The 142,351-nt window shown below is 44.5% G+C and overlaps 4 protein-coding genes across 6 annotated transcripts; 1 reads left to right on the top strand and 3 right to left on the bottom strand.

The window, feature by feature from the left end:
- Positions 1-24,021: 24,021 nt before the first annotated feature.
- ncf2 (neutrophil cytosolic factor 2) lies at positions 24,022-45,253 on the top strand (the record flags this gene model as incomplete). 3 transcript variants are annotated; one of them, XM_084325569.1, is made up of 15 exons in its annotated part: positions 24,022-24,195; positions 24,610-24,692; positions 33,326-33,434; positions 34,881-35,015; positions 35,713-35,820; positions 37,640-37,699; positions 38,584-38,627; positions 39,486-39,627; positions 40,181-40,246; positions 40,714-40,777; positions 41,637-41,668; positions 42,345-42,487; positions 44,237-44,348; positions 44,904-45,027; positions 45,118-45,253. In XM_084325569.1, 15 exons carry the CDS (start codon positions 24,022-24,024, stop codon positions 45,219-45,221), a joined length of 1,500 nt encoding a protein of 499 aa, XP_084181695.1. In that variant the 3' UTR covers positions 45,222-45,253. The 3 variants fall into 3 exon arrangements, with proteins under 3 accessions (XP_084181695.1, XP_084181694.1, XP_084181696.1); XM_084325568.1 differs by having other exon boundaries at positions 37,640-37,732; XM_084325570.1 differs by lacking the exon at positions 35,713-35,820.
- A 1,053-nt stretch (positions 45,254-46,306) lies between these two features.
- Positions 46,307-61,915, bottom strand: LOC311237628 (2-(3-amino-3-carboxypropyl)histidine synthase subunit 2-like). The gene is made up of 7 exons (XM_084325572.1): positions 61,807-61,915; positions 59,199-59,372; positions 51,221-51,333; positions 49,828-50,048; positions 48,630-49,310; positions 47,959-48,141; positions 46,307-46,445 (listed from the first exon to the last, which is right to left on the bottom strand). Exons 2-7 carry the CDS (start codon positions 59,346-59,348, stop codon positions 46,324-46,326), a joined length of 1,470 nt encoding a protein of 489 aa, XP_084181698.1. The 5' UTR covers positions 59,349-59,372; positions 61,807-61,915; the 3' UTR covers positions 46,307-46,323.
- A 1,641-nt stretch (positions 61,916-63,556) lies between these two features.
- mcur1 (mitochondrial calcium uniporter regulator 1) lies at positions 63,557-80,891 on the bottom strand. Its single transcript, XM_084326651.1, has 9 exons — positions 80,559-80,891; positions 77,498-77,614; positions 76,986-77,089; positions 75,070-75,171; positions 74,327-74,368; positions 74,012-74,083; positions 73,642-73,695; positions 70,236-70,350; positions 63,557-66,531 (listed from the first exon to the last, which is right to left on the bottom strand). Exons 1-9 carry the CDS (start codon positions 80,845-80,847, stop codon positions 66,476-66,478), a joined length of 951 nt encoding a protein of 316 aa, XP_084182777.1. The 5' UTR covers positions 80,848-80,891; the 3' UTR covers positions 63,557-66,475.
- Positions 80,892-91,222: 10,331 nt separating this feature from the next.
- rgs9bp (regulator of G protein signaling 9 binding protein) lies at positions 91,223-126,138 on the bottom strand (the record flags this gene model as incomplete). The annotated part of the gene is made up of 3 exons (XM_084325892.1): positions 91,223-91,605; positions 92,579-92,885; positions 126,040-126,138. The coding sequence occupies 3 exons, from the start codon at positions 126,136-126,138 to the stop codon at positions 91,223-91,225; spliced, it is 789 nt and encodes a 262-aa protein (XP_084182018.1).
- Positions 126,139-142,351: the final 16,213 nt, after the last annotated feature.

Below are 142,351 nucleotides of genomic sequence, written 5' to 3'. Positions count from 1 at the left end.
GGCCAGTTTCGAATTGCAGTCTCCCGTAGGTGTTCTTTGAGAGTCTACTTAAGACCGAAGCTTGTAACAGATATTTACTTGAGTAAAATCATGGAATTAATGTAAAATCAACACAAAGATATATATTTAGATTCAAAGACTTGACGTGGGATCGCTGCATGCGCTTGATTTGATATTGTCCTTCAGATATTCGATATTCTTTCACGGTCATGCCTGTCTGCACAATTACTGCTCCCATTATCACCTGTTTAGAGGCTCATTTACATAGAAAGGGGACATGTTCCACCCATATTACCTGATTTAAATATACCGCAATTGCACGGACGCAATGCCGACATTACGCATGAGCAACCTTGTTTCACTAATTTGAGAGCGATATGCACTGGCTTTGCTTCGGAAAAAGCCGCACAAAACCTTTGTGGATTCCGCCCACAGTATTTCTGACACTGGGAATACATTCCCTGAGATCCATAGATGTCCCTAGAATCAGATACCAAGAACATGCAAATGGACCATATTAAAAAAAAGTCTGTAAATGTGTATTCTACGTTCTTATGGAATGAATGAGATTTTTAAAATACATTTTGAATAAATTTTTATAACGTGATAATTTGCTGTGTAATTAATTAATCGAATTAACGTGATAAACTGACAGCCCTAATTACATCTGTTTAAACTAATATCTCTATAGATCTGTCAGAGTAGATGTCTGCTTCTACAGATATCTACATTATGTACACATTGAAAAACAAAACCAGATCTCACACTATATAATGTCAAATGTTTCTTTTTTCATATAAAATAAAAATAAAATGTTTACATGTGCAGTGTCCTTACTCTCATTGTTTTATGGATTTTTGTTGTTTTGTTCTTTTAAAGGTAGCATTTGTAATGTTGTCAAACAGTGACCTCTAGCCAAAAGAACCCTGCCACAATAGTACAATTTGTTTAAATGTTTTGTTTTGGTCATTCCAGTAACTTATTATACTGTGAAGTTATCCAGACCTTGGCAGAGCATGAGGTGTGGCCAGTAATAGCAACCACCCCCCCTATTCTTACTAAACTCCAACCAACACATCTGACAAAAACATAAAATGTAAACAAAATGCAATTACAAGCAGGGCTCTTTTGTCTAGAGGTCACTGTTTGGGGCTTTACAGATTCTACCTTTAACAGAATGTTAGGCCATTTTCTTCCTACAGCACTATGTTCCCTCAACCCTTCAATAAGCACTCAATATGTTCCCTCAATCCTTCAATAAGCACTTAACGTGTCTTTTCAATGATTCTATTTGCTAAAGTCTCAGGATCGTATAGTGGATCGCTACTGTATCTCTGCTGATTGTACTCACACGTTTGTTCAATTGTCTTATAAAAGATTTGGAATCGGAGCCAGCGCTGCGGGTGAAAACGGTCTGACCGTTGCTTTATTGGAATATCCAACAGCTTAATCAATCAGGTTTACAGCAATCAATTATTTCTATTTCTAATCAGCTCGTCTCGAAGGTTTCTTCTCGGCTCTGTTCTCGAACTCTGGTGGGGTGGATTCTCCGTCTCTGCTTCTCAGTTCTCTCTGCGTGTCTCTCTGCGTCTCGGTGTCTCCGTGTCTCTGTCTTCCCTCCATCATTCAACCTGCAGGTTTTATAAGAGAAGAGAGAATCCCCCCCGCCCTTGCCATCCCGTGCCGTCACCCCAGAGAGCCTGCTTTCCTATTGGCTAGAAGGTCTCCCCTCTAAGTGATTTGGGTCTTGCGAAACAGCGTTACAAGGTGACCTTACAGAGGGGATGTGAACTAGTTTCCTTTTAGAATGATTTACCCAAGTGTCCCTGAATGCGACCCTCATACAGATGGAAATATAGTACCCACTCAACCTAACAGTGGGTATCCCAGAATGGTCTGTTTGGACTGCTTAGCTAAAGTAAACAGAACTCTGGTGCTGGCCTTCAGGCCGTAATTTTCTGACTTGAAGTTAAGTATTGGGCCTTCCTTCCCACTTTGTTGTGTGGGGAAAGAGGTTTCATCTGTTTGCCATTTGATCTGTTCTTATTTTTATGGTACTCTGGGCTTTTTCCTATAGCTGCTAGGTGAAGGGTGAAGGGTTGCACTGTTAGCCTTTGACTGAATTCTCCTATGGCCTTTTCCAGAAACCGCTAGATGATTTTGATCCCTCCTGTAATGCTTATACGGGTCATTTTGATCAATTTAATTTACGACAATCCCTTCTCTGAGGGGTCTACCCTCATTATGTAACCAGTAAATTTCAAAATCAAAATGATATAATATTTCCATAAAATATAAACAATTTATTTTTTATTTTTTTAAATCCAAAAATCCAAAAAATTCCAAAATTCCACTTACTTCTTCTTCTTGCACAGTTATACACATTATCAGTTATTATTATGACTTCAGACTAAGAAAGCTGTTCCTGTTTTTACAAGGAAACACTCTTTCAATAACAGCTTTTTTGTTTAGACTATTTTATCCATGTAATTAACCAAATGTCTATTTTGTGTAATGGACTCTGCAAGAAAAGATTATTACCTCACACCAATATAAGACTAACAGTTCTAATAAACACGAAGGAGACTTAAACCATAAACATATAAAAGACTGAATTTCTCCTTCGCAAAAGACCTTCTGAGGTCTATTCCCTCTTAGCTGCAATTCTACCAGTTATCCTCATTGAAACCTCTGAGGTCTATTGATAACCCTTTTTGGCTGTGGCTCTTTCGTTGCACTTGCGCTAAGCGCCCTCTCCTCCGGCGTCTTCGGTTCCGCTGCTGGTACTCCGTCAAAGTCCACAGAGGAAAAATCATCATTTTTCAATTCCAATTCATGATCTCCTCTGTCTGGCTCCTGCAAAAATTCTTCATTTCCCATAGAGGGACCCTCATGTTCGCTCCTGTCTGGTTCCCCATAATCGTCTTCATTTTCCCCTTCGTCGTGCATTTCCTGTTCTTGATCATTGAACAGGGGTTCGGATTCCAATTCTTGCCCATCTTGCAGGGCTTTTACGCAATGCGAAAGGTGAAACCACATTGAAGATCCTTTTACCTGTAGAGCTCTTTCCGTAGCTCTTACAACCTCGTACGGTCCTTCCCGCCGCGCGCCATACCACTTGCGTCTGAACACTTTGACATAAACGTAGTCCCCTGGTACTATCTGGGGAGCATTCCGCCTATCCTCCTCCTCCTCTGTCTCTCGTTTACTAGAGACATAATCATAGATTGCCCCGTGGAGCTTTGACATGTACTTCACGTACTCACGCATCTCGTGGTCTAGAATATCCAAACTCGGACCTTTTCCTGCTGCGCGCAATCCGGGCACAACCATACATCGGCCAAACAACATTTCGTGCGGAGTTAAACGCAGGCCCCGGATCTCGCTTGATCTACACGCCATCAGTGCTAACGGTAACGCGCTCAGCCAACTTAGACCTGTGTGTTGACAGATCTTAACCAATTTGTTCTTAAGTACCCCGTTCATGCGTTCCACAGCCCCCTGGCTCTGAGGGTGGTAAACGGACCCGAAACGCTGTTTTATCCCCATCTGTTGGAGTACTAAACGTACAGTTTTGTCCACAAATTCTTTTCCATTATCTGACGAGATCTTATCTGGAATTCCGTAACGGCTTACTACCTCACGGCATAAGAACTTAGCCACTGAGGCAGCATCCTTATGTTTAGTCACGCAAGCCTCCACCCAATTTGAAAATCGACACACCACGACAAGAATGTACCTTTTTTGGTTAATCGGTTTTATCATGTCTACATAGTCAATCACAAGTTCTCTCATTGGGCCATTTGGGGTGGGGATGTGTCCCGGAGACACAACGATCCCTCTGCGTGCATTGTTCTTCAAGCAAATTGCACATCTACTTATTACACAATCAATCTGCCGTAGCAGGTTTGGCGCCCAAAACCCATACTCCTCTATTTTCCTACTCACCTCTCTCCGGTGTGCATGACAGAACTCATGCGCAGTTTGGATCAGCAGTCCGACCAGGCCCGTTGGTGCAACCACAAGTCCTTCATGGTTCCGCCACAAACCTGCCCCATCCCTACTAGCCCCCCTTGCTGACCAGAGATTTCTCTTCACCTGACTCGCCTCTTCCCGAAAGGTCAAAACATCTTTGTAAGTAATCTTATCTTCCAACTCCACCTCATGTGTGATAACCAATACCTTACCTGCTCTGTCCGCACCTGTCACTTGTTTGGCAGCGACATCCGCCATGTTGTTACCTCTGGTCACCTTAGACTCATCAGACTGATGGGCAGCACATTTGATAATCGCAATTTGTTTGGGTTTCATTATTGCTTGCAACAAATCGGTTATCTGACTACAGTGTCTTATGGCGGTACCATCTGCTCTCTTAAAACCTTGCCCTTTCCACACCGCTCCGTAGAGAAAGGCTATGTTCTGTGCGTAGCTACTGTCTGTATAGACATTACAGCTCTTTCCTTCTGCCATTTTGCACGCTTCAGTCAGAGCGACTAGTTCCGCCAGCTGAGCTGAACAGGGTTGTGTCAAGGCTTCGGCCTTTTCTACGACAAACCCATCACCTTGTGATTTTACTACAGAGTAACCTGCTTTTAGGTCCTCTCCAACTCTGTAACATGAGCCGTCTGTCCATAGTTCCAAATCAGGACTGCTAAACGGGAAAGCCTGCAAGTCAGCTCTAAGTCTGGAGTACCTCTCAGCTTCCGCCACACAGTCGTGAGGTTCTCCATCCTCAGGCTTAGGAAGGGTCTGCGCTGGGTTCACTATGGAACACCTAGTCAAAGTAACATCTTCCTCTTCCAAAATCCTGTAATAATTTTTCAGACGGGGTATCGTTAGTGCAGATTTACCAGATTCCAACAAATTTTGGATCGCATGTCCTACCATAATATTGACTGGATACCCCATCATGATACTTGCAGCTTTCTCGTACATCAGGAAGACTCCGGCGCAATCTCGGTAGCACGGAGGCATTCCCATTTCCACCTCTGAATAGGCGATGGAGTAGTATCCTATTGGTTGTGGATGGATCCCCACTCCGGTGTTTTGTGCCAGTACTGCGCATGCATACCTCTGATCTGAAGAGGAAGAGACATACAGTATGAACTGCTTGGTATAATCAGGCAAAGTCAAGGCCGGGGCAGCTAACATACGGGTCTTTATGGTCTCAAATGTCCTCAGGCCCTCCTCAGTCCAGGTTACTTTAGCACTCAACTTATCATTTCCGCAAACTTTTATCATAGCTCTTAAGGGCCCTACTAGTTCTGTATAATTTTCCACCCAAGTGGAACTATACCCGACGATTCCCAAAAACATCATCATCTGTCTTACAGTCACTGGCTTGGGAGCTTTCTTAATAGCCACCAAATGTTCCTCTGTAATAGCTCGATGGCCTTTTGAAATTGTTTGACCTAGATATGCTACTTTAGGTCGACAGTACTGCAATTTTTTCAAAGACACCTTGTGTCCCTTCTCTGCTAGTAGTTGCAATAGTTCGATAGATTCCTTATGACATGTTGTCTGATCGTCGGCACACAAGATAATATCGTCCATATACTGAATGACTCTGGATTTTAATCTCAGGTCTAACCCGTCCAGATCCTCTCTCAAGATCTTGTTAAAGATATGTGGGGAATGCTTTAATCCCTGTGGGAGCCTAGTGTATTCATAATGCTCATTCTTATAGGTAAAACCAAAAAAATGCTGGCACTCTTTGCTCAAAGGTACGCTAAAATAGGCGCTACACAAATCTATAACCGTAAAATACTCAGCTTGCGGCGGGATGAATGTCAGTAGTGTGTGGGGATCTGGGACATCGGCGGGATAGTCAATTAAAACCTCATTGACGGCCCTCAAGTCGTGTACCAGACGGTACGAGGTGTCAGGTTTCTCCACTGGCAGCAACGGCGTGTTGCTCTTGGGGCTCTTTGTCTTTCGTAGTACTCCGGCTTCTAGAAGTCCTTTGATTTGTGGCTCGATTCCGGCCACCGCTTTTTCCTTCAGTGGGTACTGACTTTTCCAGGGCAGGGTTGCTCCTGGTCTAAGCTCCACCCTCACTGGTTGAGCAGATTTGATCAGTCCAATGTCGGTGCTATGTTTTGACCACAGCACTTCTGGTATGGCCCCCATCATCTCCTCCTGGAGGCTCAATTTCTGGGGGTTTTCTTCTACTGTCTCCTGTGACAGCTGCACCGTCTGGGGACGTCCCATCCCTGTGCCTTGAATCATTATCTTGACGAACCGTTTGTCCGGGCTTATCCATATGAGTCGGTTCTCCGTCGTCTGTTCGAACTTTATTCCTTCTGCCTCTTTCATCATCCTTCCGATGTTTTGTTGGTCGCACGAGTCGGTCACTTTTAGCGTCACGTGGGGAACGCTGTCTGTGATCTCGTGTTCCTTTTGCAGATAGTTGCTCCGTGCAAGTCGTATTGCTGCTCCTTGGGGACCCATCACTATGCTGGTGGCGTTGAGCTGCACCTCCTCTGGTTGATTTCTCATCCACTCCTCGGCTTGTCTTTCATCCGCATTTTTATAGTACTGTAGTGTGCAATGGTATGGTGTCTCTGGGTTCTTTGCAGCTGGCATATTGGCGGTGATGAATGTCTCCCATTCCAACGCTGGTCCGAGCAATTCCTGGCTTAGGTTCCCCAACCAGTATACTTCCGGGGGTCGGGGGTCTGTTCTTTGCATCATTTCGTAGTATTGGTCTTCTGGGACGTCGATCACACAACCATCAGGCGTGCATAGAATGTTCATCCCCAACATACCAAGGCCGTCTCTGCCCAGTAAGCCAATGGGTGCGGTGTCGGAGACCAAGATGGAAACCGTCGCCTCTTTGCCTCTGTACTTCAGGGTGACAGGCTCTGTCACTGGAATCAGCTTCTTTATCCCTTCAAATCCAATGGTCCGTACATATCGACTGGACATGGGCAGGTGTGTCGCATCTTTAGGTTGGACCACAGTGTACGCCGCCCCGGTGTCTGCCATCATCCTGACAGATTTATTATTCACCGCTACGTGCACTATCGGTTCCTCCCTTAAGTGTGACAATGACAGCTGGCACCCCCCCCATTGAACTCTCTGGGCCTCGTCAGAACTCCTGTTCTGGCCCTCTGGATGGATTCACTGGGCCCCTGTTCTGTTGCTGGTTCTGGTCTTGCATCTGGTCTTGGTCTTGGTTCTGGTATTGGTTGGGTCCGTACCACTGCTCCTGGGATCGGCCATAACCTCTTCGGCCACCTCCTCTGTTATTTCCTCGAACCCTGCTGCTGGGTCCTTGGCTTCGCCATCCTTTTTCACAGTTCCGGGCGAAATGTCCGATTTCTCCACAATGCCAACACTCCGCCGACGCCGGCCATTCCAGGGGTCTGCTTCTTGGCTGTCCATTTCCTCTTCGTGACTGCCCGTTTGATCCCCTCTGATTTTGTTGTTGAGTGGGTGCCGGTGCTTCCTGTTTGGTGGGCTGTGCTGTTTCCTGGTTGTTCAGTTGTCCACTATTCCCCGTCTCGGCTCTGGGCGGTGTGGCTTGTACCATGGCTTGGAGGCACTCTACCATCTTGATTGCCTCGACCGGCTGTTGGTACATGAGCTTTCGCTCACTTGCCGTTTCTTTGTCTTTGGCCTGTTGTTCCTTCTTCCTGTGCAGCTCCACTTGATGGCTCACGTTCTCCATGTATGCATCTAAAGCAGGGGTAGGCAACCCTAGGCACGCGTGCCTGCATAGGCACGCGGGGGCATTTGCATAGGCACAGGGGGCAGCAGTAAAATAAAATAAAAAATAAATAAAAAATTATAATTTTTTTTTTTTTTTTTTTTTTTTTTAAATATTATAGTGAATATTTTGCACTGTTGTCACATCTTGTTGAAATCCTCCCACAGGTTCTTTTTACTACCACATATTTAATTGAGACCCTTTATTTGTTTATTATTTCAATTTAGCTGGAAATACATTGCTACATCATTCAGTAACATTTGCAGAGCCTTATAACAAAAACATTATTACGGTCACCATTGTGACCAGTGGGATTAATCAACACATTTTATTATTTATTTTTCTATTTCATTGAACATTGCACATGTTAAAAGCAATTTTTTTTTACTCAAAATGTGAGTATTACCAAGTCAACTTCTTAAAACAATGACAATAAACATAGTTTTATTAGGTTGAAATAATGTGGTTGTGTACTTATTTTTCTGTTAACTTATTATGGATTGAAAACTGAAAACCTTAATGCACAGTAACTGAACTCAATATTTTTAAGTTTTGGTAACTTATTATTATAATTTTTTTTACAGTGTAGTCTTGCGATCAATCAAAACGTATTTACACGATATACCTCACATTCACCCTCCATTCACATCCTGGTGTTCTCCTGGTGTTCTCCATTAGGCCTGTAGGTGGAGCTATGACAGCACACGTACAGTACACACACCGGTGTGTGATGTGTCCAAAAATGAATGGGCAAATGTGAGTGAAATTGTCGCACTGTATGCAGCTGTTTGTCTGTATTGATTTAGGGTTGATACAACCATCATAATAATATTGTTAATAATAACAATAACAATAATGATGTAATAATGTAAAAATTATCATAAAAAATACCTGATTATGAGAAAAAAATTATTACGATGCATGGAATATTGTTGAGGCACACTAGTTACAACTATATTTCAAACAGGCACTCCATGTCAAAAAGGTTGCTGACCCCTGATCTAAAGGAAGGCTTCCCAGGCATACCACTTCGTTCAGTTTTTGTCTCACCTCGTTGGAGAGGCCCTTCTGTATTTTTTCTCTTAGCATCGCCTCTCCCATTGGATTTTGTGCGGGGTCTTGGCCAGTCATGTCTCTCCAGGTGGCGTAGGCTTGTGCCACATACTCTCTGGGGGGGGTATCAGGTCCCAACGCACCAATGTGGATCTTGTCTGGATGCATCAGGGTTTGATAGGTCTCCCGCAGGACCCGCCATAGTGCTCCTCTGTGAGCGGCGAAGAGGTCCTGGTCGTGGGCTCCAGACACTACATACCGCACCATGGCAGCCTTGGTTAGTAGTTCTTCCATGCCAGCGACTCCTACTTTGTGAGAGAGTAGTCGCTTGACATCGCCGATAGCCAGCTGTTGGCCTACCATCATTTCCTCCAGCTTGGCAATCCATGGAAAAGCCCCATTCTGGAGGGAGGGCAACTTCTCCGATATTTGGGACATGTCTGAAGCATTCCATGGCTGGTACTCCAATCCCTGATGTCTTATCATCAAGGGTTGCATGCTGGCTGTATGCTCTCGGGTATTGGATCTGGTCATTCTTTTTTCTTCCGTCTTTTTCAACGCTTTGATTTCATCCTTTGCTTTTTTCATTTGTTCTTCCAATTCTTGTTGTGCGGTGGTGCCCCTTCTCCAGTTCTCGGCGCTTGCTTGGTATCCCGCGGAATCAGTGTCTTGGGCCTCGTGGTAGGACTGTATCTGTGCTTCCATCTCTCTGTTTTCCTTACTCATTCCCTGATGTCGTCGCTTTAATTCCTCCATGGTAGCCGTCAGTTTCAGCATCTGGTTGCTTTCTTCGAGGGTAGGTGCGGAAACGAGGAGTGGGGTAGTGAATCGTGGAGCAGGTCTTCTGCTTGGCGTCACTCCTCTGGGGGGTCTCTCCCTTCTCTCCTCTTCCTCTCGTTCTCTGTCTTTCTCCTGGTATTTGTTCAGGGGCTCCCATGTCTGTTCCTCGTCCTCTGTGTCTTCCCAGTATTAGCGGGATGCGTGGGGAGAGAGCCGGCGACGGCGGGGAGCTTGTCTTGACCTCTCCTCGGGATAGTCTCTTCTGTGGCTGAGACTCCTGTCGTATAGACTATCTATTTGGTCGTCTAACTCCCTGATGTCGTCGCTTCGGCGTCCCTCTCCTTCCGCCCAGAGAATTTCTTTCTGTGCGGCAGTGAGCGGTTCATGTATGCATCGATGTCTCTCTTCGTCTCGATATCTCTCCGCCGCCCTGGGATAAGGAATACTGTGGGACTGAACGTCTCGCTCCCTTCTTCTCTCCCCCTCTGTTTCGTCTGCTTCAGGCGTTAGGGTGATTGTTGTCACTGCCCGTCCCATCTCTGTTCTAAGGCCGCTATTTTTGGTTATCTCGTATTGGCTATCCATGTCTAGTATAGGCAGGATAGGGTAGATTGGTTCCCTATTCCTGCTGGCATAAGGGGGGGTGCTATATTTACCTCAGTTGCTCTTTGGGAGGTGACTATTGTCCTTTTAGGGGCCAGGGGAGTGATCAGGATGGGAGCTAGCTCCTCTGTCGGCAGGGCCTCCTCATTGACAGTCGAATTGTCCTCTCCCTTACTCTTCCTTCTCTCAGCTTCCCGAGCGAATTTTGATAAGGCGTCCATTTCTTGCATGCGTTTTTTCCCTCTCGTTGTCATCTTTCCCACTTTTTCCTCCCCCGTTCTATATGTCCTAATTAGAGCATGCAGATCTGATATTATTTCTAAATCAAAAGAGCCCTCAATAGGCCAGGGTTTGGTGATGTGTGGCCATCTTTTATTCCATTTCTTTGATAATTCAATAAGTCTTTCCACATAGTAAGGATTGTCCTCTGTGTAAGGATTATTTTTAGCAAGCACTTGTATCGGGTTATCCTCCATCCAACCAATTGGTGTACTCACATCTTTATTTGCCTCCGTTGTCATTTTTCTATATGCGTTTCTTCTTCTCATGTACTAGAGTTTTTTAATTCCTCTTTCTGTGTCCTATTTTATTTTTAAAATGGCAGCAGGCAAGAGTGATCTTTGTATTCCCTGTCTAAATGTAGGTGTCTATGCTTTTGTGACTATCTCCTACTCGAACAACCGCTAACGGTACTTGTAGCCCTGTCTATTCTCTTCTTACCCTTTTCACTGGTGATCTGTAGTCTTACCTGACTTGCGGTGCCCTTGTTGCCTGGCAGAACTGCTGAAAAATATAGCACAAAATACAACAGTTCTTTTAAATTTTTCAACTGGAATTTCACTTTACTCCGTCTTTTCAGTATGAATATATCTTCTATCTAATATTCATACCACATCTAATTTTTGAGAGATTCTTTATCAACAGTATGAATAATCCTTTACTTAATTCATACAACTTTTTCAAATTTTTGAGAGATATTGTGATTGACAGTGGTGTTTGCGTTTCCGGTGTCTACTCCCTTATTTCCGCTTCTATGTTGACTCCTCCTTCGTCGAATTTCCGCTTTCCGATGTTTCCCCCGTGGTCCCGCTCCAATATTCTGTTTCACCTCAAAAATCACACATTTTTTTATTAGTGTCTCAGCCCTCATTACACATCTCATTCATTCTTCTGTTTCCATTTTTCAATACTACTTCCCCCCAGTGGACATTTGTCCTCCTCAGACACGTGTCCACCAACATCGTTCTTACGCACCTTCTGACATCACTCCCTGCACGGCGCGAGGCCCCACCCTCTGTTTTCCGAAGCGTCCATTACAGACTCCCCACAGAGGACAGGATAACCTCACCACAGGTACAAGGTAGTCAACGCCCAGGCACCCCACCTTGTCACTACCCCCAGGAAGCCCAGTGCCCTGCCAAACGGTCATGCATAACCGTACAGACTCAGCAACAGACCCCAGGGACCTAACAACACTCAACCCATTTCTTCTCCGTGTACCTATTATGGAAACAAAACTCATTCACAAAAACAAACATCACTTTTACAATATCCCCAGGCACGTCCCCCCAGTACCATACCCCTCTGCACACCCCATCCCCCACCCATCGACCCAGACTGTCCAGCAGTCCAGATCAAAAAATGACAGACAGGGCGTACTCATGGTACCTTGGCACCAACGGAACGCCCACCTCCGCTCGGCCCCCTTCCTCATCCTCCTCTACCGCCATCATCTTAGTCATAACAGGTGCAGCCGAGCGGAGTGACCCCTCCACCGCCGGGCCGGCTGCGCAGAGAGTCCCAATCAGATACCCAAAGCATGCTCTAATTACCGACACACACAACCAATATCACAAATATCACCACTGCATAGAGAACGTACTTAATTATCACCCAACCTATATACCCCATCTGCTCCTGACCCCAATCTTCCCACGACCTCTCCCGAGTGTCATGGAGATCCCTCGTAATGTTCCTCAAATGTTCTATCACGTCTGGCATCCCTACCTCGTCATTATCGGGCACATACGTGCAGCATTCCTGACCAATTAACGCACACGTACCCCCTGAAGCCGCCAACAAAAAATCCATAGCCGCCCTTGTCTGCATCTCCATTAACCTCAACGACCGCATCTCCTCATTCTCTAGGCTAAACCCCTTCGTCGTTGTGGTCGACATCTCCTCAAACAATGCCGCCAAATGATCAATCTCCTGCCAATTAGCATATGTCCCATACGCAGAAAGTGCCACCCTGAAAAAATGATCCGCACTCACAGCTCGCGCCTTCCTAGCCCCAGGGTGCGTCGGCAAAACATCAGTTATTCTCATCGCCGGTACCAGATATCCCAACGCACACCTCCCTTTCCAACCCGCCGGTAACGCCGCATACGCATTTTCACCACAAATCCAATACGTACCCTGGGGAGCCCGCGCAGCCACCCTCGCAGCCCCCAGGCTCACCCCACCCACACAATTTCCTAGCGTGCCCACATATTTACCATTCTCGCCGTCCTCACATCTCGTAAACTCCTCTGGCCTAACTGCCACCGGAATAGGCGTAACATCCAACTTAGCCTGCTCCGCCACCGCCCCTAGCAACCCCTTTGTTTTATGATACACCTCTAACCTCTCCTTACTCACTCCCTTACATAGGAAAGGCAGATTAAAACCCTTCAACACAGAGTTATGACACTCAGTGACTGGGTGGGCCATAAGCGGTAAACCGGCTGCAGAAGATTCTGGCGCTAGGCCGCACACATAACAATCAGTCTTATTCGCACTTTTCGCCACCTCCCTTGCTATTTTTATAAACATATTCGTGTGAGGCTCACGCAATTCCCGCTTGTCCACATCTATATTTATAAGATCCGGCCCCTGGGGCCAAAAATAAAACAAAACTCCTGCCGTAAATAATACGAAAACCGTTACCAGAGTGCCCATCACCAACACGCACTCCGCACGCCTAGACAAACCAACCATCCTTTTACCGGCCTGCCCTCCTCCGCGTTATCCCTGCTTCCCTCCTCCTGCTGCGCGTTTCCTACTCTCCCTGCAACGCCCCACAAACAACAACCAACAACATCCCTTATTACAACATGTTCACCATACAACATATAACCCTGTTCTATTCCCCCCCTAACCAACCCTCCAATATATCCCTAATAGGAGAGTGGAAGAGAGGGGGTGGGAAGGCGCCCCCGGGCCAGGGAGGGGGACACACACTGGGAAGGGCCCGGGAGGGAGCACACCCAATTTCCCCAGTGGTGAGGAGACCAGGCAAGACCAGAGTACGTCACGCTAGACAGGAAGGGAGGGAACGTCTAGTGAGGGAGTATACCACTAGGGAGGGAGTGACGTACCTAGGAAAGGAGCTAAGAAAGGAGGGGAGGGAGGAAAAATACTCGACGAGGGGGGGGGGGCCGAAACAACAATACCACCATATACCACAACACGACAACACAACCTATCCCTAACTGGAGGTCGGCGGTGCCTCCTAACCTTCCGATTTTGGTGGAGACCTCCAGCCAAATCTATCATGGGTCTTTACCAGTGTTTTAAAGGCTGCCTCCGCTTCTCTTTGACTCAAAGACACCCCCTCTGCTCCCTCTCCCCCCCTAACCATGCGACTCTGACCCATCACTAGGCTAGTAGCAAACTGCCTCACGACAGCCTCCATGGTGTATGCGCTAGACCAACCACTCGGTGTCAACAATTCCATACATATGACCCCACCCTTACTCACATAACCATGTTCTAATGGCGGGGAGAGCACCCGCATGAAAGGCGGAGAGAACGGGAAATCCTGAGGGAAAGAGACACCCAGCAATATAAACTCCGTTTTAGTCTCCTTCATGTCCTGCCACAACAATGAGTCCACATCTAACTGAAACAACCTAACCTCCCAGCTGAACAGATTATCCTCAACCAACTCCACTGTAATAAAACCGCCGCCCAGTCGTCTGATCTCCTGAAGCTCCCTCATAAGCCTCTTTGACCGGACCAGGGCACCCCGAGTCATTGGTGATGATGTAGATGGCGTACTGGTTCCCCTCATTCTCGCGAATGTCCTTGCGAACCAGCCCTGTGGTGCAGACCGCCGCTCCACCGTCTGGCCATTCACCATCTTTCACTGGTCAGATCAGTCAAGCATTAGTCAACCTTAATAGATCAATTAATCCCCATTTTCAACACCCATACTTGTTAGTACCCTAGACCCTGCCTACAATGTCTCAGACCCCAGACCGAATCCCCCTAAAAGGGACCCAGAAATAAGGAAAGAAAGCCAGGGCAGAAAACAGCGCGTGGGGGGGGGGCAAAAAGAGCACTACCTTCGTACGGGGGCACACACCACGTCATGGAGAGAACTGATATCTCAATCCTACAGCGGGGGGGGGGGCATACACCATAGTATAAACGGGAATGAGGGAACGAGAGACTAGGAAGGGAGGGGAAAGAGGCACCTAGGGAAAGAGGGGAGGGTGCATCAATGTAGGAAGGGGAGGGGGGGGTTCACACTAAACTTCCAGCATCACCACACCTCTGCTGTGCACACTGCACCACATAGGGAGGGAAAGAGAAGTGAGGAAGATTGGAAGGGAGAGAGAGAGAGACGGAGGGAGGGAGAGAGAAGTGAGGGAGACAGGGAGGGAAAGGAAAGGAGGAGAGGAGAGGAAGGGAGGGAGGAGGAAGGGAGGGAGGGAGGGAGGGAGAGAGGGAGGGAGGGAGAGGAGAGGAGAGGAGAGGAGAGGAGAGGAGAGGAGAGGAGAGGAGAGGGAGGGAGGGAGGGAGGGAGGGAGGGAGGGAGGGAGGAGAGGGAAGGAGGGAGGGAGGGAGGAGGGGGGGGGGGGGGAGGAAGGAAGGGAGGGAGGGAGGGAAGGAAGGAAGGGAGGGAGGGAGGGAGGGAGGGAGGGAGGGAGGGAGGGAGGGAGGGAGGGAGGGAGGGAGGGAGGGAGGGAGGGAGGGAGGGAGGGAGAGGAGAGGAGAGGAGAGGAGAGGAGAGGGGGAGGCGGGAGGGAGGGGGGGGGAAGGAGGGAGGGAAGGAGGGAGGGAGAAGAGGGAAGGAGGGAGGGAGGGAGGAGAGGAAAGGAAGGGAGGGAGGGAGGGAAGGAAGGAGGGAGAGGAGAGGAGAGGAGAGGAGAGGAGAGGAGAGGAGAGGAGAGAAGGGGAGAGAATGAGGGAGGGAGGGAGGAGGGAGGGAGGGGGGGGGGGGGGAGAGGGAGGGAGATGAGGGAGATGAGGGAGCACGCAAGGGCGAGAGATTGAAAGCACCCCGCACAACATACCAGGGGGACCGTGGAACAATAGGCTATAATAATTTCCAAAACAATATCGCCCCCTGCTGCATTTTATTGCACATCACCCCTATTGCAACACAGTACCCCCAACATCCTGCAGGAGGCGCCCTCATCCTTCTAACAATATGTGCGTCAACACGCAGCCACACCCCCCACGACGTCAGCCCACGTGCCCACTCAACTTTAACCCCAACTCCCAGAATCCCCTGCACCGAATTGTAGTTCGTCTTCTAGGCCGGCCCCCTACAACACGTCGTCACCGAAATTACGTCACGTCCACAATCCCTAGGTCTCGTTGACCACCAGAATAGCATCACGCGAGGCTTTGTCACGGGACTTTTCATTTGTTTACAAAAATTATCTCTTTCTCATTCACTCCTAACCTTCTAATTCAACTCATTTTCACTCCATTTCACACAACGCCACAGTCACACACATACTCTCATCCAGCATCATAATAATCTTTAGCCCTGGGCAGCCTCGTACAGCCTGTAGCACCCAACATTAGCCCTCGGGTTCCAAACGGCAACCTCTTAGCATGGTCCCCGCTGTAGCAACTCGCGACGCCAATGTTAAACCGGCATTACACACTGGATTAATACATATGTCAATTTACATCCCTAAACCATATAGTTATACATTTCTACACAGGTCCTCAGCAGCCTCGCTACTAAACAGTGCTTTATATACTAACCCCAAACGCTTCTAAGTGCCTTTCTTTAATCCTAACATAAGCGCAGTTACCCCATAAGTGCATTCCCAAGGGTTACTTTCCCCCGTCATCCCTCTTCCCATCCTCTTAATCTTCATATTTAGCGCTGTCGGGGAGCTCACCTGTCTCACCCCCAACAACCAAATACCTCCCCAAAATTCGTACCAAAGGCGAATTTTTAAGCAGATTGCGTCGGACCACGATACAACAGATTTGCATGAAACGTCTTTCTAAACTTGTCTGTCATACGCGCCGATTCTAAGAGTGAAGCCGCGAATGATGGTGTGGCAAAAAAGCAACAACCTCTTGGTTGACGCGGTCTGAACGAACACAATCCAGTCTATTCCTCTCTTTCCCAGGGACCACACCATGTCGACTGAGGGGACGGTCCTTTCTAATAATCACCCCGTCTCATTCATCCACTCGCCCTTGAGTGGACGTAGTTAAAATAAATGAACCGCGGTGTCATCACAACCATTCTCTCAACCAACTGTATAGTCCCCAGCCTGTTCCCCGTTCATAAACACTTCGCCCTTTCATTCATGATTGCGTTCGTTACTGGTGACCGCGCCCTCTCCTCCTTCTTCAATCGCTTAATTCATATCACAACGGCCGATACCAGTCCAATCTTGTGAGAATTGGAACCAAATCTCGGTCGTTTTTTATGTCATTAGCCGCTCCGTCTCAACCCTCGATTCACAGCTGTCCCATCTCCACCCTTCTAAATCCATCTCCCCTTTTTCAACTCACCGTTACTCTCCTCCGGCACGTTGGATTGTTTGTAGAGTGTAAGATGTCGTTGAAGACGTCATTGCTCTGCTTCTGAGAGATCTTGTATGTTGAAGACGTCGTTGCTCTGCTACTGAGAGATCTTGATCTTCGAAGGATGGTAGGATCGGATTTTTCAGCCCAGGAAAACGGCTCCAGATTAACGTGTCTTTTCAATGATTCTATTTGCTAAAGTCTCAGGATCGTATAGTGGATCGCTACTGTATCTCTGCTGATTGTACTCACACGTTTGTTCAATTGTCTTATAAAAGATTTGGAATCGGAGCCAGCGCTGCGGGTGAAAACGGTCTGACCGTTGCTTTATTGGAATATCCAACAGCTTAATCAATCAGGTTTACAGCAATCAATTATTTCTATTTCTAATCAGCTCGTCTCGAAGGTTTCTTCTCGGCTCTGTTCTCGAACTCTGGTGGGGTGGATTCTCCGTCTCTGCTTCTCAGTTCTCTCTGCGTGTCTCTCTGCGTCTCGGTGTCTCCGTGTCTCTGTCTTCCCTCCATCATTCAACCTGCAGGTTTTATAAGAGAAGAGAGAATCCCCCCCGCCCTTGCCATCCCGTGCCGTCACCCCAGAGAGCCTGCTTTCCTATTGGCTAGAAGGTCTCCCCTCTAAGTGATTTGGGTCTTGCGAAACAGCGTTACAAGGTGACCTTACAGAGGGGATGTGAACTAGTTTCCTTTTAGAATGATTTACCCAAGTGTCCCTGAATGCGACCCTCATACAGATGGAAATATAGTACCCACTCAACCTAACAGTGGGTATCCCAGAATGGTCTGTTTGGACTGCTTAGCTAAAGTAAACAGAACTCTGGTGCTGGCCTTCAGGCCGTAATTTTCTGACTTGAAGTTAAGTATTGGGCCTTCCTTCCCACTTTGTTGTGTGGGGAAAGAGGTTTCATCTGTTTGCCATTTGATCTGTTCTTATTTTTATGGTACTCTGGGCTTTTTCCTATAGCTGCTAGGTGAAGGGTGAAGGGTTGCACTGTTAGCCTTTGACTGAATTCTCCTATGGCCTTTTCCAGAAACCGCTAGATGATTTTGATCCCTCCTGTAATGCTTATACGGGTCATTTTGATCAATTTAATTTACGACACACTCAATATGTTCCCCCAACCCTTCAATAAGCACTCAATATGTTCCCTCAACCCTTCAATAAGCACTCAATATGTTCCCTCAACCCTTCAATCAGCACCCACTCTGCTGTTTCTTTAAAAGAACGGTGGGCAGTCAGTATTTAAAGGGGGACTTCACCAAAAAAATCTAGTCTGACTTATTATGCAAATCATCTCATACATATCCCAAAACTATAAGCAGTTTTGCACACATTAATTTAGTTGGACAGTTACTGAGTTTGCATATGTCCTCCAGTGATGTCATCAAAAGACACTGAATACTTGTGGATTTGTGGACTTGAAGGACAGGTTCACTGGCCCTATTTAAACATTGCTTAGCATGATGTTGACTAGTACAAGCCATCATTTCATCCATCACTTTAGTATTGAGAAACCTACAGTTGCACTGTGCTGCATCCTCTCACCAGGCTCCAATCCAAATATGACATAATGTGAGGTACGTATGCGGAAGTGCCGGTTAACTTCAGTGTTAAAATCGCTTTAGTTATATATAACATTTTTTGTTATAGAAATGCCACTTTAAGGACCAAAACAGTCAGAATAATTCATCAGAATTACAATCTCATGATGACCTGACCTCATTGTTTTTCACTGCCGTAGTTTTCGTGTTTTGAAATACATGGAAGGGAATTTCGTCATCAGCTCATTGAAATGTGTTCATATCAATCTACGAAAACAAAGATGGCGACGAAGTGAATTAGCCTTCAAAAACCATGTGACATGTCCTTTTAAAACCATGTGACATGTCCTTTTAAAACCATGAGACGTGTCCTTTTAAAACCATGTGACGTGTCCTTTTAAAACCATGAGACGTGTCCTTTTAAAACCATGTGATGTGTCCTTTTTATTTTACCTTTATTTTACCAGGTAGTCACTTGAGATCAAAGATCTCTTTTTCGAGCAAGACCTGTCCAAAACCATGAGACATGTCCTTTTAACACTTTGAGTGCCACGCCCGAGAATATTCGGGTTTACGCCCCGACCGTTGAGTGCCACGCCCGAGAATATTCTGGTTATTTTTATTTTATTTTTATTAGCGATCTGAAATCATATTGCATCACGCGAGCCTACCGTTGGAGATCCAGGGACCGCCGGTGATCAGATGTGAAAAAAGCGCCCCCTATCGTCTCCCAGATGGTAAATCACCCTTTTGGAATGGACTCAATGAAAGTGAATGGGAGAACGGATTTCTGACTCCACATTTTACTTCTCACTGATGCAGCCGGGGTTACCAGAGTTCATTCTGGAGCCTCTGAGCCGCGGGGAATCATGTGTTCTACTGTATACACGTTGGATCAATACACTTATCGATTTTTTCGAATGGTGATCAGGAATTGGAATATACCATTTGGATACCATCTGATGTCTGGTAAGGAATCTATGTTATCAGTGTTAGGATAATCAGACTCGTTTTCACGGAGATATAAGCGTTTCCACTATATTAGATATAGCTGTTTTGACTGTAAAAGCCATGAGGAAATAATAGCAGCGATTATCAGCGCACGGCACGAGCGGGCGTGCGCACACATATACTATCGATCATCTAGCGTTTATTTGAAAACGTTTATTCATAAATAGACCGACAAATGATAACGTTCTGGAATATTCCAGTAAAAGGCGATTATCATAATGTTGTTTTTCCCCCGGAAAACGGGTGATTTTCAAAATGCTATCAAACGGAAATGAAGCGATAAAAATACAATCTGCCTTGCCAATGTTGACAGGAAAATGATTCTTTGATCAGCGATGGGCAGATTAGACACATAGCCATAATTTAAAACATAGATTAGGCGATATTAACGTTAACATTGGGAGTGGATGGTGGCATCAAGGGGGTAAAAAGGAAAACCCGGCGTGGCACTCAAAGTGTTAAAACCATGAGACATGTCCTTTAAAATCATGAGACATGTCCTTTTAAAACCATGAGACGTGTCCTTTTAAAACCATGTGACATGTCCTTTTAAAACCATGTGACATGTCCTTTTAAAACCATGTGACATGTCCTTTTAAAACCATGAGACATGTAAACCATGAGACGTGTCCTTTTAAAACCATGAGACATGTAAACCATGAGACGTGTCCTTTTAAAACCATGAGATGTTTCCAAGCTCACAGCATGAGCAGACTTGTGTTCATAATGTTCTACTGAGGAAATGGTTGCAAACCGTACATCGCATCAAAAGTCAAAGGAACACACCAACATTATGAGAAATGCACTTTCCGTCTTCTCTAGAGTCAGACAAGAAGATAGATACCAATTTATTCTCTGTGCGTTCAGTAGAAAGCTATCCAGCTGCAAGCTAGCCTAGCTTGGTACAAATGGTTGATTGATTGATTGATTGATTGATTGATTGATTGATTGATTGATTGATTGAAAACTTTAATTAACAGATTGCAGAATGGGTACAGTACAGTACAGCTCAATACACACAATTGTTAAGGGGATGCAGACCAGAGACTTTTGTCTTGTTTATATCAGGGTCCCCCATTTTCAATTCATAATGACATTTATGACATACACAACATACAGATATAATAATCTAAATCTAATCATCTAATCTAATCATGACATTTATGACATACAGATATACAGTACTGTTACATTTGTGACATACAAGATATGCAAATATACAGTACTTGGTTGGAAGCGGATACGGACCAGCTAGCCTACAGTAGCTGTCCTCTCCCGGAGTTTTAAGCTAGGCTGAACACACAGAGAGAAAATTGGTATCTAGTGTATCTCATTGTCTGACTGGAGAAGACGATAAGCGCGTTCCCCATAATGTTGGCGTGTTCCTTTAAGTTTGCCTACCAGCTGCGACTGAGGGACGATGCTGTACCTAGACAAGCCTGCGAGCACTGTGAGAGTCATGTTTTTCGATACCACACGGCCTGGGCTGCTGGGTGAGAAGTTGGAGGTGATGCAGGTGGAGGCCCCCCTAGTGTCCTGGGTTGTTGACAGGCAGACCACAGTACGTGCGCCTACAAGGCTGTGTGTCAGACAGACTGGTCAGCAACACAGGGCCCCGCAGGGGACAGTCCTCTCCCCCTTCCTCTTCACTGTCTACACCAACGACTTCCACTATCGGTCAGAGTCCTGCCACCTTCAGAAGTTCTCTGATGACTGTGATAGTGGGATGTACAGTATAAAGGTTGGTGATGAGGAGGAATACCGAGCACTGGTGGCGGACTTCATCACATAGTGTGAAAAAGACCACCTCCAGCTCAATGTGACGAAGACCAGGGAACTGGGGAGGAGGAGGATTACACCAGGGGGTAGACGTGGACATGGTTGAGGATTATAAATACCTCAGAGTGCAAATAGACAATAAACTGAATGGGTCAAAACACGCTGAGGTACTCTAAGGGCCAGAGCCGCCTCTACTTCCTCAGAAGGCTGAGATCCTTCAACGTCTGTACAAGGATGTTGAAGATGTTCTACGAGTTGGTGGTGGCGGGCACCTTCTTGTACGCAGTGGCCTGCTGGGGCAGCGGACTGAGAGCGGGGGATGCGAACAGGCTGGAAAAGCTGGTCAGGAAAGCCAGTAACGTGGTGGGGCTGGAGCTAGACTCTGGCGGTGGTTTCAGAGGAGGAGTCTCGCTAAGCTCCATGCCATCATGGACAACCCCTCCCACCCACTATACACAGACTTGGCCGATAGAAGGAGCACGTTCAGTGTTAGACTCAGACTCCCAAGATAATAATAATGCATTTGATTTATAAGGCGCCTTTCAGGACACTCAAGGTCGCCGTACAACAATTAAAAAAAACAGTCCATTAACAATCACAATCAATTTAAAAAATAAAATCAGACATACGCCTGCCTAAACAGGTGGGTTTTGAGGTGGGTTTTAAATGGGATGATGGAGTCAATGTTCCTGATGTCGGGGGGAGGGAGTTCCAGAGACGGGGGGCAGAGCGGGCTGGTGGACAGACGGGCTGGGGGGACGGTCAGGTTGATGGAGGAGGCAGACCTGAGGGACCGGGTGGGAATGTTGATGTGGAGGAGGTCGGAAAGGTATGGAGGGGCGAGGTTGTGGATGGCCTTGAATGTATGGAGGAGGATATTGTAGTCTATGCTGTGTTTAATGGGAAGCCAGTGTAGTTGGCGTAGGACGAGGGTGATGTGACTGATGACAGGGGTTCTGGTTATTATACGGGCAGCAGCGTTCTGGACCAGTTGGAGCTTATGGAGGAGTTTGTGGGGGAGACCAAAGAGAAGGGAGTTGCAGTAATCTAAGCGGGAAGTGACGAGGGAGTGGACCAGGATTGCGGCGCTGTTGGGAGTGAGTGAATGGCGAAGGCGGTTGATGTTGCGAAGGTGGAAGTAGGCGGACCGGATGGTGTTGTTGATGTGGGAATGGAATGATAGGGTGCTGTCGAGGACGACACCCAGACTCTTTTGGTCCTTTGGGGGAAACCAAGGAGTTGTCTATGGTGAGGGTGAAACTGGGGTGCTTGGTGAGTGTGGACTACCTCTGTTTTATCACTGTTTAGTTTGAGGAAATTTGAAGTGAACCAGGATTTGATTTCCTGTAAACAGGCACAGAGGGAAGAGGGAGGGAGGGTGGAAGCAGGGGCGTATCTAGACCAAGCACTCTACTGGGGCACAGGGGGGCACTCAGGGATGCCAAGAATTAATTTTGTGCCGGTTTTGGACGGTTTTTGGGCGAAAATGGGCAGATTTTGTAACTATTTTATTTTTAGCCAGTTCTTTATTAGTTTTAATTTGATGTGTACAAACATGCTGATACATGTCATACAAGTAATATTCATACTTGTGTAGTGTACGCATTTTGGTTACTCACCCAATATGTGTGTGTCTGGTGAATCCACAACATTATTGGGATTTTAAAACAATAAAGCCATAACCATTTATGTAAAAATACTTAATACTTAACATAATATGTTAACTGTTATCTCAATTACAACCAATATAGACAGCATAAACAGTATGATTAATATTAGGCATTTATCTCAGCTAGATCACATTTATAAATACAAGTGCTATTTGTTTTGTGTGATAAAAAAATCTGGTAATCTGGTCTGCGCGCACTTCCACTTCCACATTCCCGCAACAACGTCATCTGAACACTGCCGCTACTGGATCTAGTAGCCCTGGTAACACCGCGAGATCTGCGCGCTACCACCAGCACGACAGCGCTCACTTTTTTTTCTTTTATGGGGACATTGATCACTGGGGCACAGCTGATCGACACTGGGGCATGTGCCCCAGTGATAGTGGTCTAAATACGCGATGGGTGGAAGTGGGTTTGGAGGAAACATAGAGCTGGGTGTCGTCTGCATAACAGTGGAAATTGATGTTGTATTTATGGAGAATCAGACCAAGTGGGAGGAGGTAGATGATGAAGAGGATAAGATGCAACACTGAACAATCACAGGAAGTCCTTCATTCCAACAGCGATCAGACTGTATAACGCCTCACTGTGCCTCACTGAGCACAGAGTAACAGTATACATCCATGTATATCTTCCTGTACATTTTACTGTACATTTTACTGTATATTTTTGGACTGTATATTTTAGAATGTATATACATATTTTAGAATGTATATCTCTGACTGTGTACCCTTGTTCTTATTCTAAATGTTAATTGAGAGCGATCTGTGGTGCTGAATTTCCCTCGGGATCAATAAAGTACTTCTGTTCTATTCTAACTGGGCAACATATAGATAGCGCAAAGCCTTTGAAACTAATCATGTTTTATATGATACACACCGTGATGTCATCAAACAAGACCGGTATGGTCCTTTAACTCCTTCTCATTGTGAAGTAAGATAGTAGTTTGGTTAACTAAGGTTTTAGAGAAGTTTCCGCAACAGTGGTCATCACACTTCCCGCCAACCATCTCTGGGGAAATGTGTCTGCTTTAAAGAGAGTGTTTCCTTGTTTTTATGTCTGTCGCTCAGTGCAGTTCTGAACGGTCACCATGTCTTTTGTGAGCACCCTGCAACAGTGGGACGAGGCTGTAGCTTCTGTTGAAAGACAGGATTTATCAGGAGCACTCGCCATTTTTTATCGCATCGAAGAGAAAAACTCGAAAATTGCTTTCAACATCGGATGCCTCCACCTGCTTAACCAGGACTTGGATGCTGCTGAAAAGGTGAGCCCACATCTACTGGTGCTTAGTGGACTTGTAATAGCATAGAAAGATGTAACACTCTGTGCCACTAAAGATGACATTAACCCTGTCACTGCCACAGGACAAAGGGTTAACCCGTTCACTACCACACTACAGGCGGTTAACCGTCTGTAGTCTGGTAGTGAAAGGGTTAACCCTTTGTCCTGTGGCAGTGACAGGGTTAACCTTCTGTATTGTCACAGTGAAAGGGTTAACCATTTGGTAGTGTGGTAGTGAAAGGGTTAAGAAAAGCCTTTTTTTATGTAATGGCTTTGGTACATTCGGTTATTTACAAAAGAAAAATGCAAGTCATCGAAAAAGGAGAAGTGAAGCACCTTTTTCTGATCTCCTTTGGGAGGAAGTTACACAGGTTTCTGTTGTCATTCTTCCTCTCAGGCGTTTGACTGCAGCATATCCAAGGATGAACATTTGGCTGTCGCCTTCTTTCAAAGAGGGCTGACATTCTTCAAAAAGGAAAGGCAAGATGTACCTTCCATCCTAATGAACTGGGCCACATGAGAGACAGTATTGCATGACATTAAAGGTGCAGTACGTTGTTTTGAGAGTGATAATTGTTTACAGTCGCAGAGCCTGCTGCTATGATGTAATTCTTGGAGTCTATCTCATTTGATCCTAAAATCATTTTTGAAGCACTGTAAATCAAACAGAAGCCTAGCAGATGCTTCTTTGAATAGTAAACATATTTGTAAACAGGATTTCTGGCCCTGCAATTGTAAACAACAACAACAACAATAACAACAGTATAATGGTAACTGTAACTGAGGGGTACAATTCCCTGACTGTATTACTAGATATGATACTTACTACCACTACCTTTGTACTTAATATTCGGCCACCCAGTACACGGCATAAATATATTATGATGAACACTGTCACGTAGATGAAACGGATCCAACACAAATGTACGAATTAGAAATAGGTCTTTATTTCTACACAGCGATGGTGTGTAGAGCAAGCACTTAATCAAATCAATCACATTTATGAATGGAAATTAGTATGCACTTTTATGGCAAGAGTATTCGTCGGTATATCAATAGAGAATGTCCAATCTCTGAAGGCGCAGGTGGTACATATACGACCTGGAATAGTTTAAGGAATAACAGCAATGATACTTTAATGATTATATACTGGACACACTAGGGGGGGTTAATCCGGTCGCTTGTAAGCCGACAGGAGTAGGAAGGGGGGGGGGGTAGAATCCGGCTGCCTCATCCGGCCAAGGGTATCCCAGGTGAACCCACTGTAGTGCCGTTCAATGCGCCGGCGATCCTTGGACCACAGATGAAAGCAGGTGGACTCTTTGTGGGCCGGCTCTCTCCGGTCCACGGGGGAGAGACGTGAAGCGACCTCGTCTTGCAGAGCGTCTCCTCACCTTGCGTCCTCTCCAGGGGGGGGGGTTCCAACACACGGCAGTGTCGGGGGTCTTTATCCATGGAATAATCAAAGTATACAAAGCATAATCCGTGCCTGGGAAGGCGGGCTGTCGTCGGTAGAATAATCCGGTATACAGGTCCACTCGCTCGTCGGCTCTGGGGCTCCTCGGGTGCAGCTTCACGTGGGGTCAACCACCCTGGTTAAGCAGCCAGTTCTCTGCCCGAAACGATGGGGTACTGACTACGGTAGTATTCTCACCGCACGAAGCACTATATATTAACAGACTATTATTAGCTTAATAGACTACGTCCAACTCGACGATATAGTGCCAAATATGACTATTCAAATATTAATATACACGATGTCTCAATACCGATGGTAGGCGAACTTGGCCTTACTCCCACACGTGGCGTCGCGGGGAGGCTTTACGTCTGTGACTCTATTGGAGGGTAAGAAACTGGACTGAAAAGAAAGTCCTACTTTAGTAGCGCAGTATATATACGCACTATGAACAAATAGTCCCATTAGTGGTGCGGTAGTCAGATTCCTACGCGGAACTAGGACTTGTTCGTACATGTGGAGCGGTACGTTTGAACTGGGTCTGAGGGGTATGGCAGCCTGGCACCAAGGTCTCGACCAATAGTAGAATGGAGACTATTATGGGATGTTCAGTAGGCCAGAATGGATATTCAATGCATATTGTACAAGGAATATACAAGGGATATCAGGGAATATTAGAGAATATACAAATACAATTAAATATATATATATAAATAAATATATATATTCGGTTTAATCTGGCCCTTCACAACAGCCACCCCCTGATTGGTCCCAGACCTAATCAGTTAAACAGAGACAGATTAATCGCGTTGTCTATTTACACATAAGGGTTTGCTGTAGGGGTCAGTCAACTTCACAAAGTCATAGGGTTATAGGGTCATGGTCATCATCGATTGTGTCTGGGAGTCGAGGCAGTTCTATGAGCCTCGCCACGGGACGGGTGTAAGTGCGACCCTGGACGAGCACTTCAGCTGCTCGGACCTTGCCGTCGGCACCGGTGATCACTTTGCTTACGCGGCCGGCCAGCCACATAGCTCTGGGCAGTGATTGATCAATAATCATGACGACTGTTCCTTCTGTCAAATTGTCTCTCTCCTCTACCCACCCCTGGCGGGTCTGCAGAGACGGCAGGTAGTGCAGTAGGAAACTGCTCCAAAACCTGTCGGCCAATACTTGGCTGCACCTCCACATTCGTCGGCCGTTCGCTTCTTCAGGCCGGCACATTGTCTGGGGTAATGCAGGATCTAGCCGCCCCATCAGGAGTGTGTTGGGGTCTGCGGAGATAACAGTGCTCAATCCACAGAACACAGGCTTCTTATTCTCAGCCTCCTCCTGACTGGCCTCCCTCGGGATAGGCATGGGTCACTGTCCTTCCGGGAGTCTTAGGAATGCGGGGCCGTCACTGTAGACATTGCGACGGGTGAGGTCATCCAGGGGCATCCCCCGGGTGATGACGTCAGCTGGGTTCTGCTTTGTATCAACGTAGCGCCACTCTGTTTCTCCGGTTAACTCTTCGGTTAAGTCTTGAATCTCGGTGACTCTGACTCCCACGAAGACCCTGTACCTGCATGAGTCCGATTTGATCCAGGCGAGTACCGTCGTGGAATCTGACCACAGGACTGTTCTAGACACCGGTATGGTGAGCCCACGTTGGACGAGCGTGGCTAGGTGCGCTCCGGCTAGGGCTGCGCAGAGCTCCAGACGTGGGATAGATTGTTGCTTGCGTGGGGCTACTCTCGAGCGGGCGAGGACAAATGCTGTGTAGATCTCTCCCCCCTTCTCTCGGGCCCGCAAGTAGGCTACTGATCCGTATGCGACCTCTGAGGCGTCACTGAAGACGTGCAAGTCCATTTTACATGTCTCTGGCCTCACCGTGGGTGGGAAGTAGCTTCGGCGCATATTAACGCCTGGGAGTGAGTGGAGCTCCATCTCCCACTCTCTCCAGGTGGATGCAAGGTGCGCGGGAATGGGGTCGTCCCAGCCCTGGTCCCTGTCCCACAACGCTCGTACAATCATCCTTGCCCTGGTGGTGTACGGTAGAATACATCCCAGCGGGTCACACTGTCGGGCGAGTGCTGTGTACACACTCCGTCTGGTGGTCGGCGCCGCCGCCGGCCTTCCCTGCTCCGTAGTCAGGGGCCTGTGTCTGTAGTGAAGCGAATCTGCTTTGAATCGCCACACCAATCCCAGGGTCATCTCCTGGGCTTCTCCCGGGATTGTAGCCATCCAGGTCTCGCTGCTGGCCGCCTTGTCCTCGGAGGAGAGGCTGCGCAGTACCCGCGGATCGCTGCTGGCCCACCGCCTGAGATCAAAGCCGCCTTTGATCAATGAGGCGCGGAGTTTAATCAGGAGAGCCTCGGCCTCTTCCTGGGTTGAAAGGCTTTGTAGACAGTTGTCTACGTAGAAGCTGTTCTTTACGCTGTGTCGGACCTCTTCGTCCGCTGCTGGGTCCTCTGCTACATGTTTCCGTAGTGCAAATGTAGCACAGCAGGGGCTGCACGTCGTTCCGAAGGGGAGGACTTCCCATTGGTAGATGGCTGGGTGCTCATCTCCTGGCCTCTCTCTCCATAGGAACCGCAACAGGGGCTTGTCCGCCTCCACTAGTCTCACCTGCAGGAACACTCCCCTAATGTCCCCGCTGATGGCCACCTCCTCCCGGCGGAAGCGGAGTAGAACGCCGAGTAGGGAGGGGCCGAGTGTGGGACCGGGCAGTAACTCTCTATTCAGATCTTGGGATCCGATCTGGTAGCTGCAGCTAAACACCATGCGGTCTTTACCGTTGTGATGGACCTTGTGGTGAGGCACGTACCACGATTCAGTGGTCTGGTCAGCCTCTTCAATGTCCATCTTTGTGACGTGTCCCGCTGTGATGAGCTCCTCAATCTCAGCGCGGTACACACTCCCCTGGGCGGGGTTCCTGGCTAAGCGCCGCTCCGTGTTCAGCAGGTACCGCTCTGTGGCGTCTGTCTTGGCGTGGAAAGTAGGCATTCCTTCTCGCCGCAGGAGTGGCGTGGCGTATCTCAACACGCCGTTGACCGGGACTCTCTTGGTCCCTGTCTCGAGGAGGTGAATGGCGTAAATGTCATCTTTAGAGCGAATGTCTTTCTTTCCGTTCTCAAAGGGCATTTGTTCCAAGGTCCATAGCCGCTCTACGTGCTGCAGGAGTGCGGTTTCTCCCTCTGTGACTCGGGAGTGGAGACATCTAGTGGCTGTACTTCGGTTGAGAGACCTGGCGAGCGGGCCTTGGAGAGTCCATCCCAAACGGGTCTCGACTGCTGCAGGACAGCCCCGGGGTCCGGTATGAACCCGGTCCATCGGGACAATGAGGTCTGCATGGTCGGAGCCCATCAACAGGGTCGGCATAGCATCGTCCATGAGCGGGACCGGTAACCCGCGCAGATGTACACATTTCTCCATCAGCTTGGCGACGGGGCACGTGCACCGCGGCAGTCCTATTTCTTGGCCGGTGAAAGCGTCTGCAATCTGGCACCGTCGCTCAGGCTGGCCGCTTGCTGCGATAGAGAATGAGACATTCTCGCCCTTTATCGTCTTCAAATCCCGTCCCATTGTCCGAATTGTCATTTGGGTTTCGCTTCCCCGCAGCCCCAGCTGGGCCGCAGCGGAGGCGAGCAGCAGGGTCCTCTCTGACCCGTCATCGAGGACGGCGCAAGTGTCCAGGACCCTATTCTGGCAGCCCAGTGTCACACTCACCACCTTTAGGAGTACTCGGGCTCCACCGCTGCTGGCGGGATCGATGTACACGACGCTCGCTTTGCTGCTGGATGGTGCGGGTGAAGGGCGCCGTCTGTTACTGTCGTGAAGTATGTCCAGATGGGCTCCATCGCACTTGGTGCACCTCTTCTTTAAGCGGCACTCGGCTGCCATGTGTGAGCGCGCACAGCGAAAACAGCGCTTGTTGGACTCCATCCATTGACCTGCCTCCTCCGCGTTCAGCTTGGGGAAGGAGTCACATTGCGCTAGCCAGTGTTCCTTCTCACAGTAGGGGCACACCATCCTCCACCTCTCTGTTCTGGAGGGGGCACTGTGGCTCCTGCCGCTCGGTACTGACTCCGATTGGTGCATCACAGTCACCGATCCTCTTCCATCATTTAGTCGTCTGGTTCCTTCTCTGGAGCCAGGGGTGCTCCGTCCGAATGTATCCAGCCGTAGGCTGCCGACCTCTCTCGCCAGGAAGTCCGCCAGATCGAGGAGGTTCGGTTCGGGGCCATTCGGGTCTCGGTGGTCCCTCTGTCGCCTAAAACGCTCCCGTCGAGCGGGCGGCAGCTTCTCCAAGATCCCTTCCACACCTGAGTTGGCGCAAAGTTCATGCCTCCCCTTCTCTCTCTGCGCTCCCAACATCCCTACCAGGGACTGCACTCCGACGGACAGGTCGTCCAGTGCTCGATTGTCTATTGCTGGGGGTAAGCGGTCGATGTGTCGGATCTCCTGGATCACGTAATCCCATATGCGCCCATACCTCTGGTCCAATGCTACCAGCGCTGCTGTGTATGGGGTGGTGGAAGTCGCGTAGGCGAGTGCTATATTATGTGCGCGGGGCACCTTTAAGTGCTTCAGTAGGATGGCGCATTTATGGCGTTCATCCAATACATCCACCAACATGGTCTCCAGACACATGCGGAGTTCCGTATACTGGGCCCGGTTCTCCTGGGTGAAGTCGGGTACCATAGGCGTGCCAATGTATGACGCTGACTGTGGATACATCGGCGAGCGTTGGGGGAGAGGCCTCCTAGGCGAGTCTCCTCCCGCTCCTTGGTATGGGCTGGTACCGGCAGTGTACCATGGCCCGCCTGTCCAGGTGCCGTTCCTCGGTGCGGGTCGTGCGTCGTGCTCACCCGCGCATAGAGTCGGGGGTCTGTAGCGCAGCTCCGCGGGAGCACAGCCTGGGCTGTACCGGACCTCCTGGTCCGGTAGAGTACTGTGCTGTCGTCGGGCGTGGTTCTCCTCCTCTTCCTCTTCGTCTTCAGTTAGGTCATCCAGTGCTTGTAGTCTCTGGTTTAGCCTCTCCACAGGATATGCTGCTCCTTCCCGGTTGCTAGGTCTCGCTTGGACCGGTGGGGGGAGGTGGTCTGTGGGGGGTATAGACCTCGTCTGTTGGTCAAGTTCAGGGTTGTTTACTCGGCTAGGGGATGCCGCCCTGGAGGTGTGTCTAGACGAGTTCCTGGAGCCTCTGGCGGAGGGAGAGGGTGTTGTCCGTCTGATCAGCTGTTCTATTAGTTGCGCTTGCTGTCTGTCGCGCTCTGCGTCCCGTAGAGCACCAGCAGCTGCTCGCTGGCTGTCTGCTCGGTCTCGGGCCACATTCTCTTCTCTCTGAATGCGTCTTAGTTCTAGACGTATATGCTCTTCCTCGCTCCGCTGCTGGATCTGCAGTCGGTCGCGTTCAGCAGCGGCGTTCAGGCTGATGAGGAAGGCCTGCTGTAGGGTCCTCTCTGCCTCGCTGGGAGAAGGCGGTTGTATAGGGGAGCCTTCCCTCGGGGTACTCCTTGCGGAGCCTTGGAGCTCTATCTCCACGGTGCTCTCCCCGTCTTCTTCCGTGCCGAGTTCTCTCTCGGTAGCGTTGTATTCCTCCCGGGACTCATCGGGGACTACTTCTTCAGTACTGGCGGGGTGTGAAGTCATGTCTGGTTCCCACCGGTCCCCACCGTGAACTTGGTCAGCTACACCAGAGCCCGTAGGGGCCTCCATGGTCGGGGTAGTCTGGGCGCTGGGGTTAGACATACTTTTACTCTCTAGTTTTACCGCGTTTACTGTTAGTAGAAGACTAGGTTGTTGACTGACAGCGTAAGCCTCTAAGTACTGAGGGAGCCGTCGTTCGCGCTGCGGGCGTTGGTTAGGAGGATCGTTTCGTGGAGTGCTCATCATAGGCCATTTCAATATTAATAACACCATACCAACATTACACTAATTACCCTCCGGCTCGAAGGACCAATTGTAACTGAGGGGTACAATTCCCTGACTGTATTACTAGATATGATACTTACTACCACTACCTTTGTACTTAATATTTGGCCACCCAGTACACGGCATAAATATATTATGATGAACACTGTCACGTAGATGAAACGGATCCAACACAAATGTACGAATTAGAAATAGGTATTTATTTCTACACAGCGATGGTGTGTAGAGCAAGCACTTAATCAAATCAATCACATTTATGAATGGAAATTAGTATGCACTTTTATGGCAAGAGTATTCGTCGGTATATCAATAGAGAATGTCCAATCTCTGAAGGCGCAGGTGGTACATATACGACCTGGAATAGTTTAAGGAATAACAGCAATGATACTTTAATGATTATATACTGGACACACTAGGGGGGGTTAATCCGGTCGCTTGTAAGCCGACAGGAGTAGGAAGGGGGGGGGGGTAGAATCCGGCTGCCTCATCCGGCCAAGGGTATCCCAGGTGAACCCACTGTAGTGCCGTTCAATGCGCCGGCGATCCTTGGACCACAGATGAAAGCAGGTGGACTCTTTGTGGGCCGGCTCTCTCCGGTCCACGGGGGAGAGATGTGAAGCGACCTCGTCTTGCAGAGCGTCTCCTCACCTTGCGTCCTCTCCAGGGGGGGGGTTCCAACACACGGCAGTGTCGGGGGTCTTTATCCATGGAATAATCAAAGTATACAAAGCATAATCCGTGCCTGGGAAGGCGGGCTGTCGTCGGTAGAATAATCCGGTATACAGGTCCACTCGCTCGTCGGCTCTGGGGCTCCTCGGGTGCAGCTTCACGTGGGGTCAACCACCCTGGTTAAGCAGCCAGTTCTCTGCCCGAAACGATGGGGTACTGACTACGGTAGTATTCTCACCGCACGAAGCACTATATATTAACAGACTATTATTAGCTTAATAGACTACGTCCAACTCGACGATATAGTGCCAAATATGACTATTCAAATATTAATATACACGATGTCTCAATACCGATGGTAGGCGAACTTGGCCTTACTCCCACACGTGGCGTCGCGGGGAGGCTTTACGTCTGTGACTCTATTGGAGGGTAAGAAACTGGACTGAAAAGAAAGTCCTACTTTAGTAGCGCAGTATATATACGCACTATGAACAAATAGTCCCATTAGTGGTGCGGTAGTCAGATTCCTACGCGGAACTAGGACTTGTTCGTACATGTGGAGCGGTACGTTTGAACTAGGTCTGAGGGGTATGGCAGCCTGGCACCAAGGTCTCGACCAATAGTAGAATGGAGACTATTATGGGATGTTCAGTAGGCCAGAATGGATATTCAATGCATATTGTACAAGGAATATACAAGGGATATCAGGGAATATTAGAGAATATACAAATACAATTAAATATATATATATAAATAAATATATATATTCGGTTTAATCTGGCCCTTCACAACAGTAACTTTTCAATGTCCCATGACACAGTTTTCCCCTGAGCATAGTTTAATTGTAATGTCATACCATAGAACCTTTCCACAACTCTAAAGCTAAAAACATATCCCCCCAAAACGACATACTGCACCTTTAAAGGAACAACATTGCTAATTGTGTTCATCTGTAATGTTCATATTATGCATCATTTGAAAATACTGTACATTCATAACAACAACAATTTGATCTGTGATTATTTATTACCCATGTTGTGTCATTAGTGGCGGTGGCTCCTGTTTACAGGTTTGAGGAGAGTTTAGCTGATTACCAGCAGGCCTTCAGAGAGCTGAGGGGCAACCAGCTGATTGATTACAAAGCTCTCGGCCTCAGATACAAGCTGTATGCTTGTGAGGTAAGACCATTTCAACTAGCGTTGTGGAGCCGGATAGGTTACCTTAAATGTGATCTAGTATCTATTCCCTGATCATTTGCTTGTTGGTGGTTATTTCGGTCGGTTCTAGTTCCACATCTGTCTCAGTTTTTTCCAGTTTGAGTTCCTTTTTGGACACTTTATTATTATGAAAGAGCTGCTTCTTCATTCCTCATCATTTGTCGTATATAGGCAATGCTACACATGGTAACTGCCATTTGTATTTTTTCACATCCCCCATATAGACACAAAGTAGCTCACATATCCATTTTCCTCACACAAGTTAGCAGGACAGCAGTTAGAGGTTCAGTGCCTTGCTCAGGGGCACTTACATCCCAGTCATTTATTTACAGTACCTGTGAATATTTCATTTTTATGACTGCTGTTTGATGAAAAGATTTTGAATGAACATAATTACACCCATGTGAGAATTGTAGGGGTGTGTGAGTAGTGCAATATTGCTTAAAATATGTAAATAAAGTACTAATCGACCAAAGAAAAAGGGTACTTGTACGTTATCTTATAGCCATAAGTAATGTATTGAATTGTAATTACATCAGTGTGTACATATAAGTACATTATATTACATTATTAAAAATTCTTTAACTTTTTCAGAAAATCTTTGAGTTCCCCTACTGGGAAGCAAACCTATAGGGTGCTTGCATGAGAGGCAAGTGCCTTTACCTCAAGACTACCGAGACACACATTTCTGATAGCCTCGCCCAAGCCTAACCGTAACTATATAACTTAACCATAGCCATTACACCATTATAGTATTGCTGTGTTTATATCTAGCAGGGTGGGTGACTAGTGGTGAGCACTCGCCTGCAAACGCAATTATCGGTCATCTCCCAGTCACTGCGTTTGTTTTAGACTTTTGCCGAAATACATTACTTAAACAAGACGTAAATAAATATAATTATGGCTGTAGTGGCCGCTTGTCACTCCCCAAATGTATTGATAAGCTTCACGATGCACCCACTTAGATATGTCCTACTCAGCTAACAAAGTTGTGGATGTTGAAATAGTTGAATGTCTAAGCTGCAGCTGAGTTTGCAGGGTTTTATTGTCCAAAGGAAAGATGAATGATGATGAAGGTTAACAGAACAGTTGTCAGTTGTTTGTTATATAAGGCAGTTCCAACAATGAAAGCTGTTTTGAAAGCGTGAATCCTCGGCAGGTGCATAGATTGCACTGATCAGCAGAGCCTCTTATAGTAGAGGTGGTGTGCCCCCTAGTGTTCAAACACAAATACAACACCATAAATAATACAACTTCTAATATGTCGGTTTTGGCTTCTACAATGGCTATAACATAACATACATTATGTACCTTTTTTCCTGCGGTCGTTTAGTAATTTATTTACGTTTACTGATAAGACCGTGTTGGTAACACAGATAACAGAGAATCTAAATCTCCCCTCACCAGGTTCTGCACAACATGGCATTGGTACAGGCACAGCTGGGCCAATGGGAGACCGCCCAGGAGAACCTGGTGAAAGCGCTCAACTACAAAACTGAGGCCAAGCTCAGCCTCATCGACAGGGCTCTGCAGTCCATCCTGGTCAGTTGGGAGTCCCACACACATTAATTTATTGAGCCCATTGCCCTTGCAGGGTCCGTGCACCGGTCTAGATATGTTTTGTGTGTGTCAGTCCGCTGCCCCAGCAGGTCACTCACTGCGTACAAGCAGGCGCCCGCCACCACCGACTTGTAGAACATCCTCAACATCCTTGTACAGACATTGAAGGATCTCAGCCTTCTGAGGAAGTAGTCGGCTCTGGCCCTTCTTGTAAAGTGCCTCAGCATGTTTTAACCCGTTCAGTTTATTGTCGATGTGCACTCTGAGGTATTTGTAATCCTCAACCATGTCCACGTCGACCCCCCTGATGGAAACGGGGGTCACAGGTGTACTCCTCCTCCTCCCCAGATCCACAGCAAGTTCCCTCACATTTAGCTGGACGTGGTTATTTTCGCACCATGTGACGAAGTCCACCACCAGTGCCCGGTATTCCTCCACATCACCGTCTTTTATAATGTGTATTTGAGTTTGAAAGAATCAATGTGTATTTGAGAGAGAGAGAGAGAGAGAGAGAGAGAGAGAGAGAGAGAGAGAGAGAGAGAGAGAGAGAGAGAGAGAGAGAGAGAGAGAGAGAGAGAGAGAGAGAGAGAGAGAGAGAGAGAGAGAGAGAGAGAGAGAGAGAGAGAGAGAGAGAGAGAGAGAGAGAGAGAGAGAGATAACAGTGATGTCTCACTGACAGAAGCAGAAGCTGTTCAAGCCGCTCGAAGTCCCGGCCAGAGAGCTGTTCAAACCAAACAAGCACTGTGTGGCAGAACTGGTGAAGAAGGATTATCTGGGCAAAGCTAAGGTACAGTATTTGTTATTGTGCAGTAATGTAGTATGGGGTGTACACAGGTCATGTTATTGTGCAGTAGTGTAATATAGGGTGTACACAGGTCATGTTATTGTGCAGTAGTGTAATATAGGGTGTACACAGGCAGGCACGTGCACACATAGAGGCCAAGGGGTGCCTGAGCACCTGCCTTTTTGAGCCTCATCAAAAAAGTGCCCTTTTTGAAAAAATAATTTTTTTTTTTTTTTCGTTACGCATATAGACTGCCCTTCCAACTGAAAAATATCAGGATAGAATCAAAATATTAGGGACAGAGAGAGAGATGCCCCATATTCCATTGCAGTTTGCACGGCCTCCTCCGCGGACCTATATATTTTATGCATAGCGTGGGTGGTGATGATGATGATAGAAACCGCTGTGGCGCATACAGTTGAATGCTGGTATTACACTCATTGAGGGACACGAAGAAGTCAAGTCCGATGGAATTTGGGAATCTCAAATACAAATCGGGATTGGAATACAAAATGCATTTATATTAAACAATACAGAATATACAGCACTTCTTGGGGCTGTAGGGTAAGCACTTATTCCCTCCCCCCTGGACATTTATGGAAATGTATGGGCCTTTTAAGTCAGTGATAAAAGTGTCTTTCAAGGATAAGTGAGCTCCTGCACTGATTATTATAGTTCAATATTCAATATTTGATCACCAAAACCCCCCAAAAAAGCATAAAAAGGGGGCCCCCCGCCCGAAAAGGGCCCTTAAAAATCGCGCGCTCGGTTAATATATACACACAAGTGTAGTGCCCTTTTCAGCCTTTGAGCACCTGCCCCTCTAAAGTCCTGTGCACGTCCCTGTACACAGGTCATGTTATTGTGCAGTAGTGTAATATAGGGTGTACATGTTATTGTGCAGTAGTGTAATATAGGGTGTACACAGGTCATGTTATTGTGCAGTAGTGTAATATAGGGTGTACACAGGTCATGTTATTGTGCAGTAGTGTAATATAGGGTGTACACAGGTCATGTTATTGTGCAGTAGTGTAATATAGGGTGTACACAGGTCATGTTATTGTGCAGTAGTGTAATATAGGGTGTACATGTTATTGTGCAGTAGTGTAATATAGGGTGTACACACAGGTCATCTTATTGTGCAGTAGTGTAATATAGAGTGTACACACACAGGTCATGTTATTGTGCAGTAGTGTAATATAGGGTGTACATGTTATTGTGCAGTAGTGTAATATAGGGTGTACACAGGTCATGTTATTGTGCAGTAGTGTAATATAGGGTATACACAGGTCCGCAACTACCTCTACACCACTGAGTAAGACCTAACTAATGCTAACGCCTCAATACCACTACTACCATAATAATAAAGTATGAAGAAAAAGCCTGCACACTGAAAACCTCTTAAAATAGATTGATGCAAAATATGATTTATTTATAGGGTGAAGAAAGTGACATGTTTCCATGTTTACAAAACCAACAGGCCCCCTAAACACGGCATAACTCCGCAATGCGGCCGGGTGTCATAGAAAAGTCGGCCTTTACCCACTCCTAATTCCAACTTGGTTGGACCATCCATGTGCTCTCAAAATCGTATTTACAATATTTCTGACATGACTTGAAAGGCGGCAATAAATAGGCAGCCAACCAATTAGCAGTGACCAATAAAAAAGAGGCAGGGAGTGCCACCAATCAGCTCCTTACGTTGGTCTTACTACCTGGCCTACTCTTCGGAAAGCCTTGAGTCAGGAGCGCAAGTTTTTTTATATTACATACCATAACATTGCCAGAGTTGCACTAATGGTGTGTTTTTTATTGTCTCTAGGTTGTTGCCTCCATCGTTCCTCAGGATGAGTTCTCAGGCTTTGCCCCGTTACAGCCACTGGTACGGTACTGTGGTGCCCTGTTACAGCCACTGGTACGGTACTGTGGTGCTACGGTACTGTGGTGCTACGGTACTGTGGTGCTGCGGTACTGTGGTGCTGCGGTACTGTGGTGCTGCGGTACTGTGGTGCTACGGTACTGTGGTGCTACGGTACACTGTGGTGCTACGGTACCGATAATAGCATATTCAAGAACTACAGTATAGCTCTAGTTTAGTTAAATGGTCAATGGTAAATGGTGCATTTATATAGCGCTTTTATCCAAATCGCTTTAAATTTTTTGTTCCTCACATTCACCCATTCACTCACACATTCACACACCGATGGCAGAGATGACCATGCAAGCTGCCAACCTGCTCATCGTGTGCAATTAGGGGTTAAGTATCTTGCTCAAGGACACTTTGACATGCTGCCCGGGAGGAGCGGGAATCAAACTGGGAACCCGCTCTACATCCTGGTCAGTTGGGAGTCCCACACACATTAATTTATTGAGCCCATTGCCCTTGCAGGGTTCGTGCACCGGTCTAGAAAGCATAGGAACAATGTATACACACAAAGAAAATATATGTTTTGTGTGTGTGTATGGTCATACAGGTGTAATGAAAATAGAAATCATCACCCTCATCACAATTTGTACAATTTCTGCCCCATTTCTCCATACATTTTCCATTGTAAAACTGGACAGCAGAAAGTCAATGAATATGTATTTTATATATTTATAAATATGTATATGTATTTTTACATATAGTGAGGATTTATATGGTCTTTGAAACCTCAGCAACTTTAATGTCAACCACATTATCGTTATTGTGCCCCCCATAAAGTATAAAGTGTTACCAAATACCTTATGGGCAAAATATTGAAATATTGTGCTGCTGTGTTTTAGGTAGAAGATGCTCCTGCCGTCCCTAAGACAACTGAGGTTCTGAGGTATGTTGGTTCTTATACTCACTTCATTCTGCATGAGTTAGGTGGCCACTTAGATATCTAAGGCAGCGGTTCTAAGCAGTTTTAGGAAATTACATTTGTTTTGAAACATTTTAAATATTTTGTTAAAAAAAGAAAAGAAAAGGAAGAATATATATATATAGTATTTTAATTAAAATCTTAGCATTTTGCCAATGATTTGGCGGCCCACTTGCAGTACCCTTGCGGCTTTGTCTAAAACTGAATCTGATTTGTCACAAACTGGGAGCCATTGGCCCACCTTGGTTACGAACAGGCTGGAAAGGAACCCAACCTGAGAGTGAAATGGCCAACTGTGTGAATGTGGTCAATTGCGATCCATTCCAAAAGGCATTGACACCAGTGTTTAGGTTTTTCAGATATTGGAGAAGGAAACTGTTAGAACGTGTGATGAAAGCGGAAGTCAGTGGGGCCATTAGCATGTCTCTAGAAGAAGAAGAAGTCTCTATATAATCAATGTTGTCAAATGGGTCGGTAGTTGTTTGAATGGTGCAACCTGTGGTCTTTTTAGAGATGCTAATGACCCCATTGACTTCCACTAGCATTTACCTCTTTTAGTGTTAGCATTTTAACTTTTATAAATTCACTGAATAACTAACGTTCCACTTTCATGTTGTTTTTCAATCAATCAAATGCTAAAAGAACGCCACAACCCTTGATAACCATGAAAGACAAACCCTGTTCATTTTCAGAATATAGCATTTGGATACATTGGATCTGTTTCTTTTTTTTCTTTTATCCAGATACTCAATATCAAGGCCATAGTGATGTAGTGTCCTCCTCAAAACCTCACCCTTTGTGAACGTCTCCCTGTCTTCACAGGGCCTTGGAAGGAGTACCCCACATTGTTCTGTTTGAGTTCACTCCCGAGACCAGTGAGGAGCTTGCTGTGGTGCCTGGTAACATTGTGTTTGTACTGCAGAAAGGAACTGACAACTGGGCATCTGTCATCTTCAATGAAAGAGTAAGCGCTAAGTGCTGCTAAACACCAATGTAGACATATCTAACCAGGGACATGTAGAGACTACTGCAAGGTAGTAAGAATTCAAGAACTCAAATAGAAGAATTGGTGATTTTGGACCCATACCTGTAAGTTTTTTTTAGTGATCTGTTGATCGCCGCTGAGAATGTTGTTATCCATGGCATTTGAGGTTTAAACGGCACACTTCTGGACATGCTGGAAAAGCAAACCACACCTGTCCTGGATAACAATGATCGAACTGCTGCTGTCAAGCAACATGATCTGTAAGTGTGAGAAACATTATACACAGCCTCAGTCCAAAAATCGCAGAATTTCTCCTTTAGAGGGAAATCAGCTTTGTTTTTCCTTCGTGTTTTATGAAATGTGAAGACTTGACATAGTATAATTTTGCTATTTCACACTTTTCACTGACCTCCTCATTTGAATGTAACCACTCAAATGTAAATACTCTACGACATTGGAAATGAGGGCTGCCCCTCGATGTGATTTTGAGTTTAAATAAAGATTGAATGAAATCTAAAATATTCCTTTATAGAAGGGACTTGTTCCATCCAATTACCTGGAACATCTGGATCTCAGCAGATCTTCAAAACAGACTCCGGTAAGAATATCAAACGTGTCCTTACTTGCATGTCTTCACGCCAGTTTGGCTAATGTAATGTAGCCTGTTGTGTTCAAGTCAACGGTCAAACTCACGCAGGTAAAGCACGGTTCCATTTCTCATGCCATTTGTCTGGTGAAGTAAGTATACAGTATACACATAAGGTGCAGTATGCATAAGGTATGTAGCCGTGATATACTTCCAAGTGGACAAACACTGAAAAAAAGTTTAATTTCTCATGCCATTCGTGTCTGAATGTACAGTACGGTAACCATCTTAGGCACAATAAAGCACATACAGTACATGTTTGATCTACACTGGACGTTCTAGAAGTAGTTGTGTTGTAATTGACCTATCTCAAGCCCTGCCCTCTTTTATTGAACCTCCAATCACAGCTTTTGCTTTTCCTCGGATTCCTTCAGATTCTGAAATATTCATATCACAAACACTTTTTTCATTGTGCATAGAATGGGGGAGGTATTGGGACACCTCCAAGACGAGAAGCACCATCTTGTCCTGAAAGTAACTCTGGTATGGACTTCTTCAATATCTGATGTCTGATTAAAGTCAAGTTCTTAGTGTTTAAACTCAACTTGGCAAAATGTGGAGCTTTCAGTGGTCTTGTATAGGCTAACTAAGGATAAGGTTTTGGAGTAGAATCACTTAGGCCTCACAGTTTAGAATCACTTAAGACATCACAGTCTAGCATCACCTAGGCCTCATAGTCTAGCATCACTTAGACCTCAGTCTAGCATCACTCAGGCCTCAGTCTAGCATCACTCAGGCCTCAGTCTAGCATCACTCAGGCCTCAGTCTAGCATCACTCAGGCCTCACAGTCTAGCATCACTCAGGCCTCAGTCTAGCATCACTCAGGCCTCAGTCTAGCATCACTCAGGCCTCAGTCTAGCATCACTCAGGCCTCACAGTCTAGCATCACTCAGGCCTCAGTCTAGCATCACTCAGGCCTCACAGTCTAGCATCACTCAGGCCTCACAGTTTAGCATCACTCAGGCCTCAGTCTAGCATCACTCAGGCCTCACAGTCTAGCATCACTCAGGCCTCAGTCTAGCATCACTCAGGCCTCAGTCTAGCATCACTCAGACCTCAGTCTAGCATCACTCAGGCCTCAGTCTAGCATCACTCAGGCCTCAGTCTAGCATCACTCAGGCCTCACAGTCTAGCATCACTCAGGCCTCAGTCTAGCATCACTCAGGCCTCACAGTCTAGCATCACTCAGGCCTCACAGTTTAGCATCACTCAGGCTAGTATAGGAATTTAAAATAAATTACTGTCTGATCAATTATGATGAAATTATGGTAATTCCTGAATTTATTTCAATAACATGAATAAAACGGTTTTCCCTTCTTCCCTGGGGATACATAATTTCAGCTCCGACTCTCGAGAGCACAGCAGAACCTGAGGTATGTCATATCAAATCTCAGTCACGTCCAACCTCACTGTAGTGGGAAGATAGACGTAAAACGAAGATGATGATGATGATGATGATGAGTCACATGCGTAATAATAGTCACCACAGCTCATCTCTGCTCCACTGGAAATTAGTGTGTGTTTATACATGTGCAGTGCACAGTATTCTGGCTAATTGCTCATATCCCAGTTGAAGTCTTGAAGCTGTTTATATGCATATTAAAGGAACACGGCAACATTGTGGGAAATGTCTTCTCCAGAGTCAGACAAGAAGATAGATACCCATTGCCTCTCTGTGCGTTCAGTAGAAAACGATCCGGCTGCAAGCTAGCCTAGTTTAGCACAAATTAATGAAAGCCGATATCCCTGTAGGCCTATACTTGAATGAAGAGAATATTCTGAATATCACCATGGGAATAGAACACATTATTGCAGGAACATTAAATTGGATGAGTTGTTGGCCTTCCATATTCATGGTGTTGGTAGTAGCCTAGGGTACATGCGTCACTTTTAATGGCATTGAAGTGCTCAAAAATTGCCCTCAAATTATGTTCCAAGTGGACAAACACTGAGAGAGAGAGAGAGAGAAAAAGAATTTGTCCTACTCTGCTGGAGACTGTTAAGTATGCCCTCCATCTATGCTAAGCACAAATCTCCTCCTTTCCTTAGGCTGATGAAACGCCGTCATGTATTGTGAAAGTGTTTTTCACATACAACATAGCCATCTCCACACTGCCCGGGTCTCCCTACACGACGCTGCTAGAAAAGATCAGCGCCAAGCTGCAGCTCCCTGCCACCGCCCTCACCTTGAGGTACAGTGTGCTGTAAAGGACCATTCCACCCAAACTGGCTTAAGTTGTTATTCTGCAAAAAGTTTACATTTTACCCAATCTTTTTTTTGTTTTGTGAGTTTTAACCACTAGTTGTCAAGATCAAGGGAAATGCAACCATATGATGTCTTATATGCGGGCCGTCATTAACAATATAATTTCTTAACACGCAAGCATCATGCGGTTAATGCATTAATGCACAAGTTAAGAAATATGTAGCAAGATGCATTGATAGGGCCTGCGGTCATAAAGAAAGGGAAAGTAATCATAAGTACTTATCATTATTAAAAATGAACACATTAATATTGACAGCACTACGTTAAATGACATTGAAAGAAGGTTTTGTGAGTAATTTGTGAGATGCTTAATATAGACACAGGAAAATGTATGCCCATAATTTATTCTCCCAACCTATCTCAGGTAATGCCATTTGGTTGAGCAAAATAATTTCATCTTGAGTACTCAAACTTAAAGGAGCACTTCACCCATGTCTCCACGGTGGACATAAATAAAAAAGAAACAGTAGAAGTTCATGGAGATTTGGTTTAAAAACAGCAAAACTATATTAAATGTCTGTTTACAAACTCTCTCGCAACTTGTGCAGTATGACCTGAGTCTCATTTATCCAGTTGTGTGCTCAGTTACTTCACAAACACATGCCCTTTCTCTAAAACCTTGCTAACATGTCCTGTCCAATGCTGCCTTCAAATGGAACTTGTGAGTTTGTGGTCATGACTTGAAGTGGGTTGAAGTTGTGAGCACATCATTGCTCACTTCCAATGTTGTGAATACCGAGTTCAATTTGAAGGCAGCTCTTATTTTCGTTAGCAAGTGTTGTATAAAATGCATTTGTTTGTGAAGTACTACAAATACAACATATGACTGGATAAATGAGACATGGATTATACTGCACAAGTTGTGAGTTCGTAAATTGATGTTTTGATATCATTTTGCTGTTAAACCAAATCTGTTAACTTTGATTCATCAAGTATTTCTACCGTTTTCTGGGATTCTACATTCACAGTGGAGACATGCGAGTAGAAGAAAAATCGTCATGAATTCAAATCATCACAGGGTGTGCAATTGATATACAAATAATATATATATTTTTTTTGTATCTCTCTTTCTCCGATTTTTCTGTTTTCTCCCCGTCCCAATTTAGTCGTTGTGCCAATTCCCCCCCTCCCCTACCTGGTTGTTGTGCACATGTTCTCCTACTGGTCGGTACAAGGGAACCCTGAAGTATCCGCACGCTTCCTCCGACACGTGCGGCGACAGCCAGTGGCTCTCTTCTCACCTGGCAGCGAGGGCTCTCATTGGTGAAGTGTAACGCGTGGGAGGTCACACTGCCTTCATCAAGTCCTGCCTCCGCTGAGCAGGCGCCCAGACCTGACCTGTAGGCGTCGCTGTCCACAACGCCAGTTTCCCACCCACGGCTTCCCTCCCCCTAACCCAGCCAATCGAGTTAGTATAGCGATCAGCCCAAGCCAAGGCAATGCTGACTCCGGGAGTCGAGACCGCAGCCTCTTGCATTGGTGACGAGCGCAATCTCCGCTACGCCACCTAACCGCCACAAATAATATTTTTTGTGGTGAAATGTTCCTTTAAGAAAAACTCTTTAAGATTTACAGAATAACCAACAAATAAGTAATTAGTGGAATTCCTTCACATTTTACTACACCGCAACTGTTACCAAAAAAGTAGCCTCTACTGAAGTCCCTTTATTTCTAGCTTCACAGCTGAGAACAGTGGAAAGACGGTGATCGACTCCCAAACTGAAATGGGGAATGTTTGGAGTGGCGCGCGCAGTGGCCGCCTCACACTGTGGGCTGACGTCAAGGAGGTAACTGGTAGCATGGGCTTGATGTCCGATGCCATAACTTTCTCAAAACTATTCAATGACATACCGTAGAGCAGTTTCCATGACCAAGATTAGTCAGCTGAAAGATTGAAAGTTTTTTGAAAGAGCATTGTACAACATATGGAATGTTTAGTTTTTAGCAATACAATTTAGCTTTTTATCATTTAAATAATCGATAGATTAATCAAAATAGTCATTAGTTTATTTATTTTTCTGCCCATTTTTGGCACAGATGTTTGTTTTCAATCTGAAAAATATAAAACTTTCAGATGTTCTGAGAATAAAGGGCCAACTTGAATGTATGTCTATAGACAGATAGTACTTTCAAATAGAATATCAACTGTATGACTTGTTTTTATGATTTATTATGCCTAATTCTACTCATAACCACCCCTCCGCCAAAATAATAGAATAGAATAGAATACAATCCAAGAATGCAATTTACTCTTATGACGGCCACAGAATGGAGCGCTCCTCTCTTAGAAGAGAGAAAATGTTCTAATTATCTGCGGGATTATCTCTGTTTTGTTTATTAAGAGTGAGAGTGAGCAACAACAGAATCAGGACCAGGCACACTTGGTGGCTCTTCATTCATACGAGTCCACGAATCCGGAGGATCTGACTTTCAATCAAGGAGATACAATCACACTTCTCTCAAAAGGTGAGGAACCATTGTCAGATATGTCAACATAATCTAGCCTAAAAACTCATATCACATTTACCTGTTTTTGACTTTTTCCCCCATCCCTAGTCAACCAGGACTGGTTGGAGGGGCAATGTAATGGACATACTGGTATATTTCCTGCATCCTTTGTTGAAGAGGTTCCTGAGAATGGCCAGCAAGAAAACGTATGAAACACACGCATCGATAGAAGCCATCACCGCCAAATACAGCATTACTTTGCATTTGTATTACGTATAAATGTTTTTATCAAAGCTCTCCTGAAGTTGTCCTGTATGTAAAAGCTTTATTCAATCTTCTCTGCCCTCTCACAATGTGCTCTGTAAGGCATTCAATGGATATTTCACTTTATAGATAGAACTGTTAATAGAATCTAGAACATGTCCAATTTCAGCAGTCTTGTGTGATCTTAAATCATTAAATGTAATATTACACCATTAAAAAGACAGCACACCACTTTCAGTGGAAAGGGATTCATGACATTTCCCAGAGATTTTTATTTAGACAGAGGGTAAACAAACACGTGTTTGTTGTTACAATGCCAGCTGTTGAAAATGAGATGCTTCACCTGCAGATCTGATCTGAACTAATTTGATAAAAATGTTATCCAATTCTGGTTTTGTAATGTTTGGTTTTTGTAATGATGGCTTACATCTCTAACGCAATCACTGTTTTTGATGTCAGCAATAAAATGGAGGCCAATGGTATCTGGAAGATACGGAGTGACGCAGGCGGGAAATGTATAGTAGAAAGTCTTTGACTGTCATCGTCAGTGCTTTTTTGAAGGTTTTGAGCCACAACATTTCACTTGACTGAACGCAAAGTAGGAAATGTATTATTATTATTCAGAAAGCATTCACAACTATTTTGTGATAATGGTATTCATTAAAATTCAAGTTTCATAACTTCCAACTCTCAGTGAGATATTACCAAAAGTAAATCCTCCATCTCAATGTGATAATGAACATGTGAAACTTGTTCCTCCTATGGCATTTTAGTCACCTGCAGCATCATTTAAATTCAGCCCATTACATGTCGACAGTTAGCTTGGAAGCCAGTCTTTCTTGCAAAAAAAAAGAAGAAAGCCAGGCTAATTTGCTACCACAAGTAGCCTGGCTATCAGGCTAATCGACGGTGAAAGTGCGTAGAAAAGGTTGATTCACGTATGACCTCTTGACCGTGTATAAAATTAAATATACAGTAATTACAAGCAACGGCAATAGATAGATAAATAGAGGATATCGAGGAGGGATGTTATGGGTCGATGGTCAACGATCATATTCCTTCCTCTTCGTAGGCGATGGCTATACCCCTCCTCCCCTCCACCGCCTTCACCACCGCCGTCTCTCCCAGCTTCTGCTCCAAGCCCTGCCAGCTGCGACCCGCCAGGAACGAGGCTGGAAAACCCAAGAGGAGATTGTTGTGAAGAACAATACAAGAGACATCACGGCATTTGTAACTGTGAGGCTGTCGGTTTGTCTATGAGCGTCTCTGAGCTACCTGAAGCTATTGAAACATCCACTGAATCGTAGTTTCTTGAGTCATTTCAAAATAGTAGGGATGCACGATAATTATCGGGCCGATATCAGCAATTATGACGTCATCCCGATAAACTCGATAACGTTATTGATAGCTCCGATAACATATAATAAATTTTTTGGTTAAAAGAAATCCGGTGTGGGTGGATTTGGATGAAGGGCGCTTGTTTTTATTATAGCCTCCTCCCGTTTTGCCAGTACTGTGGTAAAACTGATAGCGTGTGGTTTAGGAACAGGGAGTTTTTCACAAATCGAGCGCTCCCTTTCTTGGCTGTGACGTAGTCACGTTACATTCGGAGACAGACAGTCGATCTGCCAATTACGTCCCACGGCTTGCACCCACCTCTTCTTCTTACCACCAATCAGAAGCTCTCGTTCGTTTATTTACCTCCGGATTGTCAGCCATTACTCTACTTGGAGCTATAACGTTAGCTGCTCCCCGCCAGCCACATTGACAAGTACCAGCGCTTATACATTACTGGCAAATGTCTTGTTGCACGTGTGGCAACGAGCGTCGTCAGCATCGACTTTAGTAAAATAGACCCAGACTTTTGAACATTTCGTTCTCTCCGCCATTATGAGAGCAGAGCTGTCTGTACTGAGTCGGCAGCGCAGCACCCGTGTGAGTGAGTGTGTGTGTGTGTGTGTGTGTGTGAGTGAGTGTGTGTGTGGGAGGGAGCCCGCTCGCAGGCAGAGACAGAGGCAGGAGAGATAATAGACAACGGCCAACAAGATTAGTTTGCGACGTTTAAATTCCTAAAAAAAAAAACTCCATAATTTCTCGAGTACCGATAGCAGTACCGATGACGTCGGAGCTTATAAATACTAAAAAAAAAAGAAATTGATAAAAAAAATATATATATATATATATATACACAGTTAAAAAAAATATTATAATACAATAAATATCGGGTATCGGCTTGAGGAGCATAAAGTTATCGGTATCGGTATCAAAAAATCAATATCGTGCATCCCTACAAAATAGTCTAAATGAACTTGCCTATGTACAGTAGCAACATTAAAAGGTGTGTGAATATCCAATGATCTGCAACATTGATAACCAATATTAATTCAAATGTATTTGTAACTTTATTTATTTTTAATCATTTCAAACATAATACCTATGTAATATAAACTAATACTTTGCCAGGAATTTGAATTGCTAATATTCAATTCATGCTGAATGAATTGGTCTCGACAAATCTGTATAACCATTACTTTTTTTTTTTTTTTTTATTAGATTTACTCAACCCGTGGTCAAAATGTTGCCAAAATAATCAGGTTCAAACTCCTTGTTGAATTCCTTACACCCCTACGCAACATATATGGAGGTGTGCAATATTTTCAGTGTAGCAGAGCTATGATGTCGTACCAGCTAAGTTAGCATTGGCTACAGTGAGCAGCTGGTTCCTGGGGACCAGGGAGGAGACGGCTGAGGGAGCTGCCGGCTCGCTGGAGGAGACGCGTCGACTCCGCAGCGCTCCGGTGATCAGCGACATGTCCGTCTCATCGCACTCTTCCTGGTCGCTGGGCAACGGTACATGACTCGCTCCACCTGGTAGCATTTTGAAAATGTGTTAGGAATTTACAATCTTTACAATTAGCATTATTATTGATAAAAAGAGGCTTTTATCAATAATAATGCTAAAACACACATCACAGGCTAAACCCCCTTTTTGTTGTCCACGGTCGCCTCCTCTGAAGCCTAGTCTTAGAATATAAAAGCTAACTAGGACCAACACATGGATCTCAAAAACCTGAGGCAAGTTTTAAGTAGGGCCCCTCCTTCAGTTGGGCCTACACCCCTAAAAAGACAAGAATGACGAGAGAAGACATGACTGTGGTGTCTCTTGTATAAGTGCAGTAATTACTAACCTAAATAACAACGAAAAGACAAAAGAACCTCAAGCAATAAAAATATTAAATATCAAAAGTAAATTTTTGCCATGCATTGGAGAAAGGATTTATAATTATCAAAATCAAACCAAAACATTTCTGGTCAGTTCTCAGAATGTTCTACAGTCGCCTGTTCTACAGTCTAACCTGGCAAGAGGTGACGGTAGTCTGTGATGTATTCCCCGGACCACTCCCTGTTCTTGTTGCAGGCCACCTCCATCTCGAACGGCGTCACCACGGGCTTGTAGAACTCACTCGAGTCCAGCAGCGAGTTCTCGGGGCAGGCTATCAGGACGTAAATGTCGATCTCCAGGAAGTTGGCCAGTTTGGCCACGTTGAGCTTCCCCATGGCGAACATGTAGCTCTTCTTCCCGGCTCTGTGGATGGTATCCTTCAGCTGCTGGATGATGGCAAGGTAGTCGGCCACGCCCAGGGTGCCGACGAGGATGCCCACCACGCCGGCATCTTTGGCTCGCTCGATGGCGTAGTAGCGCTTCATAAGCGCCCGGTTGACGCCCAGCGACTCCTTCCGCCCCGTCGTCGTCGCGGGATCGAAGGAGCAAAACGCACAGCGGTTCCACGTCATCATGAAGTTCGTTAAGGTGGCGCCTTCCGGCCCGATGAAGAACACACCGTAATCCTCAACGCTTAAGCCGACTTTCAAGGCGAACCGCCTTCCGAATTGAGAAACGACCAGACCGTCGTCTTGCTCTGCGCCGTCACAAGGTCTGTGAGTCTGTCCAAGATCACAACACTGATCCCCGCCGACGAGGAGCGTTGACGGGACAACGTTTGGATACTCCGGGGCTAGGAGTGCCATGAGATCGTCTAAGGGAGAGAAGTCATTATGGTTTCATTTAATTTGCTACTTAAGTGTACAAACCTTGACCCTAACCCTGTGATGGAAAGTGGGTGACTTAAGCTCATGCTTAAGCTAGTCACACCTCTTCAACATAAAGGACAACTATGAACATGCATAGTTTCTCAAGCATACACAGCATTATATTTGGGCTGTATATTTATAGTTATCTTATCATTGCTGGGAACACAAAAGGCATTCTATAAACTTGGAATGATTTGAACGTTATAATAGCCCTTAACAATCTCTTACACTGGCCCCGATTGTTCTTTGTATAACTTATTTGTGGTGTTCAGTTGGATCAATGAAGTACTACCAACTACTACGCCTAGTGCTAGTACTACTACAATTACAACTACTACTACTAATGCAGCAGCTACCACTAGAGTCTAGTGACTAGAGTGCCGATCCACTGTGCCAGACAGAGCGACACGGTGGGGGTGGGACTGCCTGCCATCACCGGGTAAAAGAGGCGGAGCGGTTTACCGATAACGTGAGCGTAATTAACGTCGTGCAAGACGACGACGTGACTCTGGCGGTCGGTGTAGAGCTCTCTGAAGGACGAGGCACATTTCTCCAGGTCCACGGCTCTCCTCTGGAAGACGTACATCAAGGGCAGCCGCTTGGAGGGGCTGAGGCAGGCCCTGCCATAGTGCACGATGCAGTCTGCTCCCACATGCTCCGCTGCCACCTCGTCCACACAGCAACTGGTGGTCAGAAGAGGAACAGCATTGCTGTGTCTACAATTGGAACTGGGCATGCGCCGATACTGGTATGGGATATCGGTCTGATACCAGCCTAGAATAGGGCTACAGTGAGATTGATACCATGTGACAACGGCCAAAGCATATGTGTGCGAGTAAAGATTACATCCTACAAGCCGACCTCAATTACCCTAGATGCAAGTTCACAGAGCACCTGACCACCTCCAGTTCCTCCCCAGACACCCCCTATTAAAAGAAAACTTTCACTTTAGCTATGATGGGGAATATGAGCACAGAAAGGCCTCAAAACTCACCTTTTTAGTAGAGCCTTCTGTTGACTTTTTATCAATTTTTTTAGCTCCACACATTTTATGTTCTTTTACCAATTTCTTTTATCAGTTTTATTTATTCTATGTTTCTCTATGTTATTCTATGTTTTAGTCTTGCCTATTTTTATATTCTTTCTTTCCTTTATTCTCGCTAGTTTTAAGTTCTTTTAACTGTGGCGCTTTGAGATTTGCCCCGCAACTGTAAAGCGCATTACAAATATAATCTATTATTATTATTATTATTATTATTATTATAGAAAGAGTGGATGCATGTCACTGGGCAGTGATTTAAGGCTCCTTGACAACGGTTGTCTCCTTCCTTAGGTAATAGATAAGAGAAATGCATCATCATCCACAGCAATATTAAGGAATTTAATAAGCCTCCTTTGAGCCATGTGATTCCTGTCATAATGCATCAGAAATGGATAGCAAAAACTAAAGGCTAAATTACAGCAGGTCAAGAGAAAAATATACCTTCATGTACATGGTTCATAATGTACTGACTATAGCCTAGATCTGCCAAGAATGAAAGGTAGAATAGTTTTGGTTCTTGATATTTAGTTTTCTCCCCCATCAAATAAATTAGAATCGGACAGAGATTCGATAAGCAGAACCAGAATCGATCAAATCCAAACAATACCCCACCCTACTGAAAACATTTATTGGTATGAAAATTGTTTCACTGTGCTCCTAAATGTCTTTGTGTGCTCCTATATTTTTTCATTCAGGAGCTCCTTGGGAAATAAAAGTCAGTGTTAAGCCCCGGCTCCTTTGAGAGTGAAGCATTGGTAAATGCTAGTCAATACATTCCTTTTCCCATTGAGAAGAATCTTGATGACATCTCACCTGCCATAGGAAGTGTCTCCGAGGATGAAGGCCTTGGCCTGTGTTCCCCTCTCGATCTCGGCAGCTATCGCTACAGAGTCAACCAGCACCTCGTCAGGAAACTGCAAAGCCACCTACAGTATGAGAAGAAAGCAAGATGTGACCCGAACATACTGTACTTCTTAAAAAGGAATAGTTCCGATTTTTGGAACCCTATTTCTTACTGAGATGATGCCGAGAAAAGGACTCTACAGATCAACATTGTTATCGGTAAGTATAAAATAGGGCTAGGGTTCCAAAAATCTGAACTATCTTTTTTTAACATTTAAAAGTTAACTGAGCTGATCTGGACAACCATTTTCCTACCAAGGGTATATCCTGTCACCTATAAGTGATATATGCAGATGTTGACAAAAGCATGAATAAAAAAATGGAGGACATATTTAGTTCCATCAAGTGAAATAAAGCTTTTTTTTTTTATCCACTTTTTCTCCTCCTGTTTTTCTGTGTTTTTCTCCCATCCCAATTTAGTCGTTATGCCAATTCCCCCCTCCCCTTCCTGGCCGTTGCTCGCATGTGCCCCCCACTGGTCGGTCTAGGGAGCCCTGAAGTCTATCAGATGCTTCCTCCGAGACATAGGAGACAGCCAGCAGCATCTTTTCACCTGCCAGTGCGGACTATCATTAGTGAGGTGTAACGTGTGGGAGGTCACACTATCCTCACCATCTCCGTCCCTCGCTGTGCAGGCGCCCTGACCGACCTGTAGGAGTCGCTGTTTACAATGACCAGAATACCACCCTACCGGCTTCCCTCCCGCTGACTCTGCCAATTGAGCCAGTATGACAGCCGGCCAAGCCGGAGGCAACGCTGACAGCCGGATTCGATACCAGTGTCTCTCGTGTTGGTGACAAGCGCTTATTCCGCTGCGCCACCCAGCCGCCTAAGTGAAATAAAGCTTTGAAGAAACATAATAAGAATACGAATAATTTAGACCCAAGGAAGGGGCTAAACTAAATCTTTATTAGGGATGAACCGATATGCCCCCCTCCCCCTTACTTGTTGTTGTAAGAATGTATGTCCAAATGTACAACACAGCTTTAAAGACATTCCTATCTTCAGCTAACCAAGTGGTACCATAACATAAGCTTCACAAACTTGTTGCCCAATTACATTTTAGAGCCCAAATTAGCATCAATAGAGGCCTTACACAATGTTTATGTAGTTGTCTTTCTTCCAGGATGGCTTCCTGTAACATAGCAACCATTATTTTGTAATGGTTTGCTATGTGCAAAACAACAGTTGCTATGTGTTAACACTTTGGTTGCCATGGGTTAAATTCATGATATACCATAGGTTGCCGGCTCTATTTGTCTATGGAGAAGTACCCCTTCTTTGCATGACTATAACTTTTTAAATTCTATTGCTACATTGCCATTATTAGGGCCCATTCAAAGTCCTATATGTATTGTTCATTGTGTAGCAACGTTAAACTTTTTCATTCACATATTCATAGTAAAGTATGGTATAAGTATGTTTTCATCTCTTTCTGCAGCTTTCTCCAGAACGTGATCTATAGCCCCAAATACATTATATTGATGATGCAATACAGTTTTATGGCAATCAGCGCAATATAAAAAATTCCAACTAGACGTACTTCTAGAAGTTACTACACGTCATCTGATGTTGACCGGATGGGCTAGGGGGCGTTTATAATTCCGTGGGCAGCGTTATACCAATCATCTAATGTGGGTCAAATGTTGATAATAGCAGTTAGTATCGAAGACGGTAACGTTACACGCTAAAACTCACCCCAGTCTCCGCGCGCCGTTGGGCGATCATCGTAGAGTAGAAATTTTATCATTATGGGATGTAGATTTACCCGGTCCATCTCCAGCTTGTATAATGGTATATACGTCCAAATCATGTTGTTTATCGAGTTATTGGCAATCGATCGCTGTGTATTGTGACGAGCTAGAATGCCGGGACCTATAGCGAGTGCCCGGAAGTAATACGGCCGTCCAGCACAACCTCTATGCCACTTCCTGTTAAGCGATTGCGCCGATCGGCCACCAGATGGCGCTCCTGAACCGCCAGAGAGCTCAGTGGGTCCTCCTGGTGGATCTCAGGCCAGCGGAGGGGACATATGAATCCGATCGCAGATTTTTTAAATATTGATATAAGGACGCTGTAAAGCGTCCTCCGGCAACTTGAGCATGGCCGGGAATGACGCTTTTAAGCGTTTCCTGGCAGCCAAAGTGTTAATATATGAGAAATATATCAACAAAATCATAATAATTTGGTGTTTTATTAGTGGATCTTGTAAACAAGTCACAATAGAACAGTAATAATCTTTTCCAGTCTTTTACCTACTCTACCACTGCACAGAATATTTTACCAATTGTTACAGGCAGCCATCCTGGAAGAAATAGAACTACACATACACAAGCATTCCACGCAAATTGTCTGCCAATATATTTGGTGCATCCCTAATTACTATATATTGTAGGCGAAATGCCCCAAATAATTTCTTACTTTTGAGCTGTAGCTCAACAAAAGGCCCCATTGTCTTTATGTGCATCAACTTGACTACCTGGTATACCCAACGTCTACTGTGTTCAACCGCATAGTACTGTATGAGGTTGGGTGAAAATTATATAAGGCCAGAAAACAAACGCTTGCCAATTGGGCGTGACGTAAAGACGTGAAATTACTTTATTTAGCTTTGTTATTACACTACATCAGCACAAAGTTGCAATATTCAGTCGATCATTTGTAAAGTGCAATGTTTATAGCTAATCCCAGCACTGTTTGTATATGGCTTTTCCTCAAACTGAGCTACACAATCTGACACTTGATTGCGTTTACAGGTAATCGGCCATGCAAAAATTAAGTGACCTGCTGGCAGGTAACGTCAATTAGGGAAACCCATAGGAACCAGAATTTTGACAAAGCAGGTCACCTGGAAATACAATCACGTGTCAGATTGTGTAGCTCAGTTTGAGGAAAATAGCATAAACATTGCAATACAAACAAATCAACTGAATGTTGCAACTTCACACCATTCTCCACTTGCACAATCTGAAAGTAGCCACTTCCGGCTGACTTCCGGTTGCCAATGGCACTTCCTGTCCCATCCAAATACATTGGTTTTAGCTACTTTTCTCCCCTTATTTAAACAACTTTGTCGTCACAGAGAGGCAATGAAACGTTTGTATTATTATAGTATAGAATGTATTTAATAAGCAAACGTTTGTCAGCAGGGTTTTTGGGCTGTATTTCATGTAAAAACGTTTACTGTTAGTTTCCTTGCTCAGCCAGCATTAGCTAACAGACGCTAGTGGTTAAACAGGCCGGATTAGCTTTGAGCTAACTATATTTCCCGACCCATGTATTCATTCCATTCTAAACATAACGTTAGTTTACAAAACATGACCCGTCTATATAACGTTGAGGAACAAATTATATAGACGGGTAATGTTTTGAACAACTAACGTTACGTTTAGAATGGAATGCATCGGCAAAGATCCGTTAGCTCAAAGCTATTCCGGCCAGTTGATCAACTTCCTGTCATTTAGAAATATGATTTTATAGTAAAAATCATTACCAAAACGTCCGGAAAAACCTAACGGGAGCATTATAGACGGTCATACAAATGTACAAATGCTATAAGGTGGCAAGAAATGCACTATAAACAATACTTTATGCATCGGCAAAGATCCTTAGCTCAAAGCTATTAACACTTTGGTTGCCTAAGGTTAAATTAATGATATACCATAGATTGCCAGCGCTATTTGTCTATGGAGAAAGTCCCCTTCTTTGCAGGGCTATAACTTTTTTTATTCTATTGCTACATTGCCATTATTAGGGCCCATTCAAAGTCCTATATGTATTGTTCATTGTGTAGCAACGTTAAACTTTTTCATTCACATATTCATAGTAAAGTATGGTCTAATGTATAAGTATGTTTTCATCTCTTTCTGCAGCTTTCTCCAGAACGTGATCTATAGCCCCAAATACATTATATTGATGATGCAATACAGTTTTATGGCAATCAGCGCAATATAAAAAATTCCAACTAGACGTACTTCTAGAAGTTACTACACGTCATCTGATGTTGACCGGATGGGCTAGGGGGCGTTTATAATTCCGTGGGCAGCGTTATACCAATCATCTAATGTGGGTCAAATGTTGATAATAGCAGTTAGTATCGAAGACGGTAACGTTACACGCTAAAACTCACCCCAGTCTCCGCGCGCCGTTGGGCGATCATCGTAGAGTAGAAATTTTATCATTATGGGATGTAGATTTACCCGGTCCATCTCCAGCTTGTATAATGGTATATACGTCCAAATCATGTTGTTTATCGAGTTATTGGCAATCGATCGCTGTGTATTGTGACGAGCTAGAATGCCGGGACCTATAGCGAGTGCCCGGAAGTAATACGGCCGTCCAGCACAACCTCTATGCCACTTCCTGTTAAGCGATTGCGCCGATCGGCCACCAGATGGCGCTCCTGAACCGCCAGAGAGCTCAGTGGGTCCTCCTGGTGGATCTCAGGCCAGCGGAGGGGACATATGAATCCGATCGCAGATTTTTTAAATATTGATATAAGGACGCTGTAAAGCGTCCTCCGGCAACTTGAGCATGGCCGGGAATGACGCTTTTAAGCGTTTCCTGGCAGCCAAAGTGTTAATATATGAGAAATATATCAACAAAATCATAATAATTTGGTGTTTTATTAGTGGATCTTGTAAACAAGTCACAATAGAACAGTAATAATCTTTTCCAGTCTTTTACCTACTCTACCACTGCACAGAATATTTTACCAATTGTTACAGGCAGCCATCCTGGAAGAAATAGAACTACACATACACAAGCATTCCACGCAAATTGTCTGCCAATATATTTGGTGCATCCCTAATTACTATATATTGTAGGCGAAATGCCCCAAATAATTTCTTACTTTTGAGCTGTAGCTCAACAAAAGGCCCCATTGTCTTTATGTGCATCAACTTGACTACCTGGTATACCCAACGTCTACTGTGTTCAACCGCATAGTACTGTATGAGGTTGGGTGAAAATTATATAAGGCCAGAAAACAAACGCTTGCCAATTGGGCGTGACGTAAAGACGTGAAATTACTTTATTTAGCTTTGTTATTACACTACATCAGCACAAAGTTGCAATATTCAGTCGATCATTTGTAAAGTGCAATGTTTATAGCTAATCCCAGCACTGTTTGTATATGGCTTTTCCTCAAACTGAGCTACACAATCTGACACTTGATTGCGTTTACAGGTAATCGGCCATGCAAAAATTAAGTGACCTGCTGGCAGGTAACGTCAATTAGGGAAACCCATAGGAACCAGAATTTTGACAAAGCAGGTCACCTGGAAATACAATCACGTGTCAGATTGTGTAGCTCAGTTTGAGGAAAATAGCATAAACATTGCAATACAAACAAATCAACTGAATGTTGCAACTTCACACCATTCTCCACTTGCACAATCTGAAAGTAGCCACTTCCGGCTGACTTCCGGTTGCCAATGGCACTTCCTGTCCCATCCAAATACATTGGTTTTAGCTACTTTTCTCCCCTTATTTAAACAACTTTGTCGTCACAGAGAGGCAATGAAACGTTTGTATTATTATAGTATAGAATGTATTTAATAAGCAAACGTTTGTCAGCAGGGTTTTTGGGCTGTATTTCATGTAAAAACGTTTACTGTTAGTTTCCTTGCTCAGCCAGCATTAGCTAACAGACGCTAGTGGTTAAACAGGCCGGATTAGCTTTGAGCTAACTATATTTCCCGACCCATGTATTCATTCCATTCTAAACATAACGTTAGTTTACAAAACATGACCCGTCTATATAACGTTGAGGAACAAATTATATAGACGGGTAATGTTTTGAACAACTAACGTTACGTTTAGAATGGAATGCATCGGCAAAGATCCGTTAGCTCAAAGCTATTCCGGCCAGTTGATCAACTTCCTGTCATTTAGAAATATGATTTTATAGTAAAAATCATTACCAAAACGTCCGGAAAAACCTAACGGGAGCATTATAGACGGTCATACAAATGTACAAATGCTATAAGGTGGCAAGAAATGCACTATAAACAATACTTTATGCATCGGCAAAGATCCTTAGCTCAAAGCTATTAACACTTTGGTTGCCTAAGGTTAAATTAATGATATACCATAGATTGCCAGCGCTATTTGTCTATGGAGAAAGTCCCCTTCTTTGCAGGGCTATAACTTTTTTTATTCTATTGCTACATTGCCATTATTAGGGCCCATTCAAAGTCCTATATGTATTGTTCATTGTGTAGCAACGTTAAACTTTTTCATTCACATATTCATAGTAAAGTATGGTCTAATGTATAAGTATGTTTTCATCTCTTTCTGCAGCTTTCTCCAGAACGTGATATATAGCCCCAAATGCATTATATTGATGATGAAATACAGTTTGATGGCAATCAGCGCGATATAAAAAATTCCAACTAGACGTACTTCTAGAAGTTACTACACGTCATCTGATGTTGACCGGATGGGCGAGGGGGCGTTTATAATTCCGTGGGCAGCGTTATACCAATCATCTAATGTGGGTCAAATGTTGATAATATCAGTTATTATCGAAGACGGTAACGTTACACGCTGAAACTCACCCCAGTCTCCGCGCGCCGTTGGGCGATCATCGTCGAGTAGAAATTTTATCATTATGGGATATATTATTACCCGGTCCATCTCCAGCTTGTATAATGGTATATACGTCCAAATCATGTTGTTTATCGAGTTATTGGCAATCGATCGCTATGTAGCGGGACGAGCCAGAGTCACGGGACATGTACCGAGTGCCCGGAAGCAATATGGCCGACCAGCAAAACCTCTACTGCGCTTCCTGTTAAGCGGTGGCGCCGATCGGCCACCAGATGGCGCTCCTGAACCGCCAGAGAGCTCAGTGGGTCCTGCTGGTGGATCTCAGGCCAGCGGAGGGACATTATGAATCCGATCGCAGATTTTTGAAATATTGATATAAAGACGACGTACAGCGTCCCCCGGCAACTTTAGCATGGCCAGCAAAGACATCTAAAGACGGGTCCCGGCAGTCAAAGTGTTAAGGCTAATGCTGGCTAACAAGAGGCTAGCGCAAGAAACGACGCCGCAAAGTATTGTTTATAGTGCATTTCTTGCCACCTTATAGCATTTGTACATTTGTATGACCGTCTATAATGCTCCCGTTAGGATTTTCCGGACGTTTTGGTAATGATTTTCACTATAAAATCATATTTCTAAATGACAGGAAGTTGATAAACTGGCCGGAATAGCTTTGAGCCAATGGATCTTTGCCGATGCATTCCATTCTAAACGTAACGTTAGTTGTTCAAAACATTACCCGTCTATATAATTTGTTCCTCAACGTTATATAGACGGGTCATGTTTTGTAAACTAACGTTATGTTTAGAATGGAATGAATACATGGGTTGGGAAAGATAGTTAGCTCAAAGCTAATCCGGCCTGTTTAACCACTAGCTTCTGTTAGCTAATGCTGGCTGAGCAAGGAAACTAACAGTAAACGTTTTTACATGAAATACAGCCCAAAAACCCTGCTGACAAACGTTTGCTTATTAAATACATTCTATACTATAATAATACAAACGTTTCATTGCCTCTCTGTGATGACAAAGTTGTTTGAATAAGGGGAGAAAAGTAGCTAAAACCAATGTATTTGGATGGGACAGGAAGTGCCATTGGCAACCGGAAGTCAGCCGGAAATGGCTACTTTGAGATTGTGCAAGTGGAGAATTGGCACAATGAAAGTAGTATAATAACAAAGCCAACAAAGTAATTGCATGTCTTTTTACATTATGTCGTGCCCAATTGGCCAGCATTTGTTTTCTGGAATATGGTATTTTCCCCCAACCTCATACTATGCGGTTGAGCACACCAGCTACTGCTAGTCTGGAACTGAAAATGACATTCTAGTTGTGCCTACCTTTGTAAACTGATGCTGGTTGATGAACTCACATGTCTTGCTAATTTGATAATGTTGTTTGTGGTTTTCCAGGGGGGCGTTCCTCTCTACTACCACACATACTGCGCGCTGGAGGGCCACCTCCGAGTTGCTGAAGAAGGCGTCCGCCATGGTTGCATCACCACTCAGCGACACCTGTAAAAATCAGGGAAGTTGTGGTAATCACTTTTTTGTGATATTACACTAGCTACTAGGTGTTACATTACTTGCATGTATGGCGGCCACTGTCAGATATTAGCAGGTTTTTTGCTAATGTTTGCTCATGTAAAGAATGTCCATAAAAGTATCCATCTATAGATATACCATATATATCTATCAGTCTATAATTGTATCTATTGTAAATTACTTAAACACGTGTGTACAATCAAAAGAATGTCCATAAAAGTATCCATCTATAGATCTACCATATTTATCTATCCATCTATAATTGTATCTATTGTAAATTACTTAACACGTGTGTACAATCAACTGTTATTTACTGGGTTAAAACTATTGGTTCTTCTATGCGTGTTCATGCAGGGAATGTCCTACATTCTTGTGGACCTACTGTACAACAGCTCAGCTCCTGTCTCTGTCTAAACTGAGAAGTGTTGGACTCAGCCGTAATCCTACCCTGGTCTTAACTATAACCATGTATAGATAGACTTATAGAAACTGCCAAGCAGTTCATTGGCGTATGGACACGAGCTATAAGTCACTTGTTAGTTGTTACTTTATGTTCCTTGCAGAATCTAGAATGTCTGCCCGGTGCAATGAACTAGGGCTGGGCGATATGACGATATTATATAAATATCGGGTACAGTTCATTAACGATACACTTTTTAAACGTATCGTGGATATCGTGATGTTTTGCCCAAGAGGCTTGTGTCGCGTCAATCTGGTCCACACGTTGACACTTTTGAACAGCGCCGCCCCCACACACACACTACTGCATCAAAAGTTACTACTTATGATAACAAAGGCATTCGTTGTGGCATTAACGTTATATAGTTACACTTTATCAGCGTATTTACATAGCAACGTCCGAGGTCGACCTAGATATAGCAAGCATTAGTCGTTCATATCTCAGCCCGTGCTGACTCAGTTGTGCCCATTCTGCGGTCTGTTAATAAAGTTTTCAATCAGACAGATGTATGGAAAGGCTTTTATTATAACATCCGTTGCAGTAAAATCATTATGCCTCCAGTCGTTTAGTCATTCTGCGGACCTAAAAGCTAAACGTCGGCCGCGGCGAGCTACCGCTGCCATTGTTGTTGTCATTGAGCTCTCCAATGGCGGAAGTAGAAAATGAATACGCGCTTGCCGATTGGTGCTAAGAACAGCAGGGCGGGTGCAAGCGGTGTGACGTAATTGGCAGACGCGACTGTCAATCAAAATGATTCTGTTTGCCGTCTGAATGAATGAAAACGTTATTAACAGATTGCAGCATGGGTACAATACAGTACAGCTCAATACAACAACAGTCAACAGTGGACTGGAGGATGCAGACCAGAGAAAGACTTTCGTCTTGTTTACATCAGGGTCCCCCATTTTCAATTCATCATATTTCATATCTAAATCATATAATATCTCATTGCTAAATATATGCAATATATAATCTAATAATCCAATAATCTAAATCTAATATATAATATAAAAATGCTAAATGCATGGGTATTTTATTTTGTCTTTAATGTTAGCTTGCAAACTCAAATACTGTCTTGGTAAGCCTCATAATGAATTGTTTGGGGAAAAAAAGAAAAACATCGTGATGCGTATCGTGTATCGCCGAAAGGTCAGAAAATATTGTGATATCATATTTAGGCCATATCGCCCAGCCCTACAATGAACCACATCGCAACGTATTGTCTGTCTCCTGTCTGTAACTAGTTGTTTGATTCACTTCTTGAATAAACGTTCTGAAAGATGTCTTCTACCTTGCATTATGTAATGTTTCTATTCTGCCGGTCACTCCTAGTGCCTAGCAGAAAGAACTGAATGTCCACACAATGACATTATAGCTGAAGGTTTGTTTACTTCCACTTGGGGTTGCATACATGAACTGACAGGCACCGTATCTGACGTCATTATCAAGAGTCTGGGCTAAACCAACTTATGGGTGAAACCATTACTTCAGAGGATACCACACATTATTGAATATTATTGATAACCATGACAATTTGGATATTGAATATAGTCATTAGTCAGATATACGAGTCAATTTGGTGATGGAATATATCCCACAGCACTCAAGGAGATGTCAGATGTGATAACTTAATACCAGGAAGCATCCTTTATATCCTAACACTTATATCCATCCTAATTATATGGCCATATCACAGTCTTCTTAGGATATATGATACCATAACCTTGGCGATAACTAACGTTATATTTTTCTTAAAATAATAATAAATAAAAATAGACCCAAAAGCAACAGACTAACATTGGGTTAATTGACTTTCCCATGACGTTAGCAGCCAAGCTATATTCAAGTGTACGTTACCTGCTAAGTACCAGACCTGTCTCATTTGTTTTAGTTACGAACAACAACACAGGGAGATTAAGTAACTAACGTTACCATTTCATTTACCTGTTTACTTTAGTGTTGTTAGCTAACGTGTGTTAGCCAGCAGCATAGCAATTGAATCATCCAAGCAACTCCTCCAGACCAGGGTGCATTTAACTTATTAACATCCCATAATAATGTTAGCCTCGTTTCTGGAGTAAATGACGGCATTTGATACTTGCTGTACCAGTATCAGAAAGTGCACATGTGTCTGTGGACACTGATGGCTAGTAAACATGTTTTAGGTTGTTGCTACACACGTGTTGTACGTCACTTACCCAGCTAGTGGAGTTGTTCCGGGTTACATTTTTCAAAATAAAGGTTAAACTGCGCTTGAGGTTTACAACCTATTTCAGTCTACTTGGACATTCTTCACAGTACACAATGACCTATATTGTGCAGATTTGTACAGTAGCTAATATTTCCAGCAGTTCTACTTCTTACTAACCAGGCAGAAATCAAATTATCATCAATTTCATCTCTGAGAAAAATGGCCATCAATAACAGCATTTATGCTTACCATTATGAATGAAAACTTTATTTAACAGATTGCAGAATGGGTACAATACAGTACGACTCAATGCACACAATTGTTAAGGGGATGCAGACCAGAGAAAGACGTTTGTCTTGTTTACATCAGGGTCCCCCATTTTCAATTCATAGTGACATTTATGACATACACAACATACATGACATTTATGGCATAGGGACATACATGACATACAGGTATTTAGTACTGTTACATTTGTGACATATACGATATGCAAATATACAGTACTGTTACCCATAGATCCTGACAGAGTATATACACATGATGGGGAGGAGACTGTACATTAGGAGGGGGTGGGTGGGTGGGAGAGAAATATACATATGGTGGGGAGAGAATATATACATACGGTGGGGAGGAGACTGTACATTAGGAGGGGGTGGGGGGGTTTGGACATTTACGGTGGCCAGTTTCGAATTGCAGCCTCCCGTAGGTGCTCTTTAAGAGCGGTTTTGAATGTGGGTAGGGATTCACATTCCTTTACAGCTTTGGGTAGGGCGTTCCACATTGATGTGGCATAATTGCTAAACGTGTTTAGTCCCTTGTTTGAGCCGAATCTGGGTCTAACATGATTTGTTGAGCTTCCTCTGGTGTTGTGGTTGTGGTATTCACTGACCTTTGGGACGTATTTTGACATGTACATGGGTACCTTAGTCGTATAGTGTATCTTGTAGACCAGGCCCATTGCAAGTTGCTGTACTCTGTCGTCAAAGTGGGCAGGGGTGAGGTGGGTTCTAGGGGTAAGGTCAAGTAGAAGTCTGACCAGTTTGTTTTGTGATGTTTGTAATCTTGTTTTTAGCGCCTTTGAGGTGCTTTGGTACCATGAGGTGCAAGCATAGTCGTAGTACCTTTGAATGAGTGCTCCTGCAGAGTCTTCAGGGTATGCTTGTTTACCAGAGAGGAGATCCGGTACAAGAATCTAGTTCGTTGGTTGACTTTTTTTATTACCTTGGATGCCATTTAGTTAGACTTGAGTATCTGTATATTTGAGAGATATAAAAAGAAACATGGATAGCTAGATAATCCCCTTAGGGAAATAAGGGGGGAAAAAACAAATAACAAAGTTAGATTGGCCAATACTTTATACCACTCATCAAATCATGTGATATTAGTTAAACATTTCAATTTCCCCATTGCAGGCTAACCCACTTAAGAAAATGAATTGCCTACAAACAAAAATCAACACATCACACAGTTCATATAAAAATCTGATTTATTTGATTATTATTTATTTATTTTACATCTTATTGACAATTTTATGTCAATTGACCAATAATGCACACACAGTATGAGAGTGATACAGAATAGTACATTATACATACAACAAACCACATATGGGTAACTAACTGGCTTTGTGCATACAGTAGTTACATTTGTATAAATTATAGCTTTGCAACTGGTCCTCTTCTTTTAAAGGCACGACTGACTGGCCATTTGCAAAAGAATGATTGACATAGTAAGCCACAAATCCAACAGGCACTACTTCCTTGGTCATCAGTGCTCTGACACCACAGTTGTCAGTGTGAAAGGTTATTCAAATTGCATTCAACTTTTATATCACAATTCAACTTCATTTTAAAACTACACTTCATCTGCATTAGCTCTGGGCCAAGAGGATGGGTAAAACCACAGAACCACACGTGGCAACTTCATCCAATAATATTAAACTCTAAAAAGGTAAGATATGCAAGAACCCCTTGCAGCCTATCTTTACAGTGTGGAGTTCTCTCTCCCGATTGGATAGTGGAAACGGGATACCAGAAAAAATAATTATGTCTAGGCCTACTGGCAGCAGAGGGACTGGGAGACCCATGTTACTGACCAAACACTAGGATGCTGTCAGAATGTAGAGCTATTATTTAAACACATAGACTACTTATTTTAACAACAAAATACCACTTACAGCACCTTCAAAATGGATTACAATGATAGATAATAATTATTTGATAGAGCAAATATAGTGGTATCATATTAAACTGGAGCTCGCAAATTAAAAAGGTTCAATGGAACCCTCTTTACAGTCACACCCAATTTATGCTACAGTAGTCCCATTTTGCGCCAAAACCATGCAGTTTTTTTGCATGCAGTACAAAAAAATTATAATAAAAAATCATAATCATGGGGAACTGTGTAGATTGATGGCCAAAATGGATTGATGGAAGGTGGGCTGAATACTTTCCGAATGGCACTGTATTTCACAGTCGCTCCTGCTTACATCACATGAAGCTGTAATCTCATTGGTAGCGCTTTGAAAAGGTCAGCGGCAACTGTGGTCAGAGTTGAAATACGTTGAACTTTGAGTGCCGTGATCAGTAGCATTTCTGGAGCAGTGCGTGGCACCAAGAATATCTGTGGAGTTGGACATCTCTCTACAGGAAAACAATGGCCCGGCCAGCGCAGAGCTATTTTACCGGAGATCATGTGCAGGACGCTTAAGAAATGCTAAAAGTGGCGAAAGATCTGCTACAAATCTACATAAGTAAATCTTAAGTAGGTCTTATTTAAACATTGTCTGGCATGATGTTGACTAGTACAGGTCATCCTCTTCCAAAACAGGAAGCTCACAGTATACACACATACATACATCTATCACAAGTTATAATGAGTTTCATAGGAGGCATCTTAGACAGCATAAGACCTATGAAACTCATTATATACTCATATATAATATACTCATTAATATGATGTACGATTTGCAACCATTTCCTCAGTAGAACATAAGGCATAAAAAAATATATTGTTTGGTTCCTGTTGGTTGTCAGTTAAGGCCATGGGTAGGTAGGGAATTTATTTTATTTTATTTCTTCCCACAGCGACTATGGATAGGGAATTTCTTTATTTAATTAAAATGTTCACGACAACATGGATGCATGTACTCTGCCAGCATGTTTAATATCCACAATACTATAGGTTTTACTAAGATTTTTATGAAACTTTATTGTAAAAAAAATAAAAAATAAAATTATTTTTAATATATATTTTTTAAACTCATAAAATAAATTGGGTCGCACCTAAATCGGCAGGGTCGGTCGGCAACCGGAACCAAACAATTTTTTATTTTAGGCCCAAGACACATTTGATTATACTGTCAGCTTCCTGTTTTGGAAAAGGACATGTATCATGGTTTTTGAAGGCTATACTATTTTATTTCATACTTATCTTGTCTAGCACAGTCTCTGGAGTGTAACAGTAAGAAGCATTTTGTATAAAAGTATTCTGTACTTCTGTATGACAACTATTAAAGAAACTTGAAACTTGAAACTTGAAGACACTGACCCCATTGGATTGGACTGGGGCCTGGTGAGAGGATGCAGCAACAGTGCTACGTTTCTCAATACTAAAATGATCAGTGAAATTATGGCCTGTATTAGTCACCAACATGCTAAACAATGTTTCAATAGGGTCTGGGTTAAAAAAAACGTCATCCTTTGAATCAAAGTATCAAAAGTACTTTGATATTAAATGTACTCAAGTATCAAAGTTAAAAGTCATCTGTTTAAGGTAAAAGTACAGTATATTTGAGATAAATACAGTGGAATAAAAAGTAGGATATTTGCTTTGAAATATAGTGGCATAAAAGTATAAAGACCCAAAAAGATGAAAATAGTCAAGTACCTCACAATTATACTTTAGTACAGTAGAGTGCTTTACTTACTACTTACTGTTGGCTTCTAGCTTAACTGTTGCAGTCTGTGCTATCTTAGTTTACAGATGATATAGTGTTTCGTCAAATTAGGCCCACGACACCTTGGGAAGACGCGGCAGTTCCAGCCTCCCAGAACCACCCCCTCCATGCTGACTCGTATTGTCCATGATACCCACACGCAGAAGTTCCTATCTATCCTATGTCGAAAATAGAACAATTTGTGAGAAGAATATCACACACGAATGAGAAACAATAGAGAAGAAAATGAATACTCTTACCCCTTTGTTTACTTTGGCCCCAGCTGAAATAATTTCTCCTCAACCAAAACAACTGACTTCCTTTCAATGCTTTCAATCTAATCCCTGTTTATTCCCAGAGTTGTTTTCCCCTCGAAAGAGGCGCGGGGACCAAAAATGAAGGCGTGGTGAAAATTCAGTGCAGATGACGTATTGTCAGTCTATCCAGAAAACTGGGTCCATGTATTCAACACTTGTTTTTTATCACATCCAAATACGATAGAAGCCCAGGACCACAGTGAGGCAGGTGAAGACTGAACCTAGAGGAAGAAGGGGAAATTGGCTATTGAATTTCAATGTAATATGTTTTACAGAGTATGGCCTCTACATTCGGTGTAAGCTGTTATTTCCTTTTTTTATATATACACTTTTTCTCCTTATTTTCAATTTTTCTCCCATCCCAATTTCGTATTTCCAATTCTCCCCTCCCCTGTCTTGAACGTTGCTCGACTATGCCCCCCACTGGTCGGTTCTAGGGAGGATAGAAGCCTTGCATCACGTGTCCCCTCCGCGCGTATGCCTTCTACAACGCTGTTCCGTTTCCGCGTTGCCGTTTTGCGCTCTGATTGGCCGCGCGCGCGTAATGCGCATGAGCCGCGACAAGCCCTTCAGCCAGGCAGGAATACTCAGCTCCGCTTAACGCAATTTATACAAATGGAAGTATTGATTTCGCCGTAACGAATCATTAAAAAATATATACCGTTAACTGGAATATGTTGTATCTTTACACATATGTTAGATTATGTAATTGGTTTGTCATGACAAACCAATAAAAAATCGCGAATTAACGGGTGGCTACAACAACACACAGTAACTACATGCATCATTGTTTACAATGAACGGTGGGGCTAATCGAAAGGACTGGACACGGACAAGTTAAACTAACACAGAACCGGACTGTTATATTAAATTAATTGATTGCTGTTTCAATCACTGTTGTCTGTTGTTGTGTGCCTCTCTCTCCATACAGTACCAGCAGCTGCAGGTCTGACGAGACCAGTCGATAATTCTTGCTATTTAAAAATATTCCTCTTCTTCTCCCCCACTACTCCTCCAACGGGTGTTTGTGCGATGAATGTCGACCTGAACAATGGGGGATAATAATAAGAACGAGCCGCCTCGGAGGGAGGATACCGCAGGCGGAAGACGGCCGCTGCTGCTGGAGCTGGACCGAGTTATGTGAGACAAGCCGGCGGCAGCGCGGGCGCACGGAGCCGGGGAGAAACCACCGCCTCACCCCGTTGGCGCTTCACAGCGCGAGAGTGTAAAGGGGGGCGTAATAGCATAGGTCAGTGGCCAATCAGAGGAACCCGGAAACAGAACAGCATTGTAGAAGGCATACACGCGTCCCCTCCGGTACACAAGGAGGCAGCCTGTCACATCTTTTCACCTGCCAGTGCGGACTCTCAGTGGCGAGGTGTAACGCATGGGAGGCTCACACTACCCCCGCTACTTCCTGTCTCTGCTGTGCAGGCGTCCCCCAACCGACCTGTAGGAGTCGCTGTCCACAACGTCCAAATCCCCACCCATCGACTTCCACCCTCTAACTCTGCCAGTTGAGTTAGTATGACGGATGGCCCAAGCCGGAGGCAATGCTGACACCCGGATTCGAGACCGGAGTCTCTTGCATTGGTGACGAGCGCAATCTCCGCTGCGCCACCCAGCCGCCCCTGTAAGCTGTTATTTCCTGAGTATTACGCTATAGTAGATCTACATAGTATAGTAGTGTAGATGGGAAAAAGGATTAGATAAGGATAAGGAATTGCTATTTTTCATCTACATAATTTCATCGAGCTGTAATTAACACAACACAGGGATGACATCACTGGTGGCTATATTAAATAATATTCAGTAACTCTCAATAACTGTCAAACTAAATGGATGTGGGTAAAACAGTTTAGAGCCTTGTAGTATGTGTGAGATTATGTGCTAAATTAAATACCTACAGTACCTTGTTTTATTCAATGTGTTACTCTCATTGGTACATTCTGGTAATATAGGCTATACATATCATTTCTTTTGTCTTGTGTGTGTGTGTGTGTGTGTGTGCGTGTGTGTGCGTGCGTGCGTGCGTGTGTGTGTGTATATGTATGTGTGTGTGTATATGTATGTGTGTGTGTATGTGTGGGGGGGTCTCATAATCAGGGTTGTTGTGAAGGATCAGATTAAACCGAATATGTATATTTATTTATATATATATATTTAATTGTATTTGTATATCGTTTGATATCCCCTGTATATTCCTTGTACAATATGCATTGAATATCCCCGTTTCTACTAAACAGCCCATAATAGTTTCATTCTACCATTGGACGAGAACCTGGCGCCAGGTTGCCATACCCCTAGGTCCAAGTTCAATCGTGCCGCCTAACATGTCGAGGCAAACCCCCGGTTCCGCGCAGTAATATGTCGGGCGAAATACGTGTGGTACTATTTGTTCATAGCGCATATATATATGGCGCTCGTAAAGTAGAACTTTCTTTTAGTCCAGTTCTTTACCCTCCAACAGTGACAGACGCAAAAGCCTCCCCACGAAGCACGTGCGGTGTAGTAGGGCCTACTTGGCCCAGAATAGGCATTGAGATATCGTGTAGATTAATAGTTGAATGGTCATAGTTTGGCACCATACCGTCGAGTTGGACGTATTCTATTAAGCTAATAATAGTCTATTTATGTATGGTGCATCGTTCGGTTCGAGTCCTACAGTTATCAGTACCCCCATCGTTCCTGACGTTATCTGGACGCTTATCCAGGCTGGTCAGACCCCTAGTGGTGATTGCATCCGAGGAGCTCCGGGTCAAGAGCGACTGGACCTGTATATTGGATTACTCTACCCGACGACGGCGAGCCTTCCACGGCTCTTGGATTATGCTTTATGTGCTTTGATTATTCCATGGATAAAGGCCAACACTGTCGAGTGTTGGAATTACCCCCCGGAGAGGACTCCAGGTGAGGCGGCGCTCTACACGTGAGGTCGCACCACGTCTCTCCGTTGTGGACCGGCAGATACCGTTCCACAGAGGGTCCAGCTGTATTCGTCTGCTGCCCGAGGTTCTGTGGGCACTGTGTCTAAGACTTTGGATTCTCCCAAGACACCGTCGGCCAGATGGGATACCGCCAGCGGCTTCTCTAACCCCCCCCTCCTACTGTCTTACAACCAGCGGGACCCCCCCCCCCTTAGTGTATCCAGCTATAATCATTTAAGTACCATCGCTATCGTTTCCTAAATATTCCAGGTTGTATACTTACTCCCTGCGCAACCAGAGATTGGACATTCAATGTTGATTTACCTACGAATACTCATTTGCCATAAAAGTGCATATTCAATATTTCAAATCATAAATGTAATTAAGTGAATGTTGTATACACCCTTTGCTGTATTAAATATTCGATTTGGTACATTTGTGTTGGTTCGTTTCATCAGGTGGGAAAGTGTTCATCATACTTATATCTTGTACTGGGTGGCCAGAAGTTAAAGTACATGAGGTAGTGGTATTAAATATCATATCTAACAATACAGTCAGGGAATTGTACCCCTCAGCTACAAGGGTCATGTGATATTCGGGCCAATACAATAATGTAAACATTATATGGCTCCAGAGTCAGTGTTCCATTCATTGTTTATGGGGCATTTATGGAGATTTTAAATTCAGGTGACTCTCATTTCTAGCTTTAGGAGAGAGTGGTGTATGTTTACAAATATGGACTGAGCTGTCCTGGGGCACAAAAACACACATTCTTAAAATGGGTGGCATTCCCCTTTAATGAAATTCATCTGGTTGTTTTACTGTATCATACGTATACCATCACAGAAAGGTAGTTGGCGAAGGCACATATTCTATAACTTTAATTAATTAATTATTCATCTCCTCCCATACATCTAGAATCCCTGAAAGGAAAATATTTGTATGTAAAATTCCGACCATTTGAGTTGAAATAAGAATGAATGGATACAATGTCTTACCAGCCAAGTATTTGATAGTGTCCAGTTTGTGAGACTCCAACATGGTCTTCAAACCAGCCACCTCTGTGTCTATTTTCATGTTGGTCTGGGTCAGATGACGATCTTGCTCAGAATTCTGCAGGAGGCATGCAGAGATGACAGATGTTACACATCAAAATATATATATATACGCTGCTGGCGGGAGAAAACCTCATAACTCCAAAAACCCAACTTTTCAACAGATGAACGAACACAGATTTGAGGGTGAATATAGTTAGGAGGTTTAGACAGATGATCGGTTTAATGCTTTCCCATTGTTTAAACTTTGTAAAACCCACACACACATATGGAGGCTGATCTATGGAGTTGATTTATAAAAAAAAAAAAAAAAATTGAGTTATGAGGTTTTGTCCCGCCAGCAGCGATATATATAGTTCAAGTTTTGTTTCATTTGTCACATAAGGTACATGTACATTATAGTGAAATGCTTGGTTCTGTATGACCCTCCTGAGATTGTGCTTCAAACTGTAAAAGAGTAAAGACCAAACCAAAAATATGCAATATACAAAACTAAAATGTACAAAATGCAAAAAACAAAATGCTAAATAAGGTAGAAGAGGTAGTGCAAATGTGTAAGAATAAATAGATAAAATACGGTGTAATGTTTAAAGGGGAACTCCAACATTTTGGGAAATTAGCTTATTTAACATCTTCCCTGGAGTTAGACAAGAAGATACATACCTTTTTTGTCTCTGTGCGTGCATTTTAGCTTTGGGAATAGACGCTCCGTTAGCATAGCTTAATCACTGGAAGTGGGAGAGGGTTAGAGCCTTACAGTGCCTTACAGTGTATTGCAAGGTCTGACATTGACCAAACTTGATATGCATGACCTTGGTGGGCTCTAGGTCAACTCCTGAAAAGGGGGTCAATGTCAGACTTTGCAATCAAAAGTTATGGGGCTAATAACCCTTGCCATAATTTCAGTGCGCACTGAAATTATGGCAAGGGTTATTAGCCCCATAACTTTTGATTGCAAAGTCTGACATTGACCCCCTTTTCAGGAGTTGACCTAGAGCCCACCAAGGTCATGCATATCAAGTTTGGTCAATGTCAGACCTTGCAATACACTGTAAGGCACTGTAAGGCTCTAACCCTCCCCCACTTCCAGTGATGAAGCTAAGCTATGCTAACGGAGCGTCTATTCCCAAAGCTAAAATGCACGCACAGAGACAAAAAGGGTATGTATCTTCTTGTCTAACTCCAGGGAAGATGTTAAATAAGTTAATTTCCCAAAATGTTGGAGTTCCCCTTTAAATGTCTTGTTTATTTGTACTATGCTGTTGTGTTTTTCATTGTACGACTGCTCTTGTTTTACAGTTTACTTTAAATGATTGAATGTTCTGTAATTTATGATGCCATCGTGTACCCCTCTGTGTCATTGAAAATGAGGGTCCCCCTCAAATTTACTCCAGAGGTCAAATAAAGTACAAAAAAAAGAAAAAAATCTCGCTTCTTGATATGATTCTCAATTGAAAAAACAAAACTGGATGCTTTGCTTCACTATAGAGCCACAATCCATTTCCCCCTTTTTTTTACGCTGTGTTTTTTCGGCATTTTACAGCTTTATTGTGGATAGGACGAGATGCTTCCACCTGCAGAACCACGTCTCCAGCAGGCTGAGGACAGCCGCAGGCTGAGGACAGCCGCAGGCTGAGGGGACCCGCAGGCTGAGGGGACCCGCAGGCTGAGGACGCTCGCTTCCATTGGCTGATTTGGGTCACGTGATTTGGAGCGGCGGAAAGGAACCAAAAAATAATAATAATAAACACTGAACAGACGTAGACAAAATGGGGGCATCTTTGGACACCCCTGCGGCTTGTCCTTTGTGTAGTTATGCATATCGGGACCCGATCACGTTGAAGTGCAAGCATCGTTTCTGCAAGTTTCTGGAGTGACTTCGCGACCGGTCCGTTTTATTGTCCCGAGTGGCGGTGCAACACCTCGTACAAGATTGATTGATTGATTGATTGATTGATTGATTGATTGATTGAAAAGTTTATTAACAGATTGCAGAATGGGTACAGTACAGTACAGCTCAATACATACAATTGTTAAGAGGATGCAGACCTGAGAAAGACTGATGAATGAATTGAAAATGGGGGACCCTGTAAACAAGACGAAAGTATTTCTCTGGGCTGCATCCCCTTAACAATTGTGTATTGAGCTGTACTGTACCCATTGATTGATTGATTGAAAAGTTTATTAACAGATTGCAGAATGGGTACAGTACAGTACAGCTCAACAATACACAGACCAGAGAAAGACTTTCGTCTTGTTTACATCAGGGTCCCCCATTTTCAATTCATCATAACATATATTACATACACGACATACAGATAGACAGTACTGCTACATCTATACATTTATGACATACCAGATTTGCAAATACAGTACTGTTTGTGCTACAAAAAGTGTCCAGAAAAAGAGTGTATATACATACATACTTCCTTAACTGTCTCAGGTGGTAGAGGCGCTGCTTCACCTTCTTTACGACTGAGTCTAATAATAATAATAATAATTTAGGACCTGCTCAGAGGTCATCAATCGGCACACATGCGATGCATGCATGCAATTCGTATCTGCGATTAACCCATCCCATCGTCCTTCCCCCCCAAGGGCAGCCGGGAGCAGACGGGCGTCCATTCTGCAATCTGTTAATAAAGTTTTCAATCAATCAATCAATCAATCAAACAATCAATCAATCAATCGGTCACTGTACCCATTCTACAATCTGTTAATAAAGTTATCTATCAATCAATCAATCAATCAATCAATCAATCAATCCAGGCCTGTGACGTCACTGTACCCATTCTGCAATCTGTTAATAAAGTTTTCAATCAATCAATCAATCAATCAATCCGGGCCTGTGACGTCACTGTACCCATTCTGCAATCTGTTAATAAAGTTTTCAATCAATCAATCAATCGGTCACTGTACCCATTCTACAATCTGTTAATAAAGTTTTCAATCAATCAATCAGGGCCTGTGGCGGTCACGTGTACCCATTCTGCAATCTGTTAATAAAGTTTTCAATCAATCAATCAATCAATCCCGCAGTGCAACGTGACCCAAATCAGCCAATGCCCGCAGTGCAACACTCCAATTCAGCCATTGGGTGGGACGGTCACGTGACCCAAATCAGCCAATGGAAGCGAGTGTCCTCAGCCTGCGGCTGTCCTCAGCCTGCTGGAGACGTGGTTCTGCAGGTGGATAGTATTGGATAGGACACCCAGGACGCCCCAGCCACAAGCCATTTCCCTTCAGTCCAGCCCTCTTGACTATGTGGGTCTGCATCAACGTAAAGTATGTATGTAGCTCCACACCTACTGAAACATTAAGACAGGGGAACATGTCCAGGTGAACAAACCATTTCCATAATCTCTGTTCTCGCCTCCATCAGCCTCCTCTCATGTTCTGCTCTCTGTAACAACAACATTATCTTTATCAGGTAGAGTGGACGTTTCAGGAATTGAATTGAATTGAATTGAATTGAATTGAATTGAATTGAATTGAATTGAATTGAAGATGCAGTACATTAGCCACACCACTAGGTGGGAGCCTGCATCCACTTGGTTCCCAGACATGATTGTACACTCCAATCTCAATTTGGTAGTGATGGGAATTGTGACTCTTTGAAGCCTCTTTGACACAATGTTGCTTCAAAGCATGTAAATAAAATATGTATGATTTGAATGACAGGCTCCATTCTTCACGGTCTGGTCCTCTGCTATACTTACCATTTCTTTCACACGGCTTTTCTCCAAATGCATATCCATAATTGTTTCAGTGCGCATTTTATTCATTACATCCTGCAAAGTGTGACAAGGTGAAAGTCACAACACACAAAAACAAAAGTCTTGAAAATTAAGCTTGATAAATCAAGTTTCACGGACCATGCCAAGCACTTATGAATGAAGGAAAGAATGAATGAATGTTATATTTATTATGATCCCAGGTGTCATCTCAACAAACTCTGTGACACATGTTCATAATAAGCATAAGCAATAATCTACGATGCCCTAATATACTTTAATAATAAAGAGAACACTTACAGCCAGCTGTAACTTCAGCTCCAATAGTTGTATCTTGACTTTCTGGAGAAAAGGGTGAATGTATTGAAATGTTATGTGAACCAGGAACGTACTCATAAGTAGGTTACTAATATAGGGTAAGGGAATAAAAACATAGAGAAATATCAAGGTGATGGAGGCTGACAGCTTGACTTGGCTCCACTATAAACAACTTCAAGCCAAAAGGCTAAAACTCAAAAGCAAGCACAATCATTTAGAAGTAAAGCAAGCATGTACATTAAAGGTTCCATATGTTAGTCCTTTTAAACAGGTTAATATAGGTCTTTGAAGCCCCCTAAACATGTATTTCAAGTTATTTTTTAATGAAAATGCATTCTAGCAGCTTCTATACCCATCTGTTCTCAACGGGCTGTTTCTGTGTCTGTGACACGCGAGCCGCCTTGATCATACAAATACGATAATTATCGTACATCTGTATCGAGCCAGTATCGTCTAACGAAATTCAGATCAAACTGTCAAACTAGGCGTTGCAGATCAAATATTACTCAAGATCCAGCAATATCATATCAAACCTACCACTTTAGAAATGTTGACAGAAACATATTTTAGGTTCAACTTTAGGTAGAAAAGAGAAGGTTTACGAGCAAGCCGTCATTTTGTACACACACATTTTTCACATGCACATATGAGTCAAATCTCTTCTCCAAGAGCGACCTGGCCAACAAAACATGGGGGAAGCCAGGCCTGCTGGTATCAACACTCACCTCGTTCTCTGCCAGTAAAGCAGAGAACTCACTCTTCTCCAGGATTATCATGTCCTTCTTTACTGAGGCGATATGAGACATCACTCGCTGTAACATGATTTCCTGGAAGATCACAACCCATCTTTTTAAAAAGAACACTCACACTCACTGGGCACATAATTATACACCTTTACATTTAGCTGATGCTTTTATCCCAAGAGACTTAAAAATTGTGTACAACAAGTCAGCAGGGGGGGGGGGGGTGCATCTCTGGCAGCTAAGGGTTAGTGGCAATGTTTGTCTAGCAGTGCAGAGTTTGAGTGCTACACTCAAACACTAGCACTTAGTAGTATAGACATAATAGTAGGTAGTAGTATAGTATACAGTAGGTATAGTATTATAGTACATAGTAGATAGTAGTATAACCATAGTAGTATAGACATACTGTAGTCACATAGTAGGTAGTAGTATAGGTAGTAGCCTAGTACATAGTAGATAGTATAGTAGTATACATAGTAGCATAGTACATAGTAGATAGTAGACATATATGTATAGTAGCATAGTACATAGTACTATGGACATAGTAGCATAGTAGGTAGTAGTATATGTATAGTAGCATAGTGCGTAGTACATAGTAGATAGTAGTATAGCCATACAGTAGTAGAATAGTAGGTAGTAGTATAGGTATAGTAGCATAGTACATAGTAGGCAGCCCCCCCCACCCCGATCATTCTGGGAGGCACCCCGGTGGCCTCTGTGGAGTCCTGCCGCTTCCTCGGCATGACACTCTCCCGGGACCTGAAATGGGAGCTGAACACCATCGCTCTCAATAAAAAGGCCCGGAAGAGGATGTACTTCCTACGTCAGCTGAGGAAGTTCAGGCTGCCGAGGACCATGATGGTCCAGTTTTACACCGCCATCATCCAGTCCATCCTCACCCTCTCCATCATCACCTGGTTCCCTGCAGCCACGGTCAGAGACAAGGCCAAGCTGCAGCGGGTGATACGCTCGGCGGAGAGGGTGATCGGCTGCCCCTTTCCCTCCCTTGAGTCCCTACACTCCACCAGGGCCTTGAGGAGGGCGAGGAAGATCATGGCAGACTCCGCCCACCCGGGTCACAACCTCTTTAACATGCTCCCCCACAGCAGGCGGCTACGGCTGCCCAAGACACTAAAGTCCCGCCACAGACTGAGTTTCTTCCCCTCAGCAGCTCGCCTGGTAAACGAGTCAGGTGTCCCCCTGCTCCCCCCCCCCCCTCCCCCCCCCTCTATGGCGAGCTGCTAGGGCTGGACTTCTGGACTTGAACTTTGTGTTGCACTGTATCCATGTCCCCAACCACTGCACTTTCACAGTCTTATTGTTGTCTCACTGTTCTGTCCTGTCTTGCACTTTACTTAAAATTATTTATTTAATGTTGTATTGTTCTTAATTGTGAAAAAAGTATGCACTGTAATGTCAAATCACGTTCCATTTTGTACCTGTATAAAATGGCGAATAAAGTCATCTGAATCTGAGATAGTAGTATAGGTATAGTAGCATAGTACATAGTAGTATAGACATAGTAGCATTGTACTAATAGTAAAAGATGGTTAGTAAGAATGTTTTTTATTTTTTTATTTATTCAAATAATTATTGATTTCTCTTTACATCTGTGAGGGGGTTCATTTTTATCTCTCCATGTGTTGCTCCCAATCTTTGTTCTAGTGCAGGTTGTTGTAGCGCTACTAGCGCTAAAAGTGTTCTTATTGGGATACTTTGGAAAGTTAATACTTCCTGATTTTAAACACTGGACCAAATTCTTCACCTTTTTGTGGAGGTAATTGGGATAAATTCTAATGTTTTTGTTATTCTAAAATGTTTATTAGTGATGAGAGTTTTCTTACCATGTTAAAATGTTGTAAAAAAAATAATCGTAATAATAGACACACAGTTCTTACCTGCTGCACTTTAGTTACCATGTCACTGTAGATGGTATCCATGTTAGTGTTGGTTGTCCTCACCAGCACATTAACTATAACCTCAGATTGCTGAGTATTGAAGCCTAAAAAAAAAAATAATAATTCACAAGCTGGATAGTAAAATCACTGGACATCAATACCAAAGCAGTGGCTTGTAGAGAACATTTATACAAAAATAAATAATAATAATAATAATAATAATAATAATAATAATAATAATAATAATAATAATAATAATAATAATAATAATAATAATAATAATAATAATAATTAATAATTAATAATAATAATAATAATAATAATAATAATAATAATAATAATAATAATAATAATAATAATAATAATAATAATAATAATAATAATAATAATAATAATAATAATAATAATAATAATAATAATAATAATAATAATAATAATAATAATAATAATAATAATAATAATAATAATAATAATAATAATAATAATAATAATAATAAATAACGGATCCAAACCCTTTTCTTCAAGGAGTCGCACTACAGCATGTGTATCAAAGAACAGCTTCCGGTTGCCGGACTTTGAAATGTCCGTTTTCAAATCATATTGCAGGCCGTTCATGGAGGTGCTCAGCTCTGTAATCAAGGCAAGAAGATGAGAAGGACTGTCAGGCAAATTTACCCGACAACGTGAGGCTAACCTTATAGCTGGGATGAGGTGTTATCCAGTCGTGTTTTTCAGATTATTAAATTCAACTAGATGAGTTGAGTTTATAGGACTAGATATTACAATCCCTTAGATAATCAGCACTTTTTTGAATGGGGTAGTGGTAAAAGCTTCACTGGGGTCTTCAGGTGGGCACCCTCCTTCATTGGTGTTTCGTTGACAGGCCCACGACACCTCCGAAGGGCTCAACGGCAACACCTGGCGTCCCAGGTGTGCCCCCCTCTGCTTTTACCCCTCGATGGTCATTTTGCAGCCAAATTGGGGTCCTTTCTCTTAATCCATAGCCATCTGCTGCTTCGTTCGGCAGCCTCTGACAGTGTTTTGACAGCTTGTCGGAATGCCTGTCCTCGCACTCCCATCCCCTTAAGAAGCTTGGTTGTGGACATGGCAACAAATCCTCTAGAACCAACCTCCACCGGAATGCTGATTGGGAGTACAACTAGTGAAACGATTGACGAGTATTAAAGGTGGGATAGGCAATTTCAGAAAAGTGAGCAAGAGTGAGCTTACATGTCCAGCAGAAATAGACCAATAGTGCATCACTATGCTATGCACGTGCTATAAAGGTTTTCCATAGACTCCCAGAGGCACGAGCAGCTAAAAGCTGGATAAAAAAGTGGGGCGACAATGGCTCGGGAGGTAGAGCAGTCGTCTGGTAATCCGGAGGTTCCCGGTTTGATTCCCGCTCCTCCTGAGCAGCGTGTCGATGTGTCCTTGAGCAAGACACTTAACCCCTACTGTAACTGCTCCCGATGAGCAGGTTGGCACCTTGCATGGTTGCCTCCGCCGTCGGTGTGTGAATGTGTGAGTGAATGGGTAAAAATGCGAGGAACAAAATTGTAAAGCACCTTGGATAAAAGCACTATATAAATGCACCATTTACCATTTATCTGATTGGCTGTTAAGATGCAGGCCTGCATCTTGTAAGATGTGTAAGTATATGACCACCATTTACGTTTATCAAAAACTGATTTTGTTTCCTACTCCTCCTACGCCATTCACATGCTTCTCCTTAAAACCTGATGTGTGGAATCTAGTGACCACCATCTTTAAACATTTTATAAAGACAGTTGGTAGTCCAAACCGTTTCACCTGATTAGGGGCGTGGTCAAAAAGTGGCTGTTTCCGGGGATATACTTGCTGTTGGCAACTAAGTCTAGTTAATATTATTATCATTATTATTATTATTATTATTATTATTATTATTATTGTTATTATTATTATTATTATTATTATTATTATTATTATTAATTATTATTATTATTATTATTATTATTATTAACGTTATTATACAAAGCTATTCATACAGTAGGTTTTATTTTACACCTCTTGGACTATAAAAGATGAATTATTTTGGAGATGTCAAGAAGCTAAATGGACATTAATGTATGCATTATGGGAATGCCCATTGGTACAACCACCATGGAAGACCTTAGGGTGGCCTGGGAATATCCATTCCAGGGACATTCACACAAGGTCTGCTGCCGGGTGATAAATCTGAGATCAGAGAGATAAATAAGACACTAATACTATATAAAATGGTGGCAGTGTGGTTATGCATTTTGGACCCCTAGCCCCTATTTCCTACTTACTAATTATGTTTTTGATGGAGAGTAATTTCTCAGAACAATCCATGTATAGTTAGCCACAAAATCAATGTAAAGTAACAGGGCCACGCCTCAGTCTGTACGAGCCCTGAAGTAAACATAACAAAAAGCGAAGTTTGTTTTACAGTGTGATTGAGTTCGTTTTACCTCTTTACATTCCTTGTGTCTAACTAAGGAGTGGTAACAACATGGTTACAACATGGATGCATGAATGAATGAATGAATGAATGAATGAATGAATGAATGAATGAATGAATGAATGAATGAATGAATGAAAACTTTATTTAACAGATTGCAGAATGGGTACAATACAGTACGGCTCAATACACACAATTGTTAAGGGGATGCAGACCTGAGAAAGACGTTTGTCTTGTTTACATCAGGGTCCCCCATTTTCAATTCATATCGACATTTATGACATACACAACATACATGACATTTATGGCATAGGGACATACAGGTATTTAGTACTGATACATTTGTGACATAAACGGTATTCAAATATACAGTACTGTTACCCATAGATCCTGACAGAGTATATTATGATGGGGAGGGGACTGTAGGCTACATTAGGAGGGGGTGGGTGGGTGGGAGAGAAATATACATACGGTGGGGTGGAGACTGTACATTTGGAGGGGGTGGGTGGGTGGGAGAGAAATATACATTACGGACTGTTGTTTTTCGTTGTTGTTTTGTTTATTTCCTACACGGTGGGCAGGGACTGCTGCCATGGGCTATGCATGGCAAATTGGGATCACTAATTCACTCACTCACGGTGAGTGGTATGTCATAAATGTATAGATGTAGCAGTACTGTCTATCTGTATGTCGTGTATGTCATATATGTTATGATGAATTGAAAATGGGGGACCCTGATGTAAACTAGACGAAAGTCTTTCTCTGGTCTGCATCCCCTTAACAATTGTGTGTATTGAGCTGTACTGTACTGTACCCATTAATACAATTTTCAATCAATCAATCAGACAATCTGGGGAGGGATATTTTGTCGGACGCATGCGCAGCTATATATAGTCTGTTGATGAATATAAAATAATAATAATAATACTTTAAAAAAATATAGATATTTATTTTTATTTTTGGTGAAGTGCGACTTTTATTTTCACCAGTGTGTTGTGTGTATGACTACTTCCTCTCTGTCACATTGACAGACGCGTCACCCGGCATTGGTGCTACAGACAGTAGCATTGCAAGTTTATTGTATTTAGCGACGTGGCTGCATACAGTACCTCTTACAAATACATGTGTCAACTTGAAAAACCGCAAAGCGTTCAGTCCAGGCGGGTGTCTCTTCCACGACAGCGTGCCAAGGGTACAGGCAGGGTTGGTAAAACGTAAACATCTGTAGGTGATGCAGCTGATGCCGCCTGTGACACTTTTCTTGAATGGAGAACCGATTGACGACGCGAAGTGCAGCATAGTAGAACAATATCTCTCTCCTCCGCGGTTGCATTTATATCCATTCCAGGCTTCGTGCGCGAAAGTAAACCGCGAGTGACACCGCGTCATTAGTGTCATTATCAAAACAGTTGGTCGGTAATAGAGTGGTTGTTGAGCTTGTTCTTGGCGTCAACCGATGCATGTCCGTGAGCAATGACACGATCCTTCATTCGAGAAGCATGCAGCTGCAGAGCCGCAGAGCGGCGCTCTCAGGTCCTCAGGACTGCCTACATCCAAACAATTGTGTGTATTGCTGTACACTGTCTGTACCCATTCTGCAATCTGTTAATAAAGTTTTCAATCAATCAATAGAGAGGGGGGTTACAATTTAGAGGAGAGTCTAACTTCAAGAAACGGGCTGTTCATGGAGTGAATATGAGTTGCATAAGATAATAGAGTGCTCTGCGGCTCTGCAGCTGGATACTATTGCGTCATTCTGCAACCCTCCTCCCTACGTAGCCCTAAAGGAGCAATCCACCTAAACGGATGCATATTATTTATTATTTAGAAATGTCTAGAACAATGTCCAGTCAACTTGAGATAATAAAAATCAAGAAGAAGCCAGCTGGCGTTGCAATTCTATTACATATAGCATGCCAATTGCAAGAACTAGTATACTAGTTATTTCAATCGGATTAGGCTATAGGCCTACAATAAGCCTACCACGTTGGAATTATATTTAGTGTCTTTCAACAGTAGTTTTTAGAGTCAGTGTAAACAGCTCAAAAAGTGAACGTCCACAAAGATCTAGAAAACTAGTGAGAAAGTGATTATTATTAAGTGTTTTGTGTACACCTCTACTTGGCAATAGTAGCCTACTAGTGCCATCTACTGTACAGTAGAAACAAAGAATTACCTAGCAACTTGAATACACGTTACCGTGATGATTATAAAACAATTACTACATAATGTGTGTAATATGTACCGCACATTAAACAAAGTCATTACAAGAAATTAAAAGAATGTTGTAGCAGTCTAATAAAACTACTAGTATCTAACACCTTTATCTTTATTCTGTCAGTAACATACTATGCAGCTTTTGCATCAAAGCATTTGTTAAACAAATATTGCATGTCCACATTTACTCTAGGTTAAAGGTAGAATCTGTAATGCTTTCAAACAGCGACCTCTAGGCAAAATATCCCCTCTTGGTACTGCACTTTGTTTACATTTTCTTGTTTTGGTCTGATGTGTGGGTTGGAGTTGAGTGGTGCTAGGGGAGGGGTTGCTATAGTAAGTTACTATATAGCTATAATACCGTATATACATATATATTATAATTAGAGATGTCCGATATTATCGGCCTACCGATATTGATATTAAAATGTAATATCGGATTTATTTTTTATTTAACCTTTATTTACCCAGGCAAGCAAGTAAGAACTAATTCTTATACAAAAGCAGCCTGACCAAAAAGCAAAAGCCTTTTGAGGGAAGGGGGGGGGGGGTGAGAGGCTACAACAAAAACAAGGTTATGTACATGCATACAAGTAAATAAAATAAAAATTACAGTAGCAATAGTATACAAGGAAAATTGCAATAAATAAGGGAGAGAAGGAAAGTGAGAGGGAAAAGGAGAAAGGGAGAGTGAGAACCAGAGGGAGAGGGAGAAGAAAGGGGGAGATGCACAGATAATGTTTACATTTAGAATGCCTTGTTGAATGCATCCAGTGCAATTAACACATCAATGCATACTTTTATTGTAAAAAGTATACTTAATGTTGTGTTATTTCCATGACAAGATATATGTAATGTTAGTTACCTGAAATTATTTAAAAAAAAAAGATAAAAAAAAAACGGGTATATTGGTATATCGGATATTGGTAAAAAAGCCAATATCGAACATCCCTAATTACAATATAATATTGCTACATAGCAATTTATTACACTGTGAACTTCTCCAGACCTATCTTGACAGAGCCTGTGTGGCTAGCAATTGCAACCAGTCCTTACAGATTCTACCTTTAAACTTTTTAAAAATCTTTTTTATACATTTGGTGTAAATAATAAAAAGATCTTAAAGGGATAGTTCAGATTTTTGTAACCCTAACCCTATTTCCTACTTGTGAATTGATGTTGGTGTTTAAAACGACTTGGTGTGCACTGCGGAGTAGGTTTCAGTTGCGTTCAGTCAGCCTCTACAACTAGGAGCTTGGCCCCCTGACTTTGCATTAGTTTGTGGCTAACTACGGTGAGTTGTAGGTATCCACAATGATGAACAGCACAGATTATCAACATCATTGCTAAATAGGAAATAGGGATTGGGTTCCAAAAAATCACGACTATCCCACAAACACTTTCCGTGCCGGAGCTCGGTGTTATTGTTAGCATTAATAACGCCTAATCTATGTTTTAAATTATGGCTATGTGTCTAATCTGCCCGTCGCTTATCAATGACTCGTTTTCCAGTCAACATTGTCGACGCGGATTGTTTTTTTATCTGTTCATTTTCGTTTTATAGCATTTTGAAAAACCCTTGTTTTCAAGGAAAATATAAAGATTCCATGATAAACGCCCTTTACTGGAATATTCTAGAATACACAAAAACGTTGTAATTTTTTGGCCTATTTATGAATCGTTTTCAAATAAACGCTAGATTATCGATAGTATATGTGTACGTATGCACGCTATAGAGGCGATCTGAAAAATTGATTATCTTATTTTCTCATCAGCGATCGCGCACACAGAGACACATCACACATAGGGCAAACGCTGAGATCTCAGCGAATACAACTCTGATTATCCCAAGACTGGTCAAATAGATTCCTTACCTCAGATCAGATGTTCTCCAAAAAGATCATTCCAATTCCTGATCGCCATTCCAAATATTGATCACGCTTATTGATTGAGTATTGGCTGCTGTGAATATATATTCCAGGCTGATTCCCGTCCGCGATGACTTCCATGTTGATCAGACTTCTTGCGAGCACAAGGAACCAGCTGGCTCCGCCCCTACATATCTACAGATCCCAGGTCAGTCTAAGCGACTGACCTGCAGTTACACAGGGATAGACGATAGGGCTGCTGTACCAACGGGAGACTCGGTTGATGAAATATGATTTCAGATCGCTAATAAAACAATAAAACGATATTTGTCGTCATCGGCACTCAGTGGGGGGTCTAATAAAACGAGTTATGACGTCCCTGGCACTGAAAGTGTTAAGATCTAGGCCCACTCATTATTCCATACTAACTAGTGCAGTGCCCGTTCAAAACGAGCTGAATGCTTGGCCCCCGGTGTCGCTGCTTGCAGCTTTCTCGGGAACCGCCTATCCAATCAACTTCACACTAGACACTGCACTTATGGTACTTGGGTCCTCAGCAAGTGTGAAGTTGATCGGATGAACGGTTGTTGAGAATATTGAAGGACAGACATACGTAGAGACTCCTTCCATGTTAGATGACCAACACAGAGTTTCAGATAAGGATTAGTCCATGCATTTTGCCATGCCATGAGTCATGTCTAAAAACCCCGTAATATGGATGTGAGTCCCCTATGTTTTGAGTATCAACTCTTGCCCACATAACATCAAATGTTTACATAATATACCTTGGTGATCTAAAATTTTCAACACCCTTTTCCATGTATATCACAGCATAATATGTTCAAGCTTAACTTTAAAATGAGTTTTAAAGCATTTTAATAATCAATTTATTGTCTATGTATATTGTATATTGCTTTATGCCATTTGAAAGCTGCAGTCGGCAACTTCGGAGAAATTAGCAAGTGTGAGTTTACAGTACCTGCCCGCGTGTAGTCTTTTACCAACAAACTTGCAGTTCCGCGTTCGGGTTCTGCGATCTGATTGGCCACTGACGTACACTCTCTCTACGCCCAAACAGCGCGTTACGCTAGTTCTGCCTCTAACACCGCCGGGGATGCGATGGGAACAGCTAGGGTGGTCGTCAAGCTGGACCGCATACTCAAATGAGTACACTGCCGTGAAAAGCTGCCCTTGAAACAGCAGCAATACAGCTCTTCCTTGAGCTGAAGTGATGACCCGAAAATTACTCAAGTCCAAATTGTCAACGGTTTGCTTTAAATTGTATAAGCATTCCGTGATGGTTGCATAGTCCAAGATATGGATGTTGAGAAGCTAGTTTTTAACTGTTAAACGGTCGCCATTTCCCTGCCGATGCAGTGACAATATGAAAACATGCCTATCTGTGTCCTCCCCTGGGACAGGTAACATATCGACAACACTCCGCTGTAGTTTCTGGAATTAAATGATCACACAGAAGCATGTTCCTCTCTGTTATAAATAAAGATCGCCGGTGCCAATGCTGAGTCAGTATATATATGCACAGAAAGTTTGCAGTGGAAGGTCTCCTTGCATTTCGAGTAGTTAGGCTGCACTGCACATGAAAAGACAATCATGTCTGACGTTTTGACTTTAGATCTGATTCACGGCCCGTGCACAGCGTGAGATGTTACCTGTCCCAGGGGAGGACACAGATAGGCATGTTTTCATATTGTCACTGCATCGGCAGGGAAACGGCGATCGTTTAACAGTTAAAAACAAGCTTCTCACCGTCCATACCTTGGACTATGCAACCATCACGGAATGCTTATACAATTTAAAGCAAACCGTTGACAATTTGGACTTGAGTAATTTTCGGGTCATCACTTCAGCTCAAGGAAGAGCTGTATTGCTGCTGTTTCAAGGGCAGCTTTTCACGGCAGTGTACTCAGGGGTGCAGTGCTGGGCAAACGCGGTCAAACGGCGTTTGGCCTTCGTCACTGAGGCCGAAGTGCGCGCATCCTATTATTATGCAAAGTCTAGGTGATAAAATGACTCGTCGCGCCACTTATCACCTAGACTTTGCATAATAATAGGATACCGACAACCAAATACAAGCCCTGTAGGTGTGGTGGGGGGTTGCTTGATCTCCCGACTTCACTGGAAGGATGAGACAAGGTGTATCATCTGTTTTGTGCGCAACAGAGGGAACATGTATGCGCGTGCACGCGCGCGCGGGAGCGCGCTTGCGCAGGCTTTTGGCCTTCGCCCATATTACGACTGCACCCCTGAGTGTACTCATTTGAGTATGCGGTCCAGAACTAGCGTAACGCGCTGTTTGGGTGTAGAGAGAGCGTATACGTCAGTGGCCAATCAGATCGCAGAACCCGAACGCGGAACTGCAAGTTTGTTGGTAAAAGACTACACGCTACCTGCCCAGCAGAAATAGAGCAAGCTCATGCATCAACCTTTCATCTGATTGGTTATTGATGCAGGGAGCTGTTGTTTCTGGCCAATCAGATGTTTTTGGCCTGCCAAGTGGTGTTCCCGGGATCGCATCGGAAAACGTAGATTATACCGTTCCTTCACCAGAAAGTACACACAATATGCAAACCTACCTGCTGATCAGATTCAGTTTACATTTTCTTATTTATTTATTTATTCATTCTTCTTTTTACTGCTGGTACCTCTGGGAGTCTGTGGAAAACCTTTGTTGCACATATGACCTTGAAAAGGGATGCAGAGCTTGCTTTATTTCTGTTGGGAAGGTAAACTCACTCTTGCTATAGTTTCTCCAAAAGTGCCTACTGCAGCTTTGAATCCAGGTTAGGCCTGGATATTGAATATATGGTATATTTAAATTTGGATGAAAATCCACTTCATGAATTGATTGAAGTGAACGTGATTTGACCCCAAAACCCTGATATGAATTCAACACAATCTTTAAATATTCTTTAAATAACTTTCCTCATTGTGTCACCAGGTGTGAATTCCCAGATTCCTGGAAATCAAATACAAAATAAATAAATACAAAGAGGTCACTGCAGAAGATCCTTTCCTACTGTATATACAGAATAATAACATGTGCAACCAAAAAGCATTAGCACCTACGTCTTACTGATGGCAACAAAGAATGAAAAACAAGAAGCGTCTCTGTATGATAAAAAAAAAAAGGTTCTTTTCATTTGATCACATAAGATAATTATTACCATATCAGAATTACCGGCTGAAACCTCTCTTCACTGGACTACATATCTACCCCGCGCACCATTAAGCATGCAACCTAAAAGAATCAAGGACCCCCTCCACCCCAGCTCACCACCTTTTCTAGCGTCCTGCCCTCTGGAGACGCTATAGATCCTTGAGTGGGACAACAGAGCGCCCTCAACAGAAGCTTCTTTCCCAAGCGATCCAGGAACTCTCTCTCTCTCTCTCTCTCTCTCTCTCTCTCTCTCTCTCTCTCTCTCTCTCTCTCTCTCTCTCTCTCTCCTCTCTCTCTCTCTCTCTCTCTCTCTCTCTCTCTCTCTCTCTCTCTCTCTCTCTCTCTCTCTCTCTCTCTCTCTCTCAGCAGCTACTGATAACATTAATGTCTATGGTGCATGTGATTGATTGATTGATTGAAAACTTTATTAACAGATTGCAGAATGGGTACAATACAGTACAGCTCAATACACACAATTGTTAAGGGATGCAGACCAGAGAAAGACTTTCGTCTTGTTTCCACCAGGGTCCCCCATTTTCAATTCATCAGGACATATATGACATACATGACATACAGATAGTCAGTACTGCTACATCTATACATTATGACATACCAGATTTGCAATACAGTACTGTTTGTGATACAGAAGGAGTCAAGAAAAGGGAGTATATACATTTGACGTAGAAACTGTACATTGGAGGAGGTTGGGTGGGGGGGTTGGTACACTGGATATTGACAACCATACTGGGTAATTTACATTGGAGGTGGTTGGGGGGGGGGGGGGGGGCACACTGTATAGACAAGCAAAACTGTACATTGAGGGGGGGGGAGACTCTGTACAAACAAACAAAATTGTACATTGGACTATTGACACAACCATACTAGGTAAATGACTGTACATTGGAGGGGGTTGGGTTAGGATATTTACAGGGGCCAGTGTTGAATTGCAGTCTCCCGTAGGTGTCTCTTGAGAGAGGTTTTGAAAGTGGGTAGTGATCCACATTCCTTTACAGCTTTGGGTAGGGCGTTCCACATTGATGTGGCATAATTGCGAAACGTGTTTAGTCCCTTATTTGAGCCGAATCTGGGTTTAACATGATTTGTGGAGCTCCCTCTGGTGTTGTGATCGTGGTATTCACTGACCTTTGGGAAGTATTTTGCCATGTACATGGGTACCTTGGTCGTGTAGTGTATCTTGTAGACCAGGCCCATTGCAAGTTGCTGTACTCTGTCATCTACTCTAAGCCATCCTAGGTTGTCAAAGTGGGCAGGGGTGAGGTGGGTTCTAGGAGTAAGGTCAAGCAGTAGTCTGACCAGTTTGTTTTGAGATGTTTGTAATTTTGTTTTTAGCGCCTTTGAGGTGCTTTGGTACCATGAGGTGCAAGCATAGTCGTAGTACCCCTGAATGAGTGCTCCTGCCAGAGTCTTCAGGGTATTCTTGTTTACCAGAGAGGAGATCCGGTACAAGAATCGAGTTCGTTGGTTGACTTTTTTTATTACATTGGATGCCATTTTGTCACAGGAGAGATTAGCCTCTAGGATGTACTATTTAAATAACCATAGATTGCTCAATTCTTTACCGATTTTCAAACGGGTTGGTTTGCTATAAACATCAAAGATGTAGTTATGATACTGCATACTTATAATTATGGAAATGTATCTAAAGATGTTTTATTACAAACCGCTTGAATCATAGCCACGTTAATAATGCTTGTAATAAACCAAACCATTTGTAAATCCGTCAATATTTCAGCGAGTTATGAGTATTTTTGTCTGTGCAGATCACTCACCCTCCAACAGCTACCATAGAACGTAACAGAAAGGCTGACTGGGGCAAGATGGCGGCGGTTCAGCGACGCTGGTGACCCCGCCTTAAGCTATCTAGTGTTCTATATATATCTATGGTCTGGACTAGTACCATAGATATATATAGAACCCTAGATAGCTTACCCGCGCTGCCGGTCAATGGAGAGCGACGTCATCGTAGGGCGGCCATCTTGCCCCCAGGCAGCTCAGCTACTGATAACATTAGTGTCTATGGTGCATGTAGGGCCTACTATTTAAATAACCATAGATTGCTCAATTCTTTACCGATTTTCAAACGGGTTGGTTTGCTATAAACATCAAAGATGTAGTTATGATACTGCATACTTATAATTATGGAAATGTATCTAAAGATGTTTTTTTACAAACCGCTTGAATCATAGCCACGTTAATAATGCTTGTAATAAACCAAACCGTTTGTAAATCCGTCAATATTTCAGCGAGTTATGAGTATTTTTGTCTGTGCAGATCACTCACCCTCCAACAGCTACCATAGAACGTAACAGAAAGGCTGACTGGGGCAAGATGGCGGCGGTTCAGCAACGCTGGTGACTCCGCCTTAAGCTATCTAGTGTTCTATGACTAGTACTACTACCTCAAGGATGTGGACACTACTGGCACTTTGTCTTGTGACTTTAAATGTGTATAGTATGTGACCATTGCACTGTTTTCATCCTGTCATGTCTGTCTTATTTTGCACTTATACTGCTGTGTGTAGTGAATTGAAATTAGCCCTTTTGAACCTGTACTGAAAACCAATTCCACCGGCATGGTTGTGTGGTAATGAAAGTAACTTGATCAGCAGCCATTATGAGCTATGGGGAAATCCAGGTCAATGGAGTTCACCCCACAGCATATAAATTAAGATACAACTCGACTTGTTTTGACGTGAATACATAAGGGGCAGTAGGTAGGGTGGCCCGGTGGTTAGAGACTATCGCATAACCAGAATGTCACATGTTCGATACTTGTGACAGTAATCGTGTCCATCCAGTTGAAATGTCCTTGAGCAAGGGATTGAACCCCTACCTAATCCAGAGTCAGCACAAATGGCCAACCCCGCCCTTCGTTCTGACGCCCTCTGGTGAAAAGCCTACATGTACTTTAGTCTCAAAGGGATATGCCAAGAAATACATTCTAACCAGCATTGTGAGCAGCATGGCGATTGAAAGCTATAAATAAATATATAGAAATCCTAATAGTCATGAATATTTTATGCATATAGTATACAATTCCATCAGGGAATCCAAAAGTACAGCGACATTTCTGGCAGTTTTGAATTACTTCCAGGGTTCTCCATGGCTTTTTGGAGGGTTGGGTGTGAGGGTCCGCTGCGTGTGTGTGTGTGTGGGGGGGGGGGGGGGGGGGGGGGCTGTGTGGAGTGAGTGGGACAGAGAGAGAAAAAGAGAGTGTGTGTGGTGGGTAGGGTTGGGTACCGTTCACATTTGAACCAATACCGGTACCTGTGAATCGATACCGGTAACCAACGGTTCAGTCTCTAAAAATGTAATCTACCTACCTCAGTTGTAAAAAATGAGTCCAAACTTCGAATAATTTATTATCATTATTATTTATTTAGAACAATTTGTTAATATATATATATATAATATTGCAGCAAGCGTTGTCTGCATCTTTTTTTTCCAATACTGAAATGTGGCACTGGTGGATCTCACGTGAATCGGTACTCGGTAGTACCGACGTGATTCGGTCGATACCCTTAAAAGTACCGGATTCGGTACCCATCCCTAGTGGGGGTGGCTGTGTGTAGTGAGTGGGAAAGAGAGAGAGTGTGTGTGTGTGTGGGGGGGGGGGGGGGGGGGGTCTGTGTGGAGAGTGGGACAGAGAGAGAAAGAGAGAGTGTGAGTGTGTGGGGGGTCTGTGTGTAGTGAGTGGCATAGAGAGAGAAAGAGAGAGAGTGTGTGAGTGCGTGTGTGGGGGGGATCTGTGTGTAGTGAGTGGCATAGAGAGAGAAAGAGAGAGTGTGTGAGTGCGTGTGTGTGGGGGGGGGGGTCTGTGGGTAGTGAGTGGGACAGAGAGAGAAAGAGAGTGTGTGAGTGTGTGTGTGTGTGTGGGGGGGGGGGGGGTCTGTGGGTAGTGAGTGGGACAGAGAGAGAAAGAGAGAGTGTGTGTGTGGGGGGTCTGTGGGTAGTGAGTGGCATAGAGAGAGAAAGAGAGAGTGTGTGAGTGTGTGTGGGGGGTCTGTGTGTAGTGAGTGGGACAGAGAGAGAAATAGAGTGTGTGTGTGGGCTGTGTGTAGTGAGTGTGAAATAGAGAGAGATGTTTGCATGTGTACACAAGCATGCGTGTGTCTCAGCAGCTTCCCTTTGATCAATAAGGTGACTCTAAAGCCAGAGCTGACCTGACTGCTTTTCTGGACCATTAGCGAAGGCAGAGCTACTAGACTACGACCAAAATGGTCGTATAGCAAACCTTTGCAAGTTCATATTTTTCGACTCGGTCACATTCGTGCAAGGGTCCGCCTATAAAATGTTTCTATTTTAGATTTCTTTAGCTTGAGCACTGCATATTTTTTTCCCCATCTCCGTAATATTTCCCGTTTCATTATTTCCCAATCAACTTGGGCGTTGCACTTGGGCGTGCCTGAGTCTCATAACGGCAGGGAATACACTGACTCATACATCTCGTTGAGGTTTTACGGGGCGAAACAGGAGCCTCTCTGCGATCCTCACGACAAGAAAACGATGAGGGCGGACAGCGTGGCGGTGAGCAGCGGCAGGGTACACACCATCAGCCCCACTAAGACCTTGGTGCGCCAGCCCGTCTGCTGCTGCTGCCCCCCGGCCTGCTCGTCGTCCACGGAGAAGAAGGCCAGGGAGCTGCTCTCTGCGCCGCTGAGCGGCTCGGCGTACTGAGGCCCGCGGGACTCCACCATCCAGCGCAGGACGTTGACCTTCATCTCCATGTCCTCGATCATGCCGTCCATCTGGCGGATCTCCAGCTCCAGCTGACTCTGCTCCTGGGCCTCCAGTTCGTTGGGGAGGTCCGGCGCGCTCTGGGCCCCCAGGTCCGGCAGGCTGAGCGCCCGCGCCGCCACCTCGCTGCCGCCTCCTGCACGTTGAGATTTAAAGAGATATGTGTCAGTTTGTCATCTCGTCACCTCGTGTCCCTGAAAGCACTGGACTGCATCACATCAAAGAAGGACATAAGTCAATTTCCTTCGTACTTTCATATCCAAATTTAATTAGTCTCTATTCCTGAAAAGCAGGGCCCACTAGGCAGATCAGGTGCTGCTCTTAGGGTACAACCAAACATCATTTGATTTGAAAGAACATCAGCCAATCAGAGGGCCCACTCGAAACATAAATCATCATGTCAAACATAATTTGAACTGAACGGCACAATGTCAAAAAGGCTGTACCCCTCCGGTGCGGAGATCTGATTTAAAGTAAAAGAGAAGGGCCTTGGCACAAACATCCACTTGGACTCAAGGATGAACCGAAAAGATTTTGGTGGTCAAAAGTAAAAGTCACTGTGACCTCGTGTCCGTCCCATTCTCTCATGCACCCGGTATCTCATGAACGCTGTGAGGTCATCTATTCAGAATCTTTCATTGGTCTAGGTCAGTGGTTCCCAAACTCTTTCAGTCAGTGTTTTTCAGTCAAGCCCTTCTTGGTGCCAGGTGCTACTGAACTCAGTGGGGAGATCCGGGTCTATGTTTGGCGAGGCATACAACCGCAATGTCAGTTTTTATGAGTTTTTATGAATGAACATTGTATGGTCCGTTTTGTGTTTGTTTTATGTTAGGACTACGGGTGGAAATTAGCCCTGTGCTATTCCCGGCATATTTACGTCCTTATCATGCTGTGATGTTATGCATACACATGTAAATGATGTTCATTAATTTGCATTGTCCTTAATAAACAAATCTTAATCTTAAATCTTAAAGGTTCATCATTATTTAATTTTCATTAAAGGCCTTGAAATGGTACCATGAAAAACATCACAGCATTGGCTTCAGTGTATCAATATAATATTGTGGAGGAAAGTATCATGGTACCATATTTCCTCCACTTCCATTTACCTTGTATGCCAGTCTGCACCAAGGCATTAGGGTTATCCAGAGTGAAAGTGTCGCCCACATTGAAAACCTTGCACATGTCAGCGTGGAGGAGCTCCAGGCTCGAGGAGAAGGCCACCCACAGCAGCTCCATCTCCTTGCGCTCATCCTCGGGTAGGCTTTTGTCCCGGAGATGCAATGTCAGATGGTGGCGGCTGACCTCTGCCAACTGTTGGGCCTTTTCCCGTGTCTGTCTCAACTCATTCCGCAGTTGTAGGCTGTCCGTGCATCCGCCGACACACGAGGCCAAGTGCCGGTAACATGCCACCACCTATAGGGGGACAGAAGGAAACAGGGTAACATGCCACCTATAGGGGGACAGAAGGAAACAGGGTAACATGCCACCTATAGTGGAACAGAAGGAAACCGGGTAACATGCCACCACCTATAGGGGGACAGAAGGAAACAGGGTAACATGCCACCTATAGGGGGACCGAAGGAAACAGGGTAACATGCCACCACCTATAGGGGGACAGAAGGAAACAGGGTAACATGCCACCTATAGGGGGACAGAAGGAAACAGGGTAACATGCCACCTATAGGGGGACAGAAGGAAACAGGGTAACATGCCACCACCTATAGTGGGACAGAAGGAAACAGGGTAACATGCCACCTATAGGGGGACAGAAGGAAACAGGGTAACATGCCACCTATAGGGGGACCGAAGGAAACAGGGTAACATGCCACCTATAGGGGGACAGAAGGAAACAGGGTAACATGCCACCTATAGGGGGACCGAAGGAAACAGGGTAACATGCCACCTATAGTGGGACCGAAGGAAACAGGGTAACATGCCACCACCCATAGGGGGACAGAAGGAAACAGGGTAACATGCCACCTATAGTGGGACCGAAGGAAACAGGGTAACATGCCACCACCTATAGTGGGACAGAAGGAAACAGGGTAACATGCCACCTATAGTGGGACAGAAGGAAACAGGGTAACATGCCACCTATAGGGGGACAGAAGGAAACAGGGTAACATGCCACCTATAGGGGGACAGAAGGAAACAGGGTAACATGCCACCTATAGGGGGACAGAAGGAAACAGGGTAACATGCCACCCATAGGGGGACAGAAGGAAACAGGAATACCTTCAAGATATTGTACACTGCTTTGTACTCTCTTTCTGAACCTCTATTTAACCAGGAGAACTGACTAGGAATACATTATGGTATGTATAGTGACAGTGTAGGGATGTTGTTGGAAGGATACACACCTACCTGCTTCCCAGTGCAGTCAGTCTTGTCTAGTGAACCACAGTCTTGTCTAGTGAACCACAGTCTTGTCTAGTGAACCACAGTATTGGCCAATGAATCACAGTCTTGTCTAGTGAACCACAATATTGTCCAGTGAATCACAGTCTTATCTAGTGAACCAAAGTCTTGTCTAGTGAATCACAGTCTTATCTAGTGAACCACAGTCTTGTCTAGTGAACCACAGTCTTGTCTAGTGAATCACAGTCTTATCTAGTGAACCACAGTCTTGTCTAGTGAACCACAGTCTTGTCTAATGAACCACAGTCTTGTCTAATGAACCACAGTTGTGTCCAGTGAACCACAGTCTCGTCAAGTGAACCATAGTCTTGTCCAGTGAATCACAGTCAATCCACAAACAGAGTCTGGAGAAATTCAGACTATCCCCACTGAACTATTACCCACACATCAGACCCAAACAAGAAATGTAAAGAAAGTGCAATACCAAGCAGGGCTCTTTTACCTAGTCACCATTTCACAGCATTACAGATTCTACCTTTAAATTAGATTTAAGGACTTTTACCACATTACTATTCAATCTTGGGTATTTTCTATTCATACATGTTAAATAATTTGTGTACTCGCTCCGCTGCTGTTCATGTGGAATCCTGATTCTCAAGTTGCTTCAATTACAAAACAAGAACAGACCAAGGAAATGGCATCAGTCCTGCTGTATTGTATTTCCTTTAGGGCTGTTGTGCTGTGTGTGTGCCACGTGTGACCCAATCTGAACCAGCCATGGGCAACCCGTGCTCTATAATGGATTCAAATGATACATTATTGTATTGCTTAAAATCATCTTCAACATCAATGGCAGTCACTCCCATAAAGCTAACAAGGCCAGAGGCTATGGCTTGAGCAAAGTGGGACACTACTCCATTGCCCTGAATCATATTGTAGCACAATGCATTATTAATAGGTCCTCCTTGGCTTACGTCTTGGGGATTGACAGACTCGCAGGACAGAATATTACAAATAATCAGATTATCATAGATCTATTTCTAGATAAGCCAAATGACCTTGTTCACTCATAATGAGCACGTCCCCTTTCCAAGGCAGGGGTAGGTGAGAAATGGCAGGAATACAGAATATACAGCCGATACATTATTGAAGGCTACACCAAACGTTGCAGAAATTAGAACGCATTTTAGCTAACAATTGACATTAACTGGACACTTATAACACATTCATAGGTCTATAATCATTACATATCTATAACACATCTCTTTCATCTATATATAAAGCTATTATGATACTTATATATATGTAAATAAATAAATAAATATATATATTTATGTATTACGTCAAGACATAGGATATATAGTGTAGGCTTACCACAACTATATGTGGTACAATCTACAACATATTATATGAATATAATATATGTAGGTATAATAATAATAATACATCTATTTTATATAGCGCTTTTCCAGGTGCTCAAAGACGCGTTACAAGGGACAAAACGATGGCAAAACAAAAACAGAACAAAAATAATACATGACAAAATAAAATAAAACCGACAGAATTAGAGGGCAAAAGCAAGATTGAAAAGGTGGGTTTTGAGGGCTGATTTAAAAGATGTCAGGGTGTTTGCATCACGGATATGGCTGGGGAGGGCATTCCAGAGAGAGGGCCCTGTCGCCCCAGGTCCGGAGCTTGGACGTGGGAGGTGTTAGGAGGTTGGCATCAGCAGACCAAGGCGACGGGTGGGCATGTGACGGTGGAGTATTGTCGGACAGGTAGGGAGGTGCAAGGTTGTTGAGGGCTTTAAATGTGATGAGAAGTATTTAAAATTGTATCCTGTATTTGATCGGAAGCCAATGGAGGTCGTGGAGGACAGGGGTGATGTGATCAGAGCGACGGGTGGAGGTGAGCATGCAGGCAGCAGAGTTTTGGACATATTGGAGTTTATTGAGGATAGTGTTTGGTGAGCTGTAGAGGATGCTGTTACAGTAATCCAGTCTTGATGAAATGAATGCATGAACCAGTGTTTCAGCAGCGGAGAGTGATAGGGAGGGGCGGAGACGAGCAATGTTCCGGAGGTGGTAGAAGACCGTTTTGGTTATGTGGTTCACATGAGGGAGAAAAGAAAGGATGGAGTCCAGGATGATGCCAAGGTTACGGACGTGAGTGGAGGGGGTGACAATGGAACCATCAATATTTAGGGAGAAATCCTTGGTGTGGCTGGTGAGGGATTTGGACCGATAATGATGATTTCTGATTTATTGCAGTTTAGTTTGAGAAAGTTATTTTGCATCCATGTTTTGATATCTGTGAGGCAGGTGGTGAGGGTGGAGAGAGTGGCTGGAGTGATAGTCTTGGTGGAGAGGTAGAGCTGAGTGTCGTCTGCATAACAATGGAAGCGGAGGCCATGTTGGCGGAGAATCAGACCAAGTGGAAGGATGAAGAGCAGGGGACCGAGTACTGAGCCTTGGGGGACACCATGAGTGATGGGGGCAGTGGGGGATTTGCAATTGTTGATGGAGATGAATTGGTGCCTGTGTGAGAGGTATGATTAGAGCAAGGTGAGGGGGATTCCGGAGATGCCAACGGAGGACTGGAGACGAGTGATGAGGATGGGGTGACTGATGGTGTCAAAAGCAGCGCTGAGGTCTAGGAGGATGAGGATGGAGAGAGAACCAGAGTCGGCAGAGAGGAGTATGTCGTTGGTGACCTTTAGAAGTGCAGTTTCGGTGCTGTGTCTGGTGCGGAATCCGGATTGAAAGGTATCATAAAGGTTATTGTTGTCGAGGTAGGATTCTAATTGGGAGGCAATGGCTCGCTCAATGATTTTTGAGAGGAAGGGGAGGTTGGAAATGGGGCGAAAATTATCAAGGGTTTCAGGGTTGAGTCCGGTAAGAGAGTACAAAAGGTATCCATAACATATCAATGGAGAGACAATGAATTAGGACACAGATTAGGGAGATTTCCGTAATACATTTCTGACCTGGTTGTAACCGCAACCTACCTGATGGAGATCAGGTTAGCTTCCCGCAGTGGGCCAAGCTATGGTCTGTGGGCTGCTTTGTGTCAATAGGGAGGTGTAGTCTGACGTCACTTTAGTTTCCTGCGCGGTCCACCCGTATAGGGATTTATCATTGGGAAAATGTATTATCGGCTATTGTAATAATTCTGCCTCATGAACATTGGCAAGCTTTCCATTTTTTAAACATTATTGTTTAAGCATTTTTGGTTGAAATTTCTGGCCGAAAACAAGAATGATGTAACCACTACACCTCCTGTAATGGGAAATATTAAAAGACAAAACGATTAGCCGTTTACAAATAATTCGGAGTCATTATTAATAATAGGAACGTTTATTTCATTTTGTGGCCACAGATGAAAGAAACGTTCCTATTATTAATAATGACTCAGAATGATTAGTAAACGGCTCATCGTTTTGTCCTTTAATATTTCCCATTACACTCCCTATACAAGCAACCTCAGTAGAGAGGCCCATTCGTTGCCTGAGGTCCAGTATTAGGATTCAGGACCAACAGGAATTATTCAACCCAACTGCTTTAGTATGTAGCCTAGGTTAAACTATGTTGGGTAAAAGCTTAAAGGAACACTCAAACATTTAGGGAAATACGGTCGCAGTGTAATCGGAAGGTTCCCGGTTAGATTCCGGCTCCTCCCAGAAGCGTATCGAAGTGTCCTAGAGCGAGACACTAACTGCTCCAGATGAGCAAGTTGGCACCTTGCGTGGTTGCCTCCGTCGTTGGTGTGTGAATGTGTGAGCAGGGTGCGATCCAGGAGGGGAGCTCGGTGAGCTATAGCTCCCCTAGATCAGACATCAGCTCCCTTGGGGGTCTCTAAAGCTCCCCTCGGGGTCTCTAAATTACTGAAAATAAATGCTACTTTTGCCATGCATTTCTAATTTTTCTGTAATTTTCTGTATCATCATCGTGTATAATAATAAACGTATGCTATTTTGGATGTATGATTAATGATTTGCGCACTAATTCACACGTAATATGGCAACATGCATGCTATTCTTGCAATTACCATTCGGAGCGCGGAGGCGCTGCAGCCTGCTGCGACTATTATTAGTATTACAACGCCCGGTGACGGCGGTGACCGTGCCGGCGCTTGCGGTCGGACTCGTATCAGAACACAGGATAGGATTAGATACTGTAGACAGTGTTGGATGATGATCTATCATCTAATTAAATGGATACTTTTTTTTTATCATGGAATGTGCTGTGGAAGCCCAGACCGTCCAGACGGCCGGACCTCAACAAGTGAGTTGTATAGTATTATGTATTATGCGATCACAGTATCCTGGCTCCAACAGTCTGACTCCTCCCTGAGCGGCGCACCGCGCGTCGCGCGCACCCCCCCCCCCCCCCCCCCCCCCCCCCCCCCCCCCCCCCCCCGTGGCGCAAAAAATATTATTTGGCTGGCTCACCCAAAGACCATGCTATGGATCGCACACTGTGTGTGAGTGAATGGGTGAATGTGAGAAATAACATGTAAAGCGCTTTGGATAAAAGCGATATATAAAGGCATGCAGTCCATTTACCATTTACCTGTGTGATGAGAGAGAGAGATCCGGTTGCATGCTAGCCTAGTGAGAACTGGAAGAAGGGGGAATCTGTTAGCCTAGTTCCATCAATCCGATGATTAGCAGTCGTTCTTCTATTGGTGTGAGGGCTGTGTGTGTGTGTGTGTGGGTCATGAGCAGATAACAGGGAGTCTTAAAGTTATCCATGAAATGGACAACCACTAGACTGCTTACGCAGATATTTTAGGAGAGGGGAAAAATTAAACAACAGAAAACAACCTTTACAGGTGGAAATCTCAAAGTGAGTAATTAAGAAAATAAATCAAGTCCCAAAAAACAGGACTACTCTCAATAAAGAGGTATAGTATAAAAGTAAATAAGCCACAAGGACACCTCCTAATAAAGGAGTTTATATTGGAAAAAGTAAAACAATAAACCTCCACTAAGGGAGTTTATGTGTAGAATCACATGAGTAGCCTAAAATAAGAATGACTACCATAAAGCTCAATTCTGAATCAGAGATCAGACTACACTTCAATATAATGAGCGTGACCAAAAGGACAGCCAACACTAGGAAAATGAAAAAGCAGTTGACACTGCGATCTCCAAACTTAAATAGACTCCACATGGCCATAGGCACAGCTGCACTGCATCAGGTGCAATCAAGCCCACACACCTGCCGACCCATGAGGCAATTAACCACAGGGAACAGGAATTGACAGCTATCCCTCACAGAGAGGTGAAATAAAGCAAAAATAGACAGCTGTCCCTCACAGAAAGGTGGAATAAGGCAAAAACCATGACAATTGGCTAGTCAACTTGGTTTTGGTAACAGAAGTTATGACAGGGCTTTTTTGATGCTGCACACAATCACTGCGCCCAGTCAAGAACCATGTGTGTTAGTGTCTACAGTTTAGTCTAGTATGTGTTATTTATATTATATGTCCCGAATCAAGATCCAATTCCCCAACTAATGTGTTCACCTTGTCTGTATTCCCAGTGGTCTGTGTGTTATCTGCAGTGTGTCTCGAATCATAACATCCATTCACTATCAAATAATATGTATATATGGTATTGAATCTTGGTCATTGTGTGTGACCTCAGTGCTCGAGTCCTGTTTGGTGTGTGAGATCTCGCTATTTGAATCCTGGCTGGTCTGGTTGATCTCTGCGCTCGGCTCCCGGTTGGTTTGTGTGGCCTCAATGCTCGCATCCTGGCCGGCCTGGGCAACCTCCGTGCTTGCATCCCGGACGGTCCGTCCGACCTCGGTGCCCGAATCCTGGTTGGTCCGGTTGTATCCAGCGTCTCTTTGTCCCTCTTTTGGGGGTCGTCCGTTCCTTTTCTCCCGAACTAGCCTCCATGCTCCTCTGAATATTCTGTATTGTATCGAGTCCAGTCTGCGTGTTGGTTTGCACGTTAGCATCGTTAGCCTTCTGTATTGCTTCTAGCCTGATCCGGATGCTAGCTTGCATATTCATCATGTTAGCTTCCATGTTAGCTTGTAGCTTCGTCTCCAGCCTCGCTATTGTCTAACGTTTTTATTTCGTTTGAATTAGCCTCCATATTCCTCTGAATATTCTGTATTGCATCGAGTCCAGCCTGCGTGTTGATTTGCATGTTAGCATCGTTAGCATTCTGTATTGCTTCTAGCCTGATCCGAATGCTAACTTGCATATTCATTGTGTTAGCTTCCATGTTAGCTTGTAGCTCCGTCTCCAGCCAGACCTCGCTGTGGTCTAACGTTATACTTGCTGCGTCATCTCCTCCGTGTTTTTTTTTTTTACAGGAAGGTTATATGTTCTGCTAACGAGACTAATTTTATGAGCCAACTTGCTCGTACAGAGCTGGTGACGTCAGGTGACCTGAGCTGCAAGGTTAAGCTAGTTTGGAGCGCATCTGGCGCGGAGGTCTGAGTGGTGCGCGTCTGCTTTGAGTATGCGCCGGTACGGAGAGCGCATCTGGCTCGGAGGTCTGGATGCGCGTCTGGATGCGCGTCTGGATGCGCGTCTGGAGTGAAGAGCGCGTCTGGAGTGAAGAGCGCGTCTGGCTCGGAGGTCTGGATGCGCGTCTGGATGCGCGTCTGGAGTGAAGAGCGCGTCTGGCTCGGAGGTCTGGATGCGCGTCTGGATGCGCGTCTGGAGTGAAGAGCGCGTCTGGCTCGGAGGTCTGGAGTGGAACACTGGAATACCTCCCGTAGAGGTTTAGAGAGCGCAGTACAGTGTCTCCCTCCAGGCAAACGGCGACAGGAGGCGAAGGCTTGAGCGCATCTCACGCCGGAGATGAAAACAGCATAAAGACAGAAACAGAAACTCCCGTAGGAGCCTACAGACAGAGAACCTCCCGTAGGGGTCTTGGTGATAGAGATATGATACGGAACGACCCGACCAGGACTGAGGGGAAGAGCGAGGTACTTAAAGCCCACAGAGGTGCTAATTAGAATACACATCAGGTGCGTGATGGTAATTGATACTCGAACTAGAAGTGTGTGTTCGGCACCAGACCAATCAAACACATAATGACAGGTAGTCCAAGGGTGTGGCTGCTGAAGAGCAAACGAGAGTAAACGAACGCGAGGGTGGGGGCTAGTGAGGTGAGGAGACAGGGAATTAAAGGTCAAGGGAAAGGCGAACCTCACAGAAATTGATGTTAGAAGACCTTGTTTAAGGTAAAGAGCCTGTGTGAACCACAGATGAAGCTAGTTTAATAACCCACTAATTGTCCCATGCCAAAGGAGCTTCCCTTCCTTATTTGGGCAGGAAGATTATAATATGTGAGAGGTCTATTAAATTGTATTAGGGGCGACAGTGGCTCGGGAGGTAGAGCAGTCGTCTGGTAATCCGGAGGTTCCCAGTTCAATTCCTGCTCCTCCCGGGCAACATGTCGAAGTGTCCTTGAGCAAGACACTTAACCCCTAATTGCTCCCGATGAGCAGGTTGGCACCTTGCATTGCACTCCGCCATCAGTGTGCGAATGTGTGAGTGAATGGGTAAAATGTGAGGAACAAATTGTAAAGCGCTTTGGATAAAAACGCTATATAAATGCAGCCATTTACCATTTATTAAGTGAGAAGCCACTGATGACATCATAGGCTGAGCCCACTTACCCAAGTAAATAATATACCTGCCATCACCTAACTAACCAAAGTCAAATAGGAAGAATGGCCAAAAACCAAGTACCAGCTGATCTCATCACAGACTGGAAAAATCCCCCCTAAGTCAGGAAATAGAATGGAAGGAAGGGAGGATTATGAATTGTAACAAACCAAGGAAGGGAGGGTTATGAATTGTAACAGACCAAGGAAGGGAGGGTTATGAATTGTAACAGACCAAGGAAGGGAGGGTTATGAATTTTAACAAACCAAGGAAGGGAGTGTTACATTTAGTTCTTGCTTCACATTCTGCTCTGCTGGGATATTACCTCGTTACTTATTGTAACCTTGAAAGCTTTCGCTACATGCACCTTCATTTGCCCGGCCAAGCCCATTTCCGTTTATGAATATAAGCGAGGGGCGTGACTGTGCTTCTTCCTTCCCTTATAATTCATTCGGAAGTATTTGCTACAGGCGCACTTTAAACAGTGGATTTTTTGGCTTTTTTCTCGTAACTTACAAATTGCAACTAATAAGGGGAAGGGTCCCCTCTGCATCAGAATCGACAGAAGGCTCCTGGCTCACTTGAGTGCATTGAAGCCATGGCTGTAGAACTGACTCCTGGGATCACACACTTTTGCACAGCCCATTGCAGATCCTGTACCACAGGTGACTCCAGCATCAGGTTTCTTTGGCATCACGCACACAGTGGTGCAACATCCGATTGGCTGCAGGGTGTCCCAACTGGCTCCAGCACAATCTTGCCAGCCACCCTAGCCCTTGTTGCTCACCCACATGAGTATGCCACGATTGCCACGTCATTGCTGTTCCAGCCAGCATGTTGGGTAGGGGGTGGTCTCATCACCAAGTGTTCCCACCTGGCTCCATATCCAGTACCATCCATCCACACCAACACAGCTCCAGCCCAAAGGGCACTGTGACATGATGAGCCTCTAGGTGGAGAGGCACATAACGGGGAGCAAGGAGCCAATTCCCATAGTCACGTCAAAAACAAAAGGTATAACAAAACACAAAACATTCCATGTCCACCACTCAGAACCCAGATGCTATCCACCCCAACCAGTTGTAACAAGACAGAGGACTATGCCACACGTGGTTTATATCAAGACTTTAGTGAGCTCTGAATTCTATGACTTATAGGTTCTTTTAGTTCAGGGTGAGTGGTGAACATGGAATAAAACAAAATAGAAATGTAAAGGAATTCATTTTCACATATCAAATAAACAAACCAAAAGGCACAGGAGGCGACACAGCCCCAGAGGCAGGACTTAATTTCTTTTTTGATATTAAACAAGTTGCTCTCACCACCATACGTCTGGACTGCATCGCCTCCCGTAGGTGCGGCCGCACCTCAAACAGAAAGGAAACATAGTTAAAAAGGGTCTCCCAGCCAATCACAAGGCAGCACTGTTAACAGAATTTGGCTATAGGGCGACAATAATGTGGTCAAGAGGCATGGTTTCTATCTTGAGCCTTAACTGGCGTGGTTTATTATTCACATGGCAGAGCAGTAACACTACAGGTCTTCTCTCACTGAGAGACTGGGGGAAAGAGAAAGAAGTGGGAGGAGACACCACTATTTATACTCGCCACCTGGCGGTGTTCCTGAGTGTCTCCGCCTAGAGCGCCCTCTAGTGAAAATAGTTATATATGCAGTTAGACAGTTACTAGTGTAAACAGTTATATATGCAGTTAGACAGTTACTAACAATCCTACACAGAACCTCTGCCTTCAACAAGCACCAATTAAAAGGTTAACAGCATTCTTGCTTGCTGATAAGCAGAATTGGTGACATCTATTACACCTCCAAAAAGGGCTGAAGATGCTTGTAGCTTGTAGCTCCGTCTCCAGCCAGACCTCGCTGTGGTTTAACGTTATACTTGCTGCGTCATCTCTTCCGTGTTTTTTTGTTTTTACAGGAAGGTTATATGTTCTGCTAACGAGACAAATTTTATGAGCCAACTTGCTCGTACAGAGCTGGTGACGTCAGGTGACCTGAGCTGCAAGGTTAAGCTAGTTTGGGCTTTTTCCTTTTTTAATATTCAAAATCCCCTGCCTTAGCAGAGAGAGAAATTGATGTTAGAAGACCTTGTTTAAGGTAAAGAGCATGTGTGAACCACAGATGAAGCTAGTTTAATAACCCACTAATTGTCCCATGCCAAAGGAGCTTCCCTTCCTTATTTGGGCAGGAAGATTATAATATGTGAGAGGTCTATTAAATTGTATTAGGGGCGACAGTGGCTCGGGAGGTAGAGCAGTCGTCTGGTAATCCGGAGGTTCCCAGTTCAATTCCTGCTCCTCCCGGGCAACATGTCGAAGTGTCCTTGAGCAAGACACTTAACCCCTAATTGCTCCCGATGAGCAGGTTGGCACCTTGCATGGTTGCCTCCGCCATCAGTGTGCGAATGTGTGAGTGAATGGGTAAAATGTGAGGAACAAATTGTAAAGCGCTTTGGATAAAAACGCTATATAAATGCAGCCATTTACCATTTATTAAGTGAGAAGCCACTGATGACATCATAGGCTGAGCCCACTTACCCAAGTAAATAATATACCTGTCATCACCTAACTAACCAAAGTCAAATAGAAAGAATGGCCAAAAACCAAGTACCAGCTGATCTCATCACAGACTGGAAAAATCCCCCCTAAGTCAGGAAATAGAACGGAAGGAAGGGAGGATTATGAATTGTAACAAACCAAGGAAGGGAGGGTTATGAATTGTAACAGACCAAGGAAGGGAGGGTTATTAATTATGAATTGTAACAGACCAAGGAAGGGAGACTTATGAATTTTAACAAACCAAGGAAGGGAGTGTTACATTTAGTTCTTGCTTCACATTCTGCTCTGCTGGGATATTACCTCGTTACTTATTGTAACCTTGAAAGTTTTCGCTACATGCACCTTCATTTGCCCGGCCAAGCCCATTTCCGTTTATGAATATAAGCGAGGGGCGTGACCGTGCTTCTTCCTTCCTTTATAATTCATTCGGAAGTATTTGCTACAGGCGCACTTTAAACAGTGGATTTTTTGGCTTTTTTCTCGTAACTTACAAATTGCAACTAATAAGGGGAAGGGTCCCCTCTGCATCAGAATCGACAGAAGGCTCCTGGCTCACTTGAGTGCATTGAAGCCATGGCTGTAGAACTGACTCCTGGGATCACACACTTTTGCACAGCCCATTGCAGATCCTGTACCACAGGTGACTCCAGCATCAGGTTTCTTTGGCATCACGCACACAGTGGTGCAACATCCGATTGGCTGCAGGGTGTCCCAACTGGCTCCAGCACAATCTTGCCAGCCACCCGAGCCCTTGTTGCTCACCCACTTGAGTATGCCACGTCATTGCTGTTCCAGCCAGCATGTTGGGTAGGGGGTGGTCTCATCACCAAGTGTTCCCACCTGGCTCCATATCCAGTACCATCCATCCACACCAGCACAGCTCCAGCCCAAAGGGCACTGTGACATGATGAGCCTCTGGGTGGAGAGGCACATAACGGGGAGCAAGGAGCCAATTCCCATGGTCACGTCAAAAACAAAAGGTATAACAAAACACAAAACATTCCATGTCCACCACTCAGAACCCAGATGCTATCCACCCCAACCAGTTGTAACAAGACAGAGGACTATGCCACACGTGGTTTATATCAAGACTTTAGCGAGCTCTGAATTCTATGACTTATAGGTTCTTTTAGTTCAGGGTGAGTGGTGAACATGGAATAAAACAAAATAGAAATGTAAAGGAATTCATTTTCACATATCAAATAAACAAACCAAAAGGCACAGGAGGCGACACAGCCCCAGAGGCAGGACTTAATTTCTTTTTTGATATTAAACAAGTTGCTCTCACCACCATACGTCTGGACTGCATCGCCTCCCGTAGGTGCGGCCGCACCTCAAACAGAAAGGAAACATAGTTAAAAAGGGTCTCCCAGCCAATCACAAGGCAGCACTGTTAACAGAATTTGGCTATAGGGCGACAATAATGTGGTCAAGAGGCATGGTTTCTATCTTGAGCCTTAACTGGCGTGGTTTATTATTCACATGGCAGAGCAGTAACACTACAGGTCTTCTCTCACTGAGAGACTGGGGGAAAGAGAAAGAAGTGGGAGGAGACACCACTATTTATACTCGCCACCTGGCGGTGTTCCTGAGTGTCTCCGCCTAGAGCGCCCTCTAGTGGAAATAGTTATATATGCAGTTAGACAGTTACTAGTGTAAACAGTTATATATGCAGTTAGACAGTTACTAACAATCCTATACAGAACCTCTGCCTTCAACAAGCACCAATTAAAAGGTTAACAGCATTCTTGCTTGCTGATAAGCAGAATTGGTGACATCTATTACACCTCCAAAAAGGGCTGAAGATGCAGCCACTCACCCTGGTGGAGTGGGCTCTAATCATGGCTGGAGGGCTTAGACACGCATTTGTGCAGATCAAGGAGACCAGTACCACACAGCCAGTGAGCAAGGTGCAGTTTGGAAAGTGCTCAGCCAACAGTAGATTTTTCATAGTGCACAAACAATTGTTGAGAGTTTCTGATGAGTTTCTGAAGAGCCCTCTGTGATGGGCTTGATTCGTATTTCTCGTGGTGGCTAAAGAATAACGTCATCAGAGTCTTCATGACAAGCAAGGGTGGCTGAAGCATAGACCTTCTATCAGTGGCGGCCGGTGGGTACTTCGCCACTAGGGGCGCTATACCAAACATTTTGCAAAATGCAAACATGTACAGTACAGTACCACGCAACACTCATGGCAAGACGTGAGCGATTCGACTCACGCTCACGGCAATGAATCGGCTCTTATGAACGAGTCGCTCAGCTGTTACTACAACAACACACAACCAGTCAAATAAAGTATAGTCTAGACCAGGGGTAGGCAACCCTAGGCACGCGTGCCTGCATAGGCACGCGGGGGCATTTGCATAGGCACAGGGGGCAGCAGTAAAAAAAAATTAAAATTAAATAATTTTTTTTTTTTTTTTTTTTTAAATATTATAGTGAAATATTTTGCACTGTTGTCGCATTTATCTTGTTGAAATCCTCCCACAGGTTCTTTTTACTACCACATATTTAATTGAGACCCTTTATTTGTTTATTATTTCAATTTAGCTGGAAATACATTGCTACATCATTCAGTAACATTTGCAGAGCCTTATAACAAAAACATTATTACGGTCACCGTTGTGACCAGTGTGATTAATCAACACATTTTATTATTTATTTTTCTATTTCATTGAACATTGCACATGTTAAAAGCCATTTTTTTTACTCAAAATGTGAGTATTACCAAGTCAACTTGTGTTCTTAAAACAATGACAATAAACATAGTTTTATTAGGTTGAAATAATGTGGTTGTGTACTTATTTTTCTGTTAACTTATTATGGATTGAAAACTGAAAACCTTAATGCACAGTAACTGAACTCAATATTTTTAAGTTCTGGTAACTTATTATTATTTTTTTTACAGTGTAGTCTTGCGATCAATCAAAACTTATTTACACGATATACCTCACATTCACCCTCCATTCACAACCTGGTGTTCTCCATTAGGCCTGTAGGTGGAGCTATGACAGCACACATACAGTACACACACCGATGGTGTGTGATGTGTCCAAAAATGAATGGGCAAATGTGAGTGAAATGGTCGCACTGTATGCAGCTGTTTGTCTGCATTGCACCCCCCCGCCCCAACTCAGATTTAGGGTTGATACAACCATCATAATAATATTGTTAATAATAACAATAACAATAATGATGTAATAATGTAAAAATTATCATTAAAAATACCTGATTATGAGAAAAAAAATTACGATGCATGGAATATTGTTGAGGCACACTAGTTACAATTATATTTCAAACAGGCACTCCATGTCAAAAAGGTTGCTGACCCCTGGTCTAGACTCTAATTCACAACTTGAAACACAATATATAAATAGAAAAGTTAGAAACAAAACTCGCCCGTCTACAAACACAGGCAGATCTCTCCCTCTCTCCTTCTCTCTCTCACACACAGCGCGACGTGGAATCGATTCGTTACACAATCAGACCTATTATATACCAAGAATAACTTCAGTATGAGTACAGGGTTGTACACATATTTTGCATATTGTTAAACGAGCCAAGGCTAGCTATTAAACTATCGATATGAATCGAAAATCTGGGACCCTGATGTAAACAAGACAAACGTCTTTCTCTGGTCTGCATCCCCTTAACAATTGTGTGTATTGAGCCGTACTGTATTGTACCCATTCTGCAATCTGTTAATAAAGTTCTCATTCATTCATTCATTCAAACATAGACGATATTGAACAAGCCATAATCCACGTATTTTCAATCCGAGAGAGCTGCAGTAGTTAAATCAATGAGCCATCGATAAATAAACAATCAGCAATGTCTCGCTTCATGAATGGCCAGCAGTAGTACTGCTCCTAAAAAAACTATTTACAAACGTTAACGTTAAGCAGAGAGAGAGAGAGAGAGAGAGAGAGAGAGAGAGAGAGAGAGAGAGAGAGAGAGAGAGAGAGAGAGAGAGAGAGAGAGAGAGAGAGAGAGAGAGAGAGAGAGAGAGAGAGAGAGAGAGATTTCTTCAACCTCGAACCTAAATTCCTTAGCAACCCGTGTTACCAAGTAAACAAATCACGGAACGATAGCCTAGTACTACTAACGTTAGCTCCCAGAACGATAGCCAGTTAGCCCGCACCAGCCTAGTACTACTAACGTTAGCTGCCAGAACGATAGCCAGTTAGCCCGCACCAGCCTAGTACTACTAACTACTACTACTAACTACTAACTACTAACCTAGGATGGCTTAGAGTAGACGACAGAGTACAACAACTTGCAATGGGCCTGGTCTACAAGATACACTACACGACCAAGGTACCCATGTACATGTCAAAATACTTCCCAAAGGTCAGTGAATACCACGATCACAACACCAGAGGGAGCTCCACAAATCATGTTAAACCCAGATTCGGCTCAAATAAGGGACTAAACACGTTTCGCAATTATGCCACATCAATGTGGAACGCCCTACCCAAAGCTGTAAAGGAATGTGGATCACTACCCACTTTCAAAACCTCTCTCAAGGGACACCTACGGGAGACTGCAATTCAACACTGGCCCCTGTAAATATCCTAACCCAACCCCCTCCAATGTACAGTCATTTACCTAGTATGGTTTTGTCAATAGTTCAATGTACAATTGTGTTTGTTTGTACAGTGTCTCCTCCCCCCCCCCCTCAATGTACAGTGTTACTTGTTTATACAACGTCCAGGGCAGGAGAGCTTGATAAACGTGTATAATCCGCCATATAGCTTGTTAGCCAAGTGTTAGCTCAGCTGAGCTCGTCGACGTTAGCACAACACTCAACAAGTACATTCCTTTGTCCATTTCCGCTCGAACAGACTGCAAACTACCTGGCGTTCTATCGCCATGCTCTAAGACAAACTCTAACCTTAACCAACTTTGAAAGAGTGCCTAAGCTTAACAGTCTAAAGAACTTGCAGTCACGGCACGGCACGCTCTAAGACAAACAACAGTCCTAGTACCAGGAACCAAGCTAGAAGCTAGAATTGGAACATTAGAAATTGGATTCGGCCAATCAGAGATCGTCTCTGTGAAATTCTGCCATGGAAAAAAATACTGGCGTCGGCCAATCAGAGAGCGTCTCCGCGAAATGCGGCTATGGAAATTCTCACGGAAGTTCACGCTGCTTTCTAGACCGCTTCAAATCGCGCTCGGATTCCAACATAATAGTCATATTTCAACGCACAACGCCGTAGGCACTGATTGGCTGTGACGGAGACAGCGATCAAACTGTGACGCGCACTCAGAGCGCTATCGCGTATAGCCCGGGCCGAGAAAAAAAAAAAAAAAAAAAAAACGTGATGTCACTTCCTGCTCTGGAAAACGATGTTTTTTTTAATTTAGATAATAACGTTATATTGTGCATTGGAAATACAAACATACTTAAAATGAGTAAATATTATTAATTTTAAACATGTTTATATTATTTATAGGGCTATAAAACACAAAAACGAAAAAGTTTTATTGTCTTCTTCTCTGATTTAACAGCAGCTGGCCAGCAGGTGGGTCGGCGCCCTAGCGCCCCTAGTGGTAGAGCCGCCACTGCCTTCTATAAAGGCTGTGACCTCCAGCCCCTGTTTCTCTGTCTCCCCCTGCCCCTCGTGTTTCTCTCCCTTTCCTTGTGTTTCCACCCTGGTCCAGCAGATGTCCCCAGTGTGTCTCGTCAGTCATCATGGTTGAAAAATCTCAACAACACCCTATCACACTGGATGCTGTCGCTCCATTAACACTATCAGTGTCACTGGTTAACATGGATGGAAAAACATGGTTGAATGCCAGCACCCACTTCAATGATAGCGTTGTGAATGCATAATCTATGTCTTAAATTATGGCTATGTGTCTAATCTGCCCGTCGCTTATCAATGACTTGTTTGCAGTCAACATTGTCGAAACGGATTGTTTTTTTTAATCGGTTCATTTCCGTTTGATAGTATTTTGAAAAGCCCTCATTTTCTTGAAAGTTTCAGGAAAATATAAAGATTTCGTCATAAACGGCATTTACTGGAATATTCTGGCATACACAAAAAACATTGTAATTTTTCGGCCTATTTATGAATAGTTTTCAAATAAACGCTAGATTATCGATAGTATATGTGTACTTATGCACGCGAGAGAAGCGAGCTGAAAATATATTCTCTCATTTCCTGATCAGCGCGCACACACACACACACACACACACATGGGGCAAACGCTGATATCTTTGTGAAAACAGATCCGATTACCCCAAGACTGGTAAAAGAGATTCCTTACCTCAGATCAGATGTTCTCCAAAAAGATTATTCCAATTCCTGATCGCCATTCCAAATATAGATCGTGTTTATTGATTCAGCGCTGGGTACTGTAAATATGTATTCCACACTGTTTTCCGGCTCGGCAATCACTTCGGTCTCTTCAGATGCCTTGCCGGAAAAGTAAAATGAGGAAACTGGACCCCCCCCCCCCCCCCACCAGTCTAATCCAATGGGGTGCAGTTACACAGGGAGAGACGATAGGGGCGGTATTTTCCGAATGGAGCTCAGAGAGAGTTTGGACTCCAAACTCTCTCTGAGCTCCATTGGGAAAATACTTTGGAGCACTAGCGTGAGGCTCGATTGATGAAATATGAATTCAAATCGCTAATAAAAAAAAAGACAAACAAACGCTATATAGCGTTGCTGGCATTCAACGGGCGGCATGAACTAACGACAGAAAGCGTCCGTGCAGTGGTGTAGTGGCAAATTGACAGTAGGTCAAACGCTCCACGCGCGTGCACGCGCATGTGCACGCGCGTGCGCGCGTATGCACAGTTTTTTTTGGCACAGATTTAATTTTTTTTGCCTTGAAATAGAGAAGCTGAAAAAGGTAGCAGCGTATGAAACTTTTGTATCACAAACAGTACTGTATTTGCAAATCTGGTATATGTCATAAATGTATAGATGTAGCAGTACTGTCTATCTGTATGTCGTGTATGTCATATATGTTATGATGAATTGAAAATGGGGGACCCTGATGTAAACAAGACGAAAGTCTTTCTCTGGTCTGCATCCCCTTAACAATTGTATGTATTTAGCTGTACTGTACCCATTCTGCAATCTGTTAATAAAGTTTTCAATCAATCAATCAATCAATCAATCAATCAATCAATCAATCAATCAATCCCGCAGTGCAATACTCCAATTCAGCCATTGGGTGGGACGGTCATGTGACCCAAATCAGCCAATGGAAGCGAGGGTCCTTAAAGTGTGGGTCCTTAAAGTGTTGCGGTCCTGAGAGTGTTGGTGCTCTCGTCCTGCAGCTGGATACTATTGCCTCACAGCGCGGCCGTCAGCGCGCGGCCCAGAGAGCGCCGCTGGCTCTGCGGCTCTGCAGCTGCATGCTTCTCCGGGAGTCTGGTTGGATAATGCCATGTAAAAAGTTGCATGCCTGACATATCGGCATGTAACTCGAGAACCGAGGCACGGATTTTGGCGATCCAGATGGCATTCGAACGGCAACGAATATCGCTTTATTCGGTAATTTATATGTTCGGCGAAAAATGCAGCCCCGAGCCTTCAGATGCTCGCAAAGGGCCGTGAAACTGAAACTGAAACTGAAAAACAGTGAAACCCCGGACATTTCGATGAATTAATAAACCCCCACCGGACGCCCCGGACAGGGCGTGAAAAGAGGACATGTCCGGGCAAAAGAGGACGTTTGGTCAGCCTACTCTACCTGTGCTTTTGTTATGTAAAAACGGTGGCTGCGGGCCGATACTTAGTTACAACGAATGGGAACAGCGGAGTTTTGTGTGCGTGACTGCACATACACACGAACATATCCGTGCACGATTGCGCGTACTTCAGCCTCAGTGACCGAGGTAAAACGCCGTTATACCGCGTTATACCAGCACTGCACCGTTGCGTCCGTGGCACTCAAAGTGTTAAAGGTAAAAAAAAAATTTAAATCAAGTGACAAAATCTCCCCATGGTTAAATAATAGCAGTGTTGGTCAGACAAAGATAATCTGTAGAGCTGCTGAACGAAAATGGAGGAAAACCAAGCTCACAGTCCACTGCGATATATATAAGGAAGCCATGACTGCCTATAACAAAGAAATACGAGTGGCAAGAAAGGACTATTTTTCTAAGATTATCACAGAGAATGTTGGAAACTCTAGAATATTTCAAGTATTTTTTTTTTTACATAAACAACATACACAAATCTAAACCATTTTAATGTTGCTGTGGGACAAAGTGAGACTAGCCTCCAATCAAATGCCATGTATCTAGATATTATTATAATTACTATGTTTATATAGTGGATCATACAAATACAATAGATGTTTTGGAACTTTTGATATCATGTATTTCCCCTCAACAGGCCACAACTGGGCAACATTAAATTATGCTTGTTAAGCACTATACCAAAAATAAATAACAAATATATACTGATTGATTGAACATTTTAATTAACAGATTGCAGAATGGGTACAGTACAGCTCAATACACACAATTGTTAAGGGGATGCAGACCAGAGAAAGACTTGTCTTGTTTACATCAGGGTCCCCCATTTTCAATTCATGACATTTATGACATACACAACATACAGATATAAGAATCTAATCTAATCATCTAAACAAATCTAATCATGACATTTAAGACATGCATGACATACAGATATATATATCTCTGACTCTGAGCACCTGAAGACTGTGCTATTAAACCAGGAAGTGCAACACTATGTCAGCAGAGTAGAGCCTCCACTACTGCAGTGCAACACACAACTAACACAAGAGTGAACAAAAAACGCTCATGGACCCGCGGTCTGTCATTGACTGCTCGCTTGTGTTGTTCGTTGGATTCGTTTTGGATTATTTGGCAGTCAAACCAACTATTAAAACGTACGACTGAGTCGCTTGTGCTGTGGCTGTGTGTCAGACTCTGGAGGCACCCGCCCACCTCTACCTTTGATTGGCTTACCATGAGATTTTACTCAACCTCAGCCAATCGTGCGCTGAGGTTGGCTGAGAAGGACAGAATGCCTCTCGTCGCAGATATCTTTCTGATGAAAAAAAAAAGCTTCAAACATAGACAGTAACGCGCCGCATTTATTGGCAGTAAGATTGGAAGAGTGAAAAAACTAACGCTGTTAGTAACGCCGTTCTTTATAACACCGTTACTCCCATCGCTGTTCTTCAATAACAAAATTACTTCAATTAGAGCCAGCATTAGTCCTGAGACAAACATGGACACCATCAGCAAACCCTACGAAAAAGTAACCATAGGAAAATGTGCTTGCATTACATCAACTGAGCTTTACAAAACTGTCATGGAATGTACTCCTCCACTTCCTGTATTGACCCACAGCATTTTAAAAGCGAATATTCGAGAGTATTGCAAGTCATGTCCTAAATATTATAAATACATCGCTTCTGACAGGTATTTTCCCAGACGCATTCAAAACAGCTGTCGTAAGAGTAGACCCTTACTAAAGAAACCCAAACTAGACAGTAATGTACTAACCAACTATAGGCCGATATCCAACCTCCCATTCATCAGCAAGATACTTGAAAAAACCGTCTCAATACAAATAAACTCCTTTCTCAAAGAAAACAACATCATGGAGGAATTTCAATCAGGCTTCAGAATGCACCATAGCACTGAAATGTAAGGTTATGTATATAACCAAGTTCTGTGAGTTATGGTGACGCTCAGCATCATACTGCACTGTACTTCACTTCGTGCACAAGCACTGAATAAAAAATTCCACCATGTACCTTTACATCCCAACATTCGTCTGGCCACACCCCCATCCGCTTACCTTCATAAGCAGGTGTGTGGTCACCTACTCGCCTCCTTCCCAAACGTTCACCACAAGGCGAGATCAAGGGCCGCAGCGGCGTCTGATGCTGAGCGTCACCATAACTCACAGAACTTGGTTATATACATAACCTTACGTTCTGTTTTGTTATGGCTCTGCTCAGCATCATACTGCACAAGGGAGGCTGAGCGAGAGCCATAGCCCGACAAATGTACCCCGCTGAGGCCCCCCACAACCATCAGACCGGGGAGGACCGAGGCCCCCCCGACCCTCCCTAATGGAGGGTACCCCCCCTATTGGAGGCTTACGGGAGGGAGACGGATCCGACCGTGCGAAGAGGAACTCAAGCAACTCAACGCACAGGGTGAGCAGACCGTGGCTTGACCCCACGACTACACACACGCACAACCCGCATGCCACCCGGGAACGAACGGAAGGAACAACCCTCGTTACTGCCCCCAAAATCATGGGGTCAAGGCAACCCAACCCCGTGGCAAGGCTGTAGCAGCGGAGCGCGAAGGAAGACCCAGACCCACCGAAGGGACTGGATCCCCTGGAAAAAGGGGGCCCGGAGAGGTCAATGACGCCAGGCATCAAGACCCCACCAGGCGGTCACTTAGTGACACCGCCCCCCACATCGCCAGCGTATTCGGATAAGGCCCCTCCAAGAGCGGGCCCTTTCCCCCCAATAGCACACCGCCTGGCACACTGACCCTGCAGAACAGGCAGTCAGCATGGCTGTAAGCACTCAAAAAAGGTTAACCAACGGAAGCAGGCAGCGCACCGGGGAAAACCAGGCAGCAGGCTTTAACCTGAGCCTGGAGCACTGCGGACGAGACAGGCGCCAAAGGAGTCAGCTGAAAACAGCCCCCCCCCGGCGGAAGGGGCGTATGCTGGCGTTGTTGATCACCATGACAAAGCCTCCATAAAAAAAAACCCACCCAGAGGGGTCGAGGCAGAGAAGGCTGACATGATTGGCAGACGTCATGAACGTGCAGGGGCACACTCAACCGGGCAACCCGGGAGTTGACACTGCTCCAACATACCAGGGAATCAACTACCCTCTTGGTACAGACGGTGGTTGTTCCTATAACCCCTCAAGAAAAACTCCAAAACACACCTGCGGGTATGCACTGGATATACCGCAGTACAAGTGTTTAAGTTTTCAAAAAAGGGTTATCCCAGGCCTACGGTATCAACGAAACTTTACTTCGGACCGGGCCCGGCGGCTCGGGAAGCACAGGGTTACCAGAGGAGCTCCAAAAGACCACCCCAACAGCCCCCTCTTCGCCATGCGTGAGAGAGGAGCGAAGAAAAGAGAACCAGCCCCTTATGATAGTGCAGAGTACCACATGTACCCAACAAGGGTCTCCATAATGCCTAACCTTGTGACACCCGGGCCGACCCGGCATTTTTCCCCCCTGAAAAAAACCCAAGTCCCTCAGGGTACCAGAACAGCAGATCTGCATCCCCGGCGGACAAACGGGTTAACTGACCTGGACCAGCGTGACCAGAACCAGTCCCGTGCCCTAACCACTCCGACATGCCTACTTCAGGAGAAGGGGCAGATATGCGTGTTGATCTAAAACATGAAAAGAGGGCGCCACCCAGACGGGCCGGTGTGAACCGTGCTCAGTGGCCCACCCCAAGGGCGTGAGACCCCTCTACCTATGTCCTGATCTATTCCGTTAACATCCCCCAGATATGAACGAGAATCCGTCGAGAACCAGTAATAGGCTCTCGGAAGAGGAAAAAACCTCCATCCCAGTTGCTTTATAAAAACGCTGTTTTAACAACAAGCAACCAAGGCGTACTAGCTACCCGCATGATTCTTATCAGAAACACCCCGAGCTAGCACCATGCATGCGTCGGGACACAACCACATCAATGAACAGTCTATCAGACCCCCCATTGAATCCTCAAGGCGCCTGGGAGAACGACAAGAAGGGTGTGGTGCTTCATATACTCCACACTCTTTTATTAAAAAGAAAAGAAACACCGACTGACATGAATCCCATTTGACACAGCTGAGGATAAAAACTGTTTACATTTTTATATCCTGTCATCCCCACCACAGAGGATAGACGGAACTCCCCAGAGAGACTTCCCACGTGAGTCATAGAGTGAAAAAGCCATGGTAATCTTGAGTCATGTGACCAACCGACTCAAGTTACACACATATCGAGCGTAGTGGAACCGTAATTCCTACGCTCTATCCTGACACTTTGACAACAACAGACCGTACATACGGGTCTAACTCACGGAAGCCATCGTCAATAGCAACGTGCGTAGTGACGTGTGCTATGACGGGGGGAAACCCAATACTCAACGCCTGTTAATAGGAGCAGAGTCAGGGAAACCCTTCCCCACCCCCACCCCTTCCCTGCCAAGCCGCCTAACGGCTTGGCCCTGACTGGACTAATAAGAGATGAATAAACCCCCTGACCAATCAGAAGAGGGAAGGAGGGGTTTATTCGGTACCCCCTCACAAGCCCTTCCCTTGCAGGCAACAACAACTTTAGCCACATGATACCTTTAGTAGCAATGCTAATGAATAGCGCAAGCTAATACAATGCACGCTAACCACAGACAACTGTGAACAGGGTTTACAACAAAACCAAGTCGCGTGTGTGTGTGAATCCTACACCCGCATCCATGTTGAAACACAGAAAAACACTGATAGAGAGAGAGAGAACGGCTGAGCCGTGGTACGTGTTCATACGAGCATTACTGCAAACCCAACACAACAGTGTTGTAGCTCAACATCACTGTGTAAGCAACAGAACATACAAGTAGCCTCTACCTTTATGTGGAGACTCAAGCCGAGGTAGAAAAAAACCTTTTTTCAACCGAGTGTAGGCTGCAGGCCTTGCATAAGCTCTTAACATGAACGTAACCCTCCTATCAACCCATACTAGTGAAGATTCACACTTTGCAACCCCATCATATGTTTGGTGAAGAAACACACAGTTTGTTATAAATAAATTTAGAGGGGACTCTTTATTTTTGAACAATTTATAATATGTTTAGGGCCGGGAAGGGAAACAGAGGGGACCGCAGGGGAAAAAAGTCACTGGGTCTAGCGACGCCTGCCGCCTCGAGCCGCTCGGGATTTTCCACCCCGGGGAGCACTGGAGGGACGGTAAGCAATCGGCGGCTGGTCTCGACGGTCCCTAACGTCGCCTCCGGGCGTAGATGGGCCGGCTGTAGCGGAGGCGCCCTCTCTCCTCCTGGCCTTCTTCTTCGAAGGACCAGCAGTGGCGATGGTGGCAGCAGCAGCCACGGCGGAAGACGATCGACGACGTGGCAGCCGTCTGACTCCACCGGCGACATCGGGAGGGGGAAAATGAGGTTGGAGCACGGAGCGTTCCTCCTGCATCTCTCTGCACGTCGAGGTCATCAACTGCAGGGCCTTCCCGAACAGTCCAGCATCGGAGAGGGGTGCCGTCAGGAGTGGAAGTCTCTTCTTCTCCGGTACACGAGCCTGCTCCAGCCAAAGGTGGCGCTGGACCAGAGTTGCCAAGGCGCGCACTTTCCCAGCGGCTATAGCCTGCGGCTGAGTCAGATGCAGGATAGCTCCTGCCGCCTGGGAGAGCTGGTCATGTTGTACATCACTCTGCTCCATGCCGCCCGTCAATATCCCGGACATGAATCTTGCCAGCTGCGCGATGTTAGACGCGGCAGCTAGAGATTGTGTTCCTGAGATGAATGACTGGTCACTCCAGTATGCCAACCGCCTCGCCGATTTCCCTTGGGGAACCGGCTTCCGTAACGGTTCCCACACCACCTCCGGACAAAGGAGCGCGGCCATCGGCCTATCAAGCCGTGGCACACCCTCTCTCATACCGTCGACCAAACCCGCCACCCGCGTGACTTGCACGTAGGCGGGGGTGAGGCCTATGATGTGGGAAACCACCTGGCCCTGACGAACATAGGCCGCCATTGAGGGGAAAAATGGGTAGACAACGTCCACCCCTCTCACTGGGCGATGCTGCCATAGATGACCTATGAGATCATCAGGGACAGGAACAGGCAGTGGCTGCGGCAGCGGCACGCCGTTTGCGACTGCCGCCACCGCCATGAGCTCGGGAAATAAAGCCCGCAGTTCCCCCTGCAGACTTTCCTCCACCGAGCCCGCATCCCTCACATACAGCAGGCTTCCACTGGTCAAGGAGCCACACTCCGATGTGGCTGATAGCAGGGCATCCCGCCGACGAGTCAGAGGTTCTTCTCCAACATCTTCAAACGAGGCGCCCCAAGGAGAATCTCACCCCCCTCCAGTGTTACCTGAGCGGGCGGGAGAGCTGTCTCCACCGGGCCTTCAAACCAGAACCCGTCCGCCTCTATCATGTAGTCCTCTGTTTCCATCGGGCATGTAGAGACCGACGCATCCTCACTTGGCTCCAGCAACTCACCAAAACCGGGCCGTTCACATCTGCAAGCCACTATCTTGCGACGGGAGCGAGCCGACGCAAAAAGTTTGCGTCTCAAATCCCCTGGAACCAAAGGAACCGGCCGCCCAACAGCAGACGATTCCTCGGAAACAGAGGAACCAGAGCCGGAACCAGGCCATTGCACAGGTGACGGCACCGGTGCACCAGCTCCTTGGAGAGGCAAACTACCCATCGGACGCTTACCGGGCGTGGCTGTCAACCACGAGAGAGGTAACAGCCCCGCTCCAGGACGTACGACGGAGGCGGAAATGGAGAACCGCTGGTGAAGAGTGGCGTTGCGAACACGACTCTCCGGAGTAGACATTATGACTTAGGTTTTTCTATCGAAAATATATGAGAGAAGAAAAAAATAAGCACAATGTAAACACGTCTCAACTTTCTTCAGCTAACAACCTCGTCAAGTGGGGATCTACCGAAGGCACTTCCTTGTGGTGAAAGTGAAGAAGGAGGCGAGTAGGTGACCAGTGACCACACACCTGCTTATGAAGGTAAGCGGATGGGGGTGTGGCCAGACGAATGTTGGGATGTAAAGGTACATGGTGGAATTTTTTATTCAGTGCTTGTGCACGAAGTGAAGTACAGTGCAGTATGATGCTGAGCAGAGTGTCGAGTACAGTTGGGAACAGAGCAGGTGACAGGAGAAGTGACTTGTCCCAAAACAGAGTAATCCAAGTGACTGAATCTTCGGTGTAAATACACACTGTGAGTAATGTCCCAACAACAAATCCACGTGATAGAATCTTCGGTGCTAAAACACACTGTGAGCGAAGTCCCAATAATAATCCAAGTGATAATATCTTCGGTGTGAATACACACAGTGAGCGAAGTCCCAATAATAATCCAAGTGATAATATCTTCGGTGTGAATACACACAGTGAGCGATGTTCAAGCAAATATTATCCCAAATGAACAATCCAAAAAGCAGGCACAGGGTGAGTGACAGTCTGACAAAAAGCAGGATCTCTTCAGTGTTTAACAACACACGAAAAACGAATAGGGTCAAAGACAGTCTAGCAAAACTCACCCAGGCGCTGTGCGTAAAGAGAGCAGGATCAAACAGGGCGAGCGCGTCGCCACGGGGAACGGGTTGTCCAAGCGGAATACTTCTTGAATATCCTGGGAGGCAAAGCACAGGGGAAAACAGCAGGCAAGGAAGGAACGGTGAATGCTGATGATATATCAAAACGATCCAACAACACTTGATGGGGAATCGGGGTATATATAATCAGAGGAATGCTTAATGACAAGCTGTGACAGCTGCGGGATGAGATTGACAAGCGTGTGGTTGGGGAAGCACCAATCAAACGGCGTCTACGGGAAGAAGCGTGTGAATAGGAGAATGCAATTGATTAACAGAAAACTAAAGGAACAGAGCGAGTAGGCTTAAAGGAACAGAGCGAGTAGGTGAGCAACGGACAAAACCTCACAAAATGTCTGGTAAACACACTTAGATTAGTTTGATATGAAGTAAAATTAGGCCTGTTTACATTGTAGTAATAATTCTGAATTCATATTAAACTGTATAAAAGCATATTATTAATGAACGCTAGAGTATAAACTTAAATCCTCTACAGAATAAGATTAGTTTTCACTTAAGGTGAAAATAGGCTTAATGATAAGAAATGTGTTTAAGTATGATATCTTTGGGTTCGTGTAATTAAGGGTAATTCAAATATAGATATTATGAAATGAATAAATGCAAGTATTAGGTTGTTAGATGATGGTTATTCTTTGACTGGGAAACAAAGGAAAGTATATAGTTGGCTGTGTAAGGACAGCCCCTGTTTGCATTAAAACGTAGAGAGGCTGTGATTGGAGAACCACAGCTGCTGATGTCATCACACAGAGACGCTGGGCCTTGGGATATAATGGGATGTTGTGGTGGTGAGGGAGGACTCTGAACCCAACTCACCAAGGAGGAACCACACCCCAAGATCTACACACCAACGTGGGCAGAGGAGCAGAAGAACAAAGGACATCACTTTTGGAGGGAAAAACAGAACTATGCTTTGTTCACTAGCCAAGAGAACAAAGCCATCAACAATTTATCAACTATCATTCATTAATCTGATTTCTTAGATAGGGCGAGAGCGGCATAGTGCTCCGGTACCTTGAATCTTTTATAGCATTCTTTATTGTAATTTGTATACACTCTTAACTTTGATTAAACAGCTGCTGTTAACTACCCTCTTCCCTCCTGATTCCTTCTGCTGCACCGCTGAGCGTCATAACAAAGACCCTCCAGTCTTTGTTTAAAGTATTTCTCAGGCTTTAAAGGTCAGGAATCACAACGCAGAGCAGAGGAGATTAGGTTCTGATACAGAACCTAACCATTTAGCTTGGGAATATACTACACTACCTTGCAAATTCTCTAGTCAACTATGTGCCTCCTAGAACATTGCGATCATCTACTACTGGTCTATTGAAGGTTCCAAGTCACAGTCTAAGGAAAATAGGGGATGCAGCCTTTGCAAACTATGCACCAAATTTATGGAACACACTACCTATGGACATTAGGGAAGCTAGATCTCTTAATATTTTCAAAAATAAGCTAAAAACATACCTCTTCACCATAGCCTTCTAATACTCTCTAGTACTATTTTACTCTGTCCATTCTATTGCATAATAAAATGTTACTATATATTCTATTCTACTATTTTATTGCACTGAATTATTTTGCTCTGTCTATAACTTTTTATTACAGGTTCAAAACGGTCAGGTATTAAACTGTGTGGGTATCAAACAAGAGACTGTGTAGGACTCAGGCCTAGAACTGCACCCTGAGAGAGGGAACTGTGCCCTGAGAGGGAGGTTTGCCCTGTGTCTGAGTGGGAGGTTCGAAGGGTCAAAGTGGGTATAAAACAGGAGGGAAGACTGTCAAGTTTTAAACTGTGGATACCAAACAGAGAAGGTAAAGACGACTTTGAATTGTTGAACAGTAATCCAGAACTATTTTATTGCACTGTAAAAAAAATAATAATAATTATAATTATCCATTCTATTCTACTATTTTATTGCACTGCACTATTTTACTCTTACTCTTTTTATTATTGTCTATTTAAAACTGAATCAAACCATAAACAAGGTGGCCTGTTGGGATGTTAGATCCTAATGTGAAAAACTGTGATTTTATATGTCTGCACTTTATGTGCTCATTTTAAGCTTGTCTTTTTTCTGTTGTGAAGCACTTTGAGCTGCCGTTTCTGTATGAAAGGTGCTATACAAATAAAGTTTATTATTATTATATTATTATTATCACCCCCAGCTGTTGTCTGTCAGTCTTGATTCTCACCTTTGTATTAAAGTTCCATTCCCTTAGTCAGTCATTATCTTGTTGTACTGATCACGTTACCCCAGTGTTTCTCCAGTGTTTGTCTTTTTCTGTTACCAATTTAGCCATTTTGTGTTTCTGTATCCTAGCTGCCAGACTTTCATCATTAAATACATCATATGTTGGGTTTTTCTTCTGTCATCTGCTTCCTGTATGTGTCCAGCACTTGGGGCGTTACCACAAACCCTTACACCCAGGCCTGGACTGGCCATCTGGCATACCGGGCATTTGCCAGGTGGGCCGACGCATCTTTGGGCCGTTATGATTTGATCAAATAAAAAAATAAAAAAAGTATTTATAAAAAAAATATATATGCGGCTCTCGGCGTTGCTACCAGCTTGGCTGGTCGTTCATACTAATACAATTGGCAGTATTAGGGGGTGGGAAGCTGGTGGGTGGGGATCGGACGTTGTGGACAGCGACTCCTACAGGTCGGTTGGTGCGCCTGCGCAGTAGAATCAGGAAGCGACGGGGGCGGCGTGTCCCTCCCACGCAGACCCTCGCCGCTGAGAGATCGCGCTGTGCAGGTGAAAAGATGCGACGGCTGCCTCCTCGTGTACCGGAGGGGACACGTGATGCAAGGCTTCGTCCACATTGCAGCCGCCTTGTGGGAGGCATGGCCTAACAATGTTCGAGACAGGGGAGGGTAGAATTGGACAATACGAAATTGGGGAAGGGAGAAAATAGAAAATGGGGAGAAAAAGTAGATAAAAAAAAATATATATATATATTTTTTTTAACGTTTTTTTTATTTATGTTTGGTCAACGACCGGCCCACTACTAGGCTAGGACAGCGGCCCATTGGTACTGACTGACACTGGGCTGGCCCAATCACATCTCTTACTAAGCACCCCCCCGCCAGTCGTGCTGGTACATGACTGAGCACACACTCATGCTGCACACGCCCACACTTATGGCCACTAAGGAAAGGTCACTTTAAAAATAGTATAGTATAACCTGAGACTGTATAAAATAGCAATGTACAGAAAGACACAGTGCCTCATCCGTAGCTAACAGTGTATGCACTACCACAGGACCTAGCATGTCCTCCATGCTCTGTAAATAACGTATGTACAAATATCGATATGCCCTACTATGTTACTGATTATTGCACAATGTTTTATTGGATTCCATTATATGTTGTTATTACTGTATTGCACATCGTTGCGGGCAAGACCACCCGCATTTCATTGTATACTTGTATGCCGTAACAAATAAAACTCTTGACTTGACTTGACTTGACTTGAGATGGGCCTGTGGTACATGACTGAGAGGGGGCTGTGGTACATGACTGAGAGGGGGCTGGTACATAACTGAGAGGGGGCTGGTATACATGACTGAGAGGGGGCTGGTATACATGACTGAGAGGGGGCTGGTATACATGACTGAGAGGAGGCTGGTACATGACTGAGAGGGGGCTGGCTGGTACATGACTGAGAGGGGGCTGGTATGACTGAGAGGGGGCTGGCTGGTATATGACTGAGAGGGGGCTGGTACATGACTGAGCGGGGGCTGGCTGGTACATGACTGAGAGGGGGCTGGTATACATGACTGAGATGGGGCTGGTACATGACTGAGAGGGGGCTGGTATACAGGACTGAGAGGGGGCTGGTACATGACTGAGAGGGGGCTGGTATGACTGAGAGGGGGCTGGCTGGTATATGACTGAGAGGGGGCTGGCTGGTACATGACTGATAGGGGGCTGGCTGGTACATGACTGAGAGGGGGCTGGCTGGTACATGACTGAGAGGGGGCTGGTACCATGTATTGTGCATCATTGTAGGTCAAACCATTAAAAGGTTAATTTCCACGGCAGCCATTTTGGCTTTTGGTCTCTCACATTTTTTTTTAAATACACCCCGGCTAAATTTGTTTATTAACCATCCTAGATGACAAATCCATTGAGAAACAAAGTGCCATAGATGATCCAACTACTAGGTCCATATCATATCATCATAATATTATTTAAAAAATCATTAGGATAAGGGTTCCCTTGATAAAGATGCATGAAAAGGCTGTATAATATACAACACCTGTAGCTCAACTGCAAAAACAGCTTTTTTTATTTGATTAGATTTGTATTTGGAAATTAAAAACACATCATAAAAACAATTTATCTTGACCAATTTGTATTCCTGAGGATATCACCTAAAAGCATTCATTAAAACACTTATTTCCAAGGTGGTCCTCGATGGAAGACATAAAAACACAGCACATATAGCCTACTCAACTGCACATTTTTGCTCAACTGCAAAACTGTATGCCTACTTATGTATTAGCCTACAGGGAAAGACACATTCACAACAGGCAGCAAAGTTTATTTTCAGCCAAGTATGGTAATACGGTAACTATTAGGATATATATGGTATGGATTACTTACTCTTATAACTTATTACTATCTGTGGTAGCTCTAGTCTCCACCTACACAAATTGTTTTTGTGCTGTCCATTGATCATGCACCTTCACATGGTAGGCACATTAACTGTAGGTCAAACTCCCCAAACAAACAAGCACACCATTGATTTAATTGCCATATAAATCACATACAAAGATCTAACTATTACTCCTCTCTGAACATGAATATAAAACAAGAAGGTGATCTATTAACTGTGTAAACCTTATGCAATATTCATCATTGATATTTGAATACTTGAAATCTGTATGAACTGAGTAGTTAGTATCAAATGAAATAAAATGGAACAGCTCCATGCATTCATTGAATAAACAACTATTTGCTCATTACCAGTATGGTATTGTTTAAATTGTACAGCTTTTTGCACATCTTTGTCAGGAAATTCCAACAATTCTGGACCTGAATGTACCAGTTAATTGTAATCATCTCTCTCTCCTTATGTCTAGTCAAGCCAGGTTGTGGAGGAGAGACAGGGAGGAACAGGTTATAGACTACTTTGCCCATCCTGAGCCTGCTATGATGCAGGTGTTTTTACATCACCACCCAAAACAAGATTCAGCCAAGAGCGAGTGAGTACACTGGTCCACTTGCACTGGTCCACTTGTCCATGGCACTTAATACTACCCAGATTTGTAGTGGTTTTGGGGAATAGTACAGTAGGTACGCATATTTAAGGGGACCGCAAGGATGGTGTACTGCCGGGTGGTGTCCGACCAATTATGGTGGGCCGGTCTGGGCCAAAAATGCCAGGGCCGATTTTTGGTCCCAGTCCAGCCCTGCTTACACCTTCACAGTAGAGGAGAACATCAATTGGAGATAAGAAAGGGATGTTTCTATAGGACAAGAGATCCAAATAGGATCTTCTCTCCACACCATTTCTGGAACACAAGCCTCTTCTGTGTACACACAGTGGTAGTGGAAGGAGTTAAAAACACAACTAAAATAACGCAAAAGTCAGGGCCAGAACAATAATGTTCTCTTTTTCAGCAACGTTGGGCCTTTCCACTGAGGCGGGTTTCAACTGGTACAAAACAGCCTGCAGACCACAGCTGGGCCCACTGGGGAAAGCTAAACTACGTGCAGCCAGGTAGATAGAGGTTGCAACCAGGTCATGAATGTATTAGGGAAATCTCCCTAATCTATAGATGGATCTATTATGAAAAAAACGTTTATAGGCTTAGCCATTTATGTCATAGCCATGTAGTGTAGCTACATAATAGTAGACCAGACACACTGCACACACGAATAGGTCAGAGACGAGAATCACTATAGTTGGTCGTTTTTGGCATTATTTCCATACAGAGCTCTCGGAATGGATCTGAAGATGCACTGGACCAAGACAATTCTTTTCAGTCAAAGTGCTTTTTTACCCACAGGGTAAAATGTGCTCATGTGTAATGTCTAAAATATTCACCTAGGAGATCAAGTAGAATGAAGCCTTGCCAATGTATTCAGCTGTTTAAAATCACTTGTGCCAGCATAGTGTAGAATATGAATTGGTATTTTGATAGCAATGACAGAATAACTCAAATGCCTAAAATAGCTGACATATTGAAACACACTTGGGTACAGATTACTCTGCATCACTAGTTTCTCAACTAACCTGATCATGTATTAACTGTATGTATTTAATTTAATAAATGAATAAATCAGGCTGCATATAATGTACAAAGTATGCGATGGAGACATGCCCCCTAACCCTGACACCTCCACATACACACACCACCACCACAACACACACTGAATTAAACTTCACAGTATAAAAAATATTGATGCACAGATGGATAGGTGGACAGGTACAGCCACAACAACAAGGGTCTGGCTCCACCTTTAATCATAGGGGGAAAGATGGAATGACAGAGGCAGGTTGCATACAAACACTCTCTATAGCAGACAGATTTTCTGGAATTCTAAAGTATTCTAGTTCAAACCAGTGAACCGGAGCAGCTATTGAATTCTTGTAGTTGAAAACGGTGAACCTGGAAGCATCTCACCTTTATTAAAGCATCCACCAGAGCCTTGCTGTCGGTCGAAGTGATGCCCGTGCCGGCTGAGCCGTCATCGCCCACTTTGTTGTTGTTTAAAAGTGGCATGAGGATTCTGCGTCCAGCGCCTCGGACTCTGTCCCAGGCAGACAAGAGTTTGGCCCAGCTACACTACCCTGCTCCCCTTTCTCTCCCCGGGGAAGATGCTTCATTCAGTTGCCCCGCAGCTGGAACAGGGCTCAGTCCCGCGGGCCGGTTTGGGCTGTACGATAACGCTACAGCATTCCTCTCCAACAGCTCTCGAGTAAATTACAGGTAAGAATCATGTCTCAAAATACAAAATTAAATAGAAAACTCTAATAATTCCCCCCAAAAAATTCAGCAGTGGCAAGAGTTTGAAAAAGTGTCCAGCATACTGCTATAACAAGCTCTAAGCAATGGTGATAATCCCGCTATTGACCCCTATGCACTGACGCAAGCTGGCCCGAGCAGCTAATCTCATTAACTATCACCCAGACCAGGGGATAGTGAAGCAGCTGACTGTCCCCTCCAGCCACTACAATGGTCCTCTCACTGACGAAGGAGGCTGGGTCTAGGGACTTCATGCATGACCACTTCCCCCACCCATTCACTATACTGTAAACGTCATAAGGCTACATTAACGTGAAGGTTTTTTCTAGCATGGTGAAAACAAAAGCTGATCCTGATTTGTTACACTACACAGCCTGATCAATATTATATTTTTTTGGTAATTTTATTTATATTTTTCAACGTTTCAGTACCAAACATGCAAACAGAAACAACAGGAAAAGGAAAAATAAATAACAAACAAAATACATTTAAATAACAAAAAAAACTAAAAGGTTTCATTCTTCATTATTTTCTCTCTGTATTTTACAGTCACACAAAGTTTGTCCTCATCGGCCTCACCAACTCCCACCATCTCCTCCATCTCTCCTCAAACCTTTCCTTCTGTAGTAGCCTAGTGACAATGCCCCCACAATTTTGAGATACCCCTACCGGAGGTAGAACAAAACACAAGCATGTTTTTCCTCATCTCTAAGGTCTCCCATATGTGAAATGGATTCTTGTATACAAATATTTTACTGCAAAACTTGTTAAATTGATAGATATTGTTATACACCCCCAAAGGAAGAAATTACCAAAATATAGGCTGGCCGTATGGGAGTTGAGACATATAAACTCATGTAGATTAATAATACAAGGTCCAAGAGCTTTCAAACTTGACATGCTAGCAGTCAGACAGTTGCTTAACCTAATAGAAAAACCTGGATGTGAATATCTTTATGCATGTAGGAAATATATACCTATGTACACATACTTAAAATAAGCGGAAATGTAAAAAATTTATATCTATGCAGAATGTTCTCGTTTACTTTGTAGTAGCTCTGCCATGGATTGTCATAGAAACACAGATGAGGGCTTTTTCGGAAAGGTGTGGTTGTGCTGAATCCAGCAATACCACATGTGTAAATATAGCATGCATGGTCAGGGAGTTACATCAGTAAATGTATGAGGTGTCCTAAATGAAAGAAAATGAAACATTGACATAATGAAGTCTTCAGTCCAAAGCCCATTATCAGTGGTGAGAAGCATGTTGACAAATTCAATGTTACTGCAAAGTAGTTACTTGAGGTAATGTGCTGGTCTATAATGTTAATATATTTATGATACATTTAATAAATTATACATTTCATATGATACATTTTATGATACTTCATATGAAAGTATTCAATCTACTGCGTTCTGAACCCCCTGCTGTATTCACTGTACACACATGACTGTGTGGCCAGGTTCAGCTCCAACTCCATAGTGAAGTTTGCGGACGACACATGGTGGTGGTGGGGCTGATCTCTAATAATGACGAGAAGGCCTATCGGGAGGAGGTTGGATTTGGAAACAGCACGGCACAGGACAGGAAGGCCCTCCAGAGAGTGGTGCGCTCAGTAAAGTGTACTACGGGTATTGCACTACCACCCCTGCAGGACTTATATAACAGGAGGTGAAAATCCAGAGCCTAACATTGCCTAATCCAGAGCCTAACATTGTTTGTCAAACAGTGTTGAACTTGAGTGCTAGACTTGAGTGCATATTAGCATAGTAGGTAGTGACATAGGCAAGGTAGATTCCTTAGTAGCAGAGTGCATAATAGTAAAAGACAGTACAAAGGTTAGTAGTTTATTTTATTTGAATTTCAGATATTGATTTCCGGTTAACCGTGTGTAGTGTGGTAGTGAAAGGTTAGCCTTCTGTAGTGTGGTAGTGAAGAGTAATGGACCTGCAAAGTTTATGTTTGATTGATTGAAAACTGTTCACATTCTGTGTGTTAGAAAAATATTAGCTAAAACTGTACCAGTATTTTGAACTATGAAAAATGGTGAAAATTACAAAAGGCTTATTTCCCATTTTGCCTGTCAAACTCTTATGCATAAGGAATTTACATGGTCCAATAAATTACAGATTGGAGCTTTAAATTAAGTGTCTCTCTGCTGGGGCGTAATGATAGACTCTCTCATACACAAATCACTGAACAATGATGCACTTAGTGAATTAGAACCTGCGGAGGACACTTTGGTCCAATAAAGATCCTTTTGTGGTTTAGTATTCCTCAGGCTGTGGATAATGGATGACTTCATAATCACCCGGCTCTGGTGAGGTTAACAAGTGCGTCGACCTTGAAGGCCCCTAAGTGACTTTTCAATGAACGCTGCCCACACAGACTTTTGAATACATGCTAGCTTCCTTTACTGTGCTATGTTGAATTGAATACAGAATATGTAAGGTTATGTATATAACCCAGTTCTGTTAGTTATGGTGCGCTCAGCACCTAGTTGCACTGTACTTCACTTCGTGCATAAACACTGAATAAAAAATTCCACCATGTACCTTTACATCCCAACATTCGTCTGACCACACCCCCTTCCGCTTACCTTCATAAGCAGGTGTGTGGTCACCTACTCGCCTCCTTCCCAAACTTTCACCACAAGGCGAGATCAAGGGCCGCAGCGGCGTCCTAGGTGCTGAGCGCACCATAACTAACAGAACTGGGTTATATACATAACCTTACGTTCTGTATCGTTATGGCTTCGCTCAGCACCTAGTTGCACAATTGCACCATAGCCCGACAAATGTACCCCGCTGAGGCCCCCCACAACCATCAGACCAGGGAGGACCGAGCCCCCCGACCCTCCCTAATGGAGGTTACCCCCCCTATTGGAGGTTCACGGGAGGGAGACAGATCCGACCGTGCGAAGAGGCACTCAAGCAACTCAACGCACAGGGTGAGCAGACCGTGGCTTGACCCCACGACTACACACACGCACAACCCGCATGCCACCCGGGAACGAACGGAAGGAACAACTTCGTTACTGCCCCCAAAATCACGGGGTCAAGAGGAACCCAACCCTGTGGCAAGGCCGTAGCAGCGGAGCGTGAAGGAAGACCCAGACCCACCGAAGGGACTGGATCCCCTGGAAAAAGGGGGCCCGGAGAGGTCAATGACGCCAGGCATCAAGACCCCACCAGGCGGTCACTTAGTGACACCGCTCCCCACATCGCCAGCGTATTCGGATAGGGCCCCTCCAAGAGCGGGCCCTTTCCCCCCAATAGCACACCGCCTGGCACACTGACCCTGCAGAACAGGCAGTCAGCATGGCCGTAAGCACTCAAAAGGTTAACCAACGGAAGCAGGCAGCGCACCGGGGAAACCAGGCAGCAGGCTGTAACCTGAGCCTGGAGCACTGCGGACGAGACAGGCGCCAAAGGAGTCAGCTGAAACAGCCCCCCCGGTGGAAGGGGCGTATGCTGCCATTGTTGATCACCATGACGAAGCCTCCATCAAAAAAAACCCACCCAGAGGGGTCGAGGCAGAGAAGGCTGACATGATTGGCAGACGTCATGAACGTGCAGGGGCACACTCAACCGGAGAACCCGGGAGTTGACACTGCTCCAACACACCAGGGAATCAACCACCCAGTTGTTACCATAGGCGGTGGTTGTTCCTATAACCCCTCAAGAAAAAAGGGGTTATCCCAGGTCTACGGTATCAACGAAACTTTACTTCGGACCGGGCCCGGCGGCTCGGGAAGCACACAGGGTTACCAGAGGAGGTCCAGAAGACCACCCCAACAGCCCTCTCCCCGCCATGCGCGAGAGAGGTGCGAAGAAGAGAACCAGCCCCTTATGATAGTGCCAGGTACAAAAGAGTACCCAACAAGGGTCTCCATAACGCCTAACCTTGTGACGCCCCGGGCCGACCCGACCCTGAAAAAAGCCCAAGTCCCTCAGGGTACCAGAACAGCAGATCTGCATCCCCGGCGGACAAACGGGTTAACTGACCTGGACCAGCGTGACCAGAACCAGTCCCGTGCCCTAACCACGCCGACATGCCTACTCCGGAAGAAGGGGCAGATATGCACGTCGATCAAAAAACATGAAAAGAGGGCGCCACCCAGGCGGCCGGTGTGAACCGTGCGCGGTGGCCCACCCCAAGGGCGTGAAACCCCTCTACCTATGTCCTGATCTATTCCGTTAACATCCCCCAGATATGAACGAGAATCCGTCGAGAACCAGTAACAGGTTCCCGGAAGAGGATAAACCTCCATCCCAGTTGCTTTATAAAAACGCTGTTTTAACAACAAGCAACCAAGGCGTACTAGTTACCCGCATGAGTCTTATCAGAAACACCCCGAGCTAGCACTATGCATGCGTCGGGACACAACCACATCAATGAACAGGCTATTTAGACCCTTCATTGAATCCCCAAGGCGCATGGGAGAAACGACAAGGAGGGTGTGGTGCTTCCTATACTCCACACTCTTTTATTAAAAAGAAAGGAAGCACCGACTGACATGAATCCCATTTGACACAGCTGAGGACAAAAACTGTTCACATTTTTATATCCAGTCACCCCCACCACAGAGGATTTAGACGGAAATTCCCCAGAGAGCCTTCCCACGTGAGTCATAGAGTGAAAAAGCCATGGTAACCTCGAGTCATGTGACCAACCGACTCAAGTTACACATATATCGAGCGTAGCGGACCCGTAAGTCCTACGCTCTATCCCGACACTTTGACAGCAACAGACCGTACGTACAGGTCTAACTCACGGAAGCCATCGTCAACAGCAACGTGCGTAGTGACGTGTGCTATGACGGGGGGAAACCCAACACTCAACGCCTGTTAATAGGAGCAGAGTCAGGGCCACCCTTTCCCCCCCCCCCTCCCTGCCAAGTCGCCTAACGGCTTGGCCCTGACTGGACTGACAAGAGATGAGTAAAACCCCCTGACCAATCAGAAGAGGGAAGGAGGGGTTTATTCGGCACCCCCTCACAAGCCCTTCCCCTTTGCACACAACAACAACTTTAGCATATGACACCTTTGGTCGAAATGCTAATGAAATAGAGCAAGCTAATACAATGCACGTTACCCACAGATAACTGTGAACAGGGTTTACAACAAATCGTGTGTGTGTGTGAATCCTACACCTGCATCCATGTTGAACATAGAAAAACACTGATAGAGAGAGCGAGAACGGCTGAGCCGTGGTACGTGTTCATACGAGCATTACTGCAATTAACACAACAGTGTTGTAGCTCAACATTACTTGTGTAAGCAACAGAACATACAACTAGCCTCTACCTTCATGTGGAGCCTCAGGCCGAGGTGGAAAATCTTTCCATAACCGAGTGTAGGCTGCAGACCTTGCTTAAGCTCATATCACGAATGTAACCCTCCTATCAACGCATACTAGTGAAGATTCACACTTTGCAACCCCATCATATGTTTGGTGAAGAAACACACAGTTTGTTAACAAAAAATACAGTCCCCCTTTAGAGGGGACCTTTTATTTCTGAACAAAAGTATATGGGAGGGCCGGGGAGGGGTAAACAGAGGGGACCACAGGGGGAAAAAGTCACTGGGTCTAGCGGCGCCTGCCGCCTCGAGCCGCTCGGGATTTGCCACCCCGGGAAGCCCCGGAGGGACGGTAGACAATAGGCGGCTGGTCTCGACGATCCCTACCGTCTCCTCCGGGCGTAGATGGGCCGGCTGCAGCGGAGGCGCCCTCTCTCCTCCTGGCCTTCTTCCTCGAAGGACCAGCAGTGGCGGTGGTAGTAGCAGCAGCCACGGCAGAAGACGCTCGACGACGTGGCAGCCGTCTGACTCCACCGGCGACGTCGGGAGGGGGAAAATGAGGTTGGAGCACGGAGCGTTCCTCCTGCATCTCTCTGCACGTCGAGGTCATCAACTGCAGGGCCTTCCCGAACAGTCCAGCATCGGAGAGGGTTGCCGTCAGAAGAGGAAGCCTCTTCTTCTCCGGCACACGGGCCTGCTCCAGCCAAAGGTGGCGCTGGGTTAGAGTTGCCAGGGCGCGCACTTTCCCAGCGGCTATGGCCTGCAGCTGAGTCAGATGCAGGACAGCTCCTGCCGCCTGGGAGAGCTGGTCATGTTGTACATCACTCTGCTCCATGCCGCCCGTCAATATCCCGGACATGAATCTTGCCAGCTGCGCGATGTTAGACACGGCAGCCAGAGATTGTGTTCCAGAGATAAATTGCTGGTCGCTCCAGTAAGCCAACCGCCTCGCCGATTTCCCTTGAGGAACCGGCTTGCGTAACGGCTCCCACACCACCTCCGGACAGAGCAGCGCGGCCATCGGCCTATCAAGCCGTGGCACGCCCTCTCTCATACCGTCGACCAAACCCGCCACCCGCGTAACTTGTACGTAGGCGGGGGTGAGGCCTATGATGTGGGACACCACCTGGCCCTGACGAACATAGGCCCCCATTGAGGGGAAAAATGGGTAGACAACGTCCACCCCTCTGACCGGGCGACGCTGCCATAGATGACCTATTAGATCATCAGGGACAGGAACAGGCAGTGGCTGCGGCAGCGGCACGCCGTTTGCGACTGCCGCCACCGCCATAAGCTCGGGGAACAAAGCCTGCAGTTCCCCCTGCAGACTTTCCTCCGCCGAGCCCGCATCCCTCACATACAGCAGGCTTCCACTGGTCAAGGAGCCACACTCCGATGTGGCTGATAGCAGGGCATCTTGCCGATGAGTCAGAGGTTCTTCTCCAACATCTTCAAACAAGGCGCCCCAAGGAGACATTTCACCCCCCTCCAGTGTTACCTGGACGGGCGGGATACCTGTCTCCACCGGGCCTTCAAATAAGAACCCGTCCGCCTCTACCATGTAATCCTCTGTTTCCATCGGGCATGTAGAGACCGACGCATCCTCACTGGGCTCCAGCAACTCACCAAACCCGGGCCGTTCGCGTCTGCAAGCCACCATCTTGCGACGGGAGCGAGCCGACGCAAAAAGTTTGCGTCTCAAATCCTCGGGAACCAAAGGAACCGGCCGCTCAACAGCGGACGATTCCCCGGAAACAGAGGAACCAGAGCCAGGACCAGGCCATCGCAAAGGCGACGGCACCGGTGCACCAGCTCCTCGGAGAGGCAAACTACCCATCGGACGCCTACCGGGCGTGGCTGTTAACCACGAGAGAGGCAACAGCCCCGCACCAGAACGCACGACGGAGGCGGAAATGGAGAACCGCTGGTGGAGAGTGGCTCTGCGAACACCACTCTCCGGAATAGACATTATGACTTAGGTTTTTCTATCGAATATTTATGAGAGAAGAAAAAAATAAGCACAATGTAAACACGTCTCAACTTTCTTCAGCTAACAACCTCGTCATGTGGGGATCTACCGAAGGCACTTCCTTGTGGTGAAAGTGAAGAAGGAGGCGAGTAGGTGACCACACACCTGCTTATGAAGGTAAGCGGAAGGGGGTGTGGTCAGACGAATGTTGGGATGTAAAGGTACATGGTGGAATTTTTTATTCAGTGTTTATGCACGAAGTGAAGTACAGTGCAACTAGGTGCTGAGCGAAGCCATAACGATACAGAACAGCTATTCATGGTTAACACATCCAGTGCCAGCCATTAGACTGAGCCCGCTGTTGTCAGGCCGGCTTTCCATTACAAACGTTCACTGTGCGTCACGTTGTTTGTAGAGCTAAACCTATATTTTATATTATAGCTATGGGTCCAATATAATTGTCGATTGACAGTAAGAACCTTCCGTTCAATATGCCATAAAGAAATAATTTTTCCATCGATACGTTCCCATTTTATACCGTGGTGAATATGAATGTTATATCGGAATGATCTGGGATAATTCCTGTGAGGCTATTTATAAGGCGCAACGCTAATAACGTTAACCATTGGCGTTTCGTCCCTACACACGCTACAGTTAAAAATCCAAATGCATGATCGGTATTATGTTCCATCATGAATGCGTGAAAGGGGGGGGCGGGGGTCGTTTGTGATTAATTGATTTCCAATAACGGCATTCGTTATTACCACAACATACACTGATCTGGGGTATGGCTATGGAATCCTTGCATGATCAAGCTGAAATTGACGTCAAATTGCTCTTACCTTTGGCCGGTTGGATTCCAAAAATAATTATTTGATCGCCATCTGGTAGATCATAAGTCCATTTGGCACACGCCATAACCCTATACAGCATAATGAATCCGGCGTCCCAAAAGGTATTCCATGCTATCGGGTGAAGCCCTCGCTTCAGGCTAACAGAAAAGTCTGCCCGGAGCGTTTTCAGTGTGACACCAGGTCTGCAACAGGGGTTACTGCATTCTCGAGACAGCGCCACTACCAGGATCTGGCCGGTACTGCACCTACAGCCCTGTGACATGGAATAGGATATTAATATCGGGAAAAAAGGAAAAACGACACAGAAACGAGAATCTTTGTTTCCGGCACTCAACCGCTGGGCCACAGAAACGAAGATTCTCGTGAACGCACCCAAAGGGTTAATGTATATATTGTCTAGTGTTAGTCCTTGTATCCAAAGCTCAGTCAAGCAAATAGAGAATGAAAACATGTATCTATTTGAATTTATTGTTTTTGGTAGCAGGGCTACACATTTGTTTACATTTGGATCAGTGATTGGGCCTTTAACCTTTTGAGCCCTAGCCCTATTTTCTGAAAATCCGCCAAAAAATACATACCTAAGTAAATGGAAGATTGCTCCACTTCTACAAGGTCCATTTGCATGTTATTGGTATCTAGGGACATCTATGGATCTCGGGGGAATGTATTCCCAGTGTCAGAAATATTGTGTCTGTTACTAGGCTTGAGTAAATTGTAATGAACCAAAGGAGAATATCAATTATATTAAAAGATATATAATTTTTATCTTGGACGGTGAATAACACCATGCTAATAAAATGACCAGACATGAAAAAACGCCACTAAGCTCGTTCAGCACCTTCTTCACATGTACAAAATATCTAAGCAAATTAATAAAGGGAAGATGATTAAACAGAAGGTTTTGTAGACAGTACTGAATTCTGCCATCCGGACACATGCAATTTGAAATATTATTATAGAATATAGAATATCAGGCCTATAAATGACCTTATAGAATGAAATCTACTGTGAATACAGTTACTTTTCTATTATGTAGATTTCTCTGCCATTTTTCATCAGATTACAACGCCGTTTTTTGCCAGACGTTCACAGAAAGGTAGAGAAACTAACTGTGTTCTAATTTATGCCAATAACGTTCAGGTTTGTGGTAGATAATCCCGAAAAATAAGATAAATAAAAAAGTTAATCACAAGTCATTTGATTGATAGAAGCTGGCTTGAGCTGGGTAGGGTAATTTTTCAAAATTCCAATGCCCATCGAAAGCTCTGGGTCTCCTCTCCTCATATGACTACAAACTAAATGGCGGCGCGCATTTCCTTCCGTCGATATTCGCTAGTTTCCTAATACATTTCCAAAACTCATATTTCACTAATAACACTTTAACCTATTGGTAAACAAACGTATTGCCGAAAATATACACTATGACTGCTGTTTTGACAGGGTTAGGGTCTTTACTCTTGGCTACATTTGAAGAAGAAGAAAAAATGCAACATTAATTCATACAGTCTGTAGAGATAAGATGGATTTATGGCGTGATGTCATTTTGGGTCCAGTACCGGACCCACCACATCATTCAGTAATTTAATTTTGGTAGTGATTTGGTCGAGGTGTCGGATTAAATACATTCAGTATCATTAATGTTAAACAAACTTAACATAAAGAGGGGACCCCCATAACTACAGTATATGTACTGTAAAGTCTGTCAGGTTCGACTCCCCATCACCCCCATGTTGGGTGCATCACGACAAGGAGTACAGGGGTCTGGTGGACAACTTTGACTAACAAGGCTCAAATTGTCGTCAGACCAGTCCATTTTGTCAATGTGAACCGTCAAGTATTAACTCATTAAACATAGGAGTGCGTCACATTGTTTGTAGAGCTATATCTATATTCTATATTATAGCTATGGTCATTTGACAGTTCTATCTTCTGTCCAAGATGCAAAAAAGAATAAATCTTTTCATGAATACATTTGCGCGTTATGCTGTGGTGAATATAAGTAGTTTCGGAATGATCCAGGCTAATTCCTGGGAGGCTGGTTATAGGGCGCTACGTGAATTCTACTAAAAGCATTGGCGTTTTGTCCCTGGACACGCTACTATTTCCAAATCAAATGTATATAATAGGTACTATGTCTCATCATGAATGCATGAAAGCATCGTTTCTGATGCTTTGATTGCCAGTAACGGCATTCGTTATTACTACAACACACGCTGATCAGGGGTGAAAACATTGTACGACCAAGCTGGAATTGACGTCAGATAGTCCTTACCTGTGGTCGGGGGTTTGATCGCCATCTGGTCCATCTGATGTCCATCTGGTCCACAACATAATACGGCACAACACATGCATTGATTGTCCCGAAAATGATTCAATGCGATCGAGTGAAGCCCTAGGCAGTTTAAACGTAACACCCGGTCTGGAACAGGGTTTACTGCACTCTCGATACTGCCTACTAGCAGGATCTGGCCGGTACTGCACCCTTGGGGTCCCAGTATGCCTTTTAACCCATTCCGTGCCAACCATGAGTAAAGTCGGGTTAACTCGCCATGCGTTCCGTGCCAATCACGAATACACTCAGGTTTTGGTCGTTTTTGCTTTTATTCGATTTTCCTATACTAGAGACCCATGCGCCCCTCGCTGGCTCATTTTTGGGTCATTAGAAATGCAATTCCGATCAAATCCACTAGGTGGCAGGCTCTCCCTATATTTGTAACACATGTGTAACACAGCTGGCCTACCTGATGCATTGGACAGAATGAATAGAGCTCTGCTAGGATTGGTCAATACTAAAGGTCAAACTGTGCCCACCTGGGTATTTAAACGGTTCACAGACAGTGAACTCTGAGAGTGTTGGTTGGTGTTGCAAGTTTGAGTTTATTGAGAGATTATTGAGAGAGATTACCGTTGAGCATTGATATATAGGCCTATATCATTGAAATATAGTATTTTATTAGTAGTAGTAGTAGTATTATTTGTTTTATTTGTAATATTTGTAGTATTTATTTGTAGTAGTAGGTAGTAGTAGTCACAGTACTTTAGAAGTACTTAGTCGTGCTAATTAGTAGTACTAGTCAGTAGTAGTTATTTATAGTCGTTTTTATAGTCGTTTATAGTTGAGAGTAGGTCTTCTTCATTTGATCAATTCGATCATGAAGAGGATATGCAAGACAAAGTCGGGAGCGGACGATAGGTATCGCCAAACAAGGCTTCCCTTCGTTGCTGCTACGACTTCCAACACTGAACCGGGTGCCGAGCCAGCGGTGGCAGGCCCCAGCCGCGCTGGGCCTAGCGCATCTGCTAGGAGCGTGTCGCCCCGCCGAAGCATGAGGAAGGCCGATTATGTGCAGGCCGATTATTTCCCTGGCACATCCGACGAGTCCGGCGGTCCGTCCGACATGGACATGGAGGAGGACTGGGTTCCAAGTCGAGGTAAAGATACCTATCAATTAGGCTTGGGCGATATGACGGTATTACGGTATACCAGGGTATTTCGCAATCCCGCCGGTATGATTCTCAATACCGTGACGTCACAGACTGTGTGCCAAATCACAAATGGGATGTGTTTCCTTCTATTACACTGTGATTGTAGTGCACAGCACGTGCCAGCAGAGGGCAGTGCAGTCTGTCTTTCCATCTCTCAGTCAGAGCTCAGTAGAGCAGGATGACGCAACACGTGTGTTCCTTTGAAATTTATTCACATGAGTGGACTCGGGGACACGTTGTTTACCGGTAAGTTATGTTATGGTTAAGCGATTGGAAGATGAACGTATGAGATATGAATGCTGGTGGTAGTGTATGTTTGGTAAAGCGTTCCAGTTCGACTGTGTGTGTGTGCGTATTGGCTTCGCGATTCACTACATTGGTTTAACAAATAAAGTTATTATTATTAACGGCTTAAGCTGGGTTTTGATTATCACTTAATCAATGCAGAATACATTTTGTGCGTCTGTATGTGTAGTTGTGTACTACTGTCGTGAGTTTTTGAGTCATATTGCTCTAATTTCAGCCTCCGTTATACGTTCCGTATGACTCGTTTCATATCTGTGTGTATCGAATGTGCGCGCTGGTTTGTTTACTTGGTAACATACACGGGTTGCTAAGGAATTTAGGTTTGAGGTTGAAGAAAGTGCACTTTTAGGTTGAAAGAACGGCGCTAATGTCAACGTGTTTCAATATAAGCGTTATGTATGGTGATAACGAGTATATTGTTAACTTAGCTCGGCTCCGGTCCACCCCCCCCGCTGATGAAAATTAAAGTCATACCGTCACCGTCATATACTGTATACCGGGGTATTATGTCAGCAAGGTATGACGGTATGAACAAAATTATACCGCCCAAGCCTACTATCAATTCAATCATAAATCATATATTCGCACATGTGTGTGTTGTAAATGTTTGTAGATTGTGCATGTGCGTTCAAGCTAGCCTGTGTGCGTGCCGCGGTACAGCGATGTATGCTGAGCGTTTGAGCTACTGTCTATATTGGATATTAGTATTGTATACTGTCAAATACGTTAGTTCGACAACTAACTAACGTTATTCTTCCATTTATTATAGTTTATCATGCATCGGAAGGTGGTGTCTGGCCTGGCAATTGCAGGCGTCGTGATCATCAAGGTAATGCAACTTTCCAGTAATTGTGTAAACTAAAGCCGATATGTAAATATGTTCTAATGTACAACATCAATGACACAGTCGTTGCGGCAATATGTTTTCAGAGCAGATGAGCATGCATGCCTAAATTCATGCACTTATCTAACTAATATATCTATAGATAAAATGTCATTTGTTTTCTTTGATTTTTTCATTCTTTCGATCCTTTGATCCTCGGCGCCCAATGTAACTTGTTAGGGGGGAGGTGTGGTCCTTTGATCACGATAAAAGGCTGACCTAGCACTGACCTGTCTTACCGTGTGTGTGTGCGTGTGTGTATATGGGAGATGAGTGTCTTGACACTACAGTTTAGCATTTCATTGTATATAGCATGCATTGCATCTTGTCGTAGAGTTATTTTCTTTGACAAAATAGGTTATCTGTTTGATGTGGCAGGAGCTAATCACTGTCTCTCACCACTGCACTCTCTCTCTCTTTCTTATTGCAGCCTCGGACACAGAGTCCGACGAGCATGTGGCCGCGGAGTCTGACATGGAGTCTGATGAGGATGTGGCTGCCAGAGCCGCTGCAAGGCCTATCACTCCGCCCATTTTAGGTGAGAACGCAACCAAATTGTGTTTATTGTTTGTAGATATGGTGTGTAACCATCCTACATTGTATGTAGGATATAACTGTAAATGCATTAGGTGACAAAGCTGACCGTGCCTTTTGTTATTGCAGAGCCAGATTCCGACTCGGAGTCAGATGTGACGGTGGACGACGCATCGCCTTCTAGGCAGAGGGGTAAGTTAGGCCTCACTCTCTCACACTGACTCATTTACTCACACACAACGTTTCTAACTATGTATTATAGGAATGTGTGTCTACAGTATAGGGTGTACATGGTAGACTAGTTAGTTATTGTAATATTTGCATAATTTACAGGTTGAGGTCGGGGACGGGGAAGAGGAAGAGGCCGGAGAAGCAGGTCAGCTCCTAGTGGGAGCCAGGAGAGCTGGCACCGCGACAATTGGGTACCAACCGAGATCGATTTCGAAGCCACACCAGGACCACTGCAGGATGCGGCCACAATCAGATCAGACCGCCCGTTCACTTCTTGGGTCTGTTTCTCACAGAAGAGTTCCTTGGTCAGATCGCACATCAAACCAACCTGTACGCCGAACAGACCATTGCCCTCATCGATCCCGGCTGGGTGAGTAGCAGGCTACGTTGTTGGAAGCCCGTCACTGTTGAGGAGCTACGGAGGTTCTTTGGACTATTATTCCTGACGGGGATCGACCGGAAGCCAGAGATGCAGATGTATTGGTCGACTGATCCCATTTTCTTTGCGCCCCATTTCTCTAACACAATGCCCCGCACCAGGTTTCAGATAATTTGGAGGTTCATGCACTTCAACGACAACCAGGAGATTGATGCCAGTGACAAACTGTACAAAGTATGCCCCGTCCTAGACCACCTCTTGTCGCGCTTCCAGGAGCTGTTTCAACCGAACCGCAACATCAGTATAGACGAGGGAATGCTGGCCTGGCGTGGACGCTTAGCCTACAGGGTTTACAACCCCCAGAAGCCGACGAAATATGGCATCAAGTCATATTATCCTTTGTGACTCTGGCACTGGTTGCTGCTTTGCAATGCAGCCATATTGTGGGGATGCAGGGAACCTCAAGGACACAGTCGTAGGGCTCCTAGGATGGTTGGCCGTCGAGGGCTACAAATTGTACATGGATAATTTATATAATTCTGTTGCCCTCTCCGACAGGCTCCTACAATTGAAGACCCAAGTCTGCAGTACCTTGACACAGAATCGTGGAGAACCGGCGCTTGTAAAGCACGTAACCATTGCTGACCTTGAGATGGGTCAGACCATGGCCCTGCACAACAACCGGGTCATGGTCCTGGCCTGGAGAGACAAAAGGATTGTCAAGATGATCAGCAGCTTTCACCAGGACACTTTAGTGGCCTCACACATGTGGCGGAAAGGTCAGAGAGGGAAGCCGTGCTGAAACCGGCATGTGTGGTGGCCTATAATATGTGTATGAACGGTGTTGACAAGTTGGATCAGCATATAGTATACTACCCATCTTCGTAATATCGCAAAAATTTGCCCCATTTTAACTCTGGCTGATGCTGAAACCCTGATTCATGCTTTTGTCTCATGACGTCTGGACTACTTTAATGCACTTTTTTCAGGCCTACATAATTCAAGCATCAAAAATCTTCAACTCGTGCAAAATGTGGCTGCACGGATACTAACTACAACTAGAAAATGTTATCACATCACACCAGTTTTGTCCGCCCTACACTGGCTTCCTATTCAAGGCCGATCTGACTTTAAAGTGCTACTCCTCACCTACAAAATTTTAAATGGGCTTGCACCGCTCTATCTATCCAATCTCATCTCCCGATACTCATCCGCTCGTGCTCTGCGCTCACAAAATGCGGGCTTCTATCGATTCCTAGGGTTAAAAAGAAATCCGCCGGCCACAGAGCCTTTGTCTACCGCGCTCCCTACCTGTGGAACAAATGACCTGCCGTCGTCAGGGGCGCCTGCTCTGTCGAAGCTTTTAAATCCCTGCTTAAGACCCATCTTTTCTCTCTCTCCTTCAACCTACCCGGATCTCACCTGGTCGGGGACTGACCTTTAGATGAATCTGTCTTGTTTAGTTAGGATGTCTATTTTCTCCCATGTCTACTTTTCTGCAGACATGGGAGAACCTTTTGGCCTCTGTCTCTGCCAGTCCCGTGGAATGGCTTCGTGCCGCCTTCTGTCTGGCCTGCAGTGCTGAACCTTCTGAGTGGCTCCTCCTGCCCCCACGGGGCGTGCGGCCCTGGGCTGTTGTCTCGTATTTCACCCTGTGTCCATACGCTTGCAGTGGTTCTATCTATTGCTCTATCTCACAATATTCTTGTATACTGTGGTTCTGCTGTCGCCATGTGTGCATGTGCTCGCTGCATGTATCTGTTGCTCCATCTCCACCCACTACAAACATGGGAACTCTCTAACCCCTGTCCCAACCCCCCCCCATCTCTCTGAGTGCTTGTCTCGTAGTGCTGACCAAGGTGATGGATGTCTCGGGTCTTGGCCAAGATTGCAGTGACTGCTCTATGTGCACCACAAGGCCATGGATCAGCTCCTTACCGTCTTCTGTCTGTGGTCTGTCAACATGGTTTGTGGTCTATCAACGTGGTTTCATTGCTGGGTTAAGTACTTATATTCTATTCACA

This window comes from Notolepis coatsorum (assembly GCF_963971535.1).
Source record: "Notolepis coatsorum genome assembly, chromosome: 12".
Taxonomy (NCBI): Eukaryota; Metazoa; Chordata; class Actinopteri; order Aulopiformes; family Paralepididae; genus Notolepis; species Notolepis coatsorum.
Note: the sequence above shows the minus strand (reverse complement) of the source record. Positions and strands in the feature narration are given on the sequence as shown.

Bases quoted from the DNA above. Each gene is read 5' to 3' on its own strand.
- mcur1 (XM_084326651.1), bottom strand. From the start codon at position 80,847: ATGACACTAATGACGCGGTGTCACTCGCGGTTTACTTTCGCGCACGAA. The intron at 77,090-77,497 runs GTTTGGATCCGT...TTTTTTTTTTAG, and splicing joins GCGACTCCTTGAAGAAAAGG to GCTTCAATACTCAGCAATCT. The intron at 66,532-70,235 runs GTAAGACATTGT...TTCTTCCTCTAG, and splicing joins CACTATCAAATACTTGGCTG to GTTCAGTCTTCACCTGCCTC.
- LOC311237628 (XM_084325572.1), bottom strand. From the start codon at position 59,348: ATGGCGGACGCCTTCTTCAGCAACTCGGAGGTGGCCCTCCAGCGCGCA. The intron at 50,049-51,220 runs GTGAGATGTCAT...TCTGACCACCAG, and splicing joins GGAGACACTTCCTATGGCAG to TTGCTGTGTGGACGAGGTGG. The intron at 48,142-48,629 runs GTTAGACTGTAG...AAATGCTACCAG, and splicing joins CTACCGTCACCTCTTGCCAG to GTGGAGCGAGTCATGTACCG.